Source organism: Chrysoperla carnea, chromosome 2, assembly GCF_905475395.1.
Source record: "Chrysoperla carnea chromosome 2, inChrCarn1.1, whole genome shotgun sequence".
Taxonomy (NCBI): Eukaryota; Metazoa; Arthropoda; class Insecta; order Neuroptera; family Chrysopidae; genus Chrysoperla; species Chrysoperla carnea.
Window position 1 is genome coordinate 66578358 of NC_058338.1, and position 144179 is coordinate 66722536.

Sequence of the window (144179 nt, forward strand, 5' to 3'; positions counted from 1 at the left end):
AGAATTTTCACAGCATCGATTTTATTTTATTTTTCCAGAATGTACATATATTTAAGTACTAGCTGACTCGGCGAACTTCGTACCGCCTAACAGTCAATTCTTTATTTTTTTTAAATACTTTTCAGATTTCTTATCTGTAACGGGAAAAAGTATATGGGCTATAATAGTTATTATTAATAAGCATACAACTGCAAATACTATAACAAACGTTAACAGTTGGTATGAAATTTTCGCGAAGTACTTTTTTTGCTCCAAATAAAGTTATTTGAAAGCAGTTGTTGTATTGTTTTGCTTTCCCGGAACCCCTCTACTAACACTTAAACTTTATGGTATGGTAAATTAAAGTTCAAATTGACGAATCTTCTCTATGGGAATATAGAAAAGTGTTGATTGTAGACTTTTTCAGGCAATTTTTAAAATTTCTCTCCGTAAGAACCATAGATAATAAATATTTATATATTATAATTTATTGTCTATGGTAAGAACCATCCCCGTACTTCAAGGAATATTATAAAAAAAGAATTAGCAAAATCGGTTCAGCTGCTCTCAATATTTGCGCTTAGCAACACATTCAGCGATTTATTTTTAAATTATAGATATTCTCTGAAAATTTCAAGTGGATCCGAGAAATATTCGCGAAGATGTATCAAAAAAAATAAAAACTTTAACTTAGTGTAAAAGTCTTTTGAAACTTTAAACGGGTTTTTCTCGAAACAGCATTTTCAAAGTCTGTGACCAAGATTTTTCAGAAACAGCTGGACCGATCGATTTCAAATTTTTACAGAATATTCTAAGAAATTTTCCTCAAGTAGTAATCGAAGGAATAAGATTTCTGAAAATTATTTCGATATTTTTGACCACTTTGAATTTGTGATGAATTTTGAATTTTTTTTTGGAAGCCGCCTTTTTGTCATAAATCATAATTTTGACTATTCCTTCGATCATCTATTGGCAAAAGAAATTTTCTGGATTTTTTCAAGTTAGATAATCCAAACTAGAGATATGATGCTCACCTTTTTTTGCAGGACGTACAGGAGATCGCCTACAGGAGTAATACCATATCATATTTTTAAAATCGTACAACGGGATCTTAAAATTGAACAAATTTCCTATATGTATACGTTTTTATATTTATGGAAAACAAATAGTCTTCCTAAAAAAATACTCTTAAAAAGCTGTTTTTTTTTGCGCTCGCAACTGGATATAACCCCTTTATAAATATTAAACAATTAAAAAAAAGTGAGCTATGTATGTATTGTTAAACAAAAATACTTAAGTACGGCATGTTGGAGGTAGTAGACAAGCTCATCGGTGCAGTATTTTTGCGGGGCAAAATATTGTATTAATTAATAATTATTAATGTTATCAAGTGTTCATATATATGTCAAACAGATAGCTTGAATATGACGTTATCATGCTCATTTGAAAACGCAGCATTTTCGAAAAAAGCCGTAGAAAGAAAGTTTGAATGACTCGTCAAAGAGAAGAAAGTTCCAAGAATGTATTTGTCATTTAAGAAAAATGGGTATTCAATGCGCTATATCTGTCCCAACACCCCAAACCAAATGGAACTAAATTTTGAAGAGAATAAATAACTACTATGTTTTTGAGAAAATTGCTAAAATTATTCTCCATAAACTAATGCTTAATTGATAATTAATTACATTCAAAAATTCACAAATCTTATATGCATATTCGTCGTTGTCTGTTCCAAGAACATAAGCTAGATCGTAGTAGATATCAAAAAATCAAAATGAACATATTCCTTCTCCATAAAAAGAATAACTTATGGATAAATCATATCTTCAAAGTTATAAGCTATTCTTAAGGTCTACAGCACCTACAGAATTGGAATTGTCCAACGAAAGGGATAGCTAAAAAATACATGATAATTTAAAAATTCGATGCAACCTATATTTATGAAACATTTATTTAACAATTACATAATTTTTTTTTTCCATTTAAATACTGCATAATTTTTATTAAACATGAAACCTTGTTAAAATATCATTTAGGAAACATAAACATTACATAAACGGTTAATTTAGATTATATAGTAATGTTTATTTGTTTGGTTTTAAAAAAAAAATTAAGTTTTTATGAATAATGTATGAACTTGGACATTAAAATCCTTCCCATTTGTTTGTTTCTGTTTTTTATGTATTATATAATGATTTAATGTAGTTTTGTTAATTTAGTCATCAAACTTTTTTGTTTGTTTTTTACCTTTTAATAATAAATGATTAATGACTTGTTTGTTACTAATTTAGGGTTAATGGTAATCAGTTTTTTAAGATTTATTGTTTACCAAAGGACAGGAACCTAACTCTAAAATCTAATATCTATATAGAGTTTAGTTTTGTTATCGAATATTGTAAGTCTCGAAAAGTAATATTTATAAAAATTTATATCCTGTATATAAAAATAAACAATTGAGCTAGCTGTGGAAAAACCCTACAGTAGACAGTGTTGAATACCAATACTTGCATTATTTGATAGACAAACAAATATAGGGACGGACGAGCAAACGAGAATGGACTAATAAGGTGATTTTATGATCACCTATACCAAAATATTCCAATATTACCTATACCAATATTTCTAAACAAACTAGGGACTAATGACTAAATTTAGTATCCCTTGATATGTTTTTCATATATAAAGGGTATAAAAATCGGTATAGATGTTTATAAAATGGCATAATTAGTCCAATTTTTTTGGGGAAAATGACAGCTAACAGATTTGACTGTTTAAATATTCTATAAATGCATGGAAAATAAACCAAATACATTTATATTTAATTAATTAATGAATTATTTTAAGGATATATGAGATTAGTATGAATTTCAGAAAAATCTCGAATAATTTCTTAGGATTTATAGGAAGCCCTAAAAATCATTTGTATTTATTTTTATTTTTTTAATTTACAGAATTCATCGGGTCAATGGCATCAGACCAATATGAGTATGTTCTCATGTGAAGCCCTTATAAATACATAAATTCTCATTATAGTCTGAAATTTTCGTACATTTATTATGTTTTAAGACCATTCCATGGAATAGTTGTAAAAATTGTTAAGTATTATTAATTTTTCCCACTAAATATCTATTTGGGAACCTATTATATGTTTAACCCAATTAAAATGAACTAAATTTTATTTTACCTAACTGGGATATTTTCGAGAAATTATTAGGAAAACCCAACATAAAAATTAGCAGTTTGGTATCCCTTTTGCCTATATGTACGATCTATTTAGGATATGATTGGGAAAATTACGAATCTGTTATATAAAGTATGCTATATTTGTACAATTTTTCTGCTATTTCTTTGCCATTTTCTAATTTAGCTAAAGTTTTACCTAGCTGTGTTATTTCCTTGTCGTTTTATAATCTAGCGAATCTGCGTCTATAAACTTTTCTATGATCATAACCATTAAATATTAAATGTTATTAATATGATTCTACTGTGTAATGGCTGGCACATCAGACGCGTGTTCCGAGGGTCGATGGTCCAAGTTCCATAACCACTCCAACCAAAACATCAAAATTTTATTCAATACTAATAGTGAACTGAAGTGAACTTGTGAATACTAATAGTAAGTATAAACGAAATATACATTTTTTCCGTTCTTGCTGAGCGCTGATTGAGAAAAATATCTAGCCGGGTAGAAATTTCTTAATCAGAAAGCAAGATTTCTATACGTTACATCCAATTCATGTTCCCTATTGTGAGACTTAATTGGTTCCCAAGCGGTCTTAAAATTTCTAGTCGGGATATTTGTTACTTTTTTATGGTATAACGTGTGTATATATGGTATAACGTGGATTTTAACGTGTTAAAAATGTCAATAATATGATATTTTCTTAAGTTACTGTACTTTTTTGGTATTATTTTGAAAAGAAAAGCTTTAAAACACGCCTCTTTCGTACATTATTGAACATGAAAAATGTAATTCAATATTGTATTTTAAAAATCAAAACACCAGGCTAACGCCAAACAGACATGTTAACGTTAATATGTATAATACAATAATTGTACCTATTTTTTATTTAAAAACTGGATATTTAATTTGAATAATAAAAGCAATAATTACAGGTTCACTATTATAATAATTTTTATCTGTTTTCATTCGATACAATACCTGCACCATCAGTGTCGAAACCACAAGTTTAGATCAATTCTTACCTCCATATAAAAAAATATTATGTAACAAAAATTGTTTTCTTATGGCTCTATCGGCCACAATTTTAATCATCATTAATTGGCTCGGCGAAATTAAGATTAAGAAGAAAGGAAGAACACAAACTCTGGAATTTTCTGTATAAAATCAATTTTACTAGAATTACACCTATGCATTTGATTTCATCCATAGAATAATTTGGAGAAAATTTTATCTTCAAAATTAAAAACATTAAAAATTGGAAAATTCTACATCAATTTAAATTTAACCTTAACTAACTTTTTATTAACTGGGGTGGTAACTGAACTATTTGATTTCTTTGGGTATTTCATTCGCGTTGGCGAGTTTTTCCTTGTTAATCTCAGCTCATCGAAATAAAAATTGGCGATTAAGTGCCATTGAATGTAAAGTCAAAATTTTTCAAATTCAACTATACTTTCCTTCTGAAGTCTTCACAGCAATTCAATATTAGAAAAACCAAATAAACTATTCCTTGAGTAAGGTATTTTAAATCTGAAAACTAAACAAAGAGGTGTTATAAGTTTGACCACTATGTGTGTCTGTCTATCTGACTGTGGCATCGTAGCCCCTAAACATTTGAACCGATTTTTTTTTTCGTTTGAAAGGGAGTATTCTTAGGTATGTTTCAAGTCCGCGTTTAGGGTTCCGTACCCGAAACAACTAAAAATGGTCGATGATTCTCAAAATTGGTTCAGTTTGGAGAAGGCGCTATGGTAAAAGGTATTTTAATGGAGAGTGTTCTTAGATACGTTTCAAGTGCGAGTTTAGGGTTCCGTACCCGAAAAATTTCTTGGGGTTTTTGTAATTTTGTAAATTTCAATTGTTGGCAATATCTTTGTTTATGCATGTCACTAGTATAGAATTTAAAGGAAACATTTTCAAAAAAAATTGTGTATAGAGGTGCTGGGTTTGTTTCACACCATTTTATAAACTACAAATTAACTAAAATACTACTATTTATTATTTGTGTTGGCTGATTTAAATCACCTGTAAAAGTCTGCAAAAATTAAATGCTATATACAGTGATGAGATCGAATAAATTGTCTTATAATTTTGTATTTGGAACATTATCGCATCGACCCCGGTTGGTCATCGTATCCGGTAAACCACATATTAAACTTCTTGAAAAGTGAAGTGTTCTGTTTGTGAAGTATGCTGTATGCTTGTCACTTTTTTACAAATTTGATTGAACATGCGATACTTCTAAAATCTTCGATTGCATTATTATAATCTCTTGCAAGAGTTTTAAGCGATGCATCCTTTTTATTTTAAAAGCGACTACGAAATTAAAATGAAACGCAAAAAAAGAGAATGTTTTTAAATAACAATACTGGTGTTACAGTTTTGTTACTATAACTACTTTAACTTAATTAGTTACTTTTCTATTCGTCTTCTAGATAGATTACAAAATTCTAAGCAAAAATTCTAAATTTTAATACCTTCCATTTAAATAAATTTTTTAATTAAATTTATTTAAAAATTAAGTGTTATGTTCGTTTGTATATTGCTTATAGACTCAAAAAGTGCTCCATCGATTGATCTCAAATTTACATAATATACAATCTGCTTCGAGGATGGTTTTTATCTATATTTACCTCCAGGGGATGGACGAGTGAGAGTAGAAGTGGGAATGAAATTTTGTTTATGGGAACCCCATGTAAATAATTTTATAGACAAATGCATATCTACTTTTACCCAAATGTCATGTTACCAGAGGAATGTTTCTTTAATCGAAAATCTGAAATTACATTCTATCATTGTACGAAAAATTTGAAACAATGATTATAAGGCTATGTATATGTACAGAATGTTTGATTTACATCTAGGCATATAAATATCACGAGTATGACAGAGTACATGCGTTAAGCAAAGCATCTAGGTAAGAGGTATTATAGATGTTATATGAAATTGCAAAAGTGACCTGTATCGTGGCTTATCTGTTGTAGTTCATCTATTCAACTAAGAAACTCTCACTCTCCAAGCGCGGCGTCTTACAACTATCTCAACGCATATCGAAGCTTTAACACATGTATATAATACCGCTCTATCACTTAGATGCATTGCTTAACGCATGTATTCTGTCATACCCGTCATATTTATATGCCTAAATGTAAATCGAACATTTTGTATAATGATTGAACCAGCAGAAAAAGTCGAGGGCAGACCATTAAAGATAGAAACAATAATTTTCTAACTGATTACTAAAAACAATACAATATAAAAGATTTTCTAACAAAATCAAATATCAAAGAATGAATATTTGATACAGAACTACTAATAATACGGTTCAATAAAATATCTACAAAATTGTTTTCTTTCCTTTCATGGACAACCCACTCAGGTTCTTCCTATTCATGAACAATCGAATATTTTCAAAATACTCAAGTGGTGAGTATCAAATAAAAAAGCATGACGTGTACATTACAAAACTGTTATCCCGACGAAAGGGGGTATGGGGAAGGGGTGCAAAGTGGGGATGAATGATTTTCAAATAAATACCCAAGTCTGGTACCAAATAAAAGGACACGATGTGAAAATCAGTTCTGCCATTTAAAAGTTGTGAACTATTTTATCGCGGGTCTATTAAATTTTATATGCATGCAAACAATAACTAATGTCCCACAGCGAAGTGTGGCAGGATACAGCTAGTTAACATTTAAATTAATGAAAAACAGACTTCATTCTAAACTATTTTCAAAAGTGTTCGTGATTGTTTTCTATTTTCAGAAAAGTCATATTCACTCTCCACCATTTATGCCCTTGAAAAATCAAAATAGCCTCGATATCGTCCTCATTTAAAATTCATATATCCGTAAATAAGGTCGAATACTACATTTTTGTTTAAAAAAAAAATTTACAATCGGCATTAAAAAAATCCTGATAATATACAATTACAGTTTATTCTAGTATTTAAGGGTTCATTTAGCTGTTCGATAGATAGCAGGTTATTATACTATTTTACGTAAGACAAGAGAGTTAAAAAGTAGTTAAAATGTTGAAAAATACCTGGATCTCAAATGATGTGAGAATTTTTTCATAAATAATATTTTTTTTTAAATAGTTATTTGAGAAGGGTCATCTCACAAATGAAACCTAAGTTGCTAAAGGATATATAAATTTGATATTTTGTACAAAAATATATAGATACTAAAAACACTAGAGGGATCCAATTGTTTTCTTCTTAATTTTTGGTTTTTATGTTTTTGTAGTGTTTTTGAACAAAATTTTTTCCAATAATTTATTGTTTTTATTATGTTAATGAAGTGTGAAATGATTTATCTTTTTTACAATTGTTACATAACTCTTAGTTTTATCATATGAACTAATTACGTCAATTTTAAACTATATATAAATTAATGATTATCTATTTTATGATATGTAAAATTTATCAAGGTCATTTATTATATAAAATTACCATAAAAAGTAAAAATTTAAGAAATTTTTACTGTTCCAATTTTTCTACGGTTTTATAATATCATATCAAGTGTATTAAACTAGCGTATCCAAATCATAACGCTACAATGTCGATAAAATTTTATTTTTTGCACTTATTTTTCCCCACAACGTTTCTTGGAAATATGGTTTTATCCCTGTTTCATTATCGTTCTTAGATTTGGAGATACACCTGTGAATACGCAGAACTTCAAACTCAAGCTAGCGCATTTTTTTTAAAAACTTGTTTTCTTTAAATAAGTCATAAATTAGCAGAAAAATAAGAGTCTGTCGACATTGTAGTAATTGATCAAGGAAAAACCAAAAGTCTCCGCGACAAAAATTCCATGAAATTATATCCCATGAAAAAAAAGTGCTAGAATACCCCAGGCAATAATCAGCTATTATTGTCTGTGTTGACTTTGTTGGTTTTTTTTTCACGACAAATTTTTATACCATGTATATGAAATATACATAGTATATTAAGTTTAGTCCCACGTTTGTAACGCTTAAAAATATTAATGCAACGAAAAAAATTTTGGTATAGGTGTCATAGAATCATCTAATTAGTCTATTTTCGGTTGTCCGTCCGTCGATATCAAGCTGAAATTTTTACAGCGCACTCAGGACGTAAAAATTGAGGTCGAATTCGTAAATGAGCAACATAGGTCAATTGGATCTTCTGTCTGTATGACCCATCTTGTAACCCGTTAAAAATAGAACAAAAGTTTGAATAAAAAAATGTTCCTTATCAAAAGATAAACCACTTTTGTTTGAAACATTTTTTTTTGTAAACATCACTGTTTACTCACGAGGGCACACATTAGATGCAAATTTTAATGTATGCATTAATATAGGATTATCAGTTATGTATGTGTGACATTTATAGGTAGGTATATGTGTAATGTGATAGAGTAATCAACTCTGTCTATACATGGTATTTCAACAATTAACTCAGCCAATTCTTTGTTTTCACTTGTTTATTTTCAAAATCATATTCAGTCAGGATTGTTAGCCTCGAAATTTTAATCATATGCTTTAACTGGGTGGCTTGTAACTTGTGGCCAAAAATTTAGTTTTCAAAAAGCTTGAAAAGCTTGATACTTATTAACGGTACATATCTTATAATAAAATGGATAAGAGCTGATAAAAATTATAATTTTGTTATCAGAAATCTATCAATAATAATATTCAAATACAACCTATATTCTTGGTTTCGGTTATATAGCGTTGTTTCTTTTATTTTGATTTTTGACTGATATGAAACTTAGTTTTTTCCTGATATAGTTTCTATTAAATCGTGTGAAAATATTTATCTCACTCTAAAAATCAAAACAAGACACACTTATATTTTTATTTTCTATTACTTTTTTTTATAGCAGTGGTTTTTGGTTTAAAATTCTATAACAGATAAGTTAGGAAGAAGTAATTTCATATAATTCGAGCAAAACAAAAAATACTTTTCAATCTTGAAATAAAATAATGTTTGTCTTCAAAATATATTATTTGATTGTATTTTTTTAGTAGCAGTTTTTGCAAATTTTTATTCAATAATTCACAAAATCAAATAAATATCTCAAGTCCATTTCCCTATAACTATAATTTAACACTTTTTAAAAATTGTTGGGAAAATTTCGTTTGTTATTAATACATAATACTTCAGGACTTTTTATGTTCTGTACCCGGAAAATATTAAATTGCACCTTCAGCGTAAAACTGATAAATATTTTTTGTTTTTATTATTCTAAAAGGAAGAAAAAATTTACTCTATGATGCTGTATTATTCCAACACTCAAAGTCTCAAACTACGGATTAACCACTTTGTTGACTGTCGGAGAAAAAAAAATAGGAAATATCCATTAATTTTAGACTGGAGCACACTTTGAAATTTTCGGAGAGCAGAACTTAAAAAACCCAGTTCAATAATACCCTTTCTCGGTGTTGTTTTATTGTATAAGAACTACGTAGGACTACCAAATTTCCTAGATTAGTTTTTTGTATTTTATAAATACGTATTTCGACTACTAAGTAATCATCATCAGTATGAATTAGCTAATCGTAATTACTCTAATTATGTATGTGACTCGTTGCTAATTGGCGGAATGTACCAGTCCGCCATCAAATTATCTTGGAAATTGGGACAAAAATCAAAATTTATAACCAAATTTATGACATTTTGTAAATAAGTCCAAAAAATATACAGTAGTCTTATACTTACCTTACTTTCCCGACTCTTCCACCATTTATTCTTCACGAAGCTTCCACCTTTAAAATATTACTCCACATATTTTAATTTCGTAAAAAATTTGTAATTATGTTATATGGTAATAAAATAGATCAGATAATTTTGTTATTGGGTTATCAGAACCAAGCCTGTGTGTAAAATTTCAAAGTTCCATCTTAGTTGAATCTATTATATATTTAATTGAAAGATTTTAAGCTAACAGATATAACGTATAATAGGTATATATAAATTCTGAAAACGTATAAAAAATCTTCTTAAAAATTCAATCTAAATCTGAAAATAATAAATCAAATAATATTTTAAATTAAACTCAAAAATAATTTTTAAATATTAATTTATTGTAAAATTTAAATAATAACTATTACAAAAAAAATTAATTATAAATACAATTTCATAAAATTATAATTTTTGGCACAATCTATGAAAAATAATCATTTATTTTTCTTGAATAATAAAATCTAAATAAAAATAGAGTAACTATTTACAAAATATACAAAAAAAAATTATTTACAATTATCTAAATTTTTTTTAAAATAAATTATATAAAAATGTATTTAATTATATGGCTTTAACAACTTTTTTTAATGAATATTTAACAAAATTTGTACAGTTTTTGGACTGTTCAAAATTAAAATAATTTGTACGTACTTTTAATTGGCAACAATTTTAACAATTTTTTTTAACAATTCTAAACTTTATTTTTTAATCTAATAAATCGTAAAGTGCCGAAATATATGTTTGTGCCATTTGTAAAGTTTCATATTTTGAAAGTTGTCGATCATTACCTAATGATGGTAAATATGTGCGTAAGCGATCAAAAGCTTCATTTAAATTACGCATACGTCTTCGTTCGCGTGCATTTGCAGCTAAACGACGGCGTTTTGCTACTAATGGACCAGTTTGTGCACTTCTTCTTGACGTTCTTGTTGAGGTAGTTGTTGCACTTGTTTTCACTGGTTCCGTATTAAACACTAATGATGAGGACGGACTTGCTGAACGTAAACTTGCCGCGGGACTTGGTGTTAGATATCCATCAGATGATAAACTATCGTATACTTGTCCATTGCTTATCATTGACTCGTTACCATCTTCTAGTTTTCCCATTTTTGGAGCACAATATTCAATATTCATATTTAATGATTTTTCTGATAAACTATCGTAATTATTAATTGGACTTTCAATTTTTCGATTATCATATTCATAATTCGATTGAATTTCATTATCAAAATAATCCTTTTTAATTTTTCGATCCAAAAATTTTTTATCTTCATCCATATCCAATGTTTGAAGAGTATGATTATCAAAATGTTCGTATTTACGAATTTCTTGATTTTCGATTAAATGAGAATCATGATGATACATAAGCATTTCATCAGAACGACCTTCTGACATACTATCATAAGCACTATCTGATGATCCAGAAATTTTTGGTATTTGTATAGAATGTCCAGAAAAATCGGCAGGTGTAACAAACGATGAAAATTGATTTTGGACTGGTGGATATGTGTCAAAGACATATAAATGACGATATGCTTCAATTGAATCCATTTTGCACTTTACACAGAAAATCACTTGTTGTCAAAAAAAAAACTTTACGAGATTTTTGTTGTTTGTTCAATTTAAAAAAACACTCAACCAGTGCACTGTTTGTGTTGCAGTTGCAATCTGACGTCCAAACTGATTTGTTATCGTTTATATAAACATATGATGCATCGTTACCAAAAAAAAAGCCGGTTTTTTTAAGTCCTTTTTTTAACCCCCACTTTCAAATCCTGTATATTATAAAAATATATTTTTTGGTGTGGTAACAAAATGAAATAGTCTCATGTTACTCTTATGGACACATGTGTATTCTGTCTTTTTTTCATAATATACGTTCAGGTAACGTGTTTTACGTTATAGAACATAACGCGTGCCATCTAACCAATCAAACTTCTATATTAACTATATTAGTATACATATGGCTCCACCTTTAACATAAGGGTGCATTGCTGTTGGGGTAAATTTATAATTGAAGTACGGTTTTTTTTATTAATAATAACATGTGCTGCACTTGTTACATTGTCTAGCATTCAAATCACTACAAAAATGTTCTTTTTTTGTTCTTTAAGGTCTCTAAAGTCAATCATGATTTAAGATGAACCAAACGGGTAGAAGTAATTCATTGAACCAAGAATTTCTGATTTTTGTATCTAGGGGGGAAAGCAATATGTCTTTTGGCACAAGACTTTCTTCTACGCTTTAGTAAACATATGTTTTTTAATTTACAGCATGTTATCAAATCAAAACTCTCTGCATATTTTTGGGTAAAATAACCAATTTTCTATTCTTAGTTTATATTATTAAGGATGTATGAGCATACAACAATGTTTGATTTAAAGGCTCAAAATTTGTTTATAGGTAGACTTTTACTCAAACAATATGTGGTTAAAATTTCAACATACATATCGGTAGAGGAATCTCAAAAAACGACATATTTTGTAAGTTTTAGATAATTTTCACTTAAAATGAATGAAAACAAATTTAAAAAAAAAAAAAAAACTTTTTAATAGAAAGTAAACATATAAGCAATGGCATAGGAAAAACCAAGTGTCTCCATTCATATAAGGGATGTAAGAGCAGGATAGATTTAGGGTTGAAATTATTTTTATCTAATTTTCAACTTTGATGATGAATTTTCTTATAACTGCATGAATGTAGACGAAAAATAGGAATAAAATTTTTCGATATGTGCTTTGGTTTTCGAAATAAAGGAAAGTTGAATTATTATACAAAATTTTTCATATTCGATATTTTGAAAATTACGCCAAATATCGTAAAATTTTATTGTCACTTTTTGTCTTATATCGTCCCCACTACCGTGCTCATACATCCTTAAAGGAATTATGAAAAGGGATATTTCTTGACCATACAAGGAATTAATGAATAATTAACTTAAAAACGTTTTAAAAACCAGCTTTTATTTAACAAAATATATTAAAAGATTGATTAACTATACAGTTTCGCTCTGAAAATGGAATATATTATATGAAAATTCTAAAAATAAAAATGTAGAATTATGCTATTTAGAATAATCACTCAAGATATATATTATGTAGACCATTAAAATCACATTGATTTCGAAAAAAATGTCATCTTCGGGATAAGAAGTAAATAGTACATGGAATGAAAGCCCAGAAAATTTTCGGTAGTTCACAATCTTAACAAATAGGATATGAAGTAAAGCTTAAAAAACTCTTTCAAAATAATTCATGGATAACTATATAAAATTATAGAAATATCAGTAAAAATTTTTACCAGTGAATTTTAGTTTTCCAAATTGTGATAAAATTACTATTTAGATAGAATTTTAGGCTTATTAAGATAAAACGAGCGCCAAGGTTTTATCAACTTTGATGAAAAAAACCCCACTACCGTTCTCATATATCCTTAATTAGTCGGGCACAACGAGTCTATTTAAGGTTTTTACTATATTTTAAATAGTTTTTTTTTTTTTTTTTAATTTTCATCGACTAGTTTGGAAGAAATCTATGAAAACATATCATTCATCTATCGTTTTCCCATAAGATGTTAAATATGCTTAGGGTTTAAATAATCGGAGAACCCCTCTAAAATTTTTAGAATTTATTTACAGTTAGCTCAACTTCATATTTAAAAAAAATCAATCCTTTTATCCAAAATTTTACATTTCTAACTATTATAAATAGGAATTGTGGGTTAAAATTTGGACGCTCAAAATACGCCAATTTATTCAAACATTCTGCTTATTTTTGTATTTCTGTAAATTGACTCTATTACGAAAATATTAATCGAAACCCTGAACTTTCTTTGAGCACCTTTTTAAATAATCATCTTACTCAAATATCTATACCAATAATTATTACTGAAGAGCTGAAATCGACACAAAATCTGCAAAATATATTACCTATACCTACATGAAAAAGAAAATGTATCGATGAGTTCCCTTGGTGGTTTTGATATAAAGAAACAATGATACTAAAACACATAAATCTCCACTTTTTGAATTGAGAGTAAAAAAAAAGACATATCAAATAACTTAATTTTAAAACAATTGAAATAAAAAAACATAAAACAATATTAATGGTACCAGAAGGACATTATTCATTTCAATATTAATATAATATTTCCGATAATATGAACCACAATACAGTTTTGATATAATATAGTGTGGCAGCTTTTAAATAATTTAAGATAATACAATTTTTCGTTTTTAAATTTTTGCAAAGATTACAAAGTTTCTATAAAAATTTGATACTTTGTCTAATGGAAATGGAAATTCTGAAGTATAGAGTTAGGTCGAAGAGGATCACCGATATGGACATTCTTTCAAGCCCTAATAAAATTTTTGTGTGACCATGAGTAACAATCCAAAGATTCTGTCTTTTACTCTATGCCTTCGTTATGGGCCTATAAAGAAAGAAGTCACTGAAACTTTATTTCCTTTTTAAGACCTTTGAAACAACATCACTCACAATGTGGTACGTTAGGGTAAAATATTTCGCCCTCATTTTTTAATTCCTTCTAGTTTCATGAAAATTCAGATATACACTCCCGAAAGTGCTGTTTTACGTTTTTAAAATTTTAACTTTCATATCTCAAAAACCCAAATTTTTGACGGCCGAAAGTCATACTTTTGTACAGTTTGAATCATATCATAAGGCGGTATTATTAATCTTGGTAAGCGGATGTAATGGACCGAATTTTTTATCAAATAGAAAATTTTATTTAAAAAAATGGATCTAAGAAAAAATAGCACTGAAAAAAAAAACCAGAAAAATAGATTTAAAAAAAAAAAAAAAAAAAAACTGGTACAAGGGCGCAAATCGTGGCGCCACAATTATCTGAGTTGAGCAATTCACTCTTATAGCTAACATTGTCCATTGTGATGAATTGTAGTGATCTGAATCTACCAATATTTTTCTGGTTCTAATTATTCTATATAGAGTCTGACTTTTCCGGATATATTTATTCTGGATCATTTTTTCCTCGGTGCATTATTTACTGACCAATTTTGCCTATGTCTATTTTTTCTTAATCTATGCTCTCCTGGATCTATTTTTTCCTCAGTTACGTTTTCCGATCTACTTTTTCAGTGAATAATTAGTTCAGAGGCATTTTAGCATTTCGTGTTTTTATTACTATACCCACGCCTATAGGCTCTATTCGATGACCAAATGTCGCACAATCATAAATTTTGAGGACCAATTTACAAAATCAACATATATAGAATCAGATATTTTGTAGGAAATAGTTAATTATAGGTTAATAAGAAAACTTGTGTTATAACGGTGAATAAAAACTAATAATGGAGAAAATGTCATTTATGAAAGATTCATCCACTTTTGTGAGAATGGGATTTTAATTTTCAACATTTCAAAAAAGCTTTGACCTTTTATCTACTTGTTTTAAAATTCATATAACAACTGATTAGATACCGCAAGCTACCAGCCTATTTTAGAATATTGTCTGAATGTGTACATCTACCTGATAGAATATATATTCTTTGGAAGGTTCGATTAAACAACGATCAATGTTTGTTGCTGAATATTAAATGAGATTGAAGGCACCTGCATATGCATGCTACTGTTTGCCAATATAGGTAATAATCCATACCATCGTTCGTCACAATACATATAATATACATTTAACATTATACAGTCACCGGTAAAAGCAAGGTATAACGTACTACGGTACACCGGACCCTTAAATACAATAAATTCATCAAAATTATAATAATATAAATATTTCCCGTGCGCAATGTCAAAATATACCTACGGTTGTAATATGAATCGTGAGCCCATAATAAAGTGCAATTTTATGATTCCATTTTTCTGCGTTTTCGAGGATTGATAAAGACACGTATGGGAATTCGACTGGAATGTCGAATTTAAGTTTCATCGACTTTCACTGGAGTGAAACTCGTCGTCGAGTTTTTCAATTTTCATGTTTGTCTACGATTGCCACAGGTTTTTATTTATTGAAATTAAAGAACCGCCCTACACAAATTTAGATCTGGTCGATTCGGTGTGGCATTGTAGTTCGAAATGAATCCACTGATATTGATTTTTTCGTTTTTGTTTGAAAGGTAATTTCACATGATCGAAGGTATTCCTAGTTATATTTCAATAAAATTGTTTAGTCGTTTGAAGACCATCAGCACAAAAATTAAAATCAGTTCATCCGTTTTGGAGCTTCGATGACACAAAATCAGGTCCGATCGATTCGTCTTTGGCATCGTTGCTCCTTATCGGATGAACTGATTTTGATTCTTTTATTGTTTTTTTAAGGTAATTTGGTCGTGAAAGTTTTTAGCTATGAACTTCTAGTTAAGAAAACTCTCGATCAAATTTCCTTTCAAACAAACAACAGCAAACCAAAATCGATTCATACATTTCGGAGCTACGATGCACAGACAGACACACAGATGAAACTTATAACTCCCCTCTTTTTTAATCAGGGATTGAAACCTGACAGGCAGGCATTTTCAACCCTTTCGACGGTTGCAAACTTCCTGCCATTTTTTTACTTCCTGTCATATTTTGTAGTCAATAACATATAAAGCAGACAAAAGAATCGTCAAAGAATTTAACCCTTAAGCCACACTTAAAAATTCAATTTTTTTTCATTATCAAAAACCTATCAGTCTTCTAAAACGAAGACAAAAGGAATTAAGTAAATTTCATTTCATTATGAGCTTACGGTTTGTAGTAGGTATATGTAGATATAAAATATTTAATGTATTTATTGTTTATAGTTTATCAATATCTTGATATCAAGAGTAGATATTTATTTATATGATTGTATGGATGTATATTTAAAAGCGTAATAATATTTAAAAGCAAATGGAATTTTTGTGAGGGTGAATGAATTTAACAAAAAAAAAAACGTTCTGCAAAGAATATCCATGGTTATTATCGCCTTCTTAATGTATTTCTTAAGAAAATATATTTAGACGTTTTCTACTATAAAGCGTTCCTTCTAACAATAAAAAATAAGCTAGCTGAATATTGGTAAGCATTTGAGTACACCTATCGAAAAAGAATAGTTTCGGTATAGCAGTTGTATGACTATTTGTATTTTTAAGTCGTCTTTTCTAATCGATTACAGATAGTTTAAGTTTAAAAAAGGTAATCAAAATTCTCACAAAATTTCTTCGTGTTTTCATAAAATATGTTGAAAACTGACTGCTTTTGATCTTTTTATTCTTTACAATTCTCATAATTGACAAATTTACCTACTATGGTTTTTTATAGAAATTGGCTGTTGGCCCTCATTTATTGTACACTTTACTAGCGAACATAAAAGTATTCTAAAACATTTTAAGGCTTCTCATACGAAACCTACGTGTTAAGAAGAATTTTCATCGCCTACGCTTAGATTAGGCGATGAAAATTTCTCGCCTATGAAGAGTAAAAGATTGGCCTCAAGATAATTTTCGATAAAAGCAAAGAAATGAGGATACATGAAAGAAGCTACCAACAGTTAACAGTGAACAATGTAAACATCCAGCAAGGAGATCAATTCCAATACTAAAGTAATATAGTATCAAAGACAGATGGAACTGATGAAATTGTCACCTGCAGGATAAGGAATACCAAAGGAACGTTTGCAAAGCTTGCATCAATGTGGAAATCAAATCAAGTAAGGAGAAACATCACTCCAAATATTCGAAACTAATGTTAAATCATTCCTTGTATATGGGTTAACGAGAAACATTAAACAAGAAATATTCGAGACTAATGTAAAATCATTCCTTGTGTATGAGTGCCAGATTTGAAAAGTGACAAAAACCTTTCAATAAATTACAGGTATTCACAAACAGATGTGTCGGAACCATCTTCAACATACAAACGAGGAACTGATGAGAAGAGCGACCGAAAGCCGTATCAACGGAATAATAAAGAAAAGAAAGTTTGAAAGCATAGGCTATTCCTTAAGAAGGCCATGTAATATCATACGCCGACAAGCCAAGACATAACATAACCTGGAAGAGGTCAATCAAGAAGGAGATGGAAGAAGAAGGAAAGACCTGGAGAGAAAAAAAACAAATGGCTCAGAATCGTGTACGGTAGAAGGTATTTGTTGCAGCCCTATGCCCCCCCCCCAAGGAAATATTGATACGGTCAGGTTTATTATCATAAAATACAGTAAATGAAAATAATTTGCTCCGTAACTTTCAATCGCTTTCACTATTGTGTTAAAAAGATAATTTTACCACCATCTCCCACACACCTGTTTTGATATAAACGAAAATTTAACCACTCTCCTTTATCATATTAAAACAAGGGAAAAAATTCTTAGTCAGTAAAAACCTAGGAGTTCAATCAAATCTTGCAAGGGTGTCTATAGTACTATTCTATCGCGGTTTATATAGTACTAGCCTTGACTACAGAGAAGACCGATCTCAAGATCTTTATAACTAATTTTGTTGTCACTGATTTGTATAATATTAAATCGATTTATTCACAAATCAAATTGAAATCACAAATTCTAAAAAAATTTAATTTCACATTTGTGTTAACATTTGCATCCATATAATTAATCATTTAATTAACTATAAACACAATTACAAAAGATTAATTAAAATATTTCAAAACACAATAAATTCTATTAAAAAAAATTAATATCGCAACAATTATTATTTTTCTCTCACAAACAATAAAAAGGAAGTTTAAATTATAAATTCGCTACTGTTAATTTGTCTATATTAAACTATGAAAAATAATATTCATAAGGCACATTTCAAAAAGTCAAATAATTCGCATAAATTTCGCACGCATCTTGTGTGGGCAGTTAATAATTATCATAATACATTAAAATATCACACACACAAAAAAAAAAAAAAAAACATTATAAAAATTATATTATATAATTCAAAAAAATCACACCCCTGATGTGAAATTTTTATTTTTATTTGATGAAAAATAATACAGTTTTTTGCGATTTTAATAAAATAAAACCACAGGAATTCATTTTTATAAGGGATGATAGTATTATATGTGACTGACGACCTTAATTTTCCTATTAGGTGATAGTATTGTTTATGTTAGCAGGGGATCACTATTATAATACACATGCCGCACATGAATACATGAATACCCCCATAGTGCAAACGCACAGGGGTTTCTGTCAACAGTTAAAACCTTCTTATTATTATGCAATATTCTGTAATATGGTCTTATTATAAGATATTAAGAAATTGTAATTTAATTTTTATTTTAATTATATTTTTAAGTTGTATTTAAAATTGAAATGCTTAATAATATTACAATTTATTTTCACAAAATACATTCAAAGTTCTTCTCAAATAAGTTAATAAGAAGTACTTCTTCCAATAAAGTAATTTAAAAAATATTTCGTCATACATCATCGCTTCTTTCATCACAAGCGTGAAGTTTGAAAAATTTAGTATCATCTTAATATAAAATCAAGTGAATACAAACGTGTTTGACACAACAAAAATATAATAAAAATATCAAATTTTAGCCTTAAAATTGTCACAATTGTACCATTTTGCAATCGTAAACCGAAGGATTTTCTGACGAAAAAAAAAGAAGCATTTGCTTGTCTTCTAAGCTATTTTTATCTGCTTTTTTCGGCTCTTCTAGTACGCTTTGCTATCCTTTTCACAAGAAATTACATTGGAAATATTTTTTATATTTCATTCGAAATAGTAATAATAGATTTCGTACTTAACACGTAACACATAGATGCAGAAAAATGTTCTTAGAAAAAATGATTCGTTTCATTGAAATAGTATTCTAGGATATGGAACGTAAAAAAATCCATGATCCCCAATTTTCTGCCGCGTAGTAAATAAGCTCCTCAGTCGATGAAGAGCATTTTCTCCCATAGGACATATATATGGCAGAAGAACCATTTTGAGATATAGAGTGGTTTAGAAATCTGGAAAAAACGTGGACCCTAACCGTCTAGAAGCAACGGTAAGTCAAAGCATCCATTTTTATAAATCGGGAAAAATAGTAGCAGACAAATCTTTTTTCGGGTTATTGAAGGGGGTGTGGCTGAAGTATACCGGAAACAAAAGTGGATCCTAATCGGATAAACTCAAGACTTTTTTATTACAACAAATACTTTTATGGAAAAATTAGGACAGACACTGCAAACTGGCAGTATGGCGGAAATTTGAAATCAAGCGTGGGAGTCCTGAAAACGCTGTAAAACAAAGTACGTAAAAACTGGAAAAAGTTATTGCCGCTGATCTAATAAGTTCCATAACGACCACCGTACAAACGTTACGCAATACTTGCTGACATTTCCACTTTCTCCCTCTCCCTAGAAAACGAATCAAAAGATATTGTCTAAAGACTTTAATATAAAAACGTTTTCCATACACCCTGATAAAACAAAAAATGTTTTACTGCCAAAAAAAAGTAGATATTAATTAGAACTTTTTAGAAAAAGTGTAATAAACTGTCGTCTTTTATATTTTGTTAAATATAATCACTCAATGGTCATACTGTTTGCTTTAAAATAATTTATTTAACAACGTGTGTGCATTTCCAAAAGAGCTGCTTCCTTAAGAACTTTACGAATGGACTTCTTCGTATACTATGCATAATGTTATATCCTTAAATATAGATAGTTACACGCTTGTTATTTTTTAGTTTGATCTCCTCATAGAAACGGAAATAAATAATTTGAAGCACTTGGAAAATTTCATTATTAATATTTAGAAAAACAAATATAGACCACACAAAAATTAAATGCGGCAAAATTAAAATAATTATACCATAAAACTATAAGATGTTGTATTGGATAAATTACAAGTTATTATTTTGACACGCGACAAATACTAACAAGGTACATTTTATGTTTACAATTTGTCGGTACGTATATCTACAAAAATTTGTAAGGGTCAGTTGTACCTAGTCTTTTTTTTAATCTTTTTGTTTAGTCATTTTACCGACCGATAATAACCTTTAAGTAGATTATATATTTAGTTTAGTCACACTGTATTTAGAGTCGGACATAGTTATATTTGGTTGAGTAGTCTTTGTGGTACCTCGGCTTGTTTTTACTTAGTGATTATCGGATTTAAAACAATATTATTTAATGTTTAATGTGTGATTTGGCAAATTTGTACAAGTAATTAAATTAGATTAACTGAACAAATAGAATCCGCCTACTAAACTTTCTAAGAACAGAATGGACTAATAATATAGCCATAAGCTATTCATTCTTGTTAGTTCTCTTAAAGATCTTACTAAAACTGAATTAGTTGAACAAAATTTATGTGGTAAGAAGGACTAATAGTCAATCTGAAAAGAAAATCGATTAAAACTTTAGCAAAAATCATAGCACATGCTGGAGTTCGTTAATGAGTTGAATACTTATCTCCAAAACCGTTCATTTTAAGAAAAAAACAAAAATATATAAAAGACAATTTTTATTCAAAATTGTATGTTTTCAATTGTTTTCTTACTTTACCTGCCAATGGTAAGTGTTTACAATACCAATAAAAGTGATTGCTTATAATAAACTTGGAAAAAAATTCGATTTCAGTTTCCTACCTATATTTTATGCGGTCGATAAACAATTAATAACTGGTTGTGTCTTTTGAAGAAAAATAGTTATAAGAGAAATAATTCTAAAAATTACTGCGTTAAAAGTTCACGCTTGATTCGTGCTTTAAGCTCTACTCTGAAGTTTCTAAACATACGACAACAGGTTCTTCACGATTTTGTTAGTCTTATGTTATCTCTCTAGTCCGTTTTTCTATCACATCGCGAGATGTTTCTGATTCCTTTATCAATTTTTATGATTTACCCTTCCTTTTAAAGCTTATCGTACTAATGACAAAAATAGATTCACTGTCTAAAAATGTTTAGGAAAAACAGGCTAGAAAAATAATATTCAGATTTAATCTTGTTCAGTATGTAATTTGTATATCATATCTGTAATATAATTGCCTATAAATAAAGAGAAAGTAAATTATTGTTGATATTTCTCATATATATGTTATTTCTTAAGCCTGTTTTAGCCACCTCTCTGTGAAATTTTGCATGGGTCAAACTGTTTATTTTATTTAACAAACCTGCATCTTAGTATAGAATAAAAACATTTTAAACAAATTTGTGCGCAGCCCTCCGCCAACATCAATGCAATTCCATTTATGAAAGAAGGCAGTTTCGTTTACAGCGACTACCATGAACATTAACAAGGTTCTAGAAACCGATAAAAACAAATCTTGTCGGAATCACTATTGAGTCACAGTTGCGCCTTTTGTCTCACAATGACATTTCAATGTTCGGAAAAGAAGTTTTTCCTAATTCAATTGGTGTGCAATCAGTAATATTTTGAAGAAAAGGGAAATGTTTAATGTTATAATTTTTTAAAACATTAACAACAATACAACCTTTTTTATTATTTTTAAAACTAAAGGCTTGGATATAATTGAGAAACACCAACAAAACCTGAACTGAACAAATTTGTTATAATGTCGGTAACATTTCAGAACACACAGAATTCTTGTTAAACATTGAAATAATTAGCAATTATTAGATAATAGTGTTATAAAAATATTAGTTTAATAATGTTGTATAATAGATTATTATAAATTTTATAATATTACACCAATATAATACAGCAATTAAATATTAGGTATACCTAACTTAAAGCAGATAATTTAGATTTAGTTAGAACAAACCTGAGCAAAATATTAAATCCAATAGGTACAAAAAAAAACGTGTGTTATAACACTTTCTAGGATGGTAGATCATAAACTCATTAATTATAGAATAATAATCTACTGTGAATGCCGAATTTATTCCAAAAATAGATTACCCTTTCTCATAAAATACAAATTTATAATTTTTAGTATTCTTCTATTTCATTTCAGATATCAACTTGATTTGCTTTTAAATTTTTGTTCGAAACGTTTTTATAGATATGACTAGTCGGACACAACGGGTTTTTTGTTTTCAATAATTTATAAAGGTTTTAACTTTTATTTAAATAGTTTTTTTTTTATAAATTTCCAACGACTCGTTTTGGAGAAATCTATGAAAAAATATCATCCATCTACCGTCTTCCCATAACACCAATGTTAAATATGCCTACTTTTCAAGTCATTAATTTATTTAAATAATCTAGCAACCCTCCCCCCTCCTTAAGTTGTCAGAATTGATTTAGACTTACCACAACTTCATAAAAAAAAAATCAATCCCTTTATCCAAAATTGCCCTGGCTTTATCCAAAATCGCTTGTACATCCTTAACAAGCTGAAGGTATAAAAATAGGCCAATTTTTTTTATAAAATTAACGGTGTTTGCGACTCTCGTTAATAAGAAAAATATCTTATAAATTTGTAGTTGTGTGTGCATTGATTATATGAATATATAAATTGTCTTAATATTGTACACTGTTGTCACAAATATTGCACGAATATAGTTGTATGTTTTTGTAGACTTGTCTATAGCGTTTATACTATCTTAAAGGTGGTATTTTTTAGCCTAAAACCAAATTACTGTGTATGTTGTACTTATATTTGGACCCATAAATGAATATGCATGTCAATGATACATTTTTAATAAAATTACATAGCAGGTACGTATAAAATTATAACATTCTTCTTCTTTTCACAGGATCATTGAATTTAAAACAAATCAAATCATAATTAGTAATTGAATAAATAGTATAATGTGCTAAAAGCTATTTACTTTAAATTAAAACTACTCTTTAATAAAGTTTAATACCCTTAAAACTAAAAATAACCCTTTCTAATCTACTTTTAATAATAAGTGTCCAGTTCTAAAAAAACTAATTTAATTTAATAAAATGTATTTTTTATTTCAATTATAGATTTTAAAAAATATATAACAGAACGTTATTTAAACCGTTAACCATTCCGTAGGCTTCAAAAGGGGAGTTAGTAGCAATCAGTTCAGGTGTTTGGTGCACTGTATAATATTTTCAAAAATTGTCTTCAAAGTTATTAATTATATCAGAAGCTCCGTTACTTGATTGTTGGCCAGAGGATTAAAATAAAGATTTAGACTACATAGTGCTTGTTTGAAAAGTTTTTAAAAATAGAAATGAAATCTGGGGATAAAAGTTAAAGAATTTTGTTATCAATCTCAACCTTTTTCTCAAAATCAGATAACTTATTTCGGTCAAGTTTTCTCAAATCAGACCAATGTTAGTATTATAAATAACCGCTTCTTATTCTTTTCTATTCGGTCACCAATCTTCCGCCAGCTGCACACTAATATGTAAATCTTTTGTTTTCATTTTCTCTCTGCAGTGATAACGTTTACCACGACGATTTCTAATCTCTATTTTGGGTCCCTATATTGATTTTCTGAATGCATATAGCCTCAGAGAGGCAAATCAAGTTTTACTCACTTTACCCAATTTTCTGTTGGGAAAAAATAAAGATTCAAGATCACTCAAACAAATCCCGCCACATCACCCAAATATGCAAAAAATATTTTTTTGCATATTTCACTCTCCACTCAGGCCTACTGTCCCCGATTGTCTGGCTGATGTTTTGGAAAAATGTTCTTAACATTATGACAAAACATCAATCACGTAGCCAACCGTTGCAAAAAAAATTTTTAGACTTACTACCCTCGGTTGCCTGGTTTATGTTTCGCCATTAGTTTAAGTAACATTGAATCTTTATTTCCGTCAACAGAAATTTCACGAACCTTTTGGCGAGTAAAACTTGCATGTCCCTCATGTTCTAATTTAAAATACGTGTCGTAATTCACAAATTATTTGAAGTTTGCTTTCATTGCTGCAACTCTCTTTAACTTTCGTCTTCATCAATGCCTCTGCAAACCCTTAGGATAATTTTTTTCGATATTAATGCCTTCGAAACATTTGTAAATGAAACGTTCAAAATTTCGCAGTCATTGCTAGTAACCTGTCTAATTTAAATAACCCTGAATTTGGAGTGTTTAAAGTTTTTCTTTTGTTGACGCTTAATAACACTCTAGTCGGCAAATTCTTAAATATTTAAACAAAATAAATAATCATCTTAATGGAAAAATTCACTACAATAACTTCGGATGTATATAGATCCGACTACTTGTATGACCAAGGATTTTAAAACAAAACGATTGCATTTGTATTTTTCAGTCGGTTTAAGAAGATTCACACGATAATAATCAAAAATGAGCAACTAACAAAAAATTAAAATTCTAAAAACAATATTTTATAAACAAATAATATTTTTTATGCTAATAATAATTTATGCTAAACATACGCAAAAAATGTTTGTCTCCTTGGTATAATAAAGATTATCTATAGGTAGTTATCATTGTACTTAAAAAAAAAAATTGTCAGATTCATGTTTTGTTGTGTAATTTTAAGGTACTTCTCTTCATTCTTTGTGGTAAATATTCTTTTATTATGCACCTTTGTCAAATAATAAAAAAAAAATGTTATACCAATGAAAGAGACACAAAGAAAGCAAGCAATATAAGACGAAAAAGTCATGGTTTAAATGTAAATATTGGGGCAATAACATATACTGATTGACAACAGCCTCCCGGTCTTCTGACAAATTCATGGTTTATGACCTGACATGTGGAGGTATATAACACACTTATAAAAAAAAAGTATACAGGGCTGTTTATGTATATTTCTATCGTGATTATTTGGCCTTAGAACCTTTTATTTTTTAAATATTATTTATCAATTATTAATGACTAATGTTTTCAAAAATAATTAAAAATATGCAAAATAGTTAAAAATCAGAAGTTCAAGACATCAAGATATGAAAGAAATGTAGAAGTGTTTAAATTCGAAATAAATTTAAACTCATTGTATACTAAGTTTAGTCCCAAGTTTGTAACGCTTAAAAATATTGATACTAGGAACTAAATTTTGGTAGAGGTGTTCATGAAATCACTTAATTAGTCCATTTCCGGTTGCCTGTCTGCATTTCGCCTATCTGTTGTCTGTCGTCTGTCCGTCTGTCATCACGATTATTCAAAAACGAAAAGAGATATCAAGCTGAAATTTTTATAGCGTGCTAAGACCGTAAAAAGTGAGGTCGAGTTCGTAAATGAGCAACATAGGTCAATTGGGTCTTGCAAAGAAACACGGATTAACCACAATTAGTTTTACTACTTCATATTTATTTCATAACACCTACATACAACATCAAAGTTTTGTATTATTTCGAACCACCAAAGACAGACACATTAATACCTGTCCAAGTTACATCCAGTACATTGTGTAATATTATAACAACATGTTTTGAAATTGATGGAAAAAAATCCAGTCATTTCTGGGATGATTGCACCACTGCAAATCATTATAAAAGCTCCATTTACGCTTTCTTATATACCGAAAAATATCTTCACAAATTTTCCGTTCGAGTACTGCTATAATTGTTGCAAATGAATTATCCTGTATTATTTTCAATACATATTAAACAGTAGTAGTGTATTATACCATGCATATGTGTAATATGCAAGGTATACTAAGTTTAGTCCCAAGTTTGTAACGCTTCAAAATATTCATGCTATGAACAAAATTTTGGTATAGGTGTTCATAAAATCACCTAATTAGTCCATTTCCGGTTGTCCGTCCGGATAACTCAATTATCTGTGGGCACGATAACTCAAAAACGAAAAAAGATATCAAGCTGAAATTTTAACAGCGTTCTCAGGACGTAAAAAGTCAGGACGAGTTCGTAAATGAGCAACATAGGTCAATTGGGTCTTGACCTACGGGTCCGTAGGACCCATCTTGTAAACCGTTAGAGATAGAACAAAAGTTTAAATGTAAAAAATGTTCCTTATCAAAAAATAACCAACTTTTGTTTGAAACATTTCTTTGTAAACATCACTGTTTACCCGTGAGGGCGTAAATTGTATAGTATCTATTATATAAATTGTATATGTATGTGCAATGTGATAGAGTAATCAAAACTATTTACGCATGGTATTTCAACAATTAACTCAGTCAATTGTTTGTTTTTACTTGTTTCATTTATATAATGTATCTATATTTCAAAATAAACAATAGAAAAAAAGCCGGAGAAGTGTGTGTTTAACTTCAGCATCAGTGCTTCGGTCGCTGACCTGCGTACCGAGCCATATTTTTCGCTCCAGAGCCTATGATTTCAGAGAGTGCCAGAATTAAACCTGCACTAGCCATTAGTCAACCAACTTACATATAGTCTTTCTTAATCATTCTCGGTTGATATTCGCAAGGGTGCAACTGAGAAAAGTATCTTAGAATTTTTACTGATAATTTTTCACTCAATAACCGTCACAATCGGCCCGTCACTTGTCAGGAAATGAATGAAGAAAGGACGAAACTCTCCATCATTATTAGTACTTGGAGATAACTACCAGGAGGCAGCTAGAAAATATTTGAAACTATGCTTTCACTTTTTCTGAAACCTTAGATCTTTCATGGAAGAAGTACTTGCTAATATGCTCTGACAGACCATATCATAATATGCATTATAGCGATTGAATTCTTCTTACGTCATTTCTACCAGTAAAAGCCTCTAAGAAGCATAGAGAATGTATGATTCCAAATCTACAGCTCGTCAGCTATGAAAGCAGTACCATACGATAAGCTCTTGAAGCTTTGGGTTTAATGACCACCTGACAGTAGTTAGAAACTATTTGAAACCATAATTTCCTCTCATGGAAGAAGTACTAATCAGCTCGGAGGGTTCTGGATTACCACAATGCTGACCTTGATTAAGTTCTGTAGCTTTATTAACTTCTAATAAAACTGGTACAAGCGATTGAATTCAACTAACCTTATTTCTACCAGCAAAAGACTCTAAGACTCTAAGATTCCGAATCTACTGAGCACTGAAAGCTCTTGTAGCTTATTCTATTTCTAAAAGAACTGCCTTCAAGAGTTGGGTTGCAAGATGAGAAGACCTCAAGGTTTAAGTGCTAGAGATCTGGTTGCAGTACAACCCCTTTTATCTTTTATTATTATTATTATTTCATAATGAAACAATTTTTTATAACAATTATTATTATACGTTATTACCTATATACATATAATACATATAATATTATTGTTTGAGTTATATTTATAATATTATATGATTTTTTTGTGCTGTGTGTTATACAATAAAATATTATTTTCATTTCTTGCGTGCAGATTTTGTTTTAATATTTTTATAAACTCCCAAACAAAACTCTATATATTCTACCTTGGTTTTGATTATTATAAACCTTCTTCTTTTTAGTGTGTGTGGTTTCTATCTCAATATACCCTGTGAATTAATTTGCTCGGGCTATAACTTTTCAAATAATGTTAAGTTAAATTTTAAAAGTACTTTTAAATCTGCAGGATCTTTTCAAATTAGATAAAATTTGATACAATATAAAACTAGGAGTGTCTCTGTTAAGCCAATAGTGTCCCAGATAAAGCTGTTCAAAATTCAATAAATTAAAGTTCGAGAAAATGATGAATTTTAAACAGCTTTATCTCGGAAACTATTGGTTCTACAGAGACAATTTTATTATCATATTTTAGCAAATTTAGTCTATTTGAAACATTTTCTGAAAGGGTACTTTCAAAAACTAGTTCTTTAGGATAATAATCGCCAAAATCTGAAAAAAAGGAAATTTTCAAAATTTTTTTGAAGTTGCGTTCGGCGCTAGTGTTCACAAACTTGGATTATTAATTAGACCAACATAATAAATAAGTTTGCAAAAAATCAGAACCGGTTTTGACGAAAATTACCCCGTACTTTAAACGACAAGGTTACTGAATTACTGTATAATTTTTATTAATAATAATAAATATTATGTAAATTTTTCTTGGTCATAAATAATAAGGGCACTCTAAGAAAAACAATCCAATAAACATCGATTTTTTGTCTAAAAACTGAAAAATCCTCCTAGTAATTATTCATAGTATTTATATTTTCATCGGGGGTGAGCCAAGTCTTTAAATTAGATTGTGGTATGGGACAATTACACAGACTATATGCAACAGTAGCCCTCGCAGAGCATGTAGCAAGTCGCTAAACTGAATTGGGGAAGATTGGGGAAGAGTTTCCGAAAAAGGTTATAAAGATGGAATATAAAAGGAGAGATCAATACTGATAATAAGTAAAGTTTCAAAATCTAGCAGATCAAGAATAAGTATTGGTTAGATTCTTTTGATTTAGTTAGAACTTTCTTAAATTCGTATATCAACACAGTGTATATCGATAACTAAAAGTCAATTGTTATACTTACTTACATTGTGTGTGTTTTCAACAAAAAAAAACTTTAAACACACAAACAAATAAACTTCAATTATTTATTGTTATATAAAAAAAAAATATTTCTAATTATATGCGTTTCATTTTAATAATATTTTACTTTTCATATTGTTATTATATTTTGTGTAGCGTTTATATTATTATGGGCGCTATTGAAAATTTGTGTTAAATGTTTTTTGATGAATGAACTTTTTATTAATAATATAATATTAAAAACTAAATAGTAAAAATAATAAATTACATTATAAATTATGAATATCCGGTGTATTTATATTAATAAAGTATTTGTATAAGAAATAGTTAGGTTGTTGGCTTAAATGTTTGCGATAAACCATAGCTGCTAAGAAAAAAATTTAATCAACAAGGATAAGGAAATTTCCAATGAACTGTATAAAATATAGATTTTTGCTGGAAAATCTGTAACACGGATTAAGAACAAGCTAGAATCTATATTTAAACAAGTGAAAACAAACAATTGACTGAGTTAATTTTTGAAATACCATGTAAAGACAGTGTTGATAACTCTGTCACATTACACATGCATAGATGTCACACATATATAACTGATATTCCCATATAATACATACTATACAATTTGCGCGAAATTGACGCTTTCACGAGTAAACAGTGATGTTAACGAAAAAATGTTTCAAACAAAAGTTGTTTATTGGACCCAAGACCCAATTGACATATGTTGCTCATTTACGAACTTGACTTCACTTTTTACGTTCTAAGCACGCTAAATTTCAGCTTGATATCTCTTACCGTTTTTGAGTTATCGTGATGACAGACGGATAGACGACAGACGACAGACAGACAGGCAGACAACCGGAAATGGACTAATTAGGTGATTTTATGAACACTTGTGCCAAAATTTTGTTCATAGCATCAATATTTTTAAGTCACAAACTTGGGACTAAACTTAGTACACCTTGGTATATTTCATATAGCTTTTCCTAGCAAATTTGTAATCCTGTATCTAGAAGTACAACCGGGGCCTATGTAATATGTATTCTGTAATAGATTTAGTTTAATTTGTTCAAAAATATGATTGACGCTAAGTACACAATGCAAACAATTTAACATATACCTTTCAAAAATTTATTTCTAAATAGGGATGGATTGTTCTTTTCATCATAAAATTCTTAAATATGAAATATTAATTTAATTATAATCTCATTTACAAAATAGATATGATATAATAAACTAGTCGTACGAATCATACCTACCTACAATTAAAAATATTAAAAAATGAGAACCTTCTAATTATTTATTTAAAAAAAAGTATGAACATATCTCACATATGTAGGATACCTAGGAAATTATATTTTTAACTTCTGTTTCAAAAAGACGAGAAATGTAATTAATAAAACTATTTTTTGTAGTTATCAATGAAATACTATATATGTTTTTCCGTTGTCCATATTTATCCTAAAAAAATAACCATAGAATTACATAAAAAGTGTTATAAAAAAGAATTTCTCAAAAAGGCATTCCCGAATTAAGCTGGTAAAACTTTTTTTATTTTTTGGTGGAAGTGTCGAAAGTTTTCGATTTTCTTTTCCTGCAACGCCTTTGTCAGTCTTTTCAGTAAAATCAGCAAATTTCGACACCCTCATGGATCATTCGTGCAAATTTGAAATCGATGCTTTCATTCATGAGAAATTCTACTGTTTGCTTGCAAGATACTTTTTGCATATGTGTGCATTGGTAATTCGGAAAATTTAAAGTATTAATTTATGGAGTCTAATACTTATTTTATTGTTTAAAGAATTAAATATTATAGATACTTTAGCTCTGTACTTTATGAATTAATTGTAATATTAGTTTAAAAAAGACATACTTCTGATTTAGTAGTCAACTAAATATGTGGGTACATTACCCACAATTTAATTGATCAGGATATTTAATATGACATAACATTAAATTTTCTTGTACCTACTTTAAATTATCTCTACTATGTTTAACTTCTTATAACTAAAAACTCATTTTTTTGAATGAAAAAACATAAATTTTGTACAAAAAAAACAGTAACAATTGACCGATTGCAAAATGTTTTTGCAAAATTCATGGCAAGCTGAATCGATTAAAAAGTTGAAATTTCCTAGGTAACATACATGTCGGATTTTGGAGTCTGTTGCACTTTTTGTGGTTTTACATCCCAACCAGCAAACAAATCATAACGTGCGATAAGAAACATAGTTTCAAAAGCGAGAAGTTAAAAAAATTATTAAAGATCATATTTTGATAAAAAGAAAGAGATATCCCTAGCAGAAATATTTCCAAAGTTTCAACAACGGACCCATGAAATTTATATACAAAAAATATCCTTAAACAATAAAAAATTATAATTACAGCTTTTTTTCGCAAAAATATATATGTGTGTGTGTAAAAAAAATGATTTGTTATAGAACTATTATATTCAGCGAATCGAAAATTGTAATTTACTGACAAGGGTATAAAGACAAGCAATTTATACATCTATCCATTTTTGTACCAAATAATTGTTATAGATGAAACATCATTCAGCCCTTTTTACATTCTGTATATTATATACATTTTGATTAGAAAGATTGCCAATTTAATATTATTAACTAGTAGTTATGTCAATCAGAAGATTGACTACTCACTAAACCGATTATTAGCAATCTACCTATAATTTGATATAAAGATAGAGGTAATTTTTTTTTTAAATAAAATAATATGCCGTTAGACAATTTTTTTTCTTCAAATTTTTATACATTTTTTTAATGGTAATTAAAATTAGAATAATATTTCAAATGATTTTATGCGTTTAGAAGAATAAATCCTTCTTTTTTTTGTGATTTCATTAGAAAATATTTAGGAAATGATAAATATTATTGAATAGATTCGCCAGACAAATTCGCCGTTAACCGTTTTTGAAATATCTGCAAAAGTCGATAAACATTTGATACTCTTAATGTACTTGTATAAGGTTTTAAATAAAACAAACTTTTAACAAAAAGAAAACCGACTTCAAAAGAAAAACTTTTCCAAAATAAATTAATATGCACTAAAAAGTAAAAAAAGAACGATAATATAATTTAGTTAAAATTATTGTTATTTTTGGAGTCGGTTTGATTTACTGAAATTTCACAACATCGCAGTATTATTTTCCTAATAAATACCTCTAGAAAGGTCTTTTTTTCAAATTCTGGTAAGAAATGTCGAGAGACGGTTGACATTATAGTAAACTAGACACACGAAAGTAGTTGCCAGTTGCAGAATAACTTAAACAAAATATAAAATAAAAATTAGAAAATTCAATGTAATTACTACACGAGACACGGCTCACATTACAGTTAGGTAAACACTTTTGTTTATTTACTTAAAAAATTATCTTCAAATAATAGTTGTAAATAATTCAACCACAAAATAATTGTGTAATTGCACAATTACCTACTCTAATTAACCACCTATGTTTGTTTTAATCTTGCAACACATACACAAAATCATTGTTTTTACCTATTTTTTAGAATGACTAAAAACAAAACACGCTTTCAAAAAAACAAAATACAAAATGTAAATTTAGTTTTGTAGTTAGGTAGAATGTGCCTAAAATTATTATAATGGTCTAGACACATCGATATAGTAGAGCACGCGACAAAACGTTGTGTTTTTAAAAAACGTTACTATATATTAAATGCTTGTGTTTTAATAAATGTTGTAGCTTTAATAAATTTGGGTTAACAAAAAACAAAAAATTAAAATAAAATAGTTTTTTGGAGCAATTTTGTAAAACAAAAAAGGAAAGCGTACGTTTAATTCATTAGAGGTACCAAAAAATATCAATCCTATTGCATGTAGTCACGCACATATCTGCATTAAATCTTCTTCATATAGGGTGTTTTCAAATAGGCCTATGTATTGCTATGTGAGGTTTAAAAAGTCATGTTTGTCTATCGTTGAAGGTATAAAATTCATATGCTTAAAGCTGAAGGCAAGGCCGGATTTACACAAAACGCCGTCCTTGGGTAATGGCAAGAAATGCCACCCTAAGTTTCTTCAGCTAGTTTTGATATAATAAAATACATATACAATTTGAACTGAAGAGAAAAAATCTACGCAAATCTTTTTTATTGATGCTATGTGCTTAAGAATTCGTCATTATTTCAGAAACCGTATGAATCAGGATTTTAAAAATTATACTCGTGAAATTCAAAAATATAAAATGTTTTCAACATTTTTCGCCATGTCTAAGATCAAATTCACATGTACGCAAAAATATTTTTACCTTTCAATCAATTTATCGAACCAAAAATTTGCCATCCGAAGATCGGAGATCCGGTGGTTTATTAATTATAATAAGTGGGGCTAATAAAACTTTCGTTACATGGAATATGGATAAGAGCAGTAATCATTTCCCATCAAAGATACACGAGACGAGTCGAAATGATAATCATAATAATATCGTAGTGATCCAAAAATGAATCTTATTTTTTCTTATCTACTCAGTTTTATTACGTATGTACTCGAAAAAACGATTTTAAAAACAGGATCATTTTAATACTGTTACTACTAAGTACAGTTATCTTCAGCTACCGACCTTTGCTTGGTATGTTCGGCTGAACGTGATTCTTGTTGATGTCTTGATAACATGAGACGAGACCAATTTCATGTGAAGTCCTAGCAACATGCTCAAACTCCATCAGCCAAAAATAACCAAATCATAAAAAATATTGATTTGTAAAGCCTTTAATATGAACCGATATGCTTGATCAACTTAAGTTAAACCTGAAATCATCATTCTTACTAATATAATGAGGTTGGCCAACCAGAGTTTCTTGAATGTTATGCCTCAAGATCTCGAATAAATTACAAATCTGATTTCGTCAGTTCTTTTGATGAAACCGGGTAATATTATTTATGAATCATCTGTATATCTAACAAGATAATTTTGTTTATTTAATTCTAAATATTTTTTTTTGTTTTAGCCCTCTAATAAACGTAATATTACAATTCCCACTCTAAGAAAAATATTTTTACGCCCATATTCAGGCTAAATATAGAGGCTATGAATTCGAAGCTCGATACGTTTTAATTTTTCCGGTAAACAAACCTATGTGTTTTCTTTTAACTTCCCAGTATAGGAAGTTATTTTAATGGGTCCGATTTTCGAAATCGAAATTTTCAACATATCTTTACGTTTCATGGCCAGGACGGGGTATTAACACCAATTTGGAGAAGAAGTTTGTGTGTGTGTGTGTGTGTGTATGTGCACGTATGCGTTCGTGGTCATTTTTTTCGTGATCGATATTGCGCGAACAAACAAATGAAATCGATTTCGTTGGTGTCAATCGAAGCGTATTAAAGGCAGTATGATCCGAAAAGAATTCCATAGCTTTCGGTCGAGTCGTTTCGAGTTTGTCGAGTTTTTATTTTTGTTTATTTTTTATAGATATTTATGATGCTGGGAAGTTATACGCGTGGACATACCCACGGCTTTTTAGCTTTCTAGTTGAGATCTATTTATGTTAAAATTTCCGAATTTTTTGCTGTGAGGTGGAATATTTGATGGCTTTACTCATACACATGCTAAAAATCAAGCAGCTTCCATTTATAGATTAAACCGCAATACATTCCTAGTTTAAATGGTGCCAATTCTCGCCTCCATTCTACCTTTCATATAGAGGTCTCGTAGAGCTCACACAAATGTTTTTGAAAATATTAATAATCATATTTTGATCGCATTTCAGGGTGGTCAGTATGTTAACCAGGCACATAAAACAACATGGTTATCGAAATCATGATCAAATTTGTAATTATCGTAAAAAAGGTGTGAAAATTTATAGAACAATTTGAATAAATTAAGTAGTTTTTGTTTTTTTGTTTTAATAATGAGCTGATTTCAACAACATATTTAGAAACGTAACAGACGCTAAATTTATGTTATTGACAAGTTAATTGGTATTACGTATATATTTATAATAAAAAAATTATACAGGTTCTAAATATGGCATTTCCATAATACATAACTGTAATTTAAGATAGCTTGTGCATTTGTTTCTAAAGGGGATTTATTAGAAATATTCGTAGAATAATTATTGTATGCGGTTTAATTCAAAGAATTAAAGTAAAAAGAAGTCAAGCATTTTGTAGATGTGATACCCTCATTAAAAAATATATATAGCTAAATTAGAGAGTACAATTTTTATATTCGGGCTTTATTACGCTATGGCATTATACCCAATACAGGACTTGCATAAATTTTTTTTTGGTCACAAATTCATATATAAATGAAAATTAAAAAACATGCAAGTTCTCTATTAAATTAAATGCAATAATTCAAATCTCACCTTCTTCCAGGAAATGGCAAACTTTGTAAGTTGAGTAATTATCATATCAAATTTTTCTGAAAGATTATTTTCAGAATATAATGGAAACATTAGAATACTTTAAATGTTAATCTTTTGACAGGCATTCCTAAGATCAAGGGTCGTATGTATAAAAGATTAGGTTTCCTCTTAAAACAGTTTCAGGAGCTTCTGCCTATCGAAAAAAGTTTTTCATCCTCTTATGATGATAAGTTATTTTATAGGCGTCTGGAAGCTTGTACTACCTTTCAAACCCAATAAATTTTTCTTAAATTCGTTAAACTAAAAAGAAGTTATGAGCTTAGAGGTAATTGTATTTTTTTATTAATTATAGGTTAATAAAAAAATTCCATAGCTTAATTTCATCAGTAGATGGAAAATGGCTATAGTTTAGCCATTTTCAATCTACTGTTGAAACTCAGCTATTGAAATAGGCCCGAGCCTCGGTTTTTTATTGTATTTGTAGTAAATTTTACTTTAGATTTTTTAAATTAGTGGGATATTTTACTATACTCAATAATCGTTACATTTAATCATTCTACAAAGAAGCAGTACTTGCATGTAGGCAAGCGAACTAAAGACTTGAAAAAAATTGCAATTTGGAATTATTATTAAGTTATTTCTTGTTCCAGAATTGAAAAATAATTTTATTAGCGTAAGTAAGCTTTAACCATTTGTATATTTTATTGGCGAATTTTGCAACAGTCAATAAACGGATCTCAATAGGTAAGATGGATATTTTATTTTTTTAAATATTAAAGCATTTTATTTTCAAAATTATATATTTAAAATTATAGTTATACACATTTTCACAACATTTATCTAAAAATATTCTTATATAATAAAAGTTCGTATAAAAACTTACATCTACTATTTTTTAAGTTACTATCTAAGTTAGTAAAGTTTTGCAACATATAATATCAAGCAAAGAACATGGTGTTTTTTTTAACTATCTACATAAAAAAAGATATAAAGCTTTATATCTAATAGTTGAAAGTTTTAAAAACGTGAAAGAATAAAGCTTTATAGTTCAAAAATATAATTTTTCTCATGGTATAACTACATGCGAACTATTTGAACGTCGAACTATTTTATACTATGGCGTAGTATAAAATAGTTCGATAACTAATGTCGTTCATTTCATTTCGACTGTCTGATGGTCTAAAAGAGCCAAATGTTTGATTATCAAAATGTTCAAAAAGTTTTTTTAATAATCTAAATGATCTAAAAAACTGTTTTATATTGATAACTGGAAGTTGCAACTTGCCAGAAGAAAATCAGAAGAAGACCCGAATTCAGTAGTTACAATTTGGACTACCAGTATCCAATATTTGTATATATCATTTTTCAAGGCCAATAAAAATATTCAAATTCAAATCAGATAAATCCCGGCGATAAAAATTTGTACTATTAAACAGCAAGTGGACCACTTTGTCAGTAATGTTCCAATTTCAAAAGAAATAATTATCCTCATCATTGTAAAAAATTATTTCATTTTGTAATTTATAATAATCTAATTTCATCTTTCACTCATACTTTCGGGATGGTTGGAACGAAAGATCCATGTTAATCCAATTTAAGCATCAGAAAATAAGTCAAAATTCAACCTTCTACTAGGTCAATACAACATTTCTAGAAGTAAATGATTTTTTTATTATTGAATAAAATGCATTTTTCTATTAAAAACTATCAAAATTCTTTTGGAACACTTTTTATTGCTTTGATTTGAAAATTTTTGATTTCGCCCCACTTGTACTCGAACTTTTATTACTATCAGATAAATGACGTTGAAATGCTGGTGAACTAGAAGTACTCTTACTACGCGCTCTTTCTACTGGAGGATAATCTTGGTTAGTTGACGGTATATTATTTGTATTATTTAGTAATTCGCCGGAGTTATCATTTATATCAACAAATAAACTTTGCCGGCATAACATTGATATCGTATTTAATTTACTGCCTTCTTTATCCTTGTGTCGTCTCATTTTAACTTTACGAAATTTCGAAGTTATACTGGATATACCAAATTTACCACCCAAAATATCTTTATGGCTACGATTTGAGCGTGGCAACGAAACATAGCCTTGTGAATGCATTTCTGATGCAGCTAGCTGACGATATGTATTTGCATCAATGTTTATCATACCAGCACTGGCTGATTTTATTAAATACCCATCTGGCTTTGAGTTATCACAACTCGATTCACTTCCACAACTTACCTGACTTAATCTATGAGGCACTGTAACATAATTTACATCAAAATGGCACCTGTTTTGTTTTTTACTCTCCTCGTCAAGACAAGATTCTGATTTAGGTGAACTGAATTCCGGGCTAGATATTTGTCGAGCCAAAAAATCTTCTTTGGCGCGTTGGATTTTTAAGGCACGCAGTGAATTAGGACTATTTTGTGTTGATTCGGGGGAAGAAGATATTTGAACTTTTGGTGAAACTGAACGCATATCGTATTTTCGAACAATTTTTGGAGGAGTATTTGTTACACTCAGTGATCTCACATGCATTGTCGCTTTAGCCATGTTTTCTGGTTTGTCAACTGGAATTGGATCTTCGTCCAACTTTTTTTCTGGCTTTTTATCATCATTTTTCGAGAGTTCTGTTAGTCTAGAATTATTTGAAATTATTTCTTTGGCTTGGTTATCTATTTTTAGTGACCCAGCACTTGAAGATTTTAAAATTCCTCTCAATTTTCTTTGAGATGGTGGAGTATCTGGTATTTCAGATATTTTCACAAAAGCTTCCATTGAAGTTTGAGGTTTTTTAGGCGGTACTACAGTTGTTTGAATAAAACCCACACTTGCTGATTTCGTAATTTCATTCTTTTTCCAACTACCTTGTTGTAAAACACGCTTGATTTCTTCTTGATATTTTTCCGTTTGTGCTCGCACTCTTCGTTCTAATACTGGAGATCGCCACGCAACAGGAGAACCTGACCCACTACTACCCCCGGGTGATTTACCTCCGTCTTGTTCATAGAGCCGTTGATTGTATCGCGCAATCATTAAACGTATACTTGGTGCAGTTTCTTTTGTTAAACCTCGATCTCGTCTTAAAGGTGTTGGAGAATGTGGTAAAGGTGGTAAACTGGAAGCAACTGCATCAGAACTAAGTGTTTTCCGTAGCAAATTTCTAGGCTGGTCGGTTATATTTTCGGTAGCATTATTGTCTAAATCCTGCTTGTTTGAGGTAGAAGGTGAATTCTCATCACATGCTAGTGAACAGGTACGAGATTTGAACAGTCGTCTTTGAAGCAATGAAGTTGGAGAATGAATTGGAGACATGTCCTTTTTCATTGGAAAACTAGTATCTTCTTGAACGTCTTTTTTACATATATGCGAGGTACTTGGTCCATTTTCATTTGTGTAACGTAAAGTTTGAATATCTGGCTCATTAGTCGATTCTTTGGTTTCAAAATTTGAATCGTCGGGTAGAAAAACAGTTTTTGTTGTTTTAACTAAGACATCTACTGGCGAATTTGATCGGAAATTATTTTCGTATTTTACAAATTGTGGATTTGTATCAACCAATACATTTTTAATAGTAACCGTTTCGTTTATATTATGATTTAAGTTTCCCAACGACTTATTACTTGAAGTACTTTCATCCGGTGATTTTTTATGTGATTTGTGCAGTCGATTCAATTTTTTAGTATTTTCATCGAAATTATCGTCATCACTTTCACTATATTTCAAATCATTTTTCGATCGAGTACGTGTTTTACGTTTTACTTCAGTTTTTACTTTAATGTCATCATTTTTGGAATCACATTTTCGAGATAGTGTTACATTTGGAACCGAATCACTTTTTTCAATCAGAATTTTATCTTTGTTAGTACTTAAGGTTTCGTTGGATGTTGAGTTGTATTTCTTTCTTTTAACAGTTTTTTTATTCGGCCGCGGTGCGGTTAGATCTGAAGCTGCACAAATATAACTCAGACCTCGTTTCAATTCCAGGATTTTATTCGTTAACAAATTTGCTAATTCTGAGGCATCTGCGCTATTTTCACGTGTTTTACGAGTAATTGTTGTTGATTCTGTGGATAAATCAACAGATCGCCATTGTTTTTCACGTGTTAATTTTTTACCTGTATGATGTTTAGTTTTTACGTTTTCATTGTTACGTTGATTTAGGAATGATTGTAATTTTTCAGCCTAAAATTAAATATATGTCATCAGGAAAAACAAATAATGAATATTATGAAAATACTTACCAAGAGTAATAATTCTGAAGATAAATCTTGAACCATTTCAGTAACGTCCATTAACTGCTGATTAGAGCTACTTATTTCTTTTTTTGGAACATTCAATGCTACTGATGTATTAATTTCTTGTAAACGTCGCATTGAACCAACCAGATGTTGGGCTATTAAAGTTTGCTGAGCCTTGTGTTCAGTGAAAGAGTTCTAAAACAAAGATTTAATTTTCTTGAAGATATTTTAAATTAAAAGAGTTTAGTAAACAAGTGAAATTTACTAAATTTAAAAAAACTTCCGACAAATTTTTCGGCTACGGAACTCTACATTCTCCATTAAATTATCTTTTTCCTTAGAATCTTCCCCAAACTGAACTGATTTTGAGGATCATGGCCTATTTTTTAGGTGTTCCGGGTACGGAACCCTAAACTCGCACTTGAAACATAGCTAAGAACACTCTTCATTAAATTATCTTTCAAACAAAACAAAAAAAAATTAAAATCGGTTCATCCGTTTAGACGCTACGACGCCACAGACAGACACACACACACACACACACACACACACACACACACACACACACACACACACACACACACACACACACACACACACACACACACACACACACACACACACACACACACATCTAACTTATGACACCCTTTTTTGATTCGGGGGTTAACAAAACAAATAAACACAGCTAATAAGTTAATGTTGGCATATAAACAAAAATAATAATTCGATGAGTTAAAAAAAATTACACTTAGTGCCTAGAACTCGTACGGCCGAATTGACTAAAGCGCTTTTCATGAATCAAAGAGGTCCGGGTTCTACTCCGGTGCTAGCGTATTTTTTTCAATTCTCTTTAAATAATTCAAATCATTATGAAAGTTTAATACATACATGCAAATTTACACCTTCATTTCGAAGTCTTCTTTTTTTACGTTCCAATTCCTGAAGTTTACTTTGTTTTTTCTTCGCACTTTCAGAATCCGAATCTAATTTTTCTAAAACCAAATTCAATTTCATCCCATACTACAGCACAATTCATAAACTTATAAAAATAAAATTAAAATATTTACCTAATTCATTGTGAGTTTTTTCTATATCATTCATTTCGCCTTCAATATCCTCAATGTCCGATTCAAGCTGTTTGCAAATTTCTTCCTTATCTTTCAATTTATTCAATAATGTTATATTTTCTTCTATTAAATGGTAACTAGATTGAGTTTTAGTTGAATCACCTCCTTGAACTTTTGGTGCAAGACATTCTTCACCCTCACTAAAATTTTTGTAAGATTAGTTTACATATTAGTTTTTGCATGAATGCACTAAATTACTGACAAAAAATGAAGAAAGCCTGATAAATTTTTCTCGATTCTCGAATAACTTACCAAAGTCTATCATCTTGTTGCTGTTCATAACGATAAACTGGAGTATGGGTAACACACACTGGAATTGCAATATTTTCTTCTAACGGAGCTGCAGTTTCTTCTTCAACAGCTTCTACATCAACAATTACAGCTTCGGGTTCTTCAAAAGTATCGATATCTGGTAAATGATCAGGTATTGAATCAACATGAGCTTCCGCTAAACATTCCGCTTCCAATTCTTCCATGTCATTCAAAGATAAACTGGACGGTTGATGAGTTATGGATGTAGTCATTTGATTTGACGTTAAATTTGCTACACTGTCCATTGATTTTGACCGTACCAGCCGTCCTTGAGATTGTGACTCTGTGTTATAAATAGAAACTAGTTAAAACTCTAACTTTATTTTGTAAATTTTTAACTTACGATTTATGTCTTCAGCTTTTCTTGTATTTGACCGAGGAAGGATAGATTTGTAACTAGGGCTTAGTAAAGTTAATGTTGATTCTTCAGGACCAATTCCTCTTGCTTTCTCCCATTCATATAAACGTTGGGTAAATTTACGGGAAATCCCTTGGAAACGGAAGAAACCAGTAGATGTTTGAACCAGAACTTCTTTTTTCGCTTGATGTCCACCAATTGACCGACGTAGTTTTGCAAGTCTAAAAAGTTATTATACTTCATAAAAAATTAATCAATATAGGAAAAAGTTTGAAATTACCTCTCTTCTCTCTCTAAATATTTTTCCCTTTCTCTTTCAAGTCTCTGCTTTTCTCTCTCAATTTTTTGGATTTCTTTCTCCAAAATATGCAATTCCTTATGTTCATGGAATTTTGATTTTTTTGCACTTTGCCGTGGTGATTTTAATCCTAATGATGTTTCTTTTCGTTTGAATCCTGGGCTAGAAGGTTTTGCATCAGCGTAATGTTTTAAATTGTCATCATCTTCCTCTCGATAACCAGAATATGATGGTACAGTGTTGGTTGCTTTCATATGTTTCCATTCTTCCAATTTTTTTAAGAAATCTTCACTTAATTGCTTTGTATCTGGATAACGAAATGTTTTAGAATCATCTACCCGTGGTGTGGCTGTCGCACCTGCCTTGAAAAATTGAAAATTATCGGTAATTCTTTTCTTCGTAGACGCGCTATGTTGCAGATTTGTTGGCGTAGATTGTCCTGTAGACTGTTCCTTTTTAATTCTTTGCCATTCTTGTAATTTTTTCTTAAATTCAGCTGATAAATTATCACTGCTTGTGATTGGTGATGTAGAATTTTCTTTAAATTTGGAAGTGTTTGGTGATCGAGGTTTTATTCTGTCACAATCTTCTGCTTTTCTTGTACTATCTAATTCAGTAGTAGCTTGCGAATCTTCTAAATCATTTACAGTAGATGTTGCAGTTGCATAAACATTTTGATTTTGGGATGAGCAACTACTGGTTGTGGCTGCTTTTAAACGTTCCCATTCTAACATTTTCTCTTGAAATTCTAAACTTAATTTATTTTGTAATTCTTCATAATTTTTTTGAATTTCTTCTTGTAGGTGCCGTTGGCTTGATATTGATTGAGGTGATTTATTTCGAGAAGAGTGATAAGTGAGATACTCTTTTAACGCACTATTACCATCAGAATCTGAAATTAAATTTTTGACACGTAAATTAAAAAGAATTTAAATTAAATGAATGTCTGGCTAATCGGTAGTTAAAAAATATTTTTTTTAAAGTTTCATCAAATCCGTCAAATTTATTTTATATAAAATCCATTCAAACACACATACATAGCACAATATGATATACAAATTACCTTCAGAGAAAAAGGAAGAATTTCTGGTAGGACTTGCAGGAGTTGATAACGATTTATATTCAACATTTCTGAACGTATTATCAAGGTTTTTATTCAAAAATGCTTTTTTCACACGATGCCAACGTGAATTATGCCTGTATGATGGTCGGATTTTTTCTGCGCGTATAATATCTTGATATCTTTGCACAACTTCTGGTGGTAAATTATTCTTTTTGTCACTGGTAGAGGAAATTTCAGAAGTTTTAATTGAATTATCTACCTCTGAATTTGAAATTGTTACTGTCAATGAAGGCATTTGTCGTTTGGTTTGCAAATTTTGAACGATGTTTACTGGATTATCATTCGATACATTTGTCGAACTTCTTCCTAAAAATTTAATATTAGCAATAACTTAAACATTTTATCTGAAAAATAAATGCAAGTTATTTAAGGTAGGATGAGCGCCAAGGTAAAGACTTGTGGTAGAAATTATTTGTACTTTATTTTCTACTTTGATGATGAATTTTGTTATAACTTCATATTAACTAAATGCAGACGAAAATTAGGAATAAAATTTTTCGATACATGCTTTGGTTTTCGAAATATCGAAAGCTTAATAACTAAACAAAATTTTCAATTTTCAATATTTTGAAAATTACTCCTGATATCGAAAAATTTTATTCTTACTTTTCATCTTATATTGTCAAGTTATAACGTAGTTCACCATCAAAATTGAAAAAATATTTTTTTTTACTTGTGTCCTCACTACAATGCTCATACATCCTTAATTAGTCGGGCACCACGGGATTTTTTGTTTTATATAATTTATTAAGGTTTTTACTTTAATTTAAACAGTTTTTTTAATTTCCACCGACTAGTTTTGGAGAAATCTATGAACACATATCATCCATCTATCGGTTTTCCATAAGACCAATGTTAAATATGCCTACTTTATAAGTTATTTATACCCCCCCCCCTAAAATTTTCAGAATTGATTTAGACTTAGTCCAATTTCATAATTAAATAAAATCAAGCCTTTTATCCAAATTGCCCAGGCGCTCGTACAGCCTTAATGGAAAATTTAGTGGATGTATAGGATAGAGATAACTTTTTACATTATTTTTTGTTAGATCATATATCTGAAACTTACTTTGAATGGAATCGAAATTCATGGTTACTGGATCAGCGGGTGGTGATTCAAATACATCAGGAAATTCTTCACTTGAAAATGAACAAACATCAATATTACTGTCACTACGTCGATGTGTGCGATTAGGTGAAACACCATGTTCTGAATTCATGTTATTGTCATCTATTGCCTTTGAATTAATTCGTACTCGCGATTTTTTCAAACTGTCTTTGCGTGTTTGTATAATATCTTTAACTTTACCCCAAGGTGTCTTATGCATTTTATAATTCCAATGTTTTGTGTAATATATATTATCTTCATCCTAAAAATTTACAAATACACAATAAAAATAAGTACTGTAGATCCAAGAAAATATGTCCTTTAAGTGCAAGTAAATTTTCTTGATGCCAGAAAATATTTACTTACTATACTTTAATTTTTAAGCAATCAATACTTATTGAGTGAATTCTTTATACTGGGTATCATTAACTTCAAATGAGAAAATCTAAACATAATTGTTTTGATCCTAATTGCACTGTTTTACGGGAACTAATAAATTATTCTTTAGATTAAAGATGACCACTATCACTAACTTCTTGAAACAAATTTAATATAAGAGCACACTTGAAAAAGAAAGTTGTTAAAAAGCATTGCTATCAATCCACTTTAGTATCTGCGTTTGAGGGATTCAAATACAGGGTGTCGTGACTCGATTGACATAGCTTAAGAGCGTATTCTTTGGGCAATTTTAAGTCGAAAACATTTGTTGGATATGTTTGTGTTTTTTATTTTATAAGTTGTAATTTTAAGATTAATAGCTACGTTTACAAATCAAGAATATGCCGATATTCACTTTATTTACGAATATTATGACGGAATATTATACTGATCGAAGAATTCTTAATAAACAAGTGCTCTTAAATGTCCATCGTCATTTGGCATAAAAAAATATTTTTCCTAAAGGTAATTCAGAATGTCCCGTACAGCAAAAACTTTTCGACGAAGAAACTATCCTTAACACGATCGAAAATAGTCCCTCTACAAGTTTACCAAGAAAAATTTTAAATTAATAAAATATTAAACTACTGTACTCAACAATGTCTTAAATTTATCTATTAAATTCAAAAGTGCCCACAACTCCTTAACCATTGGGTTTTGGACAAAAGTATATATACGCTCTTAAGCTATGTCCATGTTCGCATTAATTTGTCAACCCATACACCGTAAAATACTTTAAAGTTGGTTATTTGATTGGCTTTGTGCAAACTCTGGATCGTGCTTCATTTTTGGGTCAAGAAAAGAAATTTTATAATAAAAATGAGGCACGACAAATAATTAAATAAAAATAAATCAACAAGTATTACTACGTTACTCCTAAAGCTATAATAATTACGCATCCCATTAAAAAACGTTTAATTTAAGGGTCGCAAAATAAATTTTTTGTTTAGATTTTTTTTGTAAGCAAAACATAAAGGTGTACTTTAAATACCTTTCCAAGAATTGTATCCTCATCAAAAGATTTACTTCTACGTTGATCTTGAAGACTTTCTTCATCAGAGCATGTTGAAAACCTTTGACGGTTTGGCTTTTCTATTGAAATATCCTTTTGTGATTTATCTAAGGAAAATTCCAACATAAAATTAATTTAATGAATTTTCATTCAAAATACGATTAAATTGGTTCATTAAAAAGTTAACGCTTCCTCAAAATTATTATATATGAACAAATTGCAGTAGTCAATGGAAATTGAAGTAGTCAATGTATACTGTTACTACCTAGCTGAAAACGCTCTTAAACTATATTAAAATTAATGAAAGTTTTTTTACTATACTTATTTTATATTTTTTAAATTTGATTAAATGAAAAATTGCGCAATAATTTTAAAAGTATTATATGCTTCAAAAATAAATTTTTTTTTTAAATTAAATTATATTTTTACAAAAATAAAAGAATAAATTAAACCATATATATAATATTATTAATATTTATAACAAATTTTAAAGTATATTTTATAAATTGGCAGTATGCCTAGCCTCTATTAATTTTGTAAATATTATGTACAAATGTGCATTTGAAATTATTAGTAACTTATTAATATATTATAAAAAGGTTATAATAGCCAAGAATTTATGCATTTATCAACTTCTTATTGATATCAAACACTTTAAGATAATTTTATTCACAGAATGCAATAACAGGGGGTCTAGGTCAAAGTTCTCAAATATAATCCTAAAATAAAAATAATTATAATAGCAAAATTCACTGCTTGTCTAATTAAGTAAAGATTTATTTACTGTTTACAAATACTAATACAATTTAACAAGCAAACAAGTGAAAACAAACAATTGACTGAGTTAATTGTTGAAATACCCTGTATAGACAGTGTTGATTACTCTATCACATTACACATATACCTATACATGTCACACATACATAACTGATAATTCCATATTAATACATAATATAAAATTTGCATCTAATGTGTGCCCTCGTGAGTAAACAGTGATGAATAAATGAGTTTGATTTTTAAAAATCGAAAAATAACTTAATTCTTAATATGTTTAAATTGAAGTGTTATATTAGGTACATCGAATATTATCTTAATCAAAGTTCCTTTATGAGAATATTTTGTACTAAAGAAAATAAATAACACTATAAATAATGTAGCGAAGACAATTATACCCGTACTAGTTAGCGAAAATCAGCGTAAAACATAATTTGTGTGTTTTATTTAATTCTTTGTCTTCAAAAGATTAATGAAAGTTACAAAGTGAAGGGTATTTTGCTCAAGTTTCTCAACTTGGAAAATTATGTAAAAACGTTAACAGGAGCATATTCTAAGGTTTATGCATATTTATAAAACATAATATATTTTATGAGTTTATATAAAACAGTCTGGGTATAAAACATCTTCAAAGAATTGTATTTAAACTTGAGTTAATTTTATTCTTATATATATTTCTTTAAAAATTGTCTATACTAAGAGAAAATAATTCCAAGAAAAATCATTATTTGCAATCAAGAAAAATTAAACAAATATTTTGAAAATTTTGTTAATGTTATTATATAGTAGATTTTTGGCACTTCAAAACAAGAAAAAAGAATGAGTAGGTACGCAATGGAAAACAAACTTGCCTTCCCTTCCCCTCTCATATTATTCTTTAATAAAAAACTATTTTGACAATACAAGTAAATTAAGACTTTACGTTTCAAAAATCAGTTTCAAATAATTTTCATTTTTTAAGAAAATTTTTCAACAGGCTGCTGCTAATTAGACCATTAGATTGCAGCTAATAAACTAATAAATCAAAAAATACCTACCTAGGAAAAAATATTTCAAAATAGCATCGAATATAATTTTTGAAAAGTTTATTTATATAGAATGTATAATTAAAGTTTTTCATCTTTTTATTAAAATTTATACTAAAATACAAACAAATTATATACTTTTTATCTAAAATTATAATTTAATTACCATAAATAATTTGACTTTTCCATATAAATTTGTAGACTAATAATGTCTAGAATATAAATAAAAAAGAAGCATAAAAGAAATTAGAGCGACATAGAAAAATAAATAAAATTTTGATTTATTTCATAAATAATATAAGCAAATTTCCTTAATATTATTTTTAGGCCATCGTTTATAATAAATAATATATTCAAAATGTTTTTATAAAGACTTTTCGAATAATGTTAATCAGTTTTTCAGTTTATTATTAATGTTTTAATTTAAAATTGACAAAATTTAATTTGCAGCAAAAATTGGTTTAAAACATGCCCACGTCTGCATACATCCAACTAGAGAGCTGGACGAACAATTGACAATTAATTAAGTAACCAGATCTAGACAGTACTCTTCTTGCCTTTTAGTAAAACAACAATACAATATCTTTTCATACTATAAATTTTTTTGATAGTACAAAGTATTTGAAAACATTAGGTACTCCGCATGAAATACCTACCGGTGATTTGCGAAAGTATAATAATAAAGGCTTTCGCAAATCCTCGGTGTGTATTTCATGAGATGGAATAAGTAAGACAACAACCTTCATCCTCAAAAGAGATTTAAATTGATGTTACCCACCCGATTCTATCGAAACAAACCTGAAAAACTTCCTTTAAAAAGTGAAAAAGTTGTCTCTTTGTAAACATTTGATATTCGGTATCGACTGTCTAGGCTTCATTTTATCAGATAAATATTAGTAGGTACATGCTCGTACCTATATCTGAAAATATAAAAATAAAGCTTTGCGCAAGTCTTTTGCAACGAAAATTTTCTTTTTGATCTTAATAAAAATTATCCTGTATGTCGTAACTTTGATAATTATCGTAATGTAAATACAATTAGGTACTTTTTTATGTCACTTCGCACTTGACTTTATTTATTTTATTAAGTTTAAAAATACGACCTATAAAAAGTTTTCAATAAATGTCCTAACAGATATTTTCAATTTTTAACGAATACATGTACAGTATGTTTAAAAATTGCTTGGACATCACAGTAATATCTCGATATCGGTGCGGAATTTTAAGATTCTTGAAATAAAATTTTTGAGAGTCCTCTTTCGAAGCTTAGAGTACTAAATGTTGTCAACCAAAGGTACGTATGCCATCCTCATTATAGTCTAGTCTGTCAACATTTTTCGGGCCAACACAGAAGGGAGATCACATAGAACATGGCGGCCTATGTTGATCAAAAACGATCTGAAATTTTTTTTTTTCAAAAACATTCGGGAGATTCGGGCAAGATTGATTCAAAATAAATAGCTACCTACACAAAACTTTTTTTGATACAAAGCCTTTTTAAAAAAATTAAATAAACTGTTTTGGCCAACTTTGGCCCCCATTTTTATGTGACCCCCTACTGTCAGTTTAGAAATAAATATTGCATTGAATTCTATGGAAAATTAAAAAAAAAAAAAAAAATTAAAATTTCCGATTTTTCACATGTATTGGTTTGCTGTATCTCGTTTACGAAAAAATTTACATTGCGCTCAAAATAGACAGACTAGACTATTATACAAATAATACAAATCTAATTTAAGGACTTTTGAGGCTCACTGTATATACCTACACATGAATAAAATTATAAATTATTACTTCCCAAAATTAAATACACCACAGTAATTGGTTCTTAAATAATATGATATTTTCCTAAGCCAAATCGATTGCCTTGACCAGACCCGTGCGCAAGGCAGGGGTTTTGGGGGTCAAAACCCCTCCCTTTGAGAACTTGCTCACATAAGTTTAGAACTAACAATATATTCCTGTAAATGCAACCATTTATGAGACGTATTTCCACTGACAAATCAGATATCCATGCATATTTTGAGCTCGGTACATTCTTTGATTTTGTATTTGAACCGTGTACTTCAAACAGAAAACCTGGATCTTCACGAGGATGTCGAGCTGGTTGATTCTGCGAAACGTATTTTGATTAAAAGAAGAGGAAACGTTAGAGAAGAGTTCAGTAAAATTTTCAAAAACATTATGTGTTATATCTGCGAAGAAAACGGCATAGAAGAGCGGAAGCCAAAGTTCGCGTCATAACAGATTCATCGGTTGAATATACAGGTTGATTCAATTGAAGAGAATAGATCGAATTTTGAATCATCGCAATAATTAATCAAATTTTGCTTGTCTCTTTCTCAATAAAATGAAATATTACATTGTCTTTATGACCTAAGATGGCGAGCAAAAATTTGGACCCCTCCCTTGGATAATTCGTGCGCACGGGTCTGACCTTGACTAACTTGATACATAATTCATAAAAAAAAGTCGAAACGCATTAACTTTATTTAGTGTATCGTTTTGACTATACAAGTCATAATATACTTTTACTTTTATTTTGATGCTGTCAAGAAATATCTAAAAAAAAGTTCAATGTAATAAAAATATATGTAATTAGAACATGAAATCGTTGCAAATGTTTTTTTTTTTTTGTATTTATTTTTAGAAGGTCATTTTAATTCTAACAAATTTTTATTCTTACTAGTTTTCAAAAATAAAAATAATATAAAATAAAAAAAACCACAAATATAAACTCATTAAAACTTCAATAGCACGTGTGAGAAATATATGTTAGAAAATTATAATTAAATACACATACATTTTATCAATATAACATTTAAAAATCAATTCACAATCGATTTTTAATCATTATTGGAGCCAAAAATATACTATGCGATTGTATAATAAATTTTATTTTCATTATCTGATTTATTCAATGATAAATATATCCACATTGTCAATTTGATAAGATCACACGCTGCTGGGAAATCAATTGTGGCTAAATTCCTTGTTTTAAGTAAGGAAACAAAATATGAATCCCTTTCTAAAAATACTCTCTAGGTACAAAATTTTAGATTTATGGAGCTTTTTTTCTGAGCTAATAAAAGATGCTTTGTTGCAAATTTTCAGCCAGTTTCGATTTATCGATTTTTTGTTAATATTTTTATAGGGATTTGATCCGATACTATTCAAGGGTATAAAATGAGGGGTCAATTTGTTTTTTCCGCTTTTTTTCCGATATAATGAAAGAAAAAACTTTGATATTGTCTGGGTAGCTTCGAATTGTTGCTTATTTTTTGTTAATATTATGCAAGCCCAATGCGATAACAGTAAGTGAACTAAAACGGGAATTATATAATAATATAAAAATTCTTGTAAAACTGTAAGCCCTAAAAAAAAAAGTCGGTCATGGGTACTGTCGACGGAAGTGAAAACTTTAAACTCTGGCATAACTTGCCACTGGTCTGGCTGGAGCATTCAGCAGTGGAGCCCGCTGTGCTCACATATAGCTCTAGTAAATACCTATTCAAAATACCTAAATAATAATAAAAAATGCCTCAATACTATTCAAATAGCTGTTCACAATTTTAGATAAATATGGTGCACAAGTGCAAATAAATACATTTGAATAGTAAGATGTAATGTAAAGTATTTTTTATATGCGTTTCCACCATTTAATTTATGGGTTTTAATTTTTTGGTCCGGAACCCTAAAAAATACTTCGTAGTGGACCGAATTTAAACGTGTATTTAAACCATCCTCGCAACCACTTTGAACACATACACAAATTTCATCCAAATCAGTCGAACCGTTTAGGAGTAGTTCAATTACAAACCGACGATGACGCGAGTTCCATGATTTTTGTTCACCCAAATTTATGTTGGTATCCAAGATAAATATTAATTTTTAATCAATAGCGGTTAAAAGATACTGGTATGCAAAATAGCAAAACAAAACTCTTCAAGAAGACTGCCTGATCACCTTTCAGAGCGCAGAAATAATAAAACAGCTCATAAGTGTAATTTTTTTTGTCTCTTTAGTATAATCTGCAGGATGCAAATTTTAGAGAATTACTGCTGGAATTTAGGATACAAATATTTATAAAAATTTCCACTCTTTGCGATGCATTTCTTTCCGAGATACAACTGGTAAGGAAGTGGTTTTGAAAATGTCGTTTGCTATTCATCAGTAGAATTTGACTAAGTTTCTAATCCAAACATTAATTTGCATATTTAAAAATTTCCCCGAACCGCTGTATACGAATGTTCAAGAAACATTTTTCGATTTACTATTCATTATTTCATTGAAATCATATTTGACGATGGTAGGTAGAACTAGGGTGATCCAAGTACCCTTTTTGTTATGATTAACGTAATTGTTCATAATTTTTCCGTACCACATTCATCTTAGTAACATTTATCATCATTTTTTCCGAGAAATCTCAACCTCTTACCTAATACAGATTAGATTTGGAAATATGTAAAAACTAATATTATTTATTAAAATAAAAATAATTTAACTGAGTGTTGTTTATCCATTAAATCAACGATGGTTAAAATTTACTTGTATACATTTTACACAATAAAAATTATTAAGACATTTTTTTTTTTTTCATAATCATAAAAATGTTACTTGGATCACTATGTTTCTACCGTCTCAATTTATTCTTCTTATAATTACTTTGTTCCAAATACTAAATATTATTGACTTTTTTATGTTAAATGCAGTTTGAAATTTAGAATTTCAGTACGTCATCGTTTACAAATAAAATGACTGATGTTGCATTGATTATAATTAAACTCAAACTCGAGAAATTTATAAATACTTAATAAAATAATAGTAAAATTTTATTATTAAATATTTTTTGGTTGTTATTATTATTGTTTTTTTTTTTTTTTTTTTTTTTTTGTGATAATGTAGTTACATCCCACACACTGGCCTATTTTCATAAAAACAAAATTTTATTATAAACAATGTATAAATATAATAATAATTATGCATACATATTTGAATCGAATAAAAACAAATGTGTTTTGTGCTTTTTGTACAGCCATGATTTATAGAAAATTTACTGAAACTAATCGACTGGATTTGCCTTTTCCCCTTTAGCATGAGATATAATTTTTTTTCTAAAATAGTTTTTCGATTACTCGATCGCATAGATTAGGTTCGATATCATAGATCTCATTTTCTGAGCTTACTTTTGAAAGCAGTCGATTATAAGCATCACGTTTCGACGACGTTCGCCCGTTGATTGATTATTTACTGAATTGATTGACGAAAAATTTCTTACCAAACGATAAAAATGATGTGAGCCAATGAAAGCCATGTGGTATACGGTCAGTAGCTCAAACTGAACACTCATTTTGATAAAACATATTGCAATGTTGCATGTTGATTTTATCACTGTTAAGTGATAAAAGTGATCACAGCGAAGCCGGAAAAAAATTCTTTTTTCGAATAAAATAATAAGTAATAGAATGATATTTATTACACAAGTTATTTAAGTTTTGTTTAGAGTAGAATTTATAAATTAGAAATTTGCAATTAATATTATAAATACGAAAGTTTGTGAAGATGTATGGATGTTTGTTACTCTTTCACATAAAAACTACTGAACGAATTTGGATGAAATTTGGAACACGGATAGTCTATAACCAGGATTGACACATAGCATACTTTTTATCCCGATAGTATTTTCCCGTGGAACAATTATAGCTGACAATTTTTTTTTTTTGGTACTTTATAATACTTAACAGTTACAATAATAATTCCACGACAGCTTAAAATTATTTCACCTACAAAAAGTTACATTATCAGCAAGTATCATGGGCTGAATTTTATTTTCAAGAAAATTAAACTTCCACACCAAAATTTTAAAATCCAAAAAAATGTGAACTAAAGGGAAGATAAACGAAATCAAGTAAGGGATATAACACGGTAGTGTTAAAATTTTAACAGTTTTCATTTCGAAAATTATGAAAAACTAGTAGATATCCCTTTTGTTGGGCAATTTCAGTTAACTGAAATTGCCCAACAAAAGGGATATCTACTAGTTTTTCATAATTTAACTGAAATTGCCCAACAAAAGGGTTATCTACTAGTTTTTCATAATTTTCGAAATGAAAACTCATTCGTTTTTTATCCCAATGGCATGTGAAAAATTGAGACATCCATTTATTTCCTATTACAGAGCCATTTTATCAGATTTTACCGAATTAAGTACAAGTCTTGTTAAGGATACCATTGACAGTTATTCCGGAAAAATGTGATCCTTTTATTCCTTAAGACAAGTTTGAAGGATCAGAAAATTATTAAAGCTTATAATTAAGAACATCAAAATGTTTAAGAATTTAGTAAAATGACATTTTTCTTTTTTGAGAATATTTGGCCTTGATTTTATTGAAATCGTTTAAATAATTTGATCAATTTTATTTATTACAATTTAAAATAATTTCTTAGTCATATTTTGTATATGTTTAAATTAAAAACATTATTATTTACAAAACGCCGCGCCGTATTACAGTATTATCGACTCTATACGATAAGCCCTTTAATCATAATTTTGGAATCGTAAATAAGTCTGGTTAAATGGAACAAATTTTTGATTAAAAGATAGCGTACAAAAGAGATACTTTATTATCATGTGGGAAAAAATGAGTTCTCTAGATATTAGTTCTGCTGGAAATCTTTAAATAGGACTTAGGGCGATATCCTGAAAACTTTACTCTACAAGTTTAAAATAAACACTATTTTTGGAACTATGGTCCTTATCGCACGTTATGATTTGTTTGCTGGTTGAGAGGTAAAACCAAAAAAAGTGCTACAGACACTAAAATTCGACATGTATTTTACCTTGGAAACTAAAACTTTGTTAATCGATTCAGTTTGCCATGAATTTGGAGAATATGCAAAAACATTTTAAAATCTGTCAATTTATATTTTTTGTCCAAAATTTATGTTTTTTTATTCAAAAAAAATTGAATTTTGAGTTATCAGATGTTAAACATAATAGAGATAATTTAAAGTAAGTACAAGGAAATTTTATTTTATGTCATATTAAATATCCTGATCAATTAAATTGTGGGTAATATATCCACATATTGGATTGACTACTAAATCAGAAGTATGTCTTTTTTAAATTAATATTACAGTTAATTCATAAAGTATATGAGCTAAAGTACAGTTATTTGTACGAAAGGAACATACCCTGTTAACTCTGGACACCAGGTATCTCAGAGACCAATTCTATCGAAATATTCGTGATCAGCGATCTCATCGTAAGAAGTTTGCAATCATTTTCATTAACCGAATTGTCAATTTAGTATTTACGGTCAATTTAAAATGCAATTACAATATGCTTATTATTTATGCAAATTACATATTTATAGTTTCTTGTAAATCAATTTCTGTCACAAAGTTTCCTGAAGCTCTAACGAATTGAATGCACTCAAACGCGTCTAACATGTTCAAATTTTTCGAACTGAATTAGGTTTTCGTTTCCGCGACTATCAAACTGCGCTTTACTCCAGAACTACAAGACCTCTATATCGATACAATATTATAAGCGAATTTCACTGTATTATAATAATAATAATACAAAATATAAATTTTATTACAACAATGTGCGAAAATAATATGACTAAGGTTTACAAAAATACATTGAATAACAAATAAACTTCTACGCGTTTATTAGTTTCTTGTACGTTGTTAAACTGCAGCAAAAATAAAATTCTATATTGAGGAATTCACATTTTAAAGACGTTGCACTTAAAATTTATTTATATTGAATTTACATAAATTGCAATTGTTAATTGTAATTTACAATAAACGTCAATATATATATATACATATATAACAAATGTTTTATCGGCATTCACAGGGAATAAATCCAAACAAGAGGCAAGATCTCTAGGTGCATTGGATATCGAATGATATAAAAAGATTAATGGAATTTTCGAATAAATATGGCGATTAAATAATAGGTAACAGGATCAAAATAACAAACAATAGATTTTATCTACTAATAATTTTTTTATGCTTAAGGATGTACGAGCACCTAAACAATTTTAAATAAAAAGCTTGATTTTTTGTTTAATATGAAGTTGAACTAAGGTCTTAATAAATTTTGAAAATTTTAGGGGGGGTTGCGCGATTATTTAAATAAATAAATTACTTCGAAAGTAGGCATATTTAATATTGGTTTTTTTGGTAAAACGGTAGATGGGTGATATGTTTTCATAGATTTCTCCAAAAGTAGTCAATGGCGATTAAAAAAAAAAAAACTATTTAAATTAAAATCTTTATAAATTCTTTATAACAAAATTCATCATCAAAGTTGAAAATAACGTACAAATAATTTCAACCCTAAATCTAAAATTGCCTTCGTGCTCATACCTTAATACCTAAATTATAAACGATTGAATAGAATAGGAAATGTTAGGATTTAAGTCATCTTGTGCTTAATCAATGATAATGATAATTGTACAAATTTCCTTTTGTAAAGACTCAAAAAACTACAAGTTTATTTTCACTATGTCATTTACTTCATACTAATTAAGACTACTTTGAAATTTGTTTAAATACATCTTAATAACTGACTTATGTAATAAGACTTACCGACTTCATGATTTTGAATATCTTCCATCGACGACGCTGACGATAAAGATGCCGGTGTTTCTGGTACAGATATAGACAAATCTTTTCCAGATGTACGAATACCTCCGGGCGAACTTTGACCACTTAACACAGAATCAGCAGGACTAACACCCCCACCAGAACTTCCACCACTATGTCCAGCTGCCGTTATAGATGGAACACGTAAATATTTTGCAACTTCATTATTTATTATTGGCAAGCCTAAGCCACTATCTTGGGATTTGGCCACGGGCAAATGACCACCTCCGACAGTTGAACTAGCTTTTTCCCATTTAAATGCTGCTTTAACCTTTTTCCACTTAGATACTTTTGCTGGTTTCGATACACATGACGGTGATTTGTTCGTCGAATAAATGTTACCATCGGAATATGTAAACATATTATTATGATATGGGGAGTAACTATCATCCATTGCCACACTACAACTGCGCTCTTGAGGTCGTCCCAAAATTGATTGGCGCAGCCTTGCCGGCTTATATTTGGAGTTACGTTTCTGGCTAGCATTCCGCCCGGCTGCTAATATGTTATCTAATAAACTTTCAGCATATCCAGGGTCAGCTTCTAAATCTTGTAAAATGATTTTATCGTCTGGATTAAAATTTATTTTTAAATTCATATCTTGTAACTTTTTTAAATGTTCCAAGTCTCGTACACGTTTCTGTAATTTGGAATTTTGTTCACGTAAATTCAATAATTGTTCCATTAGCTTGTAAAGTTTGTCAAGATGATCGAATGCCTCATCAGCTGCGATGACTTGAGAAAATAATGAATTTGTTCGTAATAACGGTGGTTGTTTTCCATCACCTTCGGATGTCGTTGGTGATTTTTGTGAGGATATCGATAATATATATTCTAATAGTTCGCTCTCTTTATTCATAGCATCGTCAAAATCAATTTGAGGAGTTGATGGCTCGTTGACATTCTGCTGTGAGCTTTGGGTATTATCATTATTTATCGCGGTTGGATCCGGCGGTGGTGTTGGTAATCGAATGTTACGTGACCGCTGTGTACCATCTTTTGATCGAGATCGATTGCTGTTACTACTTGATGATGCCACATTTTGATCACTTTCTTTATTCATTTTCGATTCTAAAAATTTAATAAATTTATTGAACTATTGTTAATTTACGGAACTTATTTTCTGAATTACAAGCATAACTCTCAGGCAATCTTTTAAAAAATTTAATTGTGTCTTCGTAACATTTTTAAGAACATTTTCCCAAAATTTTAAGTTAATGGCGTTTATTTTCTATAGCACCTCAGCAACTTTGATAAAATATTTTAAGAAAATTAGGGGGCTCACAATTTGTAAATCAACATTTAAAAAAAAAATCTCTGAACTGTTGAACCTTATTAGTAGCATTGTCAAAAAATGAAACACTATTGGGTCCACTTATGTTGTCTGTCTGCAGTATCAGTAAACATAGTTTTTCTTAGAAACTATTTCACGTAGCGAATGAAATTTGAAAGAGTTATAGTAAGTAGTTATTATAATATGTATACAAACATGAAATTCAAAAGTATAGAATTTTCAAATAATATTTCGTTTTATCTAAAGGGGTCCTTCTGAAGTAAATAGCTAAAAAATTAGCCTTTAAAAATTTTACCTTTTGAATTATTATCAAAAGGAAAGCTAAAAAATTTTGAAAAGGTAGTTATTTAGTAATTAGATTGAAAGAAGAATAAGAAAATCATTTGCCTTTATCAATTCTACCGCGATGAGTTAAACTATATTATTACATATATGTAGGACAAGTTGCCTGTAATAAACATATATATACAAATAAACATACATATCAAGAGGGTAATTTCCAAATTTCAATAAATATAAGTCCTAGGCCGGATATCTAGAGTACCCGGGTTCAAGTTCCGGCTTCTGTGTAATTTTTTCGTTTCTTCTATTTGATCAAAAAAGGGTTGATTTCCAAATTTGAATCAATATCATGGTTAAAAAATGGTAAATACTAAGAAACGCAAGCACCTTTGTGCGGAATGATTCATATACAACTCAGAACTTTCTGACATTGTAAACAAATCTTAAGACTCACTTTTCACCCACTTGTAATTATTGTATCGGTTAAGTAATGAGTGCAAAAATAAAAATATAATAAAAGGAGGGTTGGTGGCCCTTAGAGTAAACCCTGACTGTACCTTTAAAGATAAAATATTTATGGGGTATCGAGCATCACAAGGATTTTTTACATTGCACTTTTCATTATATCTAAAAATTATTTTGTACTTTTTAGTCCGTTATTCAATAAAAACGTATTTTTTTAATTTTCTAAAACAAAATTTTTCAAATTTAATAAAGCAATTATTTTTTACTAAGTATATCGCCTTCGCCAAATTGTAAATTACTATTTTGCAGGATGTTGTCGAATTACATATTAAAATTTCAAATCGATATAAAAATTAAAAGTGTGTACAAAATAAGTAATTGAATTTGCACGCAACGCTTATTAGGATTTAGGAAGTTACAGGTCAAGCAATAAAAGCATGTTGATAATTTTCACGTGCGTTTAAATTTAACCCAAGTTTTTTATGAATGATTAAATGACTTTAAAATCGTATTTTGTATTTATATAAATATATACACATTCAAAAAAATAATTATTTTACTTAACAAAACAGCTGTTTGAAATAATATAGAATATATTTTTAGAATATAATTTCAAAAATATTCTTTAACAATAATTTTATTTTCTTACCCATTTTTCAAATAGACAGAATATCCAAATTTTTTAATAATCACATTTATGCTTTTTAAATAAAATGATGAATTAAATTTTGATTCATATTTACATAATTCCTGATAAATATTTTTAAATTTTTATTTATATAATTTTCATATTTATTAACGCGTATCATTTTTGATTAATTTTAATTGCACTTGTATTTTACAAATTAATTTGTTTGTAAATTATTAAACTATTTTTTTTTTATAGGCATAAATTTTAAAATTATTCGAATAAAACACGCACATATATAAAATTGTACTCTCTTTTTTGTAAATTGGTCGGGCACACTGCACTAAACAGTCACACACAGCATTCAAAACGAAACACGAGAATTACGAGAATTAAAATTATTCGAACTTATAAATTCAAACGTTATAAATAAAACCCAATGAAATGACAAGGTAAACACTATATTTTATAAAATTATGAATATAATATATGTATTTTATATATATTTTCATTTCAGGTAATTAAATTGTGAAAATATTGGAAAATTTTCTATCATTTCATGAAGAAAATATTTTTATTGATTATCTAAATACATTAAATATTTTAAAATAGGTCTTACTTTGAAATTTTGTAAAATGATTCTTGGAAATCGGAAATATTTTGCCAAAATCAATCTAATCGCACTTTCTGTGATGAGTAAGACCGGTCTTTGCCTTGGTCTTAATCTTTCAGTTTCATATTTATGATAGTATGTCCAAATTCGATGACAAGACAAAGATCGTGATGCGTAATTTGATCAAGAACAAGACTGATCTATATAAGAGCAAGATTTACATAAGAGTATGACTTGACCCTGGTCTTGCTTTAACTCTTCAATAACCACTTTTAATAATTTTCGATATCCATTGAATCAAAAATTGTAAAAACTCTAATAAAAAGTCTGCCGCCAGGTAAGGTACCATAATTAATCTACTAAGCGAGTAAGCGATAATTCAGGATAGAAAGATCTAAGCAGAGCACAGCAATCGTTGGAGTAAGGGAGTAGAGGTTAGGAGGACCACCTTAATTAGGGGTTAAAGTAAAAAAGTGTTCACCTGAAAACATCAAGTAACTGTTCTAAAATTGACCAGAATGGCGATTATGTAGCAAAAGGGTGATTGATAGGAACATCTCTATCCTTCTCTAATAACTAGTTTTCTACCCAAGTCTTTATTACTTTGAGCACTTCTTTAAAACACTCACTTTTGCTACTGCAGCGCCATCCAAATTACCACAACTTATAGGTGATGGAGCTAAGAAATGGAAACCAATCTGAAATAGAAATCGGTGTTAGCATGAAGGCAGAAAGAGGGTAGCCAAAAGAAGCGTAGTGGCGCAAGACATGCATTCGACTTGCTAGAAAGGATATCGGCCGAGAAGATCAAACTCATACTGATCTGTTATGTTTGAAAAAGGAGGAATGATTTTTACACTACTTAGAAGATTATGTTTTCCCATTTTATGCAAAACGAAGATACATTAGCGACCAAAACAAAAGTTTAATTCAATTTTTTTCGAACATATAAAACTTGGACAGTCACAGATGCTTGTAAGGTTTCTTGAAATATAGTCATTTGTGTGGACTTTGGCTTTCCTTAAATACATTTACCTAAAATTTTAATTTTCTTCGAAGTGCGAAAAAGTATTGATTTCACTTTAATCTTAATGAGGTCTTGAGTTCTAATCTTTAAATTGACTATGGAATTTTGATACTAAAAGATGCGAGAGTTCTCTTAAATTAAAATACAAGGAGAAGTTCACAGGACAAAATTTGAAATTTTTTTATCGTTCAAGCATAAAGTTAGAAAACTGTTAAAAATTCAATTATTGTTCAATATAAACTAATAAAATTTAAAAAGTATAATAAAATTTTATTTCAATAAAACATGGTCTGCCAAAAACTGGCAAATAAAATGTAATGTAGGTAGTTGAAATTGATAATAACTTAAATTAAATCATGAAAATCAATTTATTATTGAATTTTCATAAAAAGTGAATAAGTATAGATTGTCTCTGTCATCGCAAGAAAATAGTTATATTTGTTATATTTTTTGAAATATCAAGCGATTGGCACACGGCCAGATTCTCATTTACTCTAACATAAATATATATACATATGAACCAGCGATATGATAGACTAGCCACTGGTATCCAGTCAAGCCCACGGGAACATACACAACTTCGTATATTTACATGCGTTCGTAAGCAAAAATTAATTTTGGAAATTTATCATTTGACTAGAATTAATATGATGGTTTTCACACAATTAATTAACAAAATATTTTTACTTTTAATTGGGAATTTTGATGTTTTTACTATGGGTATTCGATTCTATGAATTCAAGTATTAACAAGTATAAATATGCCTTTCTCTAAAAATTCAAAAAAATGATTCAAAGTGTACTCATTTGATTTAAAAATGTAATATTCTACTGAATTCAAAATTTAATTTCAAACTTTCATTTTAATTGATCAAATCGAATTTCCGGTAAATTAATAATAATAAAATAGGTATAATTTTAAAACACTATCATTTTCGCGTTTTCTTCTCTCCTATATTTAGACTTGAATGCCTTATCAAAATATTTATTAATTATTATTTTTTGTTGACTGATTATATAAACGAAAATGCTTCACACTTCATATAAACCCAAATGTTACTGTAAAAATAAGTCAGCGATCAAGAAGCTAGTGCGAAAGTATTAATAGATGAATAGAGTGGTTTGCAGTCACTGTAATCGGAATATGCGGCCATTAGAGTCGTTTTGCATAAAATAATGAAGAAATATTTGTAAATAAGTGTAACCTTTCTCAAAAATTATTAGGATTACTTTATCTCAATTCTAAAGAATCATCAATAATCAATTAAGCAAAATGTATACCATCTCTATATCTGTCAAATGAAGCCACTTGCTCAAGAAAATCGCACAACTTCTGTTTGCTCTTTTTAGATATTTTAGCAAAATGTCCAGATAAACCCCCCCCCCTCTCTTATCTATTGGCAGGCTTCGCCCCTGGCTTAAGCTCGCAATTCAAATTTCTAGTCATCCGGGATTCTGCTCTAGCATCTCTTCTAAAATTTTCAATTTTTATCTACCCCACAAATAGCCTTCTGGTTTTCCTGCAAGCACATATGTTTTACAGCAACGTTGTACAGAACAACAATACTTAATAATGAGAAGAAAGTATGTACGCAATACTCAAAATGTAAACTGTAACTTCCTCTACTCGGTAGAGTTAGGTCAACTAACAGGAGAAAGGAGATCTATTTCTATAAGGGCGCCACTTTGGCAATTTAAAGTTAACTTCAATTTTATAAGGTAAATACTATTTTCTACCCCTTTGATCGAAACTTCTTTACATACAACTATGGTTTGAAGGCAAAAATGACTAGCAAATGAAGGATATTCCAAGTAATTGGGATTTTCGATTGCATTTTATTGAATTATTTTGGTAAGCATTAATTGTAAAAACAATATTTAGTAATTTATACTTTTGGCTAAATAATAATTTGCCTAAATTTACTTATGCCTACAATATTGATACACATTTGTAGGTAAGATCCTGAAATAGACACCTACACTCAATGAATTGTAATGACTTTTGGTGAGTGCACTTCTTTCACGCCTTATATCACATAATATGTGCGTTTCCAAAAATTATGAAAATCTTATTTTTGGATTATTAAGTATTTTTTGAATTATCGGTTTCTTTCAATGAGCGCTCTATGAGCATTTTCTACGTTTTCTGGTAAAATTGGTTTCCATAAAAACTGAAGCTTAGTCAGATAGCAATTCAAAATCTCTGAAAAATTAACGATAACAAAAAAAATTCTGCACTTTTCCAAAAAGATAAAAACTAGGCATAATCCATCATCATAAACAAAATATCGTCAAAAAAAAATTAATATCTTGCCCTAGGATTGATTATGACTCAAATTATTAAGCAAAACATTGATGAAATTATTTGAGACTTCGATTTCAAGTTTTCAGGTTGTGAGTGGGAATTTGTGGTTGTAACAACTAGGAAAAATTAGGCGAAAATTAGGAATTGTTCGATATATACCATAGTTTTCGAAATATCGATGCCTAAAGATTTTTAGGAAATCACTTTTTGAAAAAATAACCTGCTAATATAAGTGATGAAATGCTATTCATTTCATCACTTGTATTTTTATGTATATTATAAAAAAAAAAAAAAAAAAAAAAAAAAAAAACGAATTCCGCTTGTTATAATTTTCTTTGCAGGAAAATATTTGTCATTTGTTAAAAAAAATACCCTTGTGACATAATAAAATATCCCATTAAAAACACTCCAATATAGTATTTGAATGTTAAAAATACAAATTTTAACAGTTTAAATCTATACATTTACCTGCTTATAAAGGACATTGATCAGAATGCATATACACGATTTAAAGATGATCCTAAGAAAACGTGATTTTTTTGACTTTCCCGAAGAACGTCCTTAAGTTAACTTAGTACCATAAAATTTGATATTATGTTTCATAATGAATGCAGAGAACCGTTAAGCAACGATTTCACAATCAGACCTCTACGTATGGGAATTTCATTTTCGTCGCTTTTAAGTTGGAAATTAAGTACAGCATGACTCAGAATTTTTGGAAAGTAATTTTCCAATGGAAATAAAAAAAGCGGATATGTCTAGAAATTGAAAGTAAAAAAGAAAGTGAACTATTTGACCTTTCGCCAAGTTAACCTCCGTTATCCACGTGAATTCATTTGGTTTCAAAGTCTATTTACACATGGTATCCAAGAAAAAATTTCAAGAGTAAATCATTTATATATTTTGACATTTTATTTACATACAATGTCAAATATGGAATGGAAATTAGAATATGTATTTTAATAGTAGCAATAAATATCCATTGTTGTGCCTGCTCTGGATTTATGGAATTAAATTACGAAGCCGTTTTACTTAAAACAGGTTTTTACTGATAATTTGATACAAATTTGAAAGTTTTATGTCTAAATGAGTGCCTAAAAGTAGTCTAGTATTATGTCCAACATCTTTATATAGTATTTTACGCAGCGCATTATTCAATGCCTGAATCTTTAATGTCTACCGTCTGGTAAATAAGCTTTTTAGTCGATTTGATTGGCAGACTGACTGACAGTTTTGTAGTTAAAAGGTGGAGGATAACAATTGTTTAAGGCTTTCGAAGTCGAATTACTCAAAATTGGCCAGTCTTCAATATACTTTCGAAAAAACATTAAAACAATTGCAATTTAAAATTTGATTCCAAAAGAATCCACTTTTTCCCGCTGAAGCTCCCATCCGCTAACTTAAAATCTATAACTCATCCGTTTATGTGATCGAAAAAAAGCTCTAATTTGACTAAAATGCTTATTTACAGCAGCCGATAAAGATTCATATGTATTGGATGCCTCTAGAATCTAGAATATTGCAATTGCATATCATTTTCCATAAAGTCGTTTCTATATTTAGCAATAGAATTTCTTTCTCCTAGGACATTTGCCGATAAATGTATTACAATAATAAAACAAAGAATTTAAATTGAGATTTTTTTTTCAGGATGGGGAATGTATTATAAATTTTTAGTAACATTATGCTGTATTTGTAATGTGGCTCTGGCGATTGTTTACATGTCAGTTTTCGTAATTGTACCATTTTCAATGTGTAACGTAAGATACTCGTCGTCATCAATTTTAAAAGTGATCGCCTTGTTTTCCTTAGGTAATACATGCGTGATACTGGGTGTGCTTGATACAAGGATAAAGAAAAGTAAATAAGTACACTCAACTAAGTGTCTCGAATGAAAACTTTTTAATTTACTGAGAACTTTGTTCGTCCAAACACACCTAATTTTTATTAACCTCTATTTAGAAATAATCACAAAAACGTATTGTGAAACGATAATCTCTCCAGCTTAGTTCAAACTACTATTTCATTGACCATAGGCAACAGATTCTTATGTGGGCCAAGAAGACTTTGCCGTTGACTTAAAATGTCAGCTTCTGGCGATGCCTAAGTTTGAACAGCTCCTGAGGGTGTCCACAAACTCTAGAAGCTTCGAAAAATATCCCTTCAGTTAGGTACTTAGAGAAGTGTATATTTATTATTCTTGTTTATATAAATAAGTTTGGCAAGAATTTCGTGCTGCAATACGATATTTGATCGGACTAAATACTACCCAAAACAAACGAGGTTGAAAACCTGCCAAATTTGTTAAATCTTGCCAAATAAATGTTGGGGAATATCTAATAAATTTCAAATAGCTGAATCTCTCCAAACTCTCCGACTCCTACTAAAAATAATGCTATTTGAAATATTTCGGAAATGTATATTTTCAAGGGATTTCAAGGAATTGTAGCATACCTTTTTGGACAAAATTCCTGCTCAATATGAATAAATTTTCTGAGTTAAATATTTAGGTTCAGCAGTTGGTGGCTACTTAAATTGTTGTATTTTTGATTGGTTGGGTCGAAAATCACCAGTCACATTGTTTCTGGTCCTAGCATTTTGTGGATGTTTTTCTGCATCATTTTCAACGGGCTCAACAATGTTGGCTATATGCATATTTTTTACTGGATACAGGTATTATAATTGAATACATAGCGTTTTTAATCCATACGAAATATTACAAAACATTTTCATTAACAATATACCAAAAAAAAATTAGCAATATAATTATAATTAACATATATAGTTATTTGCATAGTTATTTGACTGCGAAAATTGCTGTAAGAATATATGTAATGGAAAATATGTCGATGAAATGTCGCGGAAAAATTGGTGTGTTATTGGATATATTTTGGACAATTGGTTTCATGAGTGCATTTGGTAAGTTATTTCAAATTAATTTTTTTATAAATAAATTATAATAATTAAAATAATTTTTTCTCTTTAGCAATATCATTAGCATATATTCCAAGCTTAGCTCTACACTCAGCAGATTTAAGAATTGCATCATGGAGAATGTTTTCGGCTCTGTCTGGTGTTCTCTGCATTATGGCATCGTGTGTTACAGCATTAACTTTTAACAGTCCCAGGTATCCCCTATAATTTAGCATGCCGTTTGTTACTCTACTTAGTTTCTTGCGAGAAATATTATTAAAATATGAGATTTTTCTAAACAGTTTATAGAACCCAATCCTATTTGGTTATAGATTATTGTTAAATAATTTTCAGATATTTATTAATGAAGAGACATTTTATTGAAGCAAAAGAAACTTTAAAGCATATATATGCTATCAATTGTTCACAGCATGCTGATAATTGGCCGGTAAGTTTTTATACCATCATGAAATATAATAAGGTATACTATATAAGTTTAGTCCCAAGTTTACTTTTTGGTTGTCCATCTGTCTGTGATCACGATAACTCAAAAACGAAAAGAGATAATAAATTGAAATTTTTATAGCGTACTCAAGACGTAAAAAGTGAGGTAGAGTTCGTAAATGAGCAGCATAAATTAGGTCTTGGGTCCCAAGAACCATCTTGTAAGCGGTCAGAGATAGAACAAAAGTTTAAATGTAAATGTTCCTTATAAACAATTTTGTTTGATCATTTTTTTAAGCATGAGATGTTTACTCGTGAGAATGCAAATTAGGTATTAGCACATTATATCGTATTTATTATATGGGAATATCAGTTATGTGTGTGTGACACCACAGTCGTGTTTGACACGACTGTGGTTATCTAAGAGTGGCAATCTTTCTTTACTTATATGACGTAATCAACACTGTCTATACATGGTATTTCAACAGTTATCTCAGTCAATTGTTTATTTTCACTCGTTCAATTTAAAATTTACCCTTTGAAAGATAGAATTGGATTATGAAAGTACGCTGCTTTTTCCAAATTCTGTGTAAGTGCAACAAAATTGTGTAAATTATGTTGAAATCATGGACACCTGAAGGAGGACGCCAACTGGTCTAGATTGTACCAACTGGTCTAGATTGCTGCTTAAATTTGTTTATCCCCTTGTCAATAAATTTAGTATACTTCCCTACTATTTTCCTGTGGACACTGAGCATGCACAGGTCGCTTAGCCTTGCGTCTCCCAACGCTGTAAAGATTCCAAGTCTTGACACGTAAAACTCGAAATTATATAAATAATTCAAAAAATAAAATATGATCATATTTAATTATAGATAATTCTTAAAAACTTCGAGAAAGACCATTTTTGTAGATCAGTTAATTTCCTACAAAAATATTTATTGCTGTTTTTATGAGTTTTATTAATCTTGCGAGTTATAAAATTAAGAAGAATAATAAAATTTTTCCCCAGTCCTTCAAACTTTGACCTTCAATATCAATTGGTTAGATTTTTTGAAAAAGTGTAAGAGATATCTTTTTTAGAGCGTTCAATTTTCTAAAAAAAAATATGTGACAACGAGATACCTACCTAATACCTATTCACTTAGATACCTTTGATTTTAAAATTAGTTCTTTAAAAATGTTTATTTTCTTTGTATTAAGGCAGCACCGGAAATTGATATAACGGATTTAATTCGACCACAGTTTTTTAATGAAGAACGTTCGCCAGCTACATGTTATGAAGGAATAGTTCGAATATTAAAACGAGTGAAAATTTTAACTTTAATTTTAATTCGAAAAGAATATAAACATGCTACATATTTACTTGTGTGTTTAAAAATAACATTATTTCCTTGGTAAGATATATTATTTTTATTTACCAGAAAAGGGTTGGATTTTATTGACCCATTTAAATTTGAAGAAAACAATTTTTATTGGGAAGGGGGGGGGGGAAATAAGTAATCATTCAAAAAATTAAAAATATGTACAAGTACCTACTAGGAAACTACGATAATATACTTAAACTTAATTTCCCCTTCAAAAGGTCGGAGTAACTCAAAATTTGGCAAGCTTATCAAGGGTCGATGACAATCCAATATTTTAAACAGTTAGTCCCGTTATCCTTACCAGGATTTTCACGATTCGCAATTTTTAGTATCTGATATCCGGTAGTATCTTTGCCATTAAATAATAGCTCCAAAAAAATTAAAAAGCAGGCTGTTATAGAAAGTCCAACTAAAAAATTAAAAATAAATAATACTTTAAAAAACCAGAAAACACGCTTTTTATTAATATTTTATTGATATAAATAGAAGGAATATCATTTTGATAATATCTTAAAAGGCACCCCACGCTTTTTTTTTTACAATAAGATACATTTTTTTTCTTATTTTCACTATTCTTAATTCAAATTTTTTTAGTTGGATTTTCTATACAAGCGTGTTTTTTATTTTTTTTTAACTATTATATTTATTTAAGACTTAAACCTGCTTATGATTGCCGTATTGACTACTTGACATCATTATTGATTTTATCATGGTTTACCATATCTAATGTAAAAGTTTGCAGCAATTAACTATAACAATGAAATGTTTATTTCGTTAATTTTTCTTTTATTTTTCAGTTTATTTACAATTTGCATATTAATGTCATCTGTGGTAAAAAAACTAGAATCTGTTAAATATCTTGAACATACGATACTATCACCGAATTATATGTTATCTTCTGAAGATATTTTACTTGTTTTTAAAACATTCGACGACGATCATAATCAGTGTTTATTTGAAGTAAAATTTTTAACATTTTATCTAACACTAGGATTTTTACTAAGTGCAACAGCAGGTTTAATTCTACTTTACAAAACAATTGAAAAATTTGGACGTAGAAAATTATTGAGTAAGTACATTTATTGGCAATGTGCATGAATTTTATTTCAGGCTGTTTCCATGGTAACCATAAACTACTTTATCAATATAATTGTATGGATAGATATATAAGTTTATGGTTTGTATATATGTACAATTTCGTCTCTTATTTTTACAATTTCTAATGCAAAAAGTTTAATTAATTGTTATTTTTCAATAATTTCAATTTTATATTTACTATACCATTTACATGTAAACAATTGAGTAAACAAGTATGTCATTTTAAATAAAACGCATGATTTATTACAAATATAAGATAACAGCGCTCCGATCGATTTAGCTGCCCCCTCCACCTACTACATGCTCCCTGCCAATACTTAAATCCAGTGATCACCTATTCTAATCAAAGTTTATAATGAGCCACAATATTTTATTATAAGACCGCGGCTTTAATCAATTAAGAAAAATTTCTTATTTTTGTCATTGTCATTAAAGTAACTACCCTAGAGTGGGCGCGTCTTTTTGCGTAACGTCAGTAGGCGCGTGGGGAGCATTTTGCCGCCTCATTTTCTTTGACCATTTTGACTAGTAATATAGCAATTTAATATTTTTTCTTTTAGGATTTAAATAAATAAACAGTAAGTAATATTTAATCAACATATTTATTCAACTTTGTTCTATAAACTTTGGTTTACAAAAGACTTTAGAAAACTTAATATTTTTATTGACTTTTTTTCTCTTATGCTACATAATACTTTTTAATACGTGAGTGGGCGACACCTGATGGTAGAAACCTTCTTCTCCAGCGGTCCCCCGCGCACTGACGGCGTCCAGATTCTCGACAAACGTTGCTAACGAGAGTGGGGGCAGCTACTAAGAAGCGCAAGTCTAACGGCTAGTTATTTTAAAAAATATTAAAGGTTTTTTAGTGCGGGCGGCAAAATGCTCATAGCGCGCCCACTCTAGGGTTAAAAAAAGTTTCTTAAAATTTCTGCTTTTATAAATTTTTAGGGATCAGTTTTTTTATGTGTGCAGTAACCTCCTTTGCACAAGTATTCTCACTTCACATGTATACGCGAATTATCGTGTCAGCAGTTTTGTCATTTTTCTTCGCTATTGCAGAAAGCATTCTTAATGTTATAGCCGTGGAATCATATCCAACCCGTTTACGGTATGTAATTTTCCATCTTAAAGACTCAATACATTTTTATTGGACTATTTCTTTGATTAGTGCAGAATCAAAGCAAGCGCCATCTCTTAGAAATATTTATAACTTGATACTATAGTCATTTCAATAGGTATATAACTAGTGACTAGTAATTTTTTATATTATGTTTCATATTAAATTGCATTTTGTTATTTAAATGGAAATGGTGATTGTAAGAATTTTTCCCCCAATATTTATATATTTAATAATACTGCAGTCAAACTTGAGTAAGAGAGAACTGGGTAAACGTGAAAACCCTACAAGTGAGAATATTTCTCAGGTCCCGGACTATGACCCTTCAAAAACCTCTATAAGTGAAAAACAAAAACCTGTATAAGTGACAATCGTTTTTCTTACCCTGACATCTATAACTGAGAGTCTCTCTTGTCTGTACCTCTATAAGCGACAATTCAACATTTGATATGTATATGACAATAAATATTATGCTTTACTATGTTTATAACTAGACCTCTCTAAATATAAGCTATAAGCTAAATAAAATTAGTGAGAAATGTCTATAAGCGAAAACAAATTCACGGTCCCTTCAACTCTCTCTTAACCTGGTTTAACTGTAATTATTAAGCGGTAAAATATTTTTACAGAAAAGCTCTATTATTCATATAATAATAATCTATATTTCTTAATAAATGGGAATTATTTTTTATGAAGTTGGTAAATTTGTCACCTCTGGCGCTACTTCAGTTCTGCACTCATCGAATAGTCAGTATTAATTATTTATAATGGTTCTAGCTTTAAATTTTTCCAGAGGTACAGGCAATGGTTTTGTACATTTTTTTTCTGCAATTGTTCAAGGCTGTATGCTTGCATATTTAAATCTTCCCTGCTATGTGATATTTGGCATATATTCCAGTTTTTTAATCGGTAATTTAAAAAAATATTTTTACTCAAATTAACTTAAATTTTTTCTTAACATAATTATCATAATTATGACAGTACCGCTTTATCAGGACCTCAAAAATACTTCAATTATTTTTTTAGTACTTAAAAATCACCGGTCTGCTTGCCCAGAAAGAAATTAACTGATTATTAGGTATCTGACTATCAAAATTAAAGTACTGATGATTTTCATTTAAACATAAGTCTCGACCATTTTCTATTATCGAATGTATTTTTTCATTTCTTCGGACAAACATAAATCAAAATCAGGCTTAATTTTCTGTTCGCCTAGCACATTTGTACGATTGTTATGTTTCTAATTTCAGTTGGATTAATTCTATCATCATTTGTCAAAGATTTACGCATGAAGTCCATGGTAGAGTAATTAACTATAGGGGTCGTCACGCCGTGTCTAAATGATGGAAGATAACTTATAATAAACTAACGCGTGTACCAGAAAAATATGGTTATCTGTTAATATTGTGTTATTAGATTTATTAATAAAAGTTTTTTCAATTTAGAATTGATGTTTTTATAAATATAAAGATTCCCAACTTCTAGAAGGGGTTAATTAATTTAGATACCATAATGTACAAGCCCGGTTGGGAGCTGCAGCTAAAATTCCCGATACAAAATTAATTTTATTTTTACGGGAACTTTTTTTAATGACAATTTGAACTATATTGAAACAGACAGAAAATACGTTTAGATAAATCCAATTTTCGTAATTGTTGGGTAAAAATTACCTTAAATAAATTTTTTATCCCTAATTGATAAAAAACAAATATATATATATATATTAAATATTTCATATTTTTATGATTTTTGGTCAACGGGTATTTCTCATAAAATATCTATTATGCTAATTTGAATTCGTTCTGAATTACAGTATTCAAGATATCTTCTGCGCAGAGCTTAAATTTAAAATTCACGCAAATGGCTACAAATTATAATATGAAATAGAAAGGCAATACGTTCAAATAAATCCAATTTTCGTTAATTTTGGTATCGCTTAATGTGGACGGAAATTTACTTAATCCGCCTCTAGAACTAGGATTAATTCTTTGTAAATATTATTTTAAGATGTGACTTCATTATAAGTAATTTAGAATGTAGTAATTATCATTATCAAAATCACAGCTATAGTTTCTACGTAGTTGGGAATACCAACCCCATAGATAAAATATAGTAGTGGGAAACCAACCCATTACTTTTATCAAAATCATAGTAATTTCTGCGAATTGGAATGCGGTTGGAAATAACGCACCTTTTAACTGCTTAATGATTACAATTTACCGAATGTCTACAAAATCATTTTACAGCCAAATTTTATTACGAAAACAAAATTTCATTTTGGTTTTGGAGATATATTTTTATAATGACTCATTTTTGTCATAAAAACAACTGAGTATCGCTCGTAGTTTTTCTAAAAATGAGTCTTTAATTCATTACTTGCGTATTTCAAATGAACTCGGACACGTCCATGAAGGTTATAGAAGAAGGTTATCTTATAAGCTTCATGGACACGTCTATCAATTTTTTTGAAATATGTATAATCTAACCATAGCCAATATCGCCATAAAACACTCTTCGCCACTAAAAATAAACTTATCCTAGTAACTATAGAATACTTTATTTATCTCAGCGGCATTTGGACTTAACGCTGGCGATGGGTATAATGTAATAACCACAGTCAAAAGCCAGCATTTGCCACGCCATACATATGTAACTCCGTGTCAAAAAAAACAAACGAATTAACATAGAGTAATATACTAATTGAGCGATTTTTGTGGCACAGAGGATTTTACGCGACGTAGCAAATATTAGCTTCTATACCACTTAACTTTTGAATGAAGCTTAACCCTAGTGAAATAATTCTCTGTTTCAGCCGCATACAGTGACTTTATTTCTTCAAGAAATATAGTTATCAAATATTTATAAAACTTATAGATACCTGGACCTACGCAAAAGCTCAAAAAACGTTGTAAAAAACAGTTCAATATGTAAAATGACTTTAAAAACAATCGGTATATACGAAATGGAAATCATGCGCTTTAATTTATCCAAATCCCATTCTTTAACTTTGTCTTTTATATGTTTTTAAAAAGAGACCGAATCAGTTAAAATGGTTGGATTAACCAAAACGCTTGTTATGATTATGACTCAAAATTTCAGTTGGTAGCACTTATAAATAATAAAATTAAAAATGTCATTTTAAAATTTTTATGATACGTCAACAGAATGTAAGCGCAAAAACCTACTAGATTAATTCAAAGATGTACAAAAATTGAAACTGCATATTATTAATTTTAAAAATGAAAAATCAATGAATATTGAATTAATTAATTTTCAAAATGAATAGTCAACCAAATGAATTGAATAATGGTCAACCAAATGAATTGAATAATAGTCAACAGAAACTACTAAATGATTTAAAACAAATCGAATCGCTTCGTTTGGCACAGTTTTTGACTACTCACGATGGACTTCATCCTTCACCGACAGCTACAACTCGCGTTAAACGGTACACAAATACAATAAATCTGGAAAAATTTTTATTTAATCTAAAACATTTCAAAACCTTCATTTTTTCAGTGATTTAAAAGCTTTATTTACGGATCCACCACCGGGAATTTTTGTGACAAGCGATGAATCCGATTTTATGACAGTTCATGCATTAATTATTGGTCCTTATGATACTCCATATGAAGGTGGTTTCTTTTATTTTATTTTAAAATGCCCAGCTGATTATCCAATTCAACCTCCAAAAGTGCGTTTTATGACCACGCATTGTGGAACGGTACGATTTAATCCGAATTTATATAAAACTGGAAAAGTTTGCCTTAGTATACTTGGGTAAGTTTATACATAATTCATCAAAAACTAGTATGATATTCACAAAATATCTATATATACTCTCTTTTATAATATTTTTATACCATGTATAATTATATGAAAAATACATAGTATATTAAGTTTAGTCCCAAGTTTGTAACGCTTAAAAATATTGATGTTACGAACAAAATTTTGGTATAAGTGTTCATAGAATCACCTAATTAGTTCATTTCCGGTTGTATGTCTGTCTGTCCGTCTGTCTGTCAACACGATAACTCAAAAACGAAAAGAGATATCAAGATGAAATTTTTATAGCGTACTCAGGACGTAAATAGTGAGGCCGAGTGCGTAAATGAGCGTATGAGGTCGTGAGCGTAATGATAAGCTTGATAAGAAATGAACAGAAAAAAACATGCTGGAGAAATAATATATAAGGATTAATTAGTTGTTAGGATTTATTAACATTAGAATTTGTGAGCGTGTCATTTGAAAGTTAACATTCGCATTCGCGAATCCTGGAAATAAATTCACTTCATCACAAGTATGTATTAATATGGGAATATCAGTTATGTGTGTGTGGCTATTTAAAAGTGAATATCTTTTTTAATTAACTTACGTGACGTCAAAAAACAAACGATTGCATCTTCAACACTGTCTATACATGGTATTTCAACAATTAACTCAATCAATTGTTTGTTTTCCTTGTTTTGTACTAGGTTTAAATATTGAATATACTTTTGCCCAAAATTGTTTAACCAAAATGAATTTAAACTCTGTACTTTTTATTGAAAAAAAGTCGTAATATAGAAACTATATTTCCGTAAAAGTTTGCGTACTTACAGAGAATTATTTTTCTAATTGGTTTTACCTAGTTTTAGTTCTGGGGTCAGATGGAGTAATTCACAAGTTGTATTTTTTTAATCTCTAACAAATTTTATCTCTTGATTTATTGGCCAAAAACAGATATTTCGAAAGTAAAATAGAAAATATTTATTTTGTATGTACATATATTGAAGTAGGTAGTTGCTAACCTGAAAACGTAGCAGGGGAAGACTTGAAACTCAATTACAAATACTCTCTAGGGTACTTGTTTTATTTCCATCTAAAATTTATCCCTAAGATATTACCAAATAAAACCACAACAAGATCCAACGTTTTTGGGTTGAAATTACCTTAGATAATTGTATTTATCTAAATTACCAAAAGAAAAATTTTTGGTCTCCGTTTTCGATAAAATTCAGTATTTAAGTTAATTTTAAACCCAAAAAATACAAAAATCGGGTTCATTTGACGATTTGATATATAGTTTTTGGGATATTCTCGAATCAATTTCAGGCAAATTTTTTACAAAATTTTTATCTAATTGTCAAATAAATTTTATTATCTTGGGTCCTAATGAGTCTAACAAATCTATAAACCAAGACATGTATTTTTTTAAATATTATTTTTTAGGTTTATCGATTAAAGCACCGTAATTCGAATTAAATTAAGGTCATAAACAATATAATAATTTTGTTTTCGATTTGGTTAAATATCAATATAAAATTAGTCACTAAGGGTAATTAGTACTCAAAAAGCACGATCATTTAACGTAAACCCGTCCATAATTCTATGAGTTATAAGAGTATGAAAAAAAATCAATCTTATTTAGCCAAAAATTTTGCCTTCTAAAGACTTTAACGACATTAAACTATATTAATTTTTAATAATTAGAGAAAAGTATGATAAGTAATGTTGGAAAATCGAAATTCATCAAGGAATTTTGAAAGTTGAGTCGTGAAGTTAAGTAAATTTAAAAAAAATATTTTTTCACTCTAATATTGAAATAAAAAATATTTTTATGTAGATTTTGATTTAAGTTGAAGATACACCTATTCCTGCAGATAAAACACGATTTCTAAATTTTATGTTTTAGGACATACGAAGGACCTGCATGGAGTCCGGCCCAACAATTATCAAGTTTGTTAATATCTATACAGAGTTTATTAAATGAAAAACCATATCATAATGAACCGGGTTTTAATAACGTTAGTATTTATTCATACATTTTTTTTTTTTTTTTGAAACTCTTCGGGAAAAATTTTACGGAAACTTCGTTGATTAAAAATGCCAGAATATTCATTCATCTGAATTGTTAATATATTAAGTAATGGACTTGCACACACTAATACATTGTTGCTCGTCATACTACCAATTTTTACTACCCAAACCAATATAGATTCAATTCTTACTACAAAACTACAAAACGAAAATTCTTAGATTATATCAGTTGCAAAAATGGGGCACTTAAATTTTGATTTACTTTTTCTTTATTCTCAAAATACAACACCGAATATTTAAATAAAAAGTTAAAATTATCAGCGGGCTGCTGATAGAAAATCCGAGCTCGGGGGGTGAATAAGTTCGGATTCCTCCTCCCAATCCTTTTGTTATAAAAATTTTTACGCCTTGTTTTTTTATTGATTCATTGAAATAGGCATTAGTCACAATGAACATGAATTTATGTATCCAGGTGTTAATTGTAAATAGAGGGGAAAAAGTCGTCCAGCATTTGGCTTCAACTGTTTAATTCGAACCTTAGAATAATTATAACAGTAAACATTAAATAATTTATTCACATTCTAACTCGTTCACATTACGGATGCGTTTTTCTTCCTTTCTGGGCTGCAAAATTTTTTATAAGTGTATCAAAATTCAAGTCCAAAATCCATCAAATTGCGCGCAAAATTCGAAAAAAGTTTGTGACTTTCAACTTTGAACTACGCATTAGAAACTTGCTTTTAGGAAAAGTTTGTCAAACCACTTGATTTTAATAATAAAACAAAAAATTAGTTCAGTACCTCCGATTTACGGAAGGGTCCTTTACAAAGACCGGTCCCCCTTCTCTCATCCTCTCATCGGGCCTAGTGATAAGGCGTTATGGCCAAGTGAAGAGTTTTTTTTAAATTTTTTTTTGTTACGTATACCTACATTAAAAGTGTGTTATTTATTATATTTACGGAAAAAGTGAGGAATTTACTACTCTTACGTAAAAAGTGTACAATTTATACGAATACAGAAAGGGGTCTCTTAAAAAAATATATGTTTGAAAATAGGTTTCTATCTATACTTTTTTTCCCACCTCGTACGTAAATTTTTTTTTGTTGATAATCATAATTAAATCTATACTGCAGGAATTGTGTGTAGGAGATGCAAAACGTTACAATGAAATTATTCAACATGAAACATTGCGAGTGGCTGTGATCGGTATGGTATTAAATGAAACGTCATTATCCATACCAACATGCTTTATTAAAGTCATGGAAAAATCATTTTTACAATTTTATGATCATTACGTTGAAACTGCTAAAAATAATTTGCATTTGGATGGACAGAAAATGGTGGTGAGTATTTTATCCGTTATGTTTTACTTTATATTAACCTTGATTGTCAAATTTAACGTAACAGTTTGAGTAACTGGACACTCATTTGTTGTTTTATTCAAATTTTTTGGTAAAGTAGACCATAAAAATACTAATTCCAGTTCATTTGACGACTAGAAAGTAGTCCTTGAAATACCACAAAAAATCTCTAAAATTTAGTTCATTCTAAAAACCGATTATCATCAAATTTGAACCGATTATTATAAAATTTTTCAAAAAGTTGTTTGTGATTTTTCAAAAAGAAAAAGGAAGAAAAATACAAAAAATTACAAAATTACAAAAAATCTAGAAACTTTTCTTCTCTCCAATTTCAACAAAAGTCAATAAATACGGTAATTTTGACCGAAATATATGTAGTATCGCTTGAAATATAAATGTTTATTTGATCAAAAAATCTACTGACGGGAAATTTCAATTTGGAGCTATTCTGTATGAATAAAAGTGCTTAAGATTAAATTAAAGTGGCAAATGTGTTTAATTTTTCGATAATAGTAAGTTGAATTCAAGGTTTCATCAAAAGAATTTTTTCGTCTATATCTTGTATAAGATAAAAATATCAATCAGTGGGTTAAATAGTGTCATATCATAAAATGTAATATTTTTAGGATCCATTTCGCGATGAACGTGGTACATTTCAATATAAATTAATTCTAAAACGATTGGAAGAATTACATGCAAAAATTTCAGAGAAACATAGTTTATTACCCGAAGAACCATCATGTAGCATTGTAAATGTACTATCAAATGATGATAAACAAGATTCTCCAGATTCCAGTGATTCCTCATTATCAGCATGTAGCTCCAGTGAATTACCGATTGAATTGTGATCAATATTTCTCTTAATGATTTTAATCAAACTTCATTAATGATATAAATTAAGTGATTATTTTAAAACATGTTGAGATAAAGTCTCTATTTAATATTTTTAATCAACATGTTATATTAGAAAATATAATTATTATTTTATAAACATATATATATAATATATACATTTATATACTGTTAAATTGTTCTCATTTCCATATTATATATTCCATTAAAAAAAAAAAAAAATAACCAAAGGGTTTTCCATTAAGAGTGTCCGAACTTTAAAATTAAATAAGTTTTGTGAAATCAGATACATATATTTTTTATTTTATTTGAAAGAATATTTCATGTTAGTTTGTGTGATATTCAAAACCAGTCAAACAGCAACAGAGACTTCGATGGGAAGCGCTTATGTGATGATGTCACAAAAATCTCATTCTTCGGTGACTCGACCATGTAAACTGGGTTCGATGGCATTGTTTGAGCTTAATTTTAAATAAACAACTTGATATAAATTTGTTTTCCAAGTGTAAGTCAATGAAAATCACGTAGTACACGGTAAGTAGCTCGTACCGAGCTCCCATTTTCATAGACAAGTTCAGTAAGTGATATACGTTGTTCAATATTATAAGCATATGACCACGCTACACGCGAAGCTGCGGTTGCCCTTTGGCTGGTATTCTAATATATCACAGAAAAATATATGAAATAGTCTTTCAAATAAAGTGTTTTTGTAAATATCTCATGTATATACAAGTAAGTTTTTTAAAGTTATTATGACCAAATTCGATTTAGTGACAGAGTTTCAAAACATTGACAATCAAAATTATTCACATAATAAGAAACGCCTAGTCAAAATTCGGAGACGTTTTATTTCTGTTCTTGGTTTTCGATAAAATGGATGTTAAAGTTGCTAGTTTAAAACGGGTTATTACATTGCATTATAGGGAGACGACGGAAATCACACTAATTTATGGCTAATATCTCGAGATCCGGAAATGACAACTTAATAAAAAACTATGTTAGCATTTATTAAAGTTTCATAAATAACTGAACTCATTTTCAAAACATTTTTGTTTTGAGTTTTTGAGGCAATTGATAAAAATTATCAGAAAATGGTATAAATTTTAAATAATTATGTTTGGCAACGTTACACATGTGTTGAAGATATGTCATTATATTGTCAAAAAATGATTTTATTAAATAATAATATAATTGTAATTTTTTATTAATTTAAATAAAAAATAATTTATTCATAAAATAATTATGTTTTTGACCTATGTTATCATGAACTGGTCGTAAGATGTAGTTAAATGTCAACATAAACATTTCAGTGTTGCCAGACTTTATACGTTACAATGTGACTTTTTTAAATACATAAAAATGTATTTTTAATCATCAAAACTCTTTGGAATAATTAAATATAGAATCTAATAATTTAAAAAATTGTTTAAAGTTGACAGCAGATATTTTGTTCTATGTGAGAGGGATAATGAAACCCCCTTCCACTTTCATAACAAACTTAAGTTTAAATTTCAGACACAATGGAAAACCTTTTATATATATTAAATAATATAGACTTAATACCACGCCACACATTCTCTGTTTACTGAATATTGATCAAAGTTCACCATCGTTAGTCAAATAGAGAATAATGTAGAATAGTTGTGGTTTATATATATCACGAATACTCTATTAGCCTTTTGATAAACGACAATGCTGAATTACGCCTCGATAAAAGTAATAACTAATTCAAAATGTTTTATACTAGGCGAATATTCGTATATTCGCTATCTGACGAATGTTTTTATTCGGTGTTCACCAAATAGTGTATCCTTAGCTTTAATTAATTCTTTAAAATATTGTCATTATATTTATTGCATCTAAATTCGTGATGGGTATAAATTTATGATTGCTGAAACAGTTCTTTAAATAAACTCAATAATTTTATTCCGCTAATATGGGCATTTTAAAATGTTAAAAAACTTTTAAAAATTACCATTAAAAAGGCACGTGAAAAGGGCTGTTGGTTCCACTTGTATTTTGTCTTTGGCGCTCAGTAAAAAAGTCCAATTGAAATAACTAGTAGCAGTTTTAAAAACTAGCAACTTAGATTTTGATTCTATGTATGTTCTCTTTTTGAAAGAGGATTAATTTTTCGATGAAAATAGTTGCGCATTAAAGTAAAACTATAATTGATTTCTTATATTTTTTAGCTAAAGTTAAGTAAATTTAACAATTTTTCTTTTGACAATTTTAAGTCAAAAGTGCCTTATATACTTTACAAAATCCAATAACTAAGGATGAAGAGTATCTCGGTCGTCTCGTATGGATGAAGCTGCAGCAATAATATTTTGAATTAGCTCATCTCGGCTTTTGCTATATCCATACAACCCAGAAACTTTTCAGAAAGCTACAGCTACAAATATTACATGAGCAATAGTGTGTTTTGAGATAGCAGTGAGAAATTTTGAACCAAAAATTTAATTACAATTACTTTTTTCAACAATGTCTTTACTTTCTTGGTTAAATTTAATAGTGCACATAACTCCTTACCTATTGGGTTTTGGGCAAAAGTATACAAGACACTTTCGACTTACAATTGTCAAAAAATACGCTCAGAAATTATGGCCATTGAGTCATGACACCCCTTTATAACTGTTGTGTACTGATTTATACAGGTGGGTTATTTTTAATCTATAAGGGTTAATAACTCCTTTTGTGTTTCACCAATCAAAAAATAACTTAAACAAAAATTATAGAATTTGACAGGAAACATCATGTTCTGACATCAGATTGTACCTTTCGGGTTGCTTTAATTGCCAATTTAGATTCTAAGCGGTATGAGATAGAATAACACTTTAAATTAGAAAGTTAGGAAATCCTCATAAAAAACTAATAATTTTTGTTTAAAACATTTTTTTGCAAAACTTTAACTTTCGGAGAAAATGAGACATAAAAATATGTCATTATTGCATTTAATCTTCTATTGCCCTTGACAATTTTTGGCTAAAGCATTTTTCCGTATTTAGCATGTTTTCTTTCGATTAAATGCAATAATGACATATTTTTATGCCGCATTTCCATCGAAAGCAGACGATTTTCGAAAAAAACTTTTGATGAAAAGTGTTAGTTTTTTTGAGGATTAACTTTATAATTTAGAGTGTTATTTCTCTTACCGTTTAGGATCTAAATTGGGTATTAAAGAAACCCGAAGAGTCAAATCTGATGCCCAAACATGATGTCCTCCATCAAACTCAGCAACTTTTGTTTTATTTTTTGATTGGTTTACTACAAAACGAGCTATTAGCCATTATAGATTTTAATGGTCCACCCTTTATATAACTTCGTTTCAAAGAATTACTACTGAAATGTGTTCTTTGTCGTTTAAAGTGATTAGTAATTTAAGGTTAAAATGGTGTTGAATAGATTTGCTTTTGCCTGCGTAAATATCGTTTGTGTAGGCGTAAGCTCATCAGCTCTATATCATTTGAACGCAATCTATCTAAACGCAATAAAATATATCGTTGATCGACAGGGTTGATCAATTGCGAATCACAAATTTTGTGCCTTACTCATTTTCGAAGTTGCACAATGTCGTTATTGTATGGTTTAAGAAATTTTCCTTTTTTTAAGTTTAATAGATAATTTTTTTAATAATAGTTTTGTTTTATTTTAACTGTGATACTTGAAGGAAATCCGAAATTTGGTTTATTTTTTAAATGTACAATTTTTTGTGAATAAAATATAATAGTTTTTATTTAGAAAGAATTTTTTTTTCGTCTTCCTGAATTGGTATTCCTGTTTAGGTGTAGAGTGTTTAGCGTAGTTCTATTTTGCACTGTCAGGTGGTATAATAAATATCAGTCGGCGTGTTATTTTCGCTTGGCAAATTACTAATAGTACTTTTCATTTAAAAAATGATTCTTTTTTGTTTCGGACAGATATCAATCAAGTAAAGATATAACACATATCTTCTATCTTTGTTAAAAAGCTTTGCCTGATAAAAGTAAAATATATTAGATTTTCTTTAGTTGAATAGTTTTTTGACAACTGTCCGAAACAAAAGCAAATAGATGAAAAGGTCTACTGTAGAGCTTTATCAAGAGAACACATGGATTGTGAGGGTATTTTTTAACTTTCAAACTACCCTCCCATTTCTTACCTCTCATAGGGCAATGTGACGTTACGTCACTGCATATATAGGCAATTCCTATTGGAAAAGACTCACAAAATCTGTACAAAATTAAAGAATGGAAAATAGGCTTTTTGGGTTTATTTCGTTAGACAAAACAAAAATTTAATTTTACTGTTGTTGTAATTTTCTTTTATTATTTTTTTTTTACAATAGTGGAGGCATTAAGTTTTGGTGGCCTCGGGGTTTTGATTCTGCCCTAAATTTGGCATTTTGAATCTGAATATTTTAAATTTAATGAATGCCGTTTTTTATTAGTACTAAATATAATAAACTAAGTGCATTTTAAATTCAAATTAATGTGTCTTCATCTCTTGTTTCAAATACCATTAATAGACTTTGTTGCGATAAATTACGCTCATTTTTACTTAACAAGGCAGTACGTTCGTTTCCATTTCCGCTAAATGAACAGTCTGGAGACGAACCATCAAATACCATATAATTATTTGTAGTAGTCGCACTACTTGTCGATGGTAAGTCATGTAAATCGGGTGATGCTAATGGTGGTATATTACATGGGCTACCCATTGTTGTTAATTGCAAACTAATTGATTCACGATATCCTGATGTACTTGAAGTCTGCGATACAACACTCTCTGAATCCCATGATGTTGTCTCATTATTTTTTGAAGCTCTAGATGATAATCGACGAGATCTGATTGATGAATCAGATAAATGACCTAAGGCGATAGTATTTGCCGCTGACACAGATAACTCGGAAACGGGTAATGAAGCAGGGGCTGCTGATACAACCGGCGTTTGTGGTAATGGTTGTACATGATGAGGTGGGGTCGTTGCAACTGGTGTTGAAGGTAAGGAATCTGATTCGATTTTTATATGTGATACCTTAAATTTTTGAAAAGAATTGCCTCTGAATATTTCCAATAAATGGTTTGTTAAACTAAATGAATATATTTTTTTTTAAAGTATTAGGAGATTTGTGAATTAATTAATTGGGTTTGACAAACAGCTAATGACAAAAAATTGAAATTAATTTGTTTTTAAACTCAAAGCTCAGATTTACATGATCAACACCGCTAAGTTGTTCATAAACGGAGTATTCTATTAGCGGTCTATAATTATTTAATAAGTCTATGCTCCCCACATTTAAATTGCCATTCTTTAGTCACGCCAAAAAGAGTAATTTTCGCCTAGATTAATACGCATGCGTTTCCATCAAAATGATAAATTATTTCAAAACCCCCTCTTTAGAAAAATGTATACAAACCTCAATTTTATTTTTTCTACTTTTGCGCAATCGAAAAGTTTTACGACTTTGGGGTTTAACTCTTTGTAATTTTTGTGGAACACGACTTCCGCCTTCACCGGAACTTTCGTCTGCTGGACTTCCTGGACTTAAGGGTGTTGTCGACGTTTCTCCTACAATAGTAAATTTTTAGTTCTGTTGATATTTTGATTTAGTTTTTATCCATTTCAGTGGTCCATTTGGATGTTAACATTAATATTCTATTTGATAAACAATGTGTATTTAAATAGTATACAATGAAAAATCTATTTAAATATTTCTCTGGACTATAAGGAAAGCAATATTTTCCTGAAAAAATTTTCAAGTTATGATGAAAAAAGTGTATGTGTGTGACTATTTTCTAAGAATATTCTATTTAAGTGAAATTTCTTTAGAATTTTTTCCTTAAAAAGAATCGTAGCAGCTCAATTAATAAGTTTTTCTGGTTTCAATTTTAATGGGAAAGAAATTTTGACCCAAAAGTTATGAAAATCGAATTTATTTTTCAAATTGAGCTGATTTTTTAAGAAATCGATTGAAATGTTTTTAGTAGGGAAATATTTAAACTTAAGTTCTTAAATAATAATGGTTCTTCCACTGCTGCCCATTTTTCATACCGCTCACACGCCTGTGTGTATATATAAATGCTTAATCCCAAAGAATTTTCACTTATGAACAAGTATTTGTATGTGTGAAAAAACATTAATTAAATGAAAAAGTATGAAGAACAAATGGACTAAGTACTGTAAATAATTAAGATAATAATAATTAACTACACATAAAATAATTACTAAAATTAATAAAATTTCAGAGGTTACACATTTTAGATAGATATCTTTTTTTTTTTTTTGATTGATTTTGTTTTGAATTCCATTAGGATTATTATTTACCTGACGAATGTTTAAATTCTACAGAAGACACAAAACGTAGCTTGGATGTCTTGGGTACTTGGGAACTGGGCACAAAATGATCTTCGCTTGCAGAGGACTGCAGCGATCGATCTGAAACATTATGAACCACTCGACATGCAAAACAAGGGAATGAACATTAAAATGGCAAAAAAGAAAAATGTTAAACATTAATTCAAATAATAAATAGTGGTGAGTACATTTAAATGCAATTCAATTCGAGTAATAAGATATAATGGCTTAAACAGACTGTTTTTGTTTTGTTTTAGTTGATACAATTTTGAGAAATAGACGTCTAGCAAAAAATAAGGGACATAAAAAATTTAATTTGCCAACATCCATCTCTCTGAAATGTCTGACAGCACTTACTAAGCATTGAATACTAAGCTATCTCTATGACCAATATGGCCATTTGACATTGTAAGTTTAATGCAAAAAATCCAAAGCATAAACATAATAATTTATAAAATGATAGACTATTATAGGTGTTACTTCAGAAAGTTCCGTTCTAAATTTCACCAAAATGATTGGAAAAATATTCAAGATAGTTTAGTTATATGGATATATATGAAAGAAAAGATCAAATGCGTCGCAAACGCTTAAACTTAAGCTCCCAAAACCACAATGTGTTCCCAAACGTACTCCGGCGTCTATTTTTTGAAATATTATTATGTTGTATCAACTTAAAACAATCTTTATGATTAATTTTTAAACGAAATACTAATTAATTAAACGTATAAGTAATTATAAATTTGTAAATTATGGTAATAATTTTATGAAATTTGCTAGAATTCATTAAAATAATTTTCTAAAGTAATTATAACTAGATATAACAAATGTAAACATGTTTGTTTGTTATATTTAAACCTTGCAAATTTCATCAATAATTGTAGTTCTGAGCTATTTTTTATTTATTTTCTTTTTTATTTTATTTATTTTATGTTTTTAAGAGATTACAATTTTATTTTTTATATCTTTTGTTTTTGAGGTTATTTAACCTAACTTAATACAAATATAACCTACAAGATTATAAATAGGTTTAAAAAATACTGATTCTTGTAAATATTTTCCTTAAATTTGTAAAAAAAAAATTTTAATACACCCGAAATTACATCAGTTAATCCTAAGAAATTACCAAAAACTAATCCATACTAAAATTTTGTAATAGAAATTTCTCTGATTTTGATCTCTGTCATATCTTCGAGAAGCGATGTTCTACGTTCGACCATATTCTAATATTGTACCCACTCTTTTGTTATAGTTGAAAATTCCCAAAATATGAATAAAAATAATTTTTGTTTGCTAATTTTTAACACACTATCAAGTAGGATTTGAGATATTTCCATAAGTGATAGGAGGAAAATCTTAACAATTCAAAAACGTGAACAAATGTACATTAGTATAAATTTTTAGAATCTGCTTGGTTTAGGTTTGGCCAGAATATAGTATTATGTGTCTTACAGTGAGTTCAAGAAATAGCTGCAAATTATTTTTAAATTTTATTTTTAATTGATTTAGTTCAGAACTCAATTTTTTCGAAATATTTCTAAATTGTTAATTACCACCGTAAATAGAATAATTATATGAAAGCTATGTTATTAAAATTGTGTGGATATCACTACTATATATGAAGTGGCTGTATAAAATATTATTAAAACTACAAAATTTATTTGAGAAAAGTCGTGGTAATGAACAATCTTTTCAAAAATGGAAAATGATATTGTGAGAAGAGAATAAAAGACATTAAATTTTAATATAGCGAAAATTTTTAAAAAATTTGCATTGTGGAATTATTTTAATATTGTATACAAAGCCAATTACAAACAGCCTTTTGATAAAAAAATTTCATGCAAAGGGTATATAGGTATATATAATAGATAAAATATTTTTTTATATAAAAAAATTTTAAATATAAAATTGTACCTACAGCGCATACCTGTTGGAGGGTTAGTGGGTGTAACACCTCCATTGCTATTGTCTGGTAAACTTTCACTTATATTAGCAGTATGGCCAGGAATAGGAGTTGAAGAAAAACTAGCACTGCTCAACGATTCTGGAATAAAATTTGACGTGATTAAGTTACCAAATCATTGTTACAAGATTCTTCATACCTCTTTTTCCTAAATTTTGCGAAGATGCGGTATCACTAGGTGTACGTGTGCCAGACGATGATGTCATTTGAGGACCTAAAGTATTTGGTAATGTATTTGGTGCTAAAGTTGCTGAAGTTGCACTACCACTACCGGAAGTAGTTCCCCCTGAACCAACAGATGTGCGCACTCCTACAAGTGCACTGAGCTCTGTACCACCAGTTAACATTTCGATTAACGACGGTCTTTGATTACGATGAGTTCCTCCGACACTCATTGTTTCATTAGCAATTGTAACAGTACTTATTTGATGTCCACCAGAGCTATCTTTTTTATTTGGCTCTGGATCTACTACATTACAACACAGTCCATTAGTATTTCATAAAAAGTATTTTGAAGATCTTCCTTACCATATTTGCTATCTTCTAATTCCTCTTTTAATTCTTTCATTTCCCTTGCTAGTTCCATTAAAAGGCATCCTTTTGATTTTGGATGTGGCATACCAGTACAGTTTAATTTGCCTTTAATAACACTTTGCATATATCGCTCATGATCAGATATTGGTGGGGCACTAACTTTTTGCCAAATAAACGGACGGCATAAAATAAATAATGGTGTACGATATGTAACAACAAATTCCATAAAATCCCATAAAGAATTTGCTGCTTCATTACGTCGTCCTAAACTTCTCATTGCAAATGTTACTTTCATCCAGTCAAAACGTAATTCTTCCTCAAAACATATCACCATCATTTTCAAGGCTAAAAATGCTACCGTGTACAAAGATTTATTTATTCTGGTTGAAATCTTTGTATCACGATTTGTGGTAAAAGTTAAACTGCCAGTTCGTACATCCGTAGTGGTTTTCATACTTTGTGTTGCTATTGGTTGTTTTGTCCCACTAATTGGTGGACATAATGCATGTAATATTATTTGTAAGGCAAAACTGATATCTGGAGGATGCATTTTTGGAATGTCTGAAACCAAGAATTTATTGTAACTTGTATGCAAAACTTATCCTTAGCAGTACTAGGACTTACCATCACGCCCACTTCCAACACGTAAACACAATGGCATTATTAAATTTAATATAAATGTTTCAGTACGATCTTGATTTGGAAAAACAGAATTTCCACCACATATTTGTTCTAAGCTGAAATGATCCTATACGAAACAGATATTTTATATTTAGATCTAGTGTGATAAGATGATTAGAATTGAGATTTTTGTTAAAACGTTTCTACATTTGGCCTTTCCATACCCACGATATTTTTCATGCGATCGTGCCGTATCTCTATCGTTAATTGTATTGTTGTGACAGATTTTTTATTGGGTCAGGGTGATTGAATATTACCCAGGCAGAGATTCGCTTAATTTGCACATGGGAGTTGAGTACATTCTGTTTGAATGGGACTTATTAATATAAACTAAACTTTACCTCAGTATCAAGCATTTGTTGAACTATTAATCGAACAACAATGGCGCAAAACGATGAAGGTGGAGCTTGATTCATTAATGCTGCTGTTGCTGATGGTACAGTGTCATTTAAATTGACGTCACACATTATGAACGACTGGAAAATAATTCCATTAGAGATTATAAATATAAATTTTTCTTAAAAATTTTACCTGACATGTATTTATTAAGGCTTTCATCTGTTGCCAATGCATAATCGATGGATGCTTCAACATTGCTTCGTGAACTCCTTTTAATAATCCGCCAGCAGCTTCCCAATCTGTATTGCGCTACAAAAATTATTGATTTTAAAGAATTTAGAATAAATAGATTAGGATTTTATAGCTTACTCTAACTGAAGCTTTTTTAGCAATTTTTTGGAAAACCTTATCCAACCGGCGTAAAATGGTTACTAATGATGGTCGCATTTGATCATTAGTCCATTCAGCTGCTGGAAGAACATAGTTCATGTAATGCTGTAAACCACGACAACTCATTGATTCTGGATCATATGGTGATACTTTTAAAATACTATGAGCTATTTCAGCTAATTTCTGTAAAAAATTAATTATAATAATTGGCTCATCAAGTATTACTCGTATGTGGCGTTATTATAAGTAAAGTCCAATGTTTGTGGTGGTTAGAAATAAAGTCGTAGAAAAAAAATTAGGTATAAGTAGTATTCATAAAATGATGTATTTTTGTTATGTATAGACTTATTGCTTTTTTGGTGCATTCATTCAATTTGAAACCCAAAACCTGGGCGCTTATAAATTGGGAGATTGCCTTAGTATTCAATCATTCATTTTCACCAGTCTGGTATTTTGGTCCTTCAAGTCGGATAAAAACATTAAGATATAACACAAAAATAAAATGTTTTTCGAAAAAATTCAAATAACTCTAAAATTTTAAAACTGTGTGAAATGGTCAGATATAGTCTCGGCTTTTTTTATATTTCAGATTAAATTAATAAAACCAGGCAATTAAAATGCTCTAAATATATCTGAACACTGAACTTAATTTCTTTTCTACGATTATTTTTATGCCAAAACTTACAATATGCGTTTTTATATCTAGGAAGTGAATCGGTTTAAAATCTGGCCTCTCTTTTTCCCTTTCCCGTTCACGCTCACGTTCTTTTTCGCGTTCTTTCTCTCTATCTTTATCCTTATCACGTTCTCTATCTTTTTCTTTACCACGCTCTTTCTCTTTTTCACGTTCATCATCATATTCTTTTTCCTCTTGGTTTTTAATTAATGCTAAACGATTATTTGCCCGATGCATAAAATCACCAACCAACGATAGTAAAACATCTCGTGGCCGACGATATTCAGCTCGTAATACTTCAGAATCTTCTGCATCATGATCGTACATACTTTTAGCACGACCATGTTCACTTAAATACTTGGAGTGTGTTTCTTCTTCGAAATCAAATCCAGGTGAATATGGTCCACCTCGACTATAATTCCGTTGACTTGATCCTTTATGTTCAGGACTTGAACGATATGGACCATTGTAGCTTCTAAAAAAAATCCATTGAATTTTTTTTGATCTAGATAAATTTTTTAAATACTAAATAATTTATATATAATTCAAATTTTTATTACAAAATTCAAAAACTATATTAATAAAATTACTCTTAAATTTAAGTGCTTAAGATACAATATTAATAATGTGAAGCTTCTAAATTTTTGCGGTAGAGCGTATTATTTGGTACTTAACATTAAGTTGGGAATGATGAAAGCGTCTGAATGTACTGCTAACCACCCTCTCTCAAATGGGCGACGATCACTGAAACAGAAGTGCTCTACTATATCTGCCCTATTTGTTTATGTCCCACGTAGTATGTATGTTTCATCTCTTGTCTAAATAAACTCTAAATATTACCTCAAGATAAATAGAAGTGCTTTTTTAGACTTAATTTTTTTAAATATATTAAACACATATATTCTGTTATTATAATTAATAAATAGTACTTACTTTGTTAATGCTTCACAATTGTTAACAAGTGTTTTTAAGGCTACAGCCAATATTTGTAATTTTTCAAGTTCTTTTTCTCTTGATTCTTTATCGTTTACTTGTCCTTGTATATGTTTAATATAGCAAGGAAGTATTGCTTCTAATATGATCTGAAACAAATTTACTTAAGTTTAAAGTCATGGGATTAACAAGCTATTCGAATAAACTTATCGAAGCTTAATATCTTATGAAAGCAGATCGTTTATTGTAGCAAAAAAGGGATGTAAATCAACAGAATAAGAAATGAATAGTTCGGTATCCCACGAAAGTAATGTAGGCCCTTTGTCAAGAACATATATTTTAAAGAAATGAAACCTCCCATGCCGAGCTATAAGTGCCCGTGGCTGAATTTAAGACGCCTATCTAGGCGGTGTCTAGACATCGGTCGTTATGTACTTTGTACTGCCCGTCAGGCTGTCTAAGTGATTGAAAACAATTAAAATTGTTCAATTGATTGAAAACAAAAGGCAAAAAATTGAAAACAAATGACAGTCTGTTGCGCAGTACAAAGTACGCAACGATTGCCCAGATAGGCGCCTTTTTTTCTGCTATCATCTCCACTCTAGTTTTATGTCCTTAATATATATGTTCTTACCCTTTACTCTTTAGTTGCGTTTAAATTACGATCTGTCAGAATACAAGGTGGGGCAGATAGAAGAGGATGGTAAATTTTCAGATGGTATAAAATAATTTAGAAAAATTGATGGGCTTTTGTTTGACGACCTTTTCAATCGCACATTTCTCTGCTCCACCCTGTATATTTGAACTGGAAAATTAATAATATTTGCCGAAAATATTTCATTGCTTATATTATAATCTACACTAGCTGAAGCAATAATAGAAGAAACAGAAAATACAATTAAATAGTCCTGACTGTAGTAGTTCTAATTTGAGAAAAAGATTTGAAGGGATATGTGAAAACTGTTTTTGGAGGAGCCGGTTAAATAAAGAAGAATAAACAAAACTTGGGCGTGAAAATAAACAGCCATTATTAGGAGGCAAAACAAAAATAAAATATGGAAGAAAAAAGTTGTAGTAAAAAATTAAAAATAAATTAATAATGGTGGGAATAGAACTAGATATAGACTAAAGAAGAAAAGAAAAAGAGAATTAGAGACCACAGAAGAAGTGGATGAAAGACGTGGAAGAGAATTCCACATTGAACATTGAAGGATAATCCACTGTTTATCACTAGCCCATAATTATGATCACATTGGACATACATACCAACATCTGATATCCACGTAAACTTTCAGCTGAATAACTGACAACCATTACACATAACGATATACAATCCATAACCCCAACCATTTCGTTTTCATCGTGATAACAAAAATCGATTGCTTTTAATGGTTTATCTTCTTTAACTAATTCACCAATATTTAATGGATCTGGTGATGGGGTTTCAAGCGACAACAATAAGTTAAATAAACATGATGATTGCACCTATATAAATTATAAACATCAACAAAAAAAGTTTCTTTTATTGAAATTAGTTCAAGTACCTTGTGGGCATCACCAAACGTACTATTCTCATCTGTATCCAAAATGGCCGATACTGAGCCAAACATTTGTAAAATGAATGGTTTTCGATTCATTAAATAAAATTGTTTGACCGCATATTCCACTGTTGTGGTAACTAATTTATTTGTTTGATGATTTGAATACATTTGAAGTAATGTTGGCATTATTAATAAGTAGCTAAAATTGAACAACTTATTTTATTACATTTCGCTCGTGGCTTTGAATACGTGTAGGGCATGGAACTTATATGTCTTCTCGAGTTAAAAATATTATCTCCAGACCTAAAACTATCTGTGTGGAACATCCACATCGATCAGTGTCTCCGTTTTGATGTGAAAAAAGACATAAACACATTTTCGAATTTTTGATATTAGTAAGGCTTTAAATGATTTTAATTTAATTAAGTAAGTCCCGCGCGGATTAATGTTACAGAGAAAAAGAATAGAGGTGACGATTGATTTTTAGGAAAAGACTAAAATGGTAATTTTTGAACCTGTCTACGGGCCCTCAATTTCTTAATTCGCCTATGGTCTTACCCATTAGTTGAAAAAATGTTCTTAAAATGATGAGCAGCATTTATATAGGTTGCCATAACATATCGTAAAATGCAACAATCTTCACTATGAAGGATAACAGCACCATTTAAAACATTTAAAAATAAATGGATATCGTTCGAATATGCAAAATTACCAGCCATCGCTTCAAACATACGTGCAATTAATCGCACCCACATAAATTTATGTAAAACATCTAAACCTAATAATTCCTAAAACATTAGAATATTTTTTTAATTTTCGAATATTATTTTTAACAGAAAAAAGATTCTTACTTTTCCAATTTCACCACCTTTATATAAGTCTAAATCTGATTCAAGGGCTTTTCGTGGAAACGAAGGTAATTTCATCAATTCTTCATGCAAAAATACCACTCTTTGAACAACCTACAAAGAAAATTTTGCTTAAAATAATAATTTTATTGAAAGTTTTCAATTTAATATACACCAAATTCGATTTTAATTTACCATATCAACATTTTTTAAGATTGCCCAAGTTAAATGAGTTTTTCCAATTTCCACAAATTTATGAACCAATTCTTGCTGTTGCAATGCATTGAATGCATCTTCCGGTCGCATGTGTATCAATTCCAATTGTGGATATTGCGATCTTTTAAAAAAGTAATAATCACGAACGTATGAATGTGGATTATGAATTTGATCTGAAACAATAATCTCATTTATTTATTTAAAAATATTAAAAATAGCATTCATTTCTTACGAGTTTTGTAGTCTACTAAGAAAAATTCCTTATGACGACTTTCTTCAATTCCAAAGAAATCTAGTGATTCACGTAATATTTGACAAAATTGTGTATCTTCTTGCACAGGAAATTGTGATGGAATTCCACCAGCATCTGGTTCTAAAAATTAATGGTTGTTTACATTCAATTCCAATTTTTTTCTAGTTGACGGCAATTTTACCTTGTGGCCCATGAACGATAATTTTTTTTGCCGAAGGGACATTAGCTGTTAATAAAATCGAAGCATCGCATTGTTCTTTTCTTAAAATTTGTTTTAAATCTTTAAACATAATTCCATGAACACTATGCACTACCTAAAAAATTAGAATTTTCGAATTGAAAACTACGAATTAAAATATTCCTTTTTTAACTTACCATCCAAAGTACAGACAAAGCAGTCCCAATTAATTTTTGACCATCTTCATGTGGGGTACGTGTATAAAACATAATATACCCGATTATGTAATTGTATAGAGCAAAAGCAGCTTGTTGAGGTAATTTTGGGATAAATCGTATTAAATGGCGTAATATTTTAAACATTTGATCTTGTTTGTCACGTGTTAAGCGTTCCAAAACATATCGTAAACACAAGGCACTGTCTTCAACTAAACAACTCCATATTACCTGAAAATTGGTAATATTTTAACATTTTGGAATGACGTGTGGGCATAAGAAGATTGACGACAAACAGTGTTCCGCAATTTTCCTCGTAGAAAAGTCCTAAACGCTTTACAACCGTATTAGCACAATACGCCTTTCCTCGTTGGAGAAATTATTCGAGTATGGCTAACTTTAGACAATAGCTTTCCAACCGAATTGGCACATTACATCTTTCCTCGTAATTATCCGTAATTATCATAAATTATCCGAGTATGGCTTACAGTAGGCAATAGAATATTGTATTGTACCTTATAAGCTACTTCATAAACAGCACTTCCTTCTGGCGACACCGCAGCGTCGTCTAATAAATTAATAATCTCCACAACAGCTGCACATAAACTTGATGGAAATAACGAATGCGCTGAATGTAGATGATGACTAGCAGTACGACTTCCCGTACCATCTGCAGCTTCTTCATTATCTGCAGCAGCTGTTTTTGGAAAAATTAGAAATACAAAGACGTAAAAAAGAAATATTTTTGTCGTCCTTTTTACCTTCTTCATGGTCATCTCCAGCAGCATGATATAAACTTGGCTCATAAGCTGCCTGTACAGTAATTGGAATTGTAGTAATCAAGAAATTTTCACGTTCTTCACGTTTTTTATCATCTTGTGCTTGTAAAGCCATTTTGATTAGTTCAGTCTGTTGTTTCTTTCTTGTTTTTGTAGCAGTGACTAAAGATCTCTGGAAATTTAGAAAATTTCAATAATATCAATTATTAACACAAGTAGCAATAACAAATTAATTTTTAAACTTACATGTCTTTCTTGATTAATAGTAACTTCTTCAACTTTAGTTTTTACCTGTGGCATCCATGGTGGATCTACCACAGGTAATGATTCAATTCCAATTTTTGGCGATGGTAAAGTAAATTCAATTCCTGGTGGTGGTACTTTAAATGTCAATTGTGCACCTTCTTCCATTCTCTGCCAAACTTGATAACGAAGCTTCCATAATACTTGAAACCTATTCAAAGATTGCATAAATAAATTTTATTTATTTTTTTTTTTAAATGTGTCTTAAATTTAAACCTTAAAATTGAATTTATTCGAACAGATGGTTCTTGATGCTGTAACCCAAGATTCATTATTTCTGTTACTTGTTGTGGAGCCCTCACTGCCCCCAAAATAAATAAAGACGCAGCTGATGCAGCAACTTCTTGATTCCATTCCAATAAAAGATGCCATGCAACACCCATTACTTCTACAAAATTTTCTTCTGTTAATATTACGGCGCCTTTGACTAAAAGTGCAATTGGTGTGTGGAAAGCATCATGAACCTGAAAAAAAATTTTAAGTTGATGATTCCGTCTGTGCTTATTTTTTAAATGAAAACATTGGTATTTGGTCACAAATTGAACGCCAAAATAATCAAACAATCGTGAGTGAAATAACTTACTTGTGTTTTAATGTATTTCAAAATTGGTGGTTCTTGTTTTGGTTTTTCTTCTTTTTTTAGTTCTTCCTTCTTCTTTTTTGGATCATTTTTTCCTTTTTCGACATCTTGATCGGTAATGTCTCTTGAAGAATCTCGATTTGAAATAAATCTTGCTGCTTGAGAACTATCAATATTTCTATCAATTCTGTAAAAATAAATTTTGAATTAAATTGAAAAGTTTCTATATTTTGTAAGGAATAACTACCTATCACGCCTTCCCATACTATCCTTCCGTTTAATAGGTGATGCCTGTTGACTGGTTTGTTCAGAAACTTTACGACCACTTCGTGCTGTTTTATCTTTTTTCTCCTTTTCTTCTCGAATCTTTTCAGTGTTCTCCATTTGTAATATTGGGTTATTATCATTATCTATTATACCAAATTCTTCACCATATACTTTTCGGACAGCTTTCATTAATCGAGTACTTGCTCGCATATTTCTTCGATAACAATTTGGATGACAATATAATTGATGTGGACAAGAATAATTAAAAGAATTTGCTATTTGAATTATGACCTGAAAAATATTCAGAAAATATTGAAAACCATTCAGTGTATTAAAATTAATACGTACTTTTATCCATGGTAAATTTTTAGAAGTATCATCCGTGTCGTTACTATCACTAGGACTCTCTGGTGGCTGTTCATCACTTAGAACACCCGGAGATTCTTCACCGCCAGATTCTCCGCCACCGGTAAGATGACGTAAACCTTCACACCCTGGAGGCAGAATAAGACCGGGTTCTGATGTATCACTTCTATCTGATAATGAGCTTACTTTGCGTTTAGATTGAATTGAATCTGCCCGCTTGACAGCAACTGATTTTTTTAATTCACAAAATAAAAAAAAACTTTCAAATCATAAAATCATAAAGCAAGGCCATAGTACTTACAGTCATATTCCACATCCTTTCCTTCCTTGGTACCACGGCGTAATTTTAAACTTCGACGTTTAAACGATCCTCCACCAGTAGTACCGGGGCCACCAGTACCTCTTCGTAAAAGATAAGGACGAGTAGGTGCCGGAGGTCGACGAGATTTTTCCTTTTCTTGTTGTTGCAATTCTTCACCCTAAAAATAATTTAAATATACGGAAATTTTTGGCCAGTGTAATTCAATGAGCTCACGGTATATTTTTCCTGCATTTCTCGTATTAAATATACCTGCATAGTTACCGTGGTATTGCTGCTGCCTTCAGATTCATTGTCTGGTTCATGCAAAACAAAGCTTATTTTTCGTTCAGGTTGTCCAGCATCACGATCTCCAGCAATTGACTGTAAACTTTGTGCAGAAGTTTGAGAATGGCCCATTGAAGATAATGCCATACTCCATCTTCGATTTGCATCTCTACTATACATTCGTTCCCACGGAGGTGGCCGTTCACCTCTAGTGGATAGACGTGAAGACTTTGGTAGTGTTTGATAAGTTTCTCGTAGAAAAGCAGTAATTTCCAATAACAGATTACATGCGATTAATCGAAGTGCCATTGGACAATCAGTTCCATGTAAATTGATACTAGCTGTAATAATATAATTTTTTTTTAGAATTTTCTATTTTCATTACATAAATTTTGATACATTGACATACCTTCATCCAAAAAATCTTCTTCTTCATCTTGAATAAGAAGTTCCTTTTGATTTTGTTCATCTGATACAAGCGAGTTAATATGTGCTTCATGTTGTTTATCTTGGATTAGTAATTCTTCCAATCTAGCAGCAATAACTTCTGCCCATTGATAAAATAATTTACCTGCAGTACGTTGCATTGCATGCGTTCGCCTAGGAGCATTTTGTGGTGGACCACGTTGTACTCCTAGACCAGAACCTGATACTGGACCCGATTGACGAAACATTGGTAAAGTTAACTTCATCCAATTTGGCCATTGATTTCGATTGCAACAGTGTACAAAATAGGCGCATTCCATATAAAATGCTGCTCTTGCTACAACTGCTGAATGAGGCTAAATTTAAATAAAAAGTTTAAACCCATTTTGAGAAATTAGATTCAATTTTATAAATTACCAGATCTAAAATAGCTCCCATTAAAGGTGGATCTGGTACAGTTCCTGGTTGACAACTCTCCAATAGGAAAGAAAATCGTAGCATTCCATCCAGTAAAGCTTGTGTTGGAACTAATTTGCGTTCTTTCAACACAACAAATTCTGATTCTCTCGATGCATCGCCAAAATCCATAGAATTTCTGCGGCTGAAATCTATTAAGAGCCATATATTATCCAATGTCTTTAGTTTAAACTTACTACAAAATAAAACTTACAACTTCCCGGTGCTTCATCCATACTTTTATCTTTTTTCTTTCCCTTTTTTATACCAAATTTATTAAGTTTATCTTCCATACGTCTTTTAGCTTTTTGTATGGTTTCTCCCATGTTGGTGGTACTTTTTTGTGGTAATTTTCCACCTGGATAAAATAACGATGGCTGTCGAATAAATCCTGTGCTTTCTGTTGGCGATTCTCCATTATCAATGCTATCTGTTGATTCAGATGCGCCTGTATCGCGTCTAAACCAACTGACTAAAAATCAATTCTTTGGATAATGTTTGGGATAAAGTTTTTTGAATAATTGTAGAAAAATATAAATTTAAAAAGCTATTTACAGCAAATTAAAAAAACTAAATTTTTAAAATCATTAATTTTTTATCTTTTGTTTTTGAATATGAACTAACGCTAAGATCCTATTCTAGTTTGTTTTTCTATTTTGATTTGAATTTTTGTGTGTCTGAAAATTGAGTGTAAATAAATAATGCGAAATGTTTTAATTTACTCGGCACATTATTATTATTTACACGGGGCGCTCCAAAACTACCACCCCAAAAGAATGGAGCCAATTTCTTCTCTCAAAGTAAAAAATAAATCATCCTCGAGATATAAAACTTTTCTTACTGCACGATTTGTATTAGTTGAAATCTTTCGAAAACTATAATCATCAGCTGTTAAAAAAGAAAAAAACAAAAAACAAATAAACTTTATTTATAATTTTAAAAATTTGTTCAAATTCTATAAACTATGATTTTCAACGTTTGCTAACAAACTGTACTGATACTATTAGATTTTCAAAAAAGTAACTTACTCTATACAATACGTCTAAAAATTGGGGATTTTCTATTGCATTATAAAACAAATAATGTCTACAGCAAATAAATAATAAAAATATATTATCTGACCTATACCGCTAAATCTGGTTTTTGTAGATCCGCGACTTATACTTTTACTTCCTGACGGCTGTTCAATTATACCCAATGCACGTTCACTTTGTCTGGGTGTTAAAATATGATGCTTTTTACGTAAATTTCCAATAGGGCTTTGACTTTTTGAAGGTTCTTCATTGATTTCCGTATCTAATAAACTCTGCAAGATAAAACAATTTCTTAGGTTTTGCACTGGGAAGGTTTTGGACAGAGTTTAGGGAAGATTTGCACAAATTCGCAAATGGTTAGAAGAAGTATAAGGTGGAAGAGAATGAGTTACCGTGTAAGTGAAAGTTTTATTAAACTATTTTTACTTACTGCACAAGTTGATGAAGTACTCCGTTTTTTAAATAACTGTTTTCGAAATCCTCTTTCGTCCATCATATAGCATGTGTCTCCAGAATTTGATTCCTGAAATTCTTGAATATCACTGTGCCGTATATGTCTGAAATGAATTACCTTCAATTAGCTTCGAATAATTTGAATATTTAAAAACTTTTCATACCGAATTACTCGAGTAGTCTGAATGTTTTGTTTTTTATTAGATTTATTAGCTGTATCAATAAGAGCACTTAAAATTACTCTTCTAAAAACACCTCCATGAGCTTCTTTTACATAGGTCATTAATTGACGAATATCACAATACAAGGCCTGAAAGAAATTATGGTTTCAGATATTTTCTATAGTTAAATGATGATCGATTTATTTTGAACTTACCATATTATCCTGCATCTTTAACTCTTTACTGAATTTTACAAATCTAGTAACCATTGATTTAAAAACGTACGAAATCACTTGGCCTTCAACTCCTCGACTTCCATGCCCTCCTAAACCTGCTCCAAAATTTGTAGCATATCCACTTTGTGAATTAATGTCAGGTGATTTACTGCAACTCCTTTTTTGGTCGGCTAAAAAAATAGTGTCCCGAGTGAAATATTATTATATATTTAGATAATTTTTGAGACGTACTTAATGGCGACAATAATGAACTTGGATCCACACAAAATCCAACATATGCATGGAAAAAATCCAAAATTTCTAATATTGGATAGTACAAAACAATATTTTTTAGAAATTTAGAAAATTGTTTTTGACTTGCACGATGTAATTTTGATAAAATATTTTGACATTGTGTTCGTAGAAATTCAGCTGGAGGTCCACGTTGACCATCCGCGCATCCATGAGGACATCCCAAATGTCTCAAAACTCTGAATAAAACACTCATAATCAGTGTGAACGGTGTTATAGTCTTATCAATCTTTTCGTCTTTAATCGATGGCTCTTTTTCGCTCATTGATGCACCAGCTCCTTTGCAAGTACTTCCTGTTAAACCAACACCAGAAATCGAACCACCCGCTAATGAAATATCATCTTTGTTTCCAGATTGTGATAAAGTTTGTGAGGATTTTTGATTATTTTTACCACTAGTTGGAAGATTGCTTGATGTTTGGTTTGACGTATTTTGAGCTACAGCCTCATCTCTCAAACATTGTTTTAAAACTCCCATATCCATAAGGATTTCAACTAAATTTAGAATTACTTCAATGACTCTCAAACTACAACAAGCGTTATCATGCATAGCTGCCGAATGTACTGCCTAAATTTGGAAAAATTATTTATTTTTAACTACTCAGTCAAAGTATTCATCAATTTTTTTAGATTACCTTCAATACAACTTGATAGTCAATATCACCATCTTTGGTAATATAAGCAACCGAACCAGGCGCTTCGGGTATTTCTTCACCAAGATAAGTTATATTTGAGTCAGTTTGTGATCGTGTCAAACTAGCCTTTCTTTCATTCCCCGTATTTAATTTTACGGCTGACATGCTAAGTGCATCCAATTGACTATCAATAGACCCCTATGGATAAATTTGTTAATGTACTTTCTCCTTATAAGCAGTGACAGATTTATGACTTTTCATTTCAATAACTTTACTGGTCAAACCAAAGTATGTTTATATTTAACAATTTAACTTTTTTTTTTATAAATTATCTTAACAAATTCATTACTTATTAATTCCATGAAAGTTTTTTGGTCTGCCTAAATAATAATTTGTGTAAAATCGGGGATATATTGAAAATTTAATTGATTTTTTTATCTATGAAGCAATTTCTTTGAAATTTATAATTCCGTCACTTCTCAAAGGAATTTTTACACATCTCAATGCCGAATTACTTGATACTAAAGAAATATTACTGTTACTTAGTTTCTAGATATAAAGTGAGTAAAAGCTTTATTAAAGCAATTTTTAAGCTTGTGTTTTACTAAAAAGGTTAAAAGCCAAAATAGATATTCTACTGGTATAAGTTTATTTTATAAAAAAATAATATATTGAGATAAGTAAAAATTTCAATCGAAATTTTGTTCCTACGTAAAATACCTGACGCTTCATGTAATCTGGTGAGGGTGTTGGCGTATGCTCTGTTACGGTTATGATAGGATTCTGCCCGCCTGTGCTTTGTGAAGTTGTTGCTCGGCTTGTTCTACGTCTATCCCAGTGTATTTCGCCAATATATCTAATTTTTGAAAACGTATGTTAAATAAAACCGAATTTTTGATCATATTTTCATCACATATACTTTTTCTATCTAAGGACATTTATTCATGCATCTTTTGATATTGTTGTCATTTATTTTTTCGCGTGTAAACCAGAAAATTTTTTATAATGGTTTAAATTAAATAATATGGTATTGATATGGTTATATAGATGAAAAGCAATGATTCCATTGCGTCTTTGATAGAGCGGTCTATAGTTAACGTAGAAATATTTGAGTAGACATTCGGCGGTTTTTTTTATGGACGTAACTACATTCCTGAAAACGTTACAACATTTCCTCATTTAATCAAGTATGAGGAATAAGAGAGATTTACTTATGGTTTAAATGGGACTTACTTTAAGAACCGAAAAGGTATCTTAAAAACATTTGTGGGATATTTTTTTACAGTGTTATGTTCGTGGTGTGTGGTGCGTATGTACAGTGTTGACATTTGTGAGATGCCCCTCTTCTAAGCCCCTCTTCTATTGAGAAACCCATCTTCTAAATGAAAGGTAGAGGAATGCAGCCATTTCGAGTACAAACACGTTGCAGAGCTCCGAACTCGAAAAAAATCCAATTACAATGAAATCTTTGGTTTCTTATGGAAATGGACCACAAGGTAAGTGAGAGAAATCTCTAACAATGAATTTATTTTATGCATTACCAAATCTGAAAGTTTTTATTGCCTAGGGCATAAAATACGAAAGACAATTACTCGTTTCTTGTACTGATTGCTAAATAATTGTTTTTCAAATTGTAAAAATAATTTTTTTTCTTCATTAGTTGGTTTATAGCAAAACAAACATTTTTTAAAATTGAAAATGAAAATTAGGAATAAAAATTTTTAAATAAACCATTTATAAAAATGTTTCTGGTTTATTTTTCAATTCGATGAAATTATGCTTAAGCTAAGTTTGCAGACAAATTTAGATAAACTAAAATTTTAAAAAGAAGTTGATTATTGATTTTTTCCTGATACTGATTTTTTTCCTGAAATGGCCAATATTGTAACAAGCATGGGTTGGATTCTATATTCATTGAAGTGTTTATTATATTGCGGATCTATTTTATTTCTTTTAATTTTTTTCGGGATATGTGTGAATGGATAATTTTGCTGTATTTTGACTAATATTGCTGTAAAAACATTCAATTTATTTTTTTGTGGGTACATTTATAAATAAAGCATTCACATACAACGGCGCCTACATGACTTACCCTCCAGCGGTAAGTTCATCTATCAAACAGCTGAGAAAGGCAGAAAGAGTAATAACATGAATCAGAGAACACAGATATAAAAGAATTCAGAATTTTTATAAATTTCATATATATTTTAACATTTACGTTTTTAAAATTTGATATTTAATCAATAAATCAAATGTTCGAATGATCGGATAATAATTCCCATATTAAAAAAAGCATCCAAGTTACCGCTCCAAAAGTAGGAGCAGTACTTTATCATTTCACTAGCCATTTCTCCTTTTATCAATTCATCAATCGATTTTCCTTCGAAATTTTTTTCCAAAATCAATATTAAAAAAGTTATTGGAAATTTTAGCAAGCAAATAATAAAATGAAATTAAAAATCAAATGTTGTACAAAAAATCCAGTGGGGTAAAAGAATTACGAAAACGAAAAGTAGTGTTTTGAAAATCGGTTCCTTATCATGATATAAAAGTTAAAACCACACATTCTCCGATCTGTTAATGTGATCAAAAATTCAGTTGCATCCCAGTCTAAAGAAGCTCGATGACCCAGTTTGAAAAGCGATTAAAGCGAAGCGAAATGCTGCAGTAAATCCCAGCAATTTGATGATCATTATAGCAGCTCAGTTCAAAAATACTATTTGGCTTCCATCGAAAACAATTTTTTAAATATTGAGTTTGAATAAAATTTCAAAGGAAGAAATTAATTTTGCAAGCAGGATGTCAAGCCTCTTTTCGAGCCTCTTTTCATTTTGTTTAGTTCCAGTAAGCAATTTTGAAGACAAAATTGTGAATAAAGAAGTTGCGTTTCAGGCTTATGGATAAAGTTATTCTATAAACCATATTATATTGTGGTGAAAAGGCCAATAAATGGATGATACTGATTAGCACAGAACATTTTCAGGTATGCAGGTAGTAAAAGTGTTGGAATGTGAAGTGTACCGATTTTTTCAAGCATAAATAAGAGGCTAACGGTAATTTCCAGTTTATGTTATCATATCACTGATATTAAAAAGTATCTAGCTTGTTTTTTTTTTGTTTTTTTTTTTTTCAACAATAAAGGAAAGTTAACCCAACAAAACCCAATCAAAGCCATACAATCTTAACAAATTTCGACTTAATCGAAATCACCTTTACTTCTGCCAACCAGAGAAATCTGGTGACGTTATGCAAAAGATCATTCTGGTGATGCTAATAAGATCATCCATATAAAATTTTAAACTTAAATGTTAAAATATAATAAAAGGAATTGAAAAAGCACATTTTTTATAAGAAAGATTTTGCTTATAAAGAAAGATACATTTATACGACATATATGTTTAGATTATGTGTTTACGAAAATATTTTTCCGTAAGCGCTATTATAACATATCTTAAAAGTAATGTTTTCCATAAATTACTATTGAATTTATATCAGATTGGGTTGTTAAGTACTTCGAATCTGATCATTTAAAATTCTAATGCTAGTGGTATTCAAAAATAAAAATGAAGTTGAACAAATTTGTCTATGAAGAAATCCGAACTAATCCATAAAAATATTCTAATTTTTTTACTTAAAAGAACGGAATATGATAGAATGTCAAGTGATTCAACTCGTATTGGTGTGATGTTATGAACCTTTCAAAAGATGTGAAAGATATTTAATATTTTATTTTCTATCATCAATACTAAATATCTTCATGGGAATGGAGATCTTGGGAGGAGGTGGAAATCGCGGGGCTGTTTTCCCCTACAAAAAGGAAGAAAGTAAACTATTTTTAGTAATTAGTAAACAACTTTCACCCCCTTAGGTCAAATATATAATGCAGTCGAATAGATCGTAGCTAGAATAAAATATCTCAAAAATTGTTTTGAAATTTTCTCAATTTTTTTCAAAGAAAATATGTTAAAAATTGCGTAAAAAATTGTTTATCCGTTTTGAACAAAAATCATTTTCTAGAACAATTTTCACCCCAAAAATAAAAAATCAAGTCTTTTTAAATAAAAATAATTTACGAGGAGTGATCTCAGAACATTTTCTTCAGTCTAGACTCTAGACCTCAGAAACTGGTCGTTCAGATCAAAAATTGGATCTGTCATGTTTTTTTTTTTTTTGTAAAGTTAATAAAAGGTCCAGTGTGAGTAGACAATGGAACAAAAGTTTTTATTGTCTCTTGAAATTGAATCGAAGTAGGTCTCTAGCGAGCGTTATATATCGTTAAAAGAATTTTAAGTTTGAATCACTCGCATCTAAATTAAAATACAACAAAACATTGAACATAATAGTTGATCAAAACTACCATCCACTTAAAGGAAATACAAATAAGGTTTTTTCGAAACATTAACTTAAAAGAGAAAAAAAAGTATTTATTGAAGTGTATTGATATAATTATTTACCTTAAACTAGGCATACTTTTTCCTTTCACCAAATTACTTGTTGTACCAAATGGATCTTTAATTGGCTCAAACATTCTGGACAATGTTGAATTTGGACGTGATAAGTGTTCATCACCCGTGTCTAAACTGCGATGATATTCCTGAAATCATAAAGAAGATAAATTAATGATTAATTTAATGAAACATAAATTTTTTTAAGAAAAATACAATTTTCCTTGAAATAGGGCAGATCAAAAGAGATATCCAGAGTATACTCCAAAGAATGTCATTCTAAACATAAGATTTTCTATACGTTGAAAATATAAAGCTATTTTCTAGTTAATTTTGGGGTTATTAATTCAAAAAAGTCCCGAAGTTTTCTTCCGAAAAGGAAGAAAAGGTTGTTAAATTAATTGATTACAAAACTTTTCCAACATATCGAACCTTTGGACTGCTAAGTAATCTTCTTAGAAGTAATTATGGTAAAAAAGTTAGATACTTACGGCTTGTTCAAATAATTGTTTTGGTTCATCTTGACCAATTTTTTCCAATGCTTTCTCAGATTTTGATAATAGCTTAGTTTCTACGAATGCTTTTAAATCAGCCATTTTCATTTTCTTCTTTGATTTTTCACTTGCACGCCTTTGATGTGGAGATGTGTTTTCATCTGTTCTTTTTACATTATGGTATGGCGATTCTACACAAATTTTGATCAATTAAACTTTGGGTTTGGAAAATGAATGTTAAGTTTTAATTACTTGACAAACCTGCTAGTAAGGATACATCCTTCAATTCGGGCACTTCCATAAAATCTTTTTCTTCTTTACGTTTTGATTCTGGGCTTTGGTAAATTGATACCTCAATTTTTGGTATTGGTAATGAGTTACTTCTACGGCGTGGTTGAGCTTGTGTGCTGAATTCTTCACTTATTTCCCGCAAACTAGGATCATATAAAGCGATTTAATTAGTAATAGTTGAAACATAAGGAGAATTGCCACCTTACCGATTGTACAGAAAGTGTAATGCCCAATAAACACCTTCTTCTTGCCAATGCGTTATAAAGAGGCATCTGAGAACCGCAACATCCAAAAAAGTTGCTGCACTTAAGTCAACTGTTTGATGACCTGAACCTTTTTCATCTTTATCTTTATCAGAAGTCTTATCTTTACTCCCACCTCCGTCAAATGATTCTTTATCTGTTGATGATCCCATTTTTTCTATTTTTTGCTTAATTTTACTAGGTTTTAAATCAGCTAAATTTGTGGATTGATCTACTTTTAAATTTGCTCTAACTGTAGTTACATTTTTTGCAAGTGCTAATTGAAATAGGTTTGTGTCAGCCTAAAAATTATAAAAACAAATTAGCAAAGACAAAATGAATAATGCCTAAATTCATGAAACTCACAGTATAGATTGAGGGGTCACGTAAAAACGAATCGGATTCATGTAAAGAAGGAAGTCGGAAAATGACAACATGTTCTTCTTCAGCACTAGAACTTTCTTCAGGAATAGTTTCAGGAAAAATTGTATCTTTAGGAGATGATACCCAGTTTCCCTGTAAAAATCAAATGTATTGTTCCATTGTAGCAAATTTTAAACGTTAAACGATTTTTCTTTTTGGTTGAAACTCACATCGTCATCATTGGTTTTGGTTGTGCTTATAATGACTGTATTTGAAGAAGAAGATGAATGTTCTGTTAAGGAAGTACTTGCTTTTTGACTGGGTGGGCTTTCATTAGCATTTAACAGTCCATCATCCGTAGATTGCTTTCCTAAAAATGAAATTATGTCTTTACTTTTTATTAAGGATGTACGAGCGAGCGCCGGGGAAATTTTAGATAAGAGACTTGATTTTTTTAATATGAAGTTGGACTAAGTCTAAATCAATACTGAAAATTTTAGGGAGGTTGTCCGATGATTTAAATAAATAAATGACTTCAAAAGTAGGCATATCTAACATTGGTCTTAGGGGCAAACGGTAGATATATGAAATGTTTTTCTCCAAACTAATCGGTAGAAATAAAAAAAAAATTATTTAAAGTTAAAATCTTAATAAATTATTGAAAACAAAAAAACATGTTGTGCTCGACTAATTAAGGATGTACGAGCACGGTATTGGGGGCACAAATTTAGAAAAATATACATATTTTCTATTTTGATTGTGAATTAATATGGTGAATTGACAATATAAGAGGAAAAGTAAGAGTAAAATTTTCGATATCTGGAGTAATTTTCAAAATATTGAAAATTTTGTTTAATTAGATTTCGATATTACGAAAACCAAGGCAGATATCGAAAAATTTTATCCTTATTTTTCGTCTATATTCATGAAGTTATAACTTTCATCTTCAAAGTTGAAAATAAGGTATAAATAATTTCAACCACAAGTCTAAACTTGGCTTGGCGCTCGTACTACCTTAACAGTCAATTTAAATTTTTTCCTAAAATTGTACTTACGTCCCAGAAATAGATCGCAAAATTGATTTTGGCCTTTTGACAATTTATTATTTGATAAAAGTTTTGGTTTTGGACGACACTGTGCAGTAAAACACGATGTTTCTGGGTGTCGAAATTCCCATAATGCTTGCCACATTTTTAAACCATTTTCTAAGCGAAAATTTTGAAAATCGGATTCTTTTAACTGGTGACATAATGGTGCAAATAAATATACAAATAACTGCAATGATAATAGTTTTGAATTAGATGCTTTTGTTTAGATCTTTTCAGAATCTGTCAACTTACAGTAATTGATGGAATCGAAAATAAATAATAGAAAGGCGATGAATGAAATTCGCCCTTTTCATAATCCGCATCCGCACATTCTTCGGCAGCATCTAATATTATCCAATGTAGCGTGTACAATAATTTTGTTTCTACAGCTCCTAAGCTTTGTAAATTTCCATCTTTCATACTAAAATAAATGTGGATGACTTAGTTTGTATTAAATAGAAAGAATCGAGGCAATGTGAGGACATAAGTCTATAACAACACGTGCCAAAATAATTAGAATATAAATAATGAGGATGTCTTAATTTTTTTGATCATTTCAGATGAAAAATTCTCACTTCACGAAAATCTTTAGAAATACGAAAAATATGAATGTTTAAAACTCCTAATTGAACAAAGAGGAAAATATCGACTAGTGACGTCATTGCACGGTATCATCATAGAGATTACATATAAAAATTTTGTGTTTAAAAAAAGAGACGGACAACAATTTTTGAATGTTCTAACTTCTTCATTTTATAATTAATTTTAATTTAACTTTCAAATTTTGTTTTGCCATCAAGTCAGCTTTTAAAATTTTATGGGCAAATTCGACATCAGGAAACTACCCTACTGGAAGTCACAAATTTGATAGTTTTTAACTTTAATTTTTCTTACCGATTGTGTAAAGTTGTAGCTGTACAATGCATCACATGTGGTAAGGCAGCTTGGACCAAACGCCATCGTGGAATTGATTTTATCGCCTCAGATAAACTTGGCGATAAACCAAATTGTATATTTTGTACTAATACTTTCTCAAACGACTAAAATTCCAAAAAAATACTTTTAATTTTAAAGCTTTCATATTCTTTATGAACAATTTTCTTACCTTGCAAGCTTCTTTTAATTCCTTTTATTTTGCATGTAAAATTTAAACAATTTGAGTGAATTTTTTTCGATTGTAAAATTATTGTATAAAGCAAAATTTTACCGGTGGCAGCCCTTATGAAAGAGCGTGGTTCAGCACCACTCGATAAAAAAGACTAATAAAAGCGTTAAAGTGCTTCTTTAAAATATAGCTATTGACTTTTTTACTATTATTTAACTATTTTAAGCAATTTTTACAGAATCTGATATTATCATTAAAAGCATTGTTGGAAAATTTTAGTGTTATTTAGTAAACTGGTGTCTACTTATGAGTAAAAAAGTATTCAAGGAGTATTCTGTCCCATGTTAATATTTATTTTGATATAGCAAAAGCTGTATTTAAATATGTCTAACAAGATAATTTTTTTATTATTTTATGATTGAAGCTTACTAACGGGTTATTCACCACGAAATTTTTAGTGTTTCTTGTCTAAAAAAATACGGAATATCTCTGGGTTTTCCCCAATCAGGAATAATTTTAAATTGGCAACTGCATGTCGAATTTTTTAATTCCCGACAAAAAAGGCCATTTCAATATGCTTTTGTTTAGTAAGAATAAATGGGCTGGATAAAAGTTTTTAATGATGAGATAGTCATAATATGAAGACAACAAAACACAAAATTATTTTTCATAAAAAATAAGGATTATTATTATTTTTATAAAATAATTTTAGTAAAATAAGGCATTCAGTCACGTGACAGCAAACACCAATCAGAAAGTATTGAAAGTATTACGTCACGGCATTAAAAACGCTATGTAAACAACATTACATTTTAATAGAACGAAGCATTTGTACTTGATTATAACTGTCTATACAAAAATTATTGTACGCCAAGTCGTGATGTCATTCAAGACGGCATGACACTCTACATTGTTTTTGAAAATGCAAAATACATAATGCAAATGGTTTTATTATTATTATTTTTTTTAAATAATATTTTTTTGGTGTATATCAGATACTAATGTAACGTACAAACCAATTGTTCAAGTTTAGGGCAAAGCTTATTGCAATATTAGCTGTGTTTGATTGAAATCTAATCAGCCATTAGATGCTCATTATCTCTTTTCCTATTTGTGTAGGGGATTCTAATGCATGTAAAAGCGCAGGAAAGAAACATTGGGAAAATTTCATTTCCCTACTGATGGATGAAATATGAATTTCTCAAAAGTATAGGATTTCAATGTTTAGAATTATAATGTGGTAGTTAACTTACATGATGACCAGGTGCATGTTGACAGAACTGTTGACATGTATTTTGTGACATCACACATTTATAGCGAGCGACACAGTAGCATATTTAGTTGCAGAATAACAAATACGAAAAAATACATTGATAAAGATAAGTACAACAATTAAACATATATACAATGTTTTTCATTATATTATTAAATAAATTTATAGAATATTCGGATAATATTGCCAGGAAATTTTATTAATTTTAAGGGTTTTGAAAAAGTGGGATCGAACTGAAAGTCATGTTAGCCGAAGAGAAGGTTTTATCATTCTTTGTAGTTTTCAAATTAGTACAGTTAAAGATGTTACAAATAAAGGAAAATGAGGGAAACCGCTGGCATTTTGCTAAAACCTCATGGAATGTGTTTCTTAAGTGTCAAATGTCATAGTAACGCATGAGTTAGTGGCGCAAATGTTTCTATTTATTTAAAAAATAAATTGTTAATTCAATGGAATGGTTAAAGATAAAGTTGACTTACCAAATTTATAAATAGGCAACTTGATTTATGTATACGTTATACATGTATAATAGTTTTAGATTATTTTACAAACACTTAACATTTACGCCATACAAGTTGCCTAATTACTATTTTGTAAGTGAACTTTAATAACATTAATCGTTCCATTGAATTAACAATTTATTGTTTATAAACAAATAGAAACATTTGCGCCACTAACTCATGCGTTACTAATGATATTTGACACCTAAGAAACGCAATCCATGAGGTTTTAGCAAAATGCGAACGGCTTCTTTCATTTTCTTTTATTAGTCGATTTTTGTAACATCTTTTACTGTACTAAATACAATTATTAATTAAAAGCTCATTGTAATATTTATGCTTATTCGACAAATTAAAAAAAAAAAAATTACATTAAGAATTAAAATAAAATTTTTTCGTTCTAGATAACTTTTTTTTGATATAATTGTAAGTAATCTTTGACCACTTAATTTATTTCTCTCACTTTTTTCGTTTACTTTGAATGGATTAAAAGATAATTTAAATCATAATGCGTAGGAGCTCTATACATCATAGAAAACTATGTTTAAATTTCTGTAAAAATTAAGGCAATTTTATTTCTTTTTTTTTCTTTTAAAATTTTTAGTGTGAGAATAGTCGACCGAAAATTTTTAATTGAATTAATTTTAAATTAGTTCATCCTCAAAATTAACCATTTTAATGAGCTTTTAATGAATCTACACATTTCAAATATTATCCCTTCTACTCGTATAATACTGTAATGCTGTATTTTTGTGCTATAGATTTTCTACAAGCAAAAAGCATAATTTCTTATCCGAATATTCTATAATAAATGCTTATACACTCGAAAAAATAAATATAATTTTTTAGATTCAATTATTATTTTAAATATATTTTCGATTTTTTTTTATTACAAAATTTTTAATTTGGTTAGTAATTTATTTAGAAATTTGACACATTTTCTGTGGAGATACTTTTTCATTATCTAATAATTTTTCAATTATCATTAAAAAAATTAAGCAAATAATTTACTAGCCGAATTAATATTTAAAAATAACATGAAAATTTATAGCGAGCGAAAAAAACACATAAATAATATAAAAAAAATTACAAAAAACGCATAATATAACATAAAAAAATTAACATAAAAACATTAATAAAAACATATTTTTTTGATTTGATTTTAATAAAAATTTTTAAAACATACCATACATGATGCTTCATGAAGTTTTCCTAATTTTGGACGAATAAATGGACTAAAAAGAAAATTAAAATTATTGATGAGGAAGGTCTATTATTGAGAGCTTTTTTTTTTTTGATGGGAGGAATTAATTTCAAGCGTAGGATGTAGCCTATTTTATTCAGTAGGATCTGCAGAATTTGTAATAAAAGTTTTTTTAAAATCTTAAATAATTTATTCTTCATTGTGAAATCAATATGTTATTGAAAAGAAAATTGAAAATATTAAAAATATATATATATATATATATATATATATATGTTTATCTTAACTTAAATTTCGCTATCCTTAAGGTAGTACTATCGGTAATAGACTGCATTCAGAATTTAATGAAACTTATATCATAATTAACCAGTTTAATTTTTAGGGGCCTTCAGAGAACTGAAAAAAAGATATTTTAAAGATATTTTAACATTGATCCTTATGGGAAATCACAGTTTTTATTTTATTCCTAAAAATTTAACTGGTTAATTATGATATAATAATGGACAACTATGCCAAGTTTCATTAAATTATGAATGCAAAGTCTATTACCGATAGTACTATACCTTAAGATTAGAATGGTTTAATTTTTTGACAAAAAGGTGACAAATTGGAAATTTTTTTCCTATTTGTTCGATTTTAAAATTGATTGCCATTATTTTAGTTACAAAAACTTTAAAATCGATGAGAAAGTTAGCGAATATTCGATATCAAAGATTGAAAAATATAGTTTTGAGATAAAAAGGCTTAAAGTTTTTGAAATCCTATCCAGTAAGGCTACTTGGTCTCATTGGAATGACTGTGACTAAGCCAATGTTTGCAATTTTAACTTCAAAATTTCACTACATATTTTTTAATTTGTATACTTAAAAAGCGCAAAAAAGATACATAGGCCTTTACCGTAAATAATAATTTAAAAACGAGATACCTTATTTGTCTCCATAAAAATATTTGTATAGGAATTGGTAATGCTTGATCATTAATCCCATCTAACGATTGATGTTTTTCTAACATTTTTAATAACAATTTTTAAAAATATTTACTTCACTATTTCAACAGAAAAATAAAAAATTGTGTAAAAATTCAACAAGTTTTAAACATTTTAATAAATTTTTTTTAATTAATAATCACAACTATTTATTTTATAACAATTAATAAATTAATTTAAATTAGTCGTCACATTATAAAATCATTTATTTTTTTAATTAATTATAGTAATAAGGGATTGAATATCGTGTTCTATAATTATTATATGCCATTTAAATAAAACCATATTTTGTTATTGTCGTCAGGTGATATGAAAACGGACACGCAACTCAGAGCTTGCCATTCCGGTGTTGTATAGTATATGTATCAAGCTCTCTCTATCTTTCTTATTCACAGAGCTACTTTCAAGAGCTGGAAACAGCTTCCCTACATATACATATATGTATATAAAATACAATCAATGACACTTAATATCTGCATGCAAAAATTGTTTGAGAAAGGATCGTGGAGTTTTCATGAGTATATTGAGTTTTACTTAAAATTATTGATTCTAACAGTTCTTGAATAGTAGTCTCTCCCATGAAAAAGTTTTAAAAGCTTGGTTTTTTGAGATGCTCGAACTTATGGAATAATACACGCGTATATCTGATGCCATTATAAACAAGCTTTTGTTACTAAGTAGCTGAACTAAAAAGTAGAAAATAAGTTCTAAAAAAATAGACTGATTAAGAAAAAATCATTGAATCGTATCAGAATATGATAAAAGTTGGTTTGTAGGGTAATTTTGAACCAAAAAAATTATTTTAGAGCAATTTCGGAGATATTTCAAAAAATTTTTATCTTATCGTTAATTGATCTGAACTTTTTTTTAGGTTGTACACGAACACGAAAATTTGGTTGATTTGGCAATTGAGCGACAAATTTCTTAGGCATCAAATTATTAAATTGTTTCGAGATATGATCTCTTATGTTAGATTTAATCGATATCTCTGAAATTGCTCTTCCAATCTTAAAAAGGATCCGATATTTTTTTTTGAGAAGAAAAACTTTTTATGAATATCTGCAATTTTTTACTTTTATACCACTTAAATATGAAATATATATCATATAAGGTAGACTAATTTTAGTCCCAAGTTTGAAACGCTTATAAATATAAACGAAAATAAAGGTATAGGTGTTCATAAAATCACCTAATTAGCCCCTTTCCGTTTGCCCGTCTGTCAGTACGAAAACTCAAAAACGAAAAGAGATATCGAGCTGAAATTTTTATAGAGTGCTCAAACATAAAAAATGAATTTGAGTTCATAAATGAGGAATGTAGGTCAATTCGGTCATGGATCCGTAGGACCCATCTTGTAAACCGCAAGAGATAGAACGAAACTTTAAATGTAAAAGTTGCTCTTTGTAAAAATAAACAACTTTTGTTTAAAATATTTTTTTGTAAACATCTTTGGTTTCCCGCCTGGCCACAAATTGAGGCCAAACTTTGGTGTCCACTTTTACCAAAACTATACAAGATCAAAACGAAATTTTTTAGAAACTTCGTCGACAAATTTCGATAAATGGCACCATAAATAGGTTGGTTTTTTCAACTTTTTAAATTAATTAAATATAATGCAAACACTGGGATATTTCATATGGGATATTTCAATACTTAACAAATCAAAAATGTATTTCAAAATTTGCTGAATATTGTTATTTAGGGTAATTTTGACCTATACAATAGTCAAATTGGATTAATTTAGCAATTTTGTGAGTAGTTTTTAAGGTAAAAACTAAAATCCAATACGAAAAACTTTTATTTGAGAGTGTTTCGGCCCCGATTGCACCTTCCTGGAATCTACGCGTGTAAGTCATCTGTTATTCAGCCGTTTGAAGATCATTGGATCTTTTACTAATTGTGTGAAGTTCTGGTGAAAATGCGAAAGCTACGAAGAGTAAAAGCTACGTTTTATTTCATTATAAAAAAAATTTTTTTTGATTGATTTAATTTGTTTTGCGTTGGGAGTATTTTAATTTTTAGAAATTTCACTTGTTTGGGTCATTACAAACAAATCAGGTATTTATTTTTTTAGGATACGAAGGCCAAAAATGCAGACAAAATTAGAAATTTTAAGTAATTCACTCTAACATTGAATCGCAGAAGTTTTTGGGGTCGCTCTTTTTGTGTTAAATTTACGGAAATTTACCTCCGACCTCTCCCTGGGGTAAAATATTATGTATTATTTATTATAATCGAGTAACATATCCTTTTTAAGGGTTTTATGGTCACTAATTATAAATTTTATGTCAAGTGTACGGAAATTCACTCCCCTTCACTCCTTATCGACTACCCCCTTCATCAAAACTCGAAATGCGGTCAAAATTCGAAAATTTAAGTAATTCATTCCAAAGTTTAATCGCAGCATAATAGCAGAATACATCACCACACCGTTGCGAATAATTTCAAGATAATATTTTATCAAGGTAATCATCATGGTGATCCTGTTCAGGATACTAGGATAAAATTATTAAATTATTGTATTGTCATCGGACCTTGATACGTGTACTTTTTAAGTTAATCGGTTGATTAGAAGTAGGGTATTACATTGTTAGTTTCAAGTGAAGTTAATACAAGCGTGTTAAAAAAAGATTCAATTATTATTGTCGGATAAAAAGTTCGAGAAGTACAAATATATTTTTGTTGGCTCTGACATTATCTGCGTAAAATTAGAAACGGTCTTCTAATTGGACGCAGTAATTTGGTCAGGATTTTTCATTTTTCTATTTTGATCAACACGAATTTCTCTGCAAATAATTATTATTGTCTATAAAAAAGTGTAATTATTTCATAAATTCATCATTTTCAGTGTTATTTATTATATTAATAGATAATATAGTACATATACTTGACTTTGAATGTTAACATTAAAGAGAGATATCGTTGAGTGAGATAAATATAGATATACTACATACATGTATAAAATATAATGTATATAATATCACAAGCAGCGAGAGCGGTAGAACGGCCATCGTCACATTGATCTGCGCCGTGACGCTGAATTTGACGCGCTCGCCCAGATGACGACGTTACCATAGCAGCGGATGGGATATTCAGATATAGAAAAGTATATTTATAGCTCTTGATATATATTCGCTCTGATTGTATAACTTTCATGCACATACAGTGTGCCCACTTTGTACTCGTATTTTGAAGTAGAGAGAACGATTTAAATAATTGTTTATCACAATATTTACGACTCAAACATGTATTAGATGGTAACAGTTGATTTGGAGCTATTATTTCATGACCTCTTGTGATTCAAAACATATTCCAAAAATCAGGAAAGTAAAATTCATGGCGTAATCAATTTTTCATTTGTCTAAAATATTAAGTTTCGTACAAAAATTATGTAGCGGATGTTTGTTGTTAAATTTTTATTTAAAAAAAAAAAAGTAAGTATTGAAAACTGATCTTAAATTGTTTGCTACCGGAAAAAGAAAACATGAAAAAACAGTTCATGCCATAAGTTTTTGAAATAAAAAAGTGCTTAAAATATACTTTCCTGATTTTTGCGATATAATTGGAATTACTGGAGACCATGAAATCATTGCTCCAGCTCATCTTTTACGCCATCTGATATGTCCCCTTGAGTAAAAAATATTAAGAATACAATTATTTAAATAGTAAATCGTTTTCTCTAATCCAAAACATGAGGGGCGGTTTCATTCAAAGTCAGACACGCTGTATAAGTACTTTTTACAATAATGTCTTTTAATATTGTTCTTAATACTTGAATATATTCACTCAATACTATACTGTTGAGTACAAAACGATATCGTAGTCAATTGGGAGGTACAATTAAGGGTAAAAACAAGTGCTTTATGTTTTAAACATTTTTTGCAAGTGCGGATACAGAAAATTTCTTGGAGAGGGCAATATGTTTTTTTTTTCAACAAACTTTTCTCGGAATTTAATTTTTTAACTTTAAGGGGAGACGCTAATAGTTGCAATCTATTTACTAATTACTAAGAGTCCGGCTTTGCGCTTGTTTATGAATATGTTTACTTTCACACGTTGGTGTATGTGTCCTGCAATTTTTCAATCAATATTTCACCCACTTCTTCTCAGACAATGAAATTTATGGTAGGTGTGACCTGATTTTCCCATCGCTTCTACCATATTTGATACACACACTTTTCTTTGTTTTAAATAAATAAAAAATATTTTTTTAGGAACAAGATTGTACTAGAAAGTAGAAAAACAATTTTCTTATAGATTACTCATACATAATAACTATTTGTAAAAATGGAAGGCCCTTCAAATCGTCCTTGATATTTTAAATTGAGCGCGTCCTGCATTTACAAATAGTCATGTATAAGTGACCCATAAGAAATATTTTTTTATATTTTTTAATACAATAAAGCCTTGTCTCTAAAAAGGATTTTTATTTAAATTTTTAACAAGTGCACTTTTCCATTTCGTTCCGATCAAAAAAGTATTACATTAAAAGCCGATTTTCTCGAAAAATGAGTACAAAACAAAAAAATATTTCATACCTACAAATTTTTTTTATATTTAAATCCTTTGACCTACATATATAGGCGATCATAAAATCATTTGTATAGTTCATTTCGATAACTTCGTTGGTTTTTTGCAGAACTTTAATAACATCATCTATTTGTAAAATAATAACACGTACCTTTTCTTATTTTTTTTTTGAAAATTTATTATTGAATTAAATAGAAACAAATTACAGAAAAAGCATTAAAAAAACCAAAATTTGTTACAAGAATTTAGTGTCTGTGTCTTCAACAAGTGTCTTTAATTCTGACAATGTTATCGAAACATCGATACTATCATCACTTTGAACTGATACTTTTGAACTGCATTGATTTTTTCTTTTAAATAGTATTACTTGTTCTTCGACACACATATCTGATTGACAGTTATCAAGCATTTTTGCATATAAATTTCGTAATATTTTGTAATTGGTTGGATTATTTGCAGTTAATAAAAAATCATATAATTTTAGAAAGCTTTTTTCTGAAAAAGTCAATATAGTATCAAATAATACAACAGTATGTAGGTACAGGCATCATAAATCATTAGTCATCTCAGAACTGTCGGGTAAGTGACTTACAGAAAAATGTATCAAATAAAAGTTTTTGTACTCAAAAAGAAACATTTTAAACAGACCTTAGATTACAAAATTATTCTTTATAGAAAAAGCTTTTATTTTATTTTTCTCAAAATATGAATAGACATTCGTCAGGCTTTGTTTCCAAAATTGTTTTAATGGTTGTGTTTTCATTCGACCTTATAGGTATCTCATGGATTTTCCAGAAGTTATAAATACCCACAAGTTAACAATTAAAACATTTCCACTCTGTTTAACCCTTATTAGATGTCGAATTTTTGAAAGAGTAAGATTAAAGTGAACTTCAATGCCCTTATAAGTTGCCTCTTTAAGGCCAACATTTTTGTTTCAAACATTTTTCTGTATTTCACTAGCCCTAAATTATATTTTTCACCAAACAGGGGCTAAATATTTACAGAACATTATCCCTATATTATAAATGTGAAAGTAAGTTTTTTTTTGTTTATTACGCTTTCAAGCAAAAACTATTCAATGGCTTTTAATGAAACTTTACAATAATATAGCTCCTACATTAGAATAACACATGGACTATAATTTATAAAAATATTTTAAAAAAATTAAATTTATTTTTTGACATTTCATTGCTCTTTCTATGAACATCGTTGTAAAGCATAAATTAAAGATTTCTGTAAAAGGGGTGAACGACATACAATTTATGGCCATCTGTTCAATCAAAGTTTTCTGACATACTCAAAGCATCATGATAATTTTACATTAAAAAAAACTGTACATGTACTTTTACCCCTATAAAACAATTCCTATTTTGAGTGTTATAGAAGGGGGATAAACAAGGAAGGTGTAGATTATACAAAATAGTTTTAAAATTTCACAAATTTTAAGGCCGATCAAAAGAAGGGTGCTATTTACGAAGGGTGTGTCACTGTCCAAAAACTTTAAATGTGGCACTTTTAAATCTGTGAACATGGGCAGTTTATTTTTGGGTTCCTAAAGGTCTCGAGTACCGATGAGTTAGTCGACCGATTTTTCTCCTTTTTTTTCTTATACTTAGATAATTACCTATTTTTATTTACCTGACGGAAAATGTTTTGTTTTTGTATCAGTTTTATTTAAACTTCTTTCAAACAAAGACTGCTTTCCATTTCTTCTTTTCTCATAGAATTGAATTAATTCATCATACTCAAAATTATCATTTTTTTCAGACTCCAAAAGTTCGGAGTTAGTATATTTTTGTAAAAAGAAATTTGTCGTTTGAGGCACATATATTTTATTTTTTTTCCTATCTTTATTTTTTATTTGACTGTTATTTGAAACATATTTTAATTCCACATCGAAAACATCATTTTTATAAGAAACTTTACCATTATCGGGAGACTTTTCAGGGAGTGGCGCAATTTTTGCATTATTTTTTGAGGTTTTAATTGAATTATTGGAGAATAAACGTGTCCAAATATGTGATTTATTATTGTTCATGGAATAAGTACTAGAATCTAACGTAGGGCTGGTTGTAGAACGATTTGAATAATTACTAGAAGATTTACTTTTCCAAAAATTTGGCATACAAAATGATCCTTCCTTTTTTGTTTTATTTTTTAATGACATACTACTAACAAGGTTTGATATTCGTTTAGGTATTGATAATTCCTTTTGGGGATTTTTTTGGAATTCTTCAGATGATGAAGATCGTTGTATAGAATTTATTGAGTCTACGGAAGACGATACCAGTTTTAAGGAGTTTTTTAATTTATTCTCAGGAATTAAATGTGGTAATTTTTCAAACGATGGATTACGATGAATGAAATTTTCTTTTGCCATATGGAATACATCTGTGGATTTTGAACCGTATTTTAGTAAGATACCGTCCAACAGAAGGTCTGGATTTCTCGTTGATGTAGCCTTAATCTAATTGTAAGAAAATAAAACATAAATTCTCCCAAAGCATGGCATATATTGTTACTTGCTGAAAATCTAGATATATCGTCTAGTATTAATGTTGAAAATGTATTACCATTTTTAATTTGATCCAAGTTTGGATAGTAAGTATATGTTCTACAAATGCGTTTTGTAGGTGTTTTTCCATAGAAGCCAATATTTGAGTGATAAGGCACTCTTAGGATCACGAAACAAGATTATTATTTTTACTATATAAAGGAAATCATTTTCTTGTGCAATAATTGTTAAAAATGATTTGCCACATTATCATTTTTTCGAAATAGTAATACCATGGAATTTTATTAGGAGAAAATTGTCTCAGCTGCATTGTCGTACCAAACAAACACTTAGGTACTTGTCGAACAATGAATCTTGCTCGAAATATTTGCGAAAATTGTACCTATTTATGAAAAATTGTACCTATCATTTGACTGTGTATAAATATTGATAAATGGTAAGTAACCTGATGGTAATCTAAATTGGAAGTACTGAAAACGGGCCCACTTCCTGTTTTAATTAGTCCGAATTATTATCGCCAGCTGGCGGGGTTTATCTGATTTGAATTTGAATATTTTTATTAGCTTTAAAAATGGTAAGTACAAGTATTACCATCTGTTAAATTGGAACTATTGAAATCGTGTCCACTTCCTGTTCTAACTAGTACTAATTATTATTGCCTGCCAGTTGGCGGGGTTGCAACTCCTAGTTATCAATAATTGAGCACCACAATGGAAACGACAGGAAACTTTCTAAAAACACAAATACCTAGCCGAGGTTTCCAAATTTTCAGCCTGTACAGAAGTTAAACATCTGTTTTCTTAGATTACCTGTAATTGACTTAATTTTTGAGAGACCATTTCATCAACTTTTTGTTTTAAATCAAAATCACTTTGAACTATTTTGCCATCCCAAACTATTTTTCTTTCTGGTTTCGGTTTCTCAATAATATTTGTAGGAATGACATCTTCTAACTTAAAATTTTCCTCAGGTTTTGTTTTTGATTTGCTTTCATTAAAAATAGTAACATTTGAAGTATTACAACCGATATCACGATGAATGGGAATTTTTGTGGATTTTTTTCCAACACTTTCGAAAATTGTGTCATTACACTGCGATAAGAAAGTGTGTTTTTCATCATCGAGAGATGTGCTATCATAACATTGAACGGATATATCATTTTTTAAAGAATTAGAATTTTCGCAATGCGTGTGTTGGCAATTTTGATTTTCATTATCGAATTTCTTTTCAAGTGATACTAAACGATTATAAATATCGTTAATTAATTGAAATTTTAAATGCTCTGTAAGATTTTTTCCTTTTTTAAATGATCGACCACTATTTGAAAAGATCGTTGAGTTATCACCAGTTTGAAATGAATAATTATCTGATTTAGATGAAAATTTGGTGTGATATTTTTGTTTGGTTGGAGTTTGATTAAAATCAATAAATTCGAATGGATACTCATAAAGGTTCTCAACTGATTGTAATGGGAATTGGTATAAACCTTCTACATTATCTACAGAATTCAAATACGAGGAATTTTCTTGTTCATCGTTCTCAAACTCATGACTTCGTTCTAAAATTGCATCCAATGTTTCGAGAATTAATTGTCGAATAAGCTGTTTCTTGTGCGAGCGATTATCCATTAGACGGTTAGAATTCAAATTGGTACTCGATATATTTAATTCTCCTGGAAAAGTACGACTGGAAATTTGATGTGGGGAATTTGGTTCGTAACTGTTGTTTATCGATAGTATTTTATCAGGTTTGGTATCTTGAGGATCAGAATTTATGATATCTTGAGTGTCAGAATTTACATCAATTCGGTCTGTGTTTTTGGTATTTTCTGTTTTATTTTTGGGTGGTAATTTTATTTCTATGGTACTATCTGAATTCAAATTTTGAACAGATAAAATGTTAATTGTATGAAGTCTTTTTGAATCCTCCATGGCTTCGGCTGTTAAGAGTTGAATATTAGCTTGACTGGTGTAAAACTGTTAAATGTATGAAATTTTATAATTATTCTATTAAAAAAATCTTCTTCGAAGTTTCTTTCAGATCTCTGAAAGATACTAGGCGCAGATAGGAAATATAAGAAATATTGTCATGATTCAGGCTTTCTTAATTAAATCAACTCTGATTCAGGCTTTTCTAAATCAATGAAATTTTGTAGAAGTTAAATGGACATTTACTCTCAAAGGAAGACTTTGAAGATTCAATAATTGAGAATCGAGCAACATCAACAGGATACCTCTATGATCCATTAGTAGGTACTGATACTTCTATAACCCATATGAGCTCTGGCCAAAGTATCTACTCGGAGGTGTTCGGGCTTAAAAATCGCATCGAATGTTCAATGGTTTTAGCGTACTAAAGTGGCACTATTTAGCTGTTTAGTACCCCAGGATTAACTTGATAAGCAAGCGAGATTTAAAAATTGTATTCAATATTTTCGTTTTATTTTGATAAATTTTATGGGAATTCGAGATCAAAACTTGGCAATACGATAATCACTTAGGGTATCAGATTTAAAATGATTGAAGAAAATGATGAAATACCTGCAGCGTTCTTGATTGCTTAGCGGATTCTATATTCTTATCTGATTGTGAACTTAATTCTGCAGTTATTTTAGATTTTGAGTTTTTGGAAAATTTTGATTCCAGTGCTCGTAAAATCATTTTTAATAATGATTTCTTCTTTTTTGGTTCTAAATAACTTTTTAATGTTTCATCTTTAGATATCATTTCAATCGTTATTTCAATATCGCTATTGTCGGAAGATTTTACTTGTGTAGTGGAATCCATTATGTATTTCCCCCGTATTTTTAATCAAAAAATTTTGTGAAAATTCAAGAATATGTCAAAATAATTTTCTTGAATATGTCTTAAAATTTAAAATAAGTAAAATTATGTTTTAACTTCTTTTTGCATATTGTTTGATAAATTTTTAATAACCATAATTAATTAAAAATTATATTTAGTACACGGAATTTTTTAAAAACACATTTTATAAATCAATTTTAAAGGTAACTTTTCATGAATGTCAAATAATTGATTTACTTCCAGCGTCAAATATTTTTTATTAAAACTTACTTCAAGCGGTAATTTTTTTAAATTTTAGTTAAGATTGTTTTAAAATTTCTGGCAGCTTTTTTTTTTTAATCTAGTTTTACATTTTATCGATCCATTTTATAATAAGTACGGTAAACTTAAGTGAAAGCCGTACGCTGGCACCGAAATTTTTTTAAGATAAACTGATTGGAATTTGTCACTAATTGAAATCGGAAACTCTTTGAGTATATCATTATTTTTCGGGGCTATTTTCGATGAAGATAAGAACTTTCAAAACCTACGCACGTTCACTAAGAAATAGAAGAAGGTAGATGAGTCGAAGGGTTGGGTCGTCACCCAATCGGGGTGACACTCAATCCTGATTTTCAATGTGTGCTATCTCTTATGTTTTACCTTTGTCGCTGATTATTTCAGTTCTTCAATTATTTTGAGAGGTTCAAATGAAAGTAACTAAACGTCATCTGTTTGTATTAGGTATTTTATTTACATCTAATTTCAGTCAGTCCGGTTTTTTGGAACTTGAAATCTGTAGGTACTATGAGGCAGACAGTATTTATCTAAAACTAGCTCGAACCGTGCGGAATTCCGCCGTACGGTACCGGCCGTATGGAGTAGGTACATTACTTTCTTTTTAATTATAGACAAATTTTATTACAGATATGATATACAAACTGAATAATGAACAAAATTAAATGTTAATATTATTTCTTTAGCCTGTTTCTCCTAAACGGTACATTTTTAGACCATGAGTTTATTTTTCGTCAGGAGCAAGCAGGATGAGTTTGAAAATGAGGGGTAATCATGTAATTTGGTAAAGGAATAAGGAAGATATCGCGTGGACAGGAAATACTGTTAGCAATAACAAGTGAAAACAAACAATTGACTGATTTAATTGTTGAAATGCCATGTATAGACAGTGTTGATTACTCTGTCACATTACAGATACATACATGTCACACACATATAACTGATATACCCATATAATGCATACTATACAATTTGTGAATAATTTGCACCCTCACGGGTAAACAGTGATGTTTACAAAAAATGTTTCAAACAAAAGTTGTTTATTTTTTTATAAGAAACATTTCTTACATTTAAACTTTTGTTCTATCTCTAACGGTTTACAAGAGGGGCCCTGCGGAGCCAAGATCCAATTAACCTATGTTGCTCATTTACGAACTTGACCTCATTTTTTACTTTCTCAGCACGCTATAAAAATTTCAGCTAGATGTCTCTTTTCGTTTTTTGAGTAATCGTGATGAGAGACGGACAGACGATAGACGACAAAATTTTGTTCATAGCATCAATATTTTTAAGCGTTACAAACTTGGGACTAAACTTAGTATACCTTGGTATATTTCATATATACATGGTATAATATATAAGATAAAAATTTTGAAATATCATTAAGGGGCCAATAACAGTCAAAACTTTAATATAAAAATTATCTTTCAAAAATTTTAATTCAATTAAGTAACCTTTGATTCTCAACAATTGAATATTGTTGATATGACTTTTATGGGACATTTTTATCAAACATCCAAGTTTGTAATTTAAAAGAATATAAATAGGAATAAAAAAATTTAATGAAATGCATAATATAAACCAAAAAGGTTCGTGAATTATCAAATTTTTTTAATAATAAAAATTCATAAAATATTTTTTAATGATTATTTTGAATTTTACGTAGAAACCACTTCAAATAACAACAATGAACTGTCATCATTTCTGTATTGTAAAGCAATTCTAAATGAAATAGTGAATAATGCAATTCGTACACCAAAATATCGTTAGTATTAGCTAATTCAAAGTTTTTTACTTTATTATATTATAAATAAGTATTGTGATCGAAAAAAATCGATATCGGGGTTTCAACGGAAATACACGTTTTGAGGGTCCCTGATTCCAGTGGTTTTTAAAAAATGTTGCGTCCGTCTATATGTCGGTATGTCTGTTACCAAGCTGGAGCCTTCAATTTTCAACCGATTTTTCTCAAACTCGGTACATAGGTTCAGTTTGGTCATAATTCCAGACGATTTTTTCCCAAGGCCTTTTTTCAAGGGTACTTCCCTCTAGACCAAAACAGGATTTTTGGGGTTTTCTCAAAAACGGCTCTAACGATTTAGATTAAACTAGGCACAAGGCTAGACCTTAAGGTGTTCCTGGGATTGGTATAAGCCACATACCCGGGAAAATTCAAGAAGGCCCACTCCCTAGGGAAAACCTTTCCAAATACAAGAAAATGGGATTTTCTAGGGAGAGGCTGAGGGGACAGCAGTGAAACTTCGTATCAGGGTTTATATCAACAAGGTCCTAGGTTTGATATAACTCCTTTCTGGGACCCCTACCCCTTTAGCTGGAGGAGATGAAATCGTCAAAAGTGATCAAATCAACCTTACCCAAAATTGATCAAATATTATTTAAAATGTCTTTTTGAGTAACCTTTGTAACTTGGTAATCTTTGTTTAACCTCACCCTTACCAAACTACATCCTTCTAAATATTATATTAAATCCAATAAATACCTAAGCTTGTTCCTCATTACTTGTTTTTAAATAATTTTTACAATTGGTTGCTTTCAATAAAAATATTATAAGAATAATCAATTTTATAATATAATAAAGTCTTGTCCGATGTTTTGGAACGTTAATTTTTTTTTTGGAAAAAATGTAATTTAATTTTTTTATTCAAGGTAAATTTTATAAAAATGGTAATTATGTAAAAAACTTTACTATACTATCAACGAATAATTCATTAAATTTAACACCAAAAGTATATTCTTCAATTTCACAACCAATTGAAGTCAATTCAACCGAAATATCAAATCACATTTGTGATAATAAAACAATTGAACATGAAAACAATATTCATCTGTTAAATAATAATATTCATAAAATCAAATCAAATAGTGAAATAAAAAAATTTTCAATTTTACAAGTTCAAAATAATAATTTAAATAATCAAAATATAAAAATTCATGAAAATTCCACAACAAAATTAATAACAATTAACAACGATTCAAACAAATCATTTATAAAATATTATAATAGTAGTGAAATAAGTGGTTTAAAAATGTCACAACTTGAAAATAATGATACACTGCGTACGGAAAAATTAGAAATTGAAATAAAAAAATTAATTGAAGAGATTAATGCAAATGAAAATAATAAAAAAAATGTTGATACATATCTAGATGGACAAGGTGATGTGGATGTAAAACTGAATCGTAAATCGTTTACAAATAATAATAATAATAATCGTAACGATTATTGTGGTTTAAATACAAAAATACGTTCAGAATCAGAATTTATTATCGATGAAAATGATATGATTGTTACACGAAAATTTTGTCGGACGGATTTATTAAATCATGAAAATAAATTACATATGGCATGCAATGAATTATTATTATTACCGGAAATGAATGATATTGAATTTGAACAAGATTATTGGGAAAGAAGTCAAGAGCATGAGTTACGAGTTACTTATCCAGAATATTCGGATTCTGAGGAGTATGATACAGATTTACAAACATTTGAAGCATATGGTGGAGAATTTTTTGATATTGATTTATGTTGTGTTACGAAAATACCACAAATTATTGATGATTCTGACACTGATAACGATGTCACAAATAGAGTAGAATTTCGAAAACCACAGGAAATCGTTGAAAAAACAAATGTTGATGTTGTGAAACCTAAAAGTAAAAAGTTTATAGATTTAAAATCAAATAATGAGAAGAAATCGAAAAAGAAACGAGTATGGTCGTTAGGAAATCGAATTATAAACTTTTTTACAAATAAAAATAGAACTTCCTCGAATTTACATGCAGGTGCAAATAAAATATAAAATTTTTTGGAAAATAAAAGGGAATTAAATTATTGCTTTGAACGGCCTGATTATTGGAAATTTTTTATTCATTTTTCAAAATTTTAAGATATATTTTTTCATTTAAAAATTAAAAAACTCCATAACCAAATATTCTTATTTACATTTTGCCAAATTATTTATAAAAAATAATATGATTAATAATGAAATTAGAAAAAATTAACTTATTGGGATTCTTAAATAAAGATATGGATTTAACATTTAACTAAAATACTAAGGAAAAATTAATTAAAATATATTTAAAAAAATAGTAATTGTATGTGTATCATTTATTTTGCATTATAAAAGCAGGATTTCGTCATGTTTAGCCAAAATTTCGAAGATTGTGGAGTGCGTAAAACTGTTGAGTAAGCGAACTTTGCAAATGAAAGATTTTATACTCATTATTTTTTTTTCCGAACTCTGATATATCGAAAAAAGCGAGGAAAGGAAAAAAATGTTATGAGTTCAAAGTGTGTACAAAATAGTTTTCACATCAAATTTTTGACCAGAACCATCAAATCATTTTTATTGTTTTCATTTTTAAACACTTTTAAAATAATCTTTAATGTCGTCTAAAACGAATTGAAAGTGAAAATTCGAATTTTTGTTTTTCAAATGCATATTCCTCGAAAATGGTGAGGTTTGGTGAAAAATGTCAGAGATAAAATATTGAGAATTGTCCAAAATATGGAATTCGATATTTTTTTAAAAATCTTAAATCAAGAGAATGTGGTGTTCGGAAGTAAGCGTCCTTCTGTCCCACCCTATGTGCGTAAATCGAAAAAGAACAAGTAACGATGTATACGACTTCGTTGAGTACACTCAGACCAAAATTTTCCTGTGGCTTCCATAAAAATCAACTGACAAGGAGAGAATCTCTTGATTCAATGCTTCAAATATACAGAAAATTATACTTATTTTAGTTCCAAGTTTGTAACGCTTAGAAATATCGATGATACGAACAAAGTTTTGGTATAGGTGTTCATAAATCACCTAATTAGACCATTCCTGGTTGTACGTCCGTCCGCCCACTCTTTCATGATCAGGATAAATCAAAAACGAGATATTAAGCTTAATTTTCAGGACATAAAAAGTGAGTTGGAATTCGTTAATCAGCAATATAGGTCAGTTGGGTCCGTATGATCCATCTTGTCAACCGTTAGAGATAGAACAGATGTATACATATCTTGATTATCGTTATAGTAGTTACAAACCTTGAATGACTTACGCAGACATTTTTACATCAAGGACGGTTATATAGTTTTTGGTTGAGCTTGATTGTTTACGTTGTTAAAATTTGATTATGGAACGAATATATTAGTCGCTACTTTTATAATAAGAGTAAGGCGTACGTAGCTACATATACCAGCCTTGAAAGGGCTCAAGAATCTACTTTGATCGCCCGTAGCTCGAAATTTAGTTGTTAAAAATTTTTGTGGCCTGGGGAGCTTTTGATCAGAATGATCCAAGAACATTTCATCTAATATTGCGGGGTACTTTTCTTACTGAAATGAAAATTCGCCCACTATGATTTTAAACTTTGTGCATCTTCTCGAATATCTTAATTAATGTCTTTCTTTCTAAAGAAAACAAATTTGGAAAGAACACTAAAGAAACTATTACTACAGTAGTAAATTACCGAACATTTTTGGGCAGCTAACTAAAAAATAATGTACAATACAATTAATAAGTCTCGTTTTAACAACAATACAATAATTCTAACAATTTGAAAACAGCTTCAACTTTTATTTTGAATGTGTTCAAGGTAATCTTAATAATAATACAAATATGTAATGGAATGTAAGTAATATAAAAATAAGTATTCGAATTCTATCGAATATCTACGCAAATATACGAAATAAACAAATTTGATTCATCTACTAATTTGAGTAAACATACATGAGTAATTATAAAAATAAATAAAATAAAATTAATAATTGAGTCCTTTTTTGTGGGTGTAAAACTGTGCAAATAGTTATACGGCGTGTCCAAAAGTTCGGTAACCCTCGAGATAAACATCGGATTATAAAACTAGATACTTGTTAAATATTGTTTAATCTATGTAATAGTTTTAAATTTATTTATTCTAAAAATTGAGATGTATCTATAATTGGATATTCCGTATTGTGTAACATAGTAAGTGAACTGAAGCGAATATTAATCTGGGAAAATATGACCTGCCTTCGAGAAAATTCTTTTTAAAAATTAAGTATGTGTCATTTACAGCAATGCAATAGAAACACAGGGCATTGGAACTGTTTAATTTCTCATATTTTCTATCCATACTTAATTAATAACCTATGCTTTTACCAATATACGGGGTGTCCTATGAGCGTATTTTTTTAACCATTTTAAGTCTAAGTGTCTTATATACTTTTGTCCAAGGTCCAATAGTTAAGGAATTATGTGCACTATTAAATTCAACCATTAAAGTAAAGACATTGTTAAGGATATACGAGCATCAAGGCAATTTTAAATAAAAAGCTTGATTTTTTTATATGAAGTTGTAGACTTAGTCTAAATCAATTATGGAAATTTAAGGGGATTGTCCGATTATTTAAATAAATGACTTCAAAAGTAAGCATATTGTTGTATGGTAAAACGGTAGATGGATGATATGCTTTCATATATTGCTCCAAAACTAGTCGTTGAAAATAAATAAAATACTATTTAAAGTTAAGACCTTAATAAATTATTGAAAACAAAAAAACTCGTTTTGCCCGACCAATTAAGAATGTGTGAGCACGGTTGTTGGGCACAAATTAAAAAAATATATTTTTTCAATTTTGGTGGTGAAAATATGTTATAACTTGCTAATATAAGACGAAAACAATTTTTTAATTTCTGTTGAAAATGAGGTAAAAATAATTTCAACCCAAAATCTAAAATTTCCTTGGTGCTTAAGCTTAAGTAAAGTAGTTAAGTAATGTTTTATCGCTATCTCACAATACATTATTATTTTGCTCTTCTAATAATAAGGTATTCCACTATTTTTGAAAAAGTACTTCAAAATGTTGATTTTGCTAATAAAGTCACCAAAAATTTATTTCGAAAAAATACACATGCATCTTGCCAAAAACTTAAATTAAATTTTAAACCTTTTTTAAACTGTCAAAAACGCGGGCATCCAATTTGATGACGTAATATGGGTGTCACTATACGAAATAACACAAATAAGTTTGATAGATATATTCATAGACATCTGATTATAAGAAATATAAATACTTATTATTTATGTATATATTATACCAGCTGTCTACACTGAACTAGCTGATAGTCTATGACTCATACCACTATGACATCACAGCAGGACTTACCCGCGTTTTAGGTCATGTGATATACAGTTTAAAAATTACGATTTTTAATTTTAATATTTTAAAAGAAAAATGAGCTTTTATGACTCGAAATCAGAATATTTAATTATATTTTTACATAAATTTTAACTTTTTTCAAATTTCATGGTTTATTTTTGACTAACGATAATACCCTATTGAAGACTCTCTAACAAGGATCTGTGCCGTCTCTACGTGTATCTGTAATTAAATTTGTGTTAGCTACAAAAAATTTTTAATTAATAAAACATACAAATTTTTATCAAAACGGATCTAATATTTTTTGCGTATAAAGAAACAGACAGACATACTACATACAGTTTTAAGTAGTAGTAGCCGTTATCCATCCGCTTCACTAAAATTTCAATTTTTATGCTCTTTATGAAGAGCAAAAGTTAAGTTTAAGCGTATAAAATTGTATATTTGGAAAAACAAATAGAATTAGTTGCTAAGTAAAAATATTTTCATGATCGTATCGAGAAAAATTGCAAAAAATTATCTGGCTATTATGAACATACTTGTTTTGGCGATGATTCTAAAATACCTTGTGTCTTGATAATTTGACATCACCAAATGATCTTAAATAAAACCTTTTAAATAAATCATTGAGTTAATGAAAACACTATAGTCTTGAATATTTATCAATTTTTAAGTCATAAGCTTAAGCTTTTAAAAATAAAGTTTCATCAAAATTGGTCCAGTAGTTTTAATGTGATTCTCGAACAGTAAAACAAATAGACATGTAGTAGACATTTTTTGATCTGATATTTTTACAGATAATTAATTGAAATGCATATCTCTACGGTTGAATATTTTTCGTTAAACAGTTTTGACCATTTAAGCAGTAAAATTCTAGATAAATGATGAAGTGCGAACAATAACATTCGTGCTCTAATTAAGCAAAAAATAAAAATTTCAGCCAAATGTTTTTAAAGTGTAACAAGGTATTGATTACAAGCGTGCCTTTTTATTAAATATAGTATTCTTTATAGTTTTTCTGAATTGTATTATAATTTTAAGTAGGTACCGCTTATACATTTTCATTAGTTTTATGCTATTCTTAACAATAGAGCGCCATCTTGGCACATAAAACGCCGATGAAACAGTTTTAGCATTCGCATTCTTGTTTAAGTCGTCTTAGTCGTTAGTTGATTGTTAATCAGTCTACACACTTAAAAAAAAAACAAAAATGGTAAATCTCATTAATATTTTTTAATTGTTATGAAATAATTCAATGTTGCTTGGTGAAAAATTTTCTTTTATATTCAAGTGAATTTATTTTAATTCGTGAAAATTAAAATATTTATTGTGTGAAATTTATTGGATATTTTCGTGTCTTTTATGGAAATTCTAATTTACAACAATTATTAAAGAGTATTGATTATGGTTTGCATTCTTGATAAATTGATCAATTTGGAGTTTTTTTTTATTGGGCTTTTGATTCCTATTCCTCGACATTTTAATTTTTTAACCATGTTTTTTTTTTATTAAAAAAAAAAATTGTTGTGTTTTTAATGAGTCAACGATAAGTTTAGTTCTGGAATTTCATATAAAATGATTTATGAAAATTTTTTAAAGAAATTATCAAAAGTAAAAAGATTTCTGAAATATTTTATAAATTTAAAAAAAATATTTTTTTTTTTTTGATAAAAATTAAGAATTTTTTAAAATAAGAATTTCATTCTACAAAATAGGAAACTTTTAAGGCTGTTAAAAAATTCGAAGAACTATAAATTTTTGAATGATTTTTAGTACATTATTGTATTAACAATCGTCAGTTATGACGCTTAATTTATGGGATATAAAATTTATAAATTTAAATTTTTCAAAAATAAACTAATAAGGTTCTGATCGAAAATTCTCACTTCATCGAATAATTTTACATATATTTTTCGAAAAAAAAAACAAAAAAACAAAAAAATAGGAAACTTATTTCCAAAAAATTTGCTCTTTGGAAAAATTAGATTACTTAAAATTAATAAATTCTGATTTTTAATTTTTTTGTAATTTGCCAAACATTTTTAAAAAACATGATCCAATGTCACAGAAAAAATCTTGATCCTAATGGCTTTTTCGAAAGTTGTAGAATTTTGTAAAATGACTGTGTCTATTGTACCTTAAATGTTTTCAATTTTCAAAAATTTCTTATTAAAACTCGTTAATCATAAAACAAAACTTTAACTATAATACCGATTGGAACGACATTAATGGAATCAATAACTAAAGAAAAAAAAACCATTAAAATCGATTTTTTTAGTTTTGTTGATAAATTTGCATAGCAAATTTTCCAGCTGCAAAATATTAAATAATCAATTTTCCATTAAATTTATAATTTAGTAAATCCGATTTTTCAAGTTTTTTGGAGTATTGTATTAAAAATCACTTTAGCCAAGCTTCAGAAAATTCTGTTTTCACTTAAAAAAAACGCTTATCAGGTTTTCAAAATTATGATTAATTTTTAATGTTACTTATTTTTCAGGCCGATCTTCCCCGTGCTGACGTAGAAAGTAAGTAACAAAAAAAAAATTATTTTTTTTTGCAATTTTTTCGTTTGTTTATTAATATTTTTATTTCTAAAATTAAGTTATTTAACAAAGTTATTTCCTCATAATATAACATTTAACATATAATCATAGAATCGTTTTTATAAATAGAATTCGTTGCGTGTGCTTATAAGGAGACGTACGTAACACAGTGATGTATTCATTCGTTATACGATACGGATACGTGCTGAAATAACTTAACATGCTTATAAACGAAATAACTTATTAAGAAACGACCTCATCACAAATCATGTATGCAGTTTAAAAATAAATTTTAAATCTGGGTTGTCCTTAATTATTCTTTTATATAAGTCTTTTTTTTTCTTTGATATAATTTTCTTTAATTTCAAAATTTTTCTTTTGATTGGAATTAATTTTTTTTTTTTTTAAATATTTAAAAAAAGTTTTTGGTCAATTTTGGATGAAATATTTAACTCCCATATTGTTATTTGGTTTTTTGAACTTTACGCCCATTCATCCATTGTTAGTGAAGGTTTCTACAAGGTTATGCTTGATTAACAAACGTAACTAGTGTTTACTTTCACATTTAAGGTAGTACGAGCGCCATTTAAGGCGAGTTTAGACTTGAGGTTGAAATTATTTGTACCTTATTTTCAACTTTGATTTTGAATTTTGTTATAACTTTATGAATGTAGACGAAAAATATGAATTCAATTTTTTGAATACAATTTCTGCCTTGGTTTTCGAAATATCGAAAGCTAAATAATTAAACATTTTCAATTTTCGATATTTTTATTCCAGATATAGAAAAATTTTATTCTTACTTTTCGTCTTATATTGCCAAGTTCTAACATAATTCATTATCAAAATTGAAAAAATATATTTTTTTAAGTTTGTGTCCCCACTACTGTACTCATACATCCTTAATTAGTCGAGCGCAACGGGTTTTTTTCTTTCCATAATTTATTAAGGTTTTAAATTTAATTAAAATAGTTTTTTTTTTTATTTATTAATTTTTTTTTAAATTTCCACCAGCTAGTTTTAGAGAAATCTATGAAAGCATATCATCCATCTACCGTTTTCCCATAATACCAATGTTAAATACGCCTACTTTTGAATTCATTTATTTATTTAAATAATCGGGCAACACGCCCTAAAATTTTCAGAATTGATTTACATTTAGTCCAACTTCATACAAAAAAAAAAAATCAAGCCTTTATCCAAAATTGCCCTGGCGCTCGTACACTAGGGGCGTTGAAACTCGTATACTCTTTTTTAATATTGCCACTAATGGGAGCCTTCTCCTTTATCTTATACAATTTGGTTAAACAAAACAAAATTGAATTCCTATAGCTCATTCTTACCAAGAAAACATATCCCATTCATAAAATAGGTTTGAACAGGATGTTCGGCTTCACACTCCTTGTAACCCCTAATCTGCTAATACCTTATCTTTGCAAATTATATCAATATTTGGCTTGAATTCTTTGGCTTGATTCTTATTTCTGTTTTACAATTTTAGAAGCAACAGCTGTCTTCGAAGTTTATGACTTCGATGGTAGCGGCACCGTCGATGCTATCAATGTAGGTGATATGCTCCGTGCCTTAAACACCAACCCAACTCTTGCAACAATTGAAAAAGTTAGTGGCACCACAAAGAAGGGTGAAAAAAGATTGAAATTGGATGAATTCTTACCAATCTACAGTCAAATCAAAAAAGACAAAGAACAAGGATGCTACGAAGATTTCTTAGAATGTTTGAAATTGTACGACAAAGCTGAAAATGGTCTTATGTTGGCTGGTGAACTCACCCACAATCTTCTTTCCCTTGGTGAAAAACTTACCGAAGCTGAATGTGACGCTATCTGCAAAGATTGCTTAGACCCCGAAGATGAAGATGGCTTCATTCCCTATGCTCGTACGTATTACAGTTTAATTGTAGCTTGGAATTTTTTTCTTATACTACGTGCATGCTTTTGCACTTGGATATAGATCAATTATTTTTGAATAATACTTCTGCCCGCGACTTCAAAAAACTGAGCTGATCTCTACTGATTTAAATATGAAATAGATAGAAGGTGTGTACATTATCTAAGTATAATTAATCGTAAAAAAGAAATTTCTACTTACTTAATTGACTTACGCACTAGAGTTACGAATGATATAAAATAGATTATATGTTCTATGGCTTTTTGTTTGTTTATATCATAGAGATAGATGTCAATACCCTATTCAACTGCCATTACAGTATCACCTATAGTTTTTTGGAGTCGCTAATGAAGTTAATAAAAAATAATAAACGAATGTTTGAACACAATTGTAAATGTCTGTCAGTTTATAGTGTGTTTCAAAATGGCTGTATATGAATAAAATAATTATAGAGAGAGAAATTCTATTGGCAAAATCCTAAGGAGTATTTTGATTATAATAACACGAAATCACTCCGATAATTTCATAATTTGAGACCTATTGAAAGGGGAAAGGTGTAAATATTTCTTCTCGCCTCTGGACGGAAAGTGTCAAAATTTGTCCCACTGGGTTAAACAAAGTTCCCGTTTTCTGCCTGCGTCGAACAGAAAAATTTTATACACATCACGGGAACAAGTAAAGAATAACTGACATTCAATGAACATGAGATCTGAGACATTCTTTACTTTTTCTCCCTAGATGTGTAATATACTATACTATTTCTTTTGCGCTCACTTCTCAAATTAATGATATTTAATTAGTGACAAACATGAGATCAAAACAACTCTAAGGGATTCAAAAAAATTTTTCTCTCTATCACTTTGAGATATTTTGAGACAACTTGTATAGCAGTCTGAGACTATCTTGGCAATTTTCATGAGGTCATCGCCAAACAGCCTCTTATTTTTCTAATTATTGGGAAAATCACTAATAATTTCAAATAGTCGATATGGCAGTCATAATCTGGCTTAAATCTTAGAAAAATAGCTGTGAAATGACTAGAAAACTCCAAGACATTTGAACGGTTTTGTTGTAAATTACTTTGGTTTCTTCATATGCATACTTCTATTTATTAAACGCTTACTGAAATCCAGTTTAAGCTTATTATCGTAGTTCTATTTTAAGCCATTGATTGTCGAATGACAAAATGATTTTCCCAATAGAAGCAGTATAATTTATTGCATAGTTTTTGAATGCTATTTTTTAAAGATTAGTTGTTTATAGATGTAGTAGTTAGTTATCTTTTGACCGAATGCCAACACATAACGTGAAAATTATCAAAGCAACCATTTTGAACCTCCCAAAATAAAGTATTGCCTATTTATTCTACACATAAATTGTGGAAGAGATAAAAATGTTACTCTAAAAAGCTTTTACACTTTTAAAACAAGTGTGTCTTTTTTTTACACATTTTATGTGTGTAATATTAAACGTAGTAGTTTCTATTTTAATTTTTATGTATATTTAAATGCACGAAATGTAAAAGCACTTATTGGAAATTTTGAATGATTAGTAGTTAAAATCGATCAATAAAAATACACAAATACATATTTTAAAATTATTGCAAAAGTGTGAGAACACAAAATAAAACTCATTATTTAAGTCAAATGAGCAATTAACACATATAACAAAAACACATTTATTTTTTCACAGCTTTCCTCAAGAAAATCGTTTCCTAAACCAACAAATACAACACTTCTTATGTAATTGATAAGCGTAGTAGTAAGTAAACAAACAAAAAACAAAACAAACAAAAAATTATCTTAGCTACAGCCGCTGCTTTACTATGGAAAATAACGCAAAAAAATCTATTTTAATTTTTACTTTATTGAAAACCAATAATTTTAATTTCCTTAAAAACTTTTCATAAAATTCATATTCTGCTTCCCTTTCCTATTCCTATTCTGATTCCCATCGTTATTGGAAAACCTGTCCTTTAATACCTTAAATTTGTATTCATAATTACATTCGAACCTCAATAACTCGAATTTCGTAATTTTTTTCATTTTTCTAAACTGTTTGTCCCAATAAATAGAATATTTCAAAATAAAACCTCATATACGTTTGAGAACCCGCTAAAACACCCATAAGTCGAAGTTTTGATTTCATTGTCACCATAAATTTTAATATTTCTATGGTGATAGTGATAATAGGTAATTTTAATATTTTCTGGTTCAATTCTTTTGTTATTATTAGACGTTCCAAACAGTTTATGAGAAAAATCTATAATGAAATTTATCCAAATACTTCACAAACCATATTTCAATTTTTATTTCTAACATTTTCTAGCAAGCAATAATCAGCTCTTCTATGCTTATCAATAATTTTAAAAAAAATTTTTATATTACCAGAATTAATTTAATTTTTAATTTTTTTAGCATTTTTAAGAAAAGTGTGTGACGGCTGGTCAAAACCAGCTCCAAAAGAAAAAGCACCTAAAGCTGAAGAACCAGCCGCCGAATAAAAATACATCTATTATAATTAACAATCAATTAAATGACTCAAAACATTAATGCAACAGTAATTTCATCATCAACTCAACAAAATTTCAAATGTTGCAAAGAATCTGCTGCTAAATTAATTTAAAAAAAAATTACTTTTATTGTTTAAGTTTTAAAATAAAATAAAATAAATTACATTCATTTTTATTTACAAAAAATTTTTATTGTAAGTGTTATTTCCATTTTAATTTTGGATCCTCATTAAAAAAAAAAATCATGTATTATAATTAATTATATATATTTCTTAAGTATTGTAAGTAAAAAACTGTGAAGTGCGTACGAAAATTTTTGTTTCAATATTATTTTTTTCATTTTATTTTTTGTCTTATGTCCTGTGATTTTATTAAGCTTATTTTATTTAATTCCATCTCGAATTGCAGGATTTTAAATAATATATAAAGTTATTCAATAATATATATTAGGAATTTTTGTGGTGTACTTAACTGTTTTTTATGAATGCCACCTTTTGGAGAGAAGGTGTCGAAAAATACATTTAAGAACAGAATTCTTTTAACGGAAATTAGGCAACTCGCTGAAAATCACTTACTCTTGCACAAATACCTATTTTTCTCCCCACTTTCTAAGCAATGAATAATATATGCCAAAATAGTATTAAAATGAAATTACTAAAGACAAATATTTCTGATGTGCTCTCCACAGTGTGACCATTTCAAAAATATCCACCCTTAATGACTCTTGATCTGATGTGATTATTGTTTTGAGTGAACACGTCGATTTAGATATCGAAGGGTAAATTCAAAAATGTTACTTAGAGAATTTTAGATTTCGTCCCCCGACCCCCAGTTACCACAACTTTGAATTTTAAATTTGCACCCCTTACCTTGTTATATCTGCATTCAACCACGATTAAAAAATGAAATCGATCGATTGTTTCTTAAGATAGACTTTGCAGAAGATAGAAGTTATCCACCCTTAATAACTCTTGACCTGATATGATTATTGTTTTGAGTGAAAACACGTTGATTTAGAAATCGGGGCGGAAGTTCAGAAATGGTACTTGGAGAAGTTTAGGTTTCATTCTCCGGCTTCAGCTGCCCCTATTCGTAATGTTTTGTAAATAATAATTTTCATACATTTCATCTTCAACCAAGAGTTCTTAAGGGTGGACACTTTTGAAATGATAGTATATTCGGAATAGAAATGACGTGTATCTTCATAGTATAACTACATAACTTATAAAAACAAACCTCGATTCAATATTCTCTAATAGATTCTGGGATACAATGTGGAATAACCAAAACCTTTTGGTTAATGAATGTCTCAGGTCTTATATTAACATTAATCTTATTTGCTCTTATAAGTCCTTACATTTCTAAAATATAATCGATTTGATAAGCTGGTCAGTGGAACGCTTCACAAAATAATTTTGCTTTGAAAAAACTTGATAAAATGGTAGCATTAATCAAATAAACAAAGGCCTATCATCTCAGATAATATAAGTTTTATTTTCTTAATTTATTTTTGTTTTGGTCGCTTTTAACATCTAGGCCATTAGCCACCGCGGAGAGAATATAAGTATATTCCTTTGCACATTATATGCTTTTGTCCGCTAAAAATAAATCGTATGTATAAGAGTTTCTAATGATTAATCAAGATATGTAAGATAACAAAACACAAAATTATTTTTAATAAAAAATAAGGACTATTATTACTTTTATAAAATAAAATTAGAAAAATTTGGCATTCAATCACGTGACAGCAAACACCAATCAAAAAGGATTTCGTCAAGCCATGGCATCCGCTATGAATGTTGTATACATTTTAATTGAACGAAGCAGCTTATTTGATATATTGGCATACACAAACTGATTATAACTTTCTTACACATAAACGATTGTATGCCAGGTCGTGATGTCATTCTAAACGCCATGACACTCTACAAAGTAAATTTGAATAGGTTTTTAAAAGTGTAAATACATAACGAAAATAGTCTTTTTTTTTAAATAATACTTTTTTGGTGCAAATCAGATAAAAATGCATATTTCACATTTTAAAACTTAAGTATATGACGTACGCACGTGTTCGTCACTTGACCATCAACGCGTTAAACCTTCTCATTAATAATAGCCACGATCTTACCCGATCTGCATGCACAATAATTATGAATAATAACCGAAAACAGGTAAGTGCAGGTAAAATGAAGAATCTTGTAACCTTAAACTTACCAGAGAAACAAATAGGTGAAAAATATTACAAAATATGATTTGTGTGCTAAATACACAAACATACAAATATAATAAAAACACGAACAGGCTACAAATAATTTTACTAACTTACATAGAAAAGCAGTGACGGAGTTGGCTACGTTCTTAATCGGATATCTAGAGAATTCCGAATTTCTAGATGACGATTGATGCTCCCGCCCTCTTCCCCCGTCCCGCCAATTTGTGTTTACTTTCCGGAGATAGCCCTGAACATATTCCGACAAGAAAATTATTTTCTTTGCGCTGGCTATTGGGAATTGTTAATATCTCATTCCACAAACTGTAGAAATTATAATAATTTCCTTTTTTTTATTAATTACAAAATACTTTATTTAATCTTTTATTTGAATTTAATTGAACTCCTAAGAAAAGCCATTACACGATTGAACTGCTTTAATTCAGTAATAATTCAGCTATATTTAATGAAGTACCTCTGAAGGCATTTCTCAAACAGTATAAGCAATTTGTATTGCATGTATGTATTGAAAACACATGACAAACAGGTCGAGATACGATTATATTTAATTTAGCGCGATAGTACCTCAATAGTCTTATTTTCTATTATCCTATGAATAATAAAGCCCTTAGGATGTAATATAAATTTGCAAATTTGTTTTAAAATAGAAAGATAATTTTTTTTGCTGGTATAGTACCTACAGCTGGTATATGCCTAGACAACTTTTTATTTGATATAAAAAGGGTTTTCTATTAAGAGTATAACTTGAAACTTAAATTAAATAATATAAATTTCTTCGCAAGAAAGTGGACTAGGTCGTGTTTAATAAATATAACACAATTATTATATCAGTATCGTTTCAATCTTTTTATTAGATCAACTCGTGGTTTAGTTGTTCAAAATGAAGTGAAATAATTCGGAATAGTATGACTGAACGAATAAATCAAATAGCAAATGTAATTCATCTGTTAATAATAAATGAATTTATTAAACTTTATCAGGCCCGTGTGATGGAGAGATTTCCACATAAATTTGAACTAACAAAATAGTCCTGTAAATGGAGCCATTTATGAGACGCTTTTCCACGGATTAGTTAGATGTTCAAGCTGTTTCGGCATTTGTTGACATTTATTAATTTTTGATCGTGAGACCATGGGTATTCGTTGAAAACGAAAATATGAGTATAAAGACTCTGTTAAAGTTAATATGATAATAATAATAATAATTTCTGGTTTACAATCCACACGCCGATTTTTGAAACATAGCAATTTTTTTTTTCAAATTTTGCGCTTTCCAAACAAATTGAAAAATTTATATCAAAAGAGTCTTGCGCTCAACTTTTTGAACCATACTTTTCAATTTTGCAGGATGGTTTCCGTAACATCTGGGTCGAGGAAGTTAAACTTATGCGAAAACGCATTGCCAGGCAGGACATCAAATAGTCACTCGAAGCACTTAGTATTTACAATGACGTTTACAAATGCCTACCAAATGCTTCGCGTTCTGGCAGTTTTAAATGTGATAACAGATAAAACTGCCAAGAGCCAGAGCGACGAATTAACGCTTCTCTTACTCGAAAAAATAGTATCTTGTTTTTATTGAGTTCATCACCTAACCTGATGAACAAACGTTTGAATACCCCCCCCCTCCCGTCCTAAGATGATTCCTGGATACAGTCCATCAGTTAATTTCACCATTTCAGTTTGTTTGCCAGAATCTATTCCGGCGCATTGCCGAATATATCATTCTATTAGTATTAACTACTTCGCCAGAATTTGTGGAAAAGAGGGCGCCAGTGTTCCAGTTCGTTTACAGTTCATCAAACTGTGCGGCAGTTATAACGAACTTTTCTATTCTATGTTATGATCTTGCAGTTTTTACTCAAATTGGCCAATTTTGTGTGTTTTTTTTTTATATGACATAAATATCAATAAAATACTTTTTCAAAAAAAAAATTTTTTTTATGATATCTCATACAGAAGTGTTTAAGTTTAAATTTATATCATTCTTAATGTGAAACCCTTTATTATTTATTCATTCATTTTTTTATGAATACGGGTAGGTGTTATATTCTTCATTATATTAATTATAGAACTGTATAATTTTGATAACATTCGTATTATTTATTAATAATAATGGTTGTCAGAAATAATAAGTAAAGTAGCATATACCTAAGTTCAGATATGATTTATAATAGTTCTTTTACCACTATAACAATTAAATTAATACTTATTATTTATGTTTTGTGGATAAACATTCAATTCATTAACCAACACTTCCATTTGGATTTATGTTCTTTCATAAATTTATTTATTTCTTCTTTTATATTTTTAGTAGTCCAACGGTCAATAACTAACGCCTTAGACCGCTCGGACATTTAAGCTCTTATTATAAATAAGAAATTAAATAATTTTTTATTCTTATTAAGTAAAATTCGCGCGTTTGGGAATTTTTATATTTCAGTTGAAGAATGTTCGGTATAACCAGGGAATGTCTAATAAGTAACTAGAACAATCTGTCAGGTTTTTCAAAAGGATTTAATAGACTTTACTCTGATAATTCGCAATTACATCTACTTCGAAAAATAACGATTTAATTATTGGCTTTTTTTGTAACGCAAAGGGGATCTTCTTGCCGTTTATAAACAAAAGATGAAAATTGATATATGTCGTTAGAATTTTTACATATTTTAGTATCAAGATACCTCAGACGATATTCAAATATGTCGTTACGGGTAAAATGATCTCCTTTATACACGTTAAAATGATTCCTATTTTCTATGTCAAATTGTAATTCGTAAAATAATCCCCCATCATGTGGTGGGTCTTGAATGTGTTGATTTAGATGATTTTATCAGTGATTTTTGTTTTTTTACTAATGGTTGATGCAATTTAAAAGAACAGTTAATATTTTATGTGAACTGTTTGGTAAAAATGATGCCATGGGATCATTTTAACCACCTATTCTTACAAGTAAAACGATCTCTTTTGAGAAATATAATAGTTCTACAAATTTGAGCAAATCAAAAGAAATTGGCATACCAATATTTCAACACTTAAAAACATCAAAAAAATTACATTTCCTTCTTAGAAGGTTTATTATAGAGCACCTTCCCCTAAATAACTAACCCATATACGGTTTAGGAAGCATTTTCAGTTTTGTATTGACATTAATGGCGCTTAAATTAAGAAAACCTCTCATATTTTAAAGTAATTGTGAATTAACCAGTTATTAAATAAAATTAATTCTAAATTGTTGTGAGGTCAAATATTTTAACAAACAAATAAATACATGAACAAAGTATTCTAGGTATACTTAAAAAACTGGATTTGTAAATAAGCCATTGTTATCGCATAACATAAACATTGCTATTCAAGACTTAGTAGTAATCTAATATTGTTTACGAAGATCATGTTACATTTCTCACTTTCCATTGCTTTTATATTTCAACGGGATTTCAAAAAAGCTTCACATAATAATTTATGTTACAAAAATTAATTAAACTTCAATTGACATAAATATGAGATATGCAATAATGCAGAATGTGATTCCAAAATAATTAATATTTTTTGCTAAAAGAATGCTATTTATCAAATAATATTTTTTCATTACACGGTTCGTTGAAATTCGCCACAATTCGTGTTACATATTATTTTCAAAGAATAATTCTTAACATTAACAAAGTATACGAGAATATGAAAAAAGAACAAGAATAGTTATCACCGGTATGCTAGTAAGTAAACGCAATATGTACAATAGATATGTAGACTATATTGCATATACTGTTAGGATATTTCGAATGAGAGAGAATTGATATCATCCATAGGCGAGACATTTAAAACTAGACAGTCGCGCGAATCACAAGCTTGCTTCCTATTTCAAAACAGAGTGTACATACAGTGTTTTTCATTATTTTTTTTTTTTACATAAATAAATTTTTTCGAGTTTTTTCTAAGTGCTCTTTTTGAGTTGTAATTAAAAAATTAAGTGACGCATTTCTGTGAGTGATTTATATTGTTAGTTTTTTTTTGTTGTGTTGTAGTGCGATTGTTGGTGATTTACAAAAAAATAAGTAAATATGACTGATATCGAAAAAAGTAATGAAAATTTAAGTGAACGAATTACATCAAATGATGAGAAAAAAGAAAATATAGCTGTTGAAGCGAATCATCAAAATAGTACAGGTATATTTTTTAAGAGTGAAAATTATTGTTGTGTGTACGTTATATTTCAAGCGCTATAGGTCATTTTCTATGTTTTTTGACCACGGAAATAGATTTTTGATGGTTTCAGACTCATTCATACTTTCTGTTAAAATCCAAATAAAAATAAGGATTGCGAAAAATTGACGGAACTCAAGAGTCTAAAAACATACAAAATCGATTCTACTGGTCAAAAAATATAAGAAAAGATCTAATTCCGGGGAAAATTTTATTGAACCGGTAGTTTTTTATGTTTTTGATTTATTTAATTGCTTTTTGATGTCAAGAAGAACATAGGAAATGACCTTCTTCTCGAATAAATGAAGTTTTACTCCAGACTTAGATGTTTACGTTTTTTGACTCATATAATCGATTTTTGATCGGTTTTTAGCACATCCGATTTCCAGAAAATTTTTTAAAAATAATACGGATTTTAGAGAAATTTGTCCAAGCAAATGAGCTTGAAACAATCCAAGAAGAAGTCAGCGAGTTAAGTATCTCGAGTAATCTACCTTTTAGTGCCCTCAAAACTCATGTTAGCGCCTGCACTACAAGCTCTACTTAAGTATATTATTGTTATCTTTGCCAGAATGTTTTCTGATTTAATATAATAAGTGATAATAAGTGATTAGGTTTTATAATGTGAATAATAACAAAACGCTATTAAGGCTTTAGTTTTTTACCGCCAAAGTTATTTGCGTATGTAAATGTAATACTCATAGCTCATTTCCTTCTATTTTTGATACAAATGAGCTTGTTCATCAAATTAATATTTTAATTTTTTTCAAATTATTAAAAAAAATATTCAGGAATTTTAAAATGCAATTTTTTTTTCATGTATAGCCGCTTTTTAAAAGTGTTGGTAATTTAATAAAACCGTAATAAACAAATAAAGATTTGTAATAATTGAATTTCGTAGTAAATTAATTAAATTTTGCTTTATTATTTAAAATAAATAAATTAGAATGTGTTGTATTTGTGAAAATAAAACTACAAATAAGCCGGTGAAATTATTTACACTCGTTTCAATTAAGGAAAATCAACACACTATTTCCTAAACTATTTTTATTATCTTTTGAAAGAAATTTTAGAATTGTTTGTCTATCACATAATCGTGTTAAAATTAAACAAATAAATTTTTGCGGATAAAGTTATTTTAAATAGTGATTACATTATTCTGTATACAAAGTAATGATAAGATATTCGCTAATTGAAAATTTAGGTATTTAAGAGGATTTTTCAAGTGTATAAAAATATGGCATTAAAACATTTTGCAAAAATATGCAATACGAAAACTCAAAGAAGCTGGCGAAATATATTCTTTTCCAGAATAAAAAGTTTCTAAATTTTGACCGCTATGCGCGTGTGTGTGTGTCTGTCTGTCTGTGGCACTGTAGCGCCTAAACGGACGAACCGCTTTTAGTTTTTTTATTTTGTTTGAAAGGTAATTTAATTGAGAGGGTTCTTAGCTATGTTTCAAGTGCGAGTTTAGAGTTCCATACAGGAAACAACTACAAAGTAGGCGATGATCTTCAAAATTGGTTCAGTTTGGAGAAGACTCTAAGGACAAAGATAATTTAATTTAGTGGAGAGTATTCTTATATATTTTTCAAGTGCAAGTTTAAGGTTCCACACCCAAAAAATTTACCAGAGGCTTTTTAAATTTTGAATTTTTACTTGTATGATATTGTGATCTAATAGTGGAAAAATTATTTAATGAACTTCTTTAAATGCTTGCTTTTCGATTTACCACTAACGGCGTTTATCTATTATGTATTATATAATTAATTTTCTTCATATATTCAATATTCCTGAGATTTCTGGACCATTTTTTAATTAATGAAGAAAAGACCTCTTATTTCATCGACTGCGACCTATTATAATCTATAATATATAAATAGGTACTTTCAAATTAATAATAAAAAATTCTTGATTAATTTTGTGATATTAAAAACAATTTCCGATAAGCATTGATAAACGTTGAAAATTGATTCGGTTAAAATAGTTATTAATTTTTATGAACAATTTACATTTTACCATGTCTCAAACTTTTAACTGATAGTGTATGAATACATTTTTCACCATTCCGCTGTTCATATATGCATAAATAATGCTGTTTCGTTATAATTAAATCCAGATTTAAGTATCGCATGGGAAGTTTGTCAAGGTTGGTCAAATATTTTACTTATAATCATAATTTACGCCTAAAAAAGTTGTCTTGGCGAAGTATAATATTATTTATGATAAAGGATTGAAATAAAATAAAAAAATTGATGATTATTTTTTATTCACTAACCCAATTCTTGAAAGTAAAAACGAACGCGCGTGAAATTTGAATTCCTTAGACAAAAATTAGGCCATTAGGCG

The 144179-nt window shown here is 29.2% G+C and overlaps 6 protein-coding genes across 7 annotated transcripts; 3 read left to right on the forward strand and 3 right to left on the reverse strand.

The window, feature by feature from the left end:
* Positions 1-10580: 10580 nt before the first annotated feature.
* Positions 10581-11426, reverse strand: LOC123292859 (protein lin-32-like). Its single transcript, XM_044873571.1, has 2 exons — positions 11198-11426; positions 10581-11023 (listed from the first exon to the last, which is right to left on the reverse strand). Exons 1-2 carry the CDS (start codon positions 11424-11426, stop codon positions 10581-10583), a joined length of 672 nt encoding a protein of 223 aa, XP_044729506.1.
* A 25497-nt stretch (positions 11427-36923) lies between these two features.
* LOC123292057 lies at positions 36924-58730 on the reverse strand. The gene is made up of 12 exons (XM_044872568.1): positions 58611-58730; positions 55864-56991; positions 45440-45567; positions 43972-44272; positions 42843-43208; positions 41762-42671; positions 41467-41702; positions 41064-41406; positions 40752-40951; positions 40573-40676; positions 39685-39876; positions 36924-39625 (listed from the first exon to the last, which is right to left on the reverse strand). The coding sequence occupies exons 1-12, from the start codon at positions 58612-58614 to the stop codon at positions 37172-37174; spliced, it is 6366 nt and encodes a 2121-aa protein (XP_044728503.1). The 5' UTR covers positions 58615-58730; the 3' UTR covers positions 36924-37171.
* Positions 58731-65376: 6646 nt separating this feature from the next.
* LOC123292860 lies at positions 65377-70796 on the forward strand. Its single transcript, XM_044873573.1, has 8 exons — positions 65377-65452; positions 65520-65661; positions 65801-65894; positions 67094-67287; positions 68055-68326; positions 69307-69466; positions 70269-70384; positions 70726-70796. Exons 1-8 carry the CDS (start codon positions 65377-65379, stop codon positions 70782-70784), a joined length of 1113 nt encoding a protein of 370 aa, XP_044729508.1. The 3' UTR covers positions 70785-70796.
* A 1822-nt stretch (positions 70797-72618) lies between these two features.
* Positions 72619-77584, forward strand: LOC123293800 (ubiquitin-conjugating enzyme E2 Z-like). Its single transcript, XM_044874712.1, has 5 exons — positions 72619-72923; positions 72995-73255; positions 75150-75261; positions 76408-76617; positions 77262-77584. Exons 1-5 carry the CDS (start codon positions 72754-72756, stop codon positions 77481-77483), a joined length of 975 nt encoding a protein of 324 aa, XP_044730647.1. The 5' UTR covers positions 72619-72753; the 3' UTR covers positions 77484-77584.
* Positions 77585-81767: 4183 nt separating this feature from the next.
* Positions 81768-111144, reverse strand: LOC123293799 (protein unc-80 homolog). Its single transcript, XM_044874710.1, has 54 exons — positions 111092-111144; positions 110149-110197; positions 108443-108469; positions 107190-107210; positions 106979-107124; positions 106337-106505; positions 106052-106271; positions 105227-105366; positions 105000-105149; positions 104598-104935; positions 104353-104534; positions 104098-104291; positions 103616-103755; positions 101254-101283; positions 99882-100017; positions 99162-99359; positions 98467-99094; positions 98215-98405; positions 98003-98148; positions 97816-97942; positions 97474-97657; positions 96566-96823; positions 96313-96503; positions 95879-96251; positions 95455-95810; positions 95185-95362; positions 94866-95110; positions 94498-94808; positions 94254-94437; positions 93887-94134; positions 93614-93821; positions 93350-93539; positions 93104-93285; positions 92571-92819; positions 92377-92509; positions 92175-92315; positions 91922-92115; positions 91730-91840; positions 91437-91666; positions 90882-91077; positions 90604-90822; positions 89338-89486; positions 89080-89148; positions 88414-88879; positions 87708-87911; positions 87531-87647; positions 87341-87475; positions 86943-87066; positions 86313-86879; positions 85924-86253; positions 85740-85865; positions 83795-83905; positions 82887-83038; positions 81768-82504 (listed from the first exon to the last, which is right to left on the reverse strand). Exons 2-54 carry the CDS (start codon positions 110149-110151, stop codon positions 81950-81952), a joined length of 10872 nt encoding a protein of 3623 aa, XP_044730645.1. The 5' UTR covers positions 110152-110197; positions 111092-111144; the 3' UTR covers positions 81768-81949.
* An 18347-nt stretch (positions 111145-129491) lies between these two features.
* On the forward strand, positions 129492-135509 carry LOC123291993 (myosin light chain alkali). 2 transcript variants are annotated; one of them, XM_044872491.1, is made up of 5 exons: positions 129493-129648; positions 130936-130963; positions 132483-132878; positions 134582-134650; positions 135307-135435. In XM_044872491.1, the coding sequence occupies exons 1-4, from the start codon at positions 129646-129648 to the stop codon at positions 134605-134607; spliced, it is 453 nt and encodes a 150-aa protein (XP_044728426.1). In that variant the 5' UTR covers positions 129493-129645; the 3' UTR covers positions 134608-134650; positions 135307-135435. The 2 variants fall into 2 exon arrangements, with proteins under 2 accessions (XP_044728425.1, XP_044728426.1); XM_044872490.1 differs by lacking the exon at positions 134582-134650 and having other exon boundaries at positions 129492-129648; positions 135307-135509.
* The last annotated feature ends 8670 nt before the right edge of the window (positions 135510-144179 follow it).

What these genes read in the sequence shown, in the direction of transcription:
- LOC123293799 (XM_044874710.1), bottom strand. An exon ending in AACATTTTTTCAACTAATGG is followed by an intron (nt 91,078 to 91,436) that starts GTAAGACCATAG and finishes GTTCAATTTTAG; the next exon opens with CTACTTATTAATAATGCCAA. An exon ending in TGTTGGAAGTGGGCGTGATG is followed by an intron (nt 86,880 to 86,942) that starts GTAAGTCCTAGT and finishes TCTTGGTTTCAG; the next exon opens with ACATTCCAAAAATGCATCCT.
- LOC123292859 (XM_044873571.1), bottom strand. Translation starts at nt 11,426, where the DNA reads ATGGATTCAATTGAAGCATATCGTCATTTATATGTCTTTGACACATAT. An exon ending in AATCGAAAATCAAGAAATTC is followed by an intron (nt 11,024 to 11,197) that starts GTAAATACGAAC and finishes ATAGTTTATCAG; the next exon opens with AAAAATCATTAAATATGAAT.
- LOC123292860 (XM_044873573.1), top strand. Translation starts at nt 65,377, where the DNA reads ATGTCGATGAAATGTCGCGGAAAAATTGGTGTGTTATTGGATATATTT. An exon ending in TTAACTTTTAACAGTCCCAG is followed by an intron (nt 65,662 to 65,800) that starts GTATCCCCTATA and finishes AATAATTTTCAG; the next exon opens with ATATTTATTAATGAAGAGAC. An exon ending in ATATTCCAGTTTTTTAATCG is followed by an intron (nt 70,385 to 70,725) that starts GTAATTTAAAAA and finishes TTCTAATTTCAG; the next exon opens with TTGGATTAATTCTATCATCA.
- LOC123293800 (XM_044874712.1), top strand. Translation starts at nt 72,754, where the DNA reads ATGAATAGTCAACCAAATGAATTGAATAATGGTCAACCAAATGAATTG. An exon ending in ATGAACCGGGTTTTAATAAC is followed by an intron (nt 75,262 to 76,407) that starts GTTAGTATTTAT and finishes TCTATACTGCAG; the next exon opens with GAATTGTGTGTAGGAGATGC. An exon ending in TGGATGGACAGAAAATGGTG is followed by an intron (nt 76,618 to 77,261) that starts GTGAGTATTTTA and finishes TAATATTTTTAG; the next exon opens with GATCCATTTCGCGATGAACG.
- LOC123291993 (XM_044872490.1), top strand. An exon ending in TCCCCGTGCTGACGTAGAAA is followed by an intron (nt 130,964 to 132,482) that starts GTAAGTAACAAA and finishes TTACAATTTTAG; the next exon opens with AAGCAACAGCTGTCTTCGAA. An exon ending in TGGCTTCATTCCCTATGCTC is followed by an intron (nt 132,879 to 135,306) that starts GTACGTATTACA and finishes TAATTTTTTTAG; the next exon opens with CATTTTTAAGAAAAGTGTGT.
- LOC123292057 (XM_044872568.1), bottom strand. An exon ending in TATTTAGAGAGAGAAGAGAG is followed by an intron (nt 41,703 to 41,761) that starts GTAATTTCAAAC and finishes ATAACTTTTTAG; the next exon opens with ACTTGCAAAACTACGTCGGT. An exon ending in ATGAAGGTGTAAATTTGCAT is followed by an intron (nt 39,877 to 40,572) that starts GTATGTATTAAA and finishes TCTTTGTTTTAG; the next exon opens with AACTCTTTCACTGAACACAA.